This window comes from Genypterus blacodes, unplaced genomic scaffold, assembly GCF_046128005.1.
Source record: "Genypterus blacodes isolate CSIRO-AG114 ecotype Tasmania unplaced genomic scaffold, CSIRO-AGI_Gbla_v1 ptg000032l_1, whole genome shotgun sequence".
NCBI classification, from domain to species: Eukaryota; Metazoa; Chordata; class Actinopteri; order Ophidiiformes; family Ophidiidae; genus Genypterus; species Genypterus blacodes.
The window spans coordinates 1,192,066-1,331,860 of NW_027466845.1; the positions used below are offsets into that span (position 1 = coordinate 1,192,066).

General features: G+C 45.4%; 12 protein-coding genes across 14 annotated transcripts; 9 read left to right on the forward strand and 3 right to left on the reverse strand.

Moving 5' to 3' along the window:
- Nucleotides 1-4,479: 4,479 nt before the first annotated feature.
- Nucleotides 4,480-7,115, reverse strand: lpar6a (lysophosphatidic acid receptor 6a). Its single transcript, XM_076146384.1, has 2 exons — nt 6,517-7,115; nt 4,480-6,299 (listed from the first exon to the last, which is right to left on the reverse strand). Exon 2 carries the CDS (start codon nt 6,194-6,196, stop codon nt 5,078-5,080), a length of 1,119 nt encoding a protein of 372 aa, XP_076002499.1. The 5' UTR covers nt 6,197-6,299; nt 6,517-7,115; the 3' UTR covers nt 4,480-5,077.
- A 4,640-nt stretch (nt 7,116-11,755) lies between these two features.
- On the reverse strand, nt 11,756-19,243 carry rcbtb2 (regulator of chromosome condensation (RCC1) and BTB (POZ) domain containing protein 2). Of its 2 annotated transcripts, XM_076146386.1 has the most exons (12): nt 18,982-19,238; nt 18,052-18,181; nt 17,479-17,629; nt 16,985-17,151; nt 16,731-16,889; nt 16,526-16,633; nt 16,291-16,433; nt 15,856-16,046; nt 15,027-15,153; nt 13,606-13,745; nt 13,384-13,514; nt 11,756-13,252 (listed from the first exon to the last, which is right to left on the reverse strand). In XM_076146386.1, exons 2-12 carry the CDS (start codon nt 18,175-18,177, stop codon nt 13,112-13,114), a joined length of 1,584 nt encoding a protein of 527 aa, XP_076002501.1. In that variant the 5' UTR covers nt 18,178-18,181; nt 18,982-19,238; the 3' UTR covers nt 11,756-13,111. The 2 variants fall into 2 exon arrangements, 1 of the variants encoding a protein (XP_076002501.1); XR_012961512.1 differs by lacking the exons at nt 11,756-13,252; nt 13,384-13,514 and having other exon boundaries at nt 13,611-13,745; nt 15,860-16,046; nt 18,982-19,243.
- Nucleotides 19,244-20,903: 1,660 nt separating this feature from the next.
- fndc3a (fibronectin type III domain containing 3A) lies at nt 20,904-61,771 on the forward strand. Of its 2 annotated transcripts, XM_076145964.1 has the most exons (27): nt 20,904-21,322; nt 24,334-24,451; nt 25,900-26,040; nt 35,496-35,571; nt 45,031-45,107; nt 45,220-45,457; nt 45,747-46,040; nt 46,580-46,638; nt 47,402-47,568; nt 47,693-47,752; nt 47,858-47,996; nt 48,568-48,621; nt 48,726-48,847; nt 48,991-49,165; nt 49,670-49,756; nt 51,639-51,777; nt 52,254-52,322; nt 52,450-52,568; nt 53,577-53,682; nt 53,891-54,066; nt 54,360-54,473; nt 54,611-54,760; nt 54,998-55,353; nt 55,990-56,202; nt 56,474-56,640; nt 57,945-58,069; nt 59,582-61,771. In XM_076145964.1, exons 2-27 carry the CDS (start codon nt 24,377-24,379, stop codon nt 59,909-59,911), a joined length of 3,828 nt encoding a protein of 1,275 aa, XP_076002079.1. In that variant the 5' UTR covers nt 20,904-21,322; nt 24,334-24,376; the 3' UTR covers nt 59,912-61,771. The 2 variants fall into 2 exon arrangements, with proteins under 2 accessions (XP_076002079.1, XP_076002080.1); XM_076145965.1 differs by lacking the exon at nt 24,334-24,451.
- A 1,623-nt stretch (nt 61,772-63,394) lies between these two features.
- Nucleotides 63,395-66,961, forward strand: mlnr (motilin receptor). The gene is made up of 2 exons (XM_076146353.1): nt 63,395-64,178; nt 65,570-66,961. Exons 1-2 carry the CDS (start codon nt 63,395-63,397, stop codon nt 65,875-65,877), a joined length of 1,092 nt encoding a protein of 363 aa, XP_076002468.1. The 3' UTR covers nt 65,878-66,961.
- Nucleotides 66,962-71,614: 4,653 nt separating this feature from the next.
- LOC142995223 (capZ-interacting protein) lies at nt 71,615-83,981 on the forward strand. Its single transcript, XM_076146206.1, has 6 exons — nt 71,615-71,797; nt 81,309-81,395; nt 81,539-81,607; nt 81,846-81,914; nt 82,777-83,016; nt 83,574-83,981. Exons 1-6 carry the CDS (start codon nt 71,792-71,794, stop codon nt 83,979-83,981), a joined length of 879 nt encoding a protein of 292 aa, XP_076002321.1. The 5' UTR covers nt 71,615-71,791.
- Nucleotides 83,982-85,961: 1,980 nt separating this feature from the next.
- c15h3orf52 (chromosome 15 C3orf52 homolog) lies at nt 85,962-91,073 on the forward strand. The gene is made up of 7 exons (XM_076145967.1): nt 85,962-86,387; nt 87,319-87,387; nt 88,701-88,781; nt 88,972-89,104; nt 89,190-89,350; nt 89,590-89,660; nt 90,213-91,073. Exons 1-7 carry the CDS (start codon nt 86,328-86,330, stop codon nt 90,400-90,402), a joined length of 765 nt encoding a protein of 254 aa, XP_076002082.1. The 5' UTR covers nt 85,962-86,327; the 3' UTR covers nt 90,403-91,073.
- Nucleotides 91,074-92,923: 1,850 nt separating this feature from the next.
- guca1c (guanylate cyclase activator 1C) lies at nt 92,924-94,937 on the forward strand. Its single transcript, XM_076146367.1, has 4 exons — nt 92,924-93,546; nt 93,873-94,022; nt 94,555-94,642; nt 94,744-94,937. Exons 1-4 carry the CDS (start codon nt 93,352-93,354, stop codon nt 94,878-94,880), a joined length of 570 nt encoding a protein of 189 aa, XP_076002482.1. The 5' UTR covers nt 92,924-93,351; the 3' UTR covers nt 94,881-94,937.
- A 1,722-nt stretch (nt 94,938-96,659) lies between these two features.
- thrsp (thyroid hormone responsive) lies at nt 96,660-97,221 on the forward strand. The gene has a single exon (XM_076146030.1). It carries the CDS (start codon nt 96,660-96,662, stop codon nt 97,077-97,079), a length of 420 nt encoding a protein of 139 aa, XP_076002145.1. The 3' UTR covers nt 97,080-97,221.
- ndufc2 (NADH:ubiquinone oxidoreductase subunit C2) lies at nt 96,962-98,956 on the reverse strand. Its single transcript, XM_076146031.1, has 3 exons — nt 98,697-98,956; nt 98,021-98,164; nt 96,962-97,507 (listed from the first exon to the last, which is right to left on the reverse strand). Exons 1-3 carry the CDS (start codon nt 98,833-98,835, stop codon nt 97,458-97,460), a joined length of 333 nt encoding a protein of 110 aa, XP_076002146.1. The 5' UTR covers nt 98,836-98,956; the 3' UTR covers nt 96,962-97,457.
- Nucleotides 98,957-98,959: 3 nt separating this feature from the next.
- On the forward strand, nt 98,960-104,333 carry rab30 (RAB30, member RAS oncogene family). The gene is made up of 5 exons (XM_076146028.1): nt 98,960-99,482; nt 101,177-101,275; nt 101,381-101,464; nt 101,558-101,741; nt 102,581-104,333. Exons 2-5 carry the CDS (start codon nt 101,183-101,185, stop codon nt 102,829-102,831), a joined length of 612 nt encoding a protein of 203 aa, XP_076002143.1. The 5' UTR covers nt 98,960-99,482; nt 101,177-101,182; the 3' UTR covers nt 102,832-104,333.
- Nucleotides 104,334-104,890: 557 nt separating this feature from the next.
- prcp (prolylcarboxypeptidase (angiotensinase C)) lies at nt 104,891-114,327 on the forward strand. The gene is made up of 9 exons (XM_076146469.1): nt 104,891-105,394; nt 108,863-109,003; nt 109,090-109,191; nt 109,324-109,505; nt 109,851-110,008; nt 110,935-111,107; nt 113,000-113,167; nt 113,245-113,432; nt 113,565-114,327. The coding sequence occupies exons 1-9, from the start codon at nt 105,218-105,220 to the stop codon at nt 113,767-113,769; spliced, it is 1,494 nt and encodes a 497-aa protein (XP_076002584.1). The 5' UTR covers nt 104,891-105,217; the 3' UTR covers nt 113,770-114,327.
- Nucleotides 114,328-118,877: 4,550 nt separating this feature from the next.
- On the forward strand, nt 118,878-120,816 carry fam181b (family with sequence similarity 181 member B). The gene has a single exon (XM_076146421.1). The coding sequence runs from the start codon at nt 119,025-119,027 to the stop codon at nt 119,988-119,990; it is 966 nt and encodes a 321-aa protein (XP_076002536.1). The 5' UTR covers nt 118,878-119,024; the 3' UTR covers nt 119,991-120,816.
- The last annotated feature ends 18,979 nt before the right edge of the window (nt 120,817-139,795 follow it).

Sequence of the window (139,795 nt, forward strand, 5' to 3'; positions counted from 1 at the left end):
TGGAAACTCCTCCTGGGGGAAGGCACCGACCTCAGGCCTGATCTGTAAATGTCAGCGTTAATGTGAGGTTGTGCTGAGGCTCTGTGGTATTAGTGTGGCCTGTGTGTCATTAATCCTGCCATGTGCTCCGAACAGCCGCTGTGTGAGGGGATTCCACAGTCGCACTAAAACCTTTGCAGTGATCCTTTGTTGATCAGCTCTGCTCCCTGCAAAAACAGATCCAAATGGGTTTTCTAAGACTTCAAAACTAGATGATGATGTTCTATGTTTTATATTGTTATTAGACACATTTGTATGGTATGTTTAAAGGGATATTCCATATTATTTTGGTTAGTCATGATGTTATGTGTGTGTTATAGTAGTATGGGTTGTGGTCAGGGTGTTTCTGGCAGAAGGGAGGGGGATGGAACCAGTGACCTTTGTGTCCCCTCGTGACCGGTCAGCCCTCACTGGTTAGAGGCCCTGACCATAAGAGAGGATGAGTGTCTTCACGTTGGTTGGCCTTACATTGTTCAAATCCCAGGGAGTTTCCAAGCAAGCAAGCAAGAAATCCCAACCAAGCAAGAACACGCCAAATCATAACATGGCTCCTCTGGACCAAAACAAAAGGCAGAGGATGGGACGTACCAAGTATGTGTAAGAGAAACATTGCGACATCAAGGTGAAGTGAAATGTACGTTGTGGGAAAGGCATAAGCTCGCAATATGTGGTTGTTAAATGTAAGGGGAGGATTCACGCACATAAATCAATCCAATGACGCAACGTCATCTGTGAATCTGTGGGAACTTCCAGGAAAACCTGCAGGAAGAAGAAGAAGGTCATAACTCATACCATCATCTCCTCAGGAAGCTCTTACATGAAGACCCAAGAGACGTAAATGCTGTTGAAATTCTGTGGAACAACGTTTACGAATCCTCAACGCCTAACGCCTAACGCCTAACAAGCAACAGCAAACTGGATGACCTGCGGCTGATGTGGTAACATGGAACTGCCGGTGTGCTCATGGGTCATTTCAACATTTCCCTGGAATATACAACGGAAACACAGAATATGGTCATTTCAACAGTCTCTCAATTACCCCTGATTATTCTACTTCTATTGAATCTGTCAATCAAATTCTGCATTTTCACACTGGTATTGGCACTTGGCACTGCCCTCGATCCACCTACGCTCAGCTTTTAGGTTCAAACAGGCTCAAAGATCTTTCCCTCGGGTGAACAGTGATCAGATAGATGGGATAAAGTGACATGATGCACAAACTCTGTAACGGAAATGTCACAATATGGTATCCTGGCCGCTAAAAACAAACCATTGTTGTGACATAAGTGTGTCATAAGTGAGAGTGTTGAGGTTCAATCACACTACGTTATCTAATGGAGACCTGATGTGACTGAATAACTCCTCCAGAGATCGATAAGGCCTGTTTAAGGGAGTTAAGGGAGGCTTATGTGAGGCTGAGCTCATTCCACTGCGGGTTATTGGATCAGCCGTGCCTCCGATTTTGCCGTGAGTGAAACTTTTGTGCTTTCACAAACAAGATCCTCCTTTTTTTTGGTTTTTTTCAAAACCACATCCTGACAGACGATTTCTTCACGCCACGTTCTGTTTCATGCATTGTGTCTTTTACGGCCTTTTGCTTCCCAGTCGGGCGATTTGTTGTCAAGGTTGTAAGCGAGCAAGAATTCTGCCCCTCTAGAGACGGAGGCAACCTTTTAATAGACTAATAACACGAAAATACAGGAGGAACTGAAACAACCTCAACAACAAGAATGTGACTGAAGTGTTATTTTAGAATGTGGGAAGATGTTCTGACATTTGCATAGACGGTATCAACGTAATGACCATGGCCATTTACTCCTGAAGTCTTTCCTGTGCGGTGAAGATGGGTTATTATCCTCCCCAGGGTGGGCGTCAGGCTGTCATGTGATCCAGAGCGGTGGAGAGAATCTGAGTACGAGCACATCAACCCCCCCCTTCCTCCCTTCGCCACATTCTGGGGTCGCTGTCAGTGCCCCTGGAGGAATTACCCCCTGACACAAGTTCTCAACACAACAGAGCTTTTGAGGATGTCCAGTGGGTTATGGGGCTGAACATCAAAGCAGCCATTCACCGAGGTTCACTGGAGACGCCATGCTGCATTGACCACAGGGGAGACGGAGCCTGAAGAAGTGTGCAGGCTGGACCGAGGCTTGTTTTCGTCTCCGCTGTGATTTCTGGCAAGACCCGGAAGATGTCAGGGCATCGGTCCATGACCCTGATGAAGACGGTTTCAGAGCCAAAACAATTTTTCGGTGACCTTCTGTGTGGTTTCCAGCTGACACTTCACACGGTATATTTTGATGAACACGCTATGAGGAGACACAGTAACACCAGGCCCTCTGGAACAACACTCCTGATATTTACGAGGCCTTGTTCTTAACTTGAGTACTTCCATTTTGTGCTTCTTTTCCTGCTCCTTATGCTTACACTTACTGCCTTACACGGCTGTAGTTGCCGGTTACTTTGCAGATTAAGACGACACTTCAACTCAAAATATCACGACTGTTGGCTAAACATCACAGCCTTGTTTGGGTTGTCAACACACTTGATGACACAATGTGTAACACGGATATAACATGTTAGAAAGGGAAAGTAGGTTGTGAATGTATTGCTGTGTAGGTTTAGAGCTGAATGTAAAAGCATTTTCATCGACTGGTGTGAAACGTTTGTCGCCAGACTTGTATTTCCAGTTTAAAAAGACTTGTGCGACCTCCAGAGGCGACACTGACAGATATCATCCGTCACAATGACAGCAATGAGCAACACTATGCATATTTACAATACAGACTAATGTCAAACTGTCTGAGTGTAGCAGGTACTGCATACGGGAAGTTTTCCAAGAGATAAACAGGCCAATGAGACGTCTTTTACAGTGCAGAGCAGCATGCATGTGATGACAAACAGTGCAGCGTCTGTGTTTTCTCTCCGCCTGCAGAGAGAGAGAGAGAGAGAGAGAGAGGCTGAGCTGATTAGATAAGCGATGTGTACGCAGAGAGAAGCCTGTTGGGCTCATGTGAGGGGTCCCGTCCCTGATACATGGGATGAAAGGCTGGACGGGGAGAGGGCTTATACAACCAGAAGAAAGATTAGATGCATGTGAACACACACATACACACACACACACACACACACACACACCCACACACACACACACACACACACACACACACACAGGCCGAATGCACACCTGTATCAGTTAAGAAATATTTGAAAGTTACATCAGGAAAACCACACGTCTACATTCTGAGGAGACTTCTGTGTTTTTGAGGAACAAAACTGACTTCTTTCCAGCAAATGAGGACAAAAACATCTGAACAGTTTTGCTTCTGTGGCAACTTCCCATATTTACTCGATTCTTATATGTGCAAAACACACACACACACCTCTTTTTTGTCTCTCTGCCCTGATAACTTACGAGAACATCTGATGACTCATACAGGTCGCATCTGTCTGAATACACATCTCACACACACACACACATACACACACGCACACACACCGTTTCACTTTGGATATCTAGTAAGTGTGTCTTCCCACTCCAAGATGGCTTCCTGGGCTGAAGATGTGCACAGCGTGGTACTTGTTTGTTTTAATAACAGCCTGGTCTGTAACCTCGACCTTGACCCACTCACATGTCCTCAGAGAGAGACGGGGGGAGAGAGAGAGAGACGGGGAGAGAGAGAGAGAGAGAGAGAATGAATAAAGTGCCGCTGACTGACCTGCAGGCTATGTCATTAACGTTGGAGCGCCATGTGCTTTGTGTTACTGGCTCTCATGCCGTGTCGACTCCTCGCTGATGCTGCATCACTTCACCTTACAGCTGGGAAACACTTCACACATCTGCTTTCCCAGCAAACTGAAGACACGGACTCACTTTCTGACTTATTAATGTGATTCTTTGATAGAGATTTGACTTTGATGTCTGTGTTCACATGTGAGCGTCTGAGCCCGCCTGTCAGATCTGCGCCCGTTTATTCATCAAAAGCAGAGTCGTTCCGGCGCCGTTACCGACTGTGCAGTTCTGCACAGATATTGTAAACACTTAAGAGAACATTGTGTCCAAGAGTAGAAGGAAGACCAAATGTCAAGGGAGGATAAGGAATTCCTCTTTTGCTTTACGTCACATTCAATTGAACAAACATTTTTGTGTCCTCAGCTCCTCTCGACCTGTTTAAGTGGACATATCTGGTTGTGTACATTAACATAATTGCAGTCGGCTCCAGGCAGTTTCAATGTGGCGAGCAAACTTCAACAGAGATCCACAAAGATAGTCCACTTCCATTTCTCGTCGTCTACATTTGCATACAGAACGAACAGGATTGTTTCTGTACTGTGGACCGTGAAAACTGATAAGCATTGTTTCAGGAGACCTTTGAAACACGCGCATGAACACGCATCGACATCAACACCTTCATTAAATAACAAAGCCCTCAGATAGAGTGGATTTTAGACAGTACATGACTTTTATTCATCACTGTGGCAGGAGGAGTGCAGCATTGGTCATTCTGTCAGTGCATTTGAATGGCAGGTCAGGTTAACTGCTCTCAGAACACAACAATGGCATTGGTTGACGTATTTGTATTTGTAAATTTACAACATTTAAACAATTCCCTGTACAATCTAAAGCCTGTTATAACTTTATGTTAACTTAATAGACATGATTTCTAAAGTTAGCGCCACAACTTACCGTGACATTGTACAGATACATTTGCACGTTGGACGGTTTCAGTATTGTGACTGTCCTGCTCTTCAGTGACCTCGCTCCCCTCAGGGTCACTGGCAACGGAATTGCTCTAAACACAATTATACTCCACAGGGAAAGCATATTAGTAAGTAGTAACAATAAATCCACAAATGTGAACACAAGGTCGTATAGACGTAACACTGTACAGACAGGTCCATGGGTTCGCCCTGAGATGAACACTGACATCATGTAATACTTCTTTGGCAGGTGCATCATTAAGCACTCAAAACGATTCGTTTCCCCCATCGTCTCCTTGAGAATATGTTTGCGAGCGTTGCGGCGCAGCTCCGCCCGTCAGACAGACGACTCATTGTGGAACACCTTCGCTTTGAGATTCCTCAGGCTGCACTGCAGGTTGGAGCTGGTTTCTGACTGCAGGGCCTCGGAGAACTTGACGTCATAGGCGCGGACGCCACTTTTCCTCTTCATTGAGTTCTGGATGGTCTCAGAGGTAAAGTAGTACACGATGGGGTCGAAGCAGCAGTTGGACACGGCGATGCAGAGGGCTATGGGGTAGATGGTACGGACCACCGACTCGGTGAAACAGTCAGTCAAGGTTCCTGTGCGGACCAGAGCGTAGAACACCAAATTGACGTTGTATGGGATGAAGCAGAAACAAAAAATGGAGAGGTGCACAATGATCATGCGCAGGATCTTAGTTTTGTTGAGCTTCCCTCCGTGACTTAGGGTGTCGGGGCGACGCAGGGTCTGCAGCACCATGACGGAACAGCAGACGTTGAGGAGCAGAGGGATGATGAAGCCCACCGTCACGATGAAGACCACCACCTTGGACACCTGACCCTTCCACTGCTTGGCGGAGAAGTTCTCGAAGCAGTACTTGGCCGAGTTGTTCATGTTCTGGTGTGAGGTGGTGTCCAGCATGAAGCCCGAGGGGAGGCTCCCTGACAGGACCAGCACCCACACCGCAGCACACACTATCTTAGCGTTGCGCTTGGTCCTGAGCGTCCTGGAGCGCAGAGGGTAAACGATGGCCAAGAAGCGATCCACGCTAATACAGGTGAGGAAGAAGATGCTGCCGTACATGTTGGTGAAGAACAGCGAGCCAGAGAGCTTGCAGAGCACGTGACCGAACGGCCAGTTCCCGTTGATGAAGTAGAAGACCCTCAGAGGCAGCGTGAAGACAAACAGCAGGTCGGACGCCACCAGGTTCATCATGTAGGTCGTGGTCTCGTTCCTCAGCTTCAGAGTGCAGGTGAAGATGTAGATGGCGACCACGTTGGTGATAAGTCCAAACACGAACACGATGCTGAACACTGCGCTGTACAGAGGGTATTTGAACCCATCGTTCTTACTGCAGTTGAGACTCTCTTGTTGGGCGCCAGAGACCACTGGTGAGGTCATGTTGTTACATGTCAGGGTGAAATTGTCTGGTGAGCCGGTAGAGTTGTACATCCTCAGACGGAATCAACAGAGTGATGAGGGGAGTCTGTTAAGTGACAGCGATACGACCAAAGAACTCCGTCCTGATGAAGGATGCCTTTAAAGACGCTCTCATCTGGGAAATTAGGGCAAAGTTTGATTCAGTGTCAGACAGGCGTGCGCCCGGTTAGCACGTTTCCCTCCCCTGAGCTGGATGAGTTATTTTGAGGGTTACCTCATGTTGAAAGGACCCCTCCCAAGGGACAGAGACGCAGGCTGGAGTGTCCTCCCCTCCCCCTGCCCTCTCTCAACCAGCCAGCGCCCCACAAGCTGCAGGCTGAAGCTTTACTTACTCAGACAATCAGTCACACAAACACCTCTCCTCTTCAATCAAGTTGCCAACCAAGGCTTGTTAAATCCACACAAGGAATGAGAGCAGATCCCCCTCCAGGTCCACTAGTCCTCATGGCAGAACTCTCCCCCTTTGTGAGAACTCCAGTCCAGTTTATCCTTTAGGTTTTGTCCTCTTCACTTGCAAAGCGACTCCACCACAAATCTCCAGCCCCCAACCTGCTGCCCATGAGAAGAAGTGAAGCTTGAGTTCCCCGTCTCTGGGTGGCAGCTTGAATTGTTTTGGCACTGTTTCTCCTCACGCTCTGTTTCCTGCCCCCCCTCACGTGTCTCTCTGTCTCTCTCTCTCTCTGTCTCTCACTCAGTAGCTGATTGACTCACTCAGTATTGGCTCCTCTGCTACGCCTCCTTGCCTCAGCCTCAGGGCTTCTGCTGCACACTCATCTGTAGGGAAGCACACACTGAGTTGCTGCTTCTCCTTTGTGCCGGTTATCACTCACACACACTTTTTAGTACTTTGAGTGGAGGGGAGAGCATTTGTAGTAGCTCCTCCCCCTGCCTCCTCTCCAGCTCCTCCCACTCCTTTGTCTGCACTTACAGTTAAAGAGGGAATCCACTCAAGAGCTGCATTCTGGGACCACAAGGTCACACTGCCTGCAAGTGTGGAAGAGTTTGGTGAACACGAGTCATGGAAACGAAAAGTATTTTTATACAGATTATAACTCTGAAATGAAAGCTTGAAACCCCCAAATTTGAATGAAACATTGAATTCCAATCAGTTACTTAATCTGAATTTTCAGTACTGGACTTAGATATGATAGAACATTTCAAGCAACAATATGAGTTAACCTGATAATTTTTGAAGCATGTTATTTATTATATTTAACAGGTCAATAATTATACAATATATAATAATATATTAAAGATTAAAGACTATTGAAAGACTTGGATGACATCACTGAGATGTAACCTCTATAAAAGTATTTAAGTGGCTAATATTACAAAATTACCTACTTACATATCCAGCAGACACAGAGTAACACAAGCATCCCAATCTGTCACTCAGCTGTCTTTATATTTTTGTCACCACCAACTCCTGAAGAAAATATCTCCACCTCTCACTCAGTGATATTAAACTTTCTTCAGCAGCTAAATATACGGATACATTTAATACATTTGGGGTTAAATCGTTCACAGTGGCTACAAATGGAGGTGATTGGTAGAGATCAAAGGTCTGAGATTTCCCTTCAGCCATACAGAGATTTAATATTGTATACACTCCTTTATAAAGTCGCCAAAAGTGCCTGAGAAGTTCACTTAAACCCTGAGATTATTGAAAGAAAGTCAGCCTACAGGAAACTCAACTGTATCCTCTTTTTTGACTCTCTGTGTGGGCAGCAGCTCTGCTAAAAAGAAGACTGTTTTATTCTGTAAAGTACATTGGCAGTAGACAGAATGGAGAGCTTTCTCCATTCAGCCCTGCTCAGCTGCCCTTGTCCGTACTGCCCACTCCTCTCTCAGCACTCTGTGAAACTTGCATTCAGCTTCTCACTGAAAAGGAACTCTCCACTTGGCAGTCAGCAAAAGCATCAAGCTCTTTGTTGTGTGTGAAGTAACTTAACAGGGCAGAATGTGAATTTTCGGAATAATTAGTCTCAGACAACTTGAAAGGGTTGAAGCAGCTTGTAGATCGCCCATGTGGCTCCTGGATGCTGTCAGTAGTTTGAGACATATTTGGTGTTGCATGGTGCTTATTGTTTGGTTCATGTTCGTATGATACATTGTTGAGTTTCCTGCCTGTAAAACGAATGAATGCCTGGCAGAGCAAACAAGTGCTTTACTGCCGGGGGCCTTATTTGTAATTCTTTGAATGAAGCCTTTCAAAGATAAGAGTTGTTTTCATAGTTATGACACTATTTCACCATTTGGGAGCGATTCCAGCTGTTCACACTTGCACGTTCTGTCTCAGTTGCGTGATATTATTTCAAAGATCCTTTCTGACCTCACAGGGTTACCAACAATAGCCAAACAAACGAAGGAAAATCTCACAGAAAATCAAAGACACTGGGTGTTTTATGGCCAGTGGCCCTCAGCGCGCCGCAAAATAAACACCATCAAGGCTGGAGCAGAGTGTTCAAGAAAGTAAAGAACGTGTACTATTGTCTGCTGCTCACAACAGAGTTCCATCTAGCGTATGAAAACAAGCTCTTCACATGCAAGTATGTGGTCGCTAAACAAAAACACGAGGTTGACATCCCTGGACTGTTAAATTTCTCACAATGCCAGGAAACTGTGCGGCACCCCCAAGGCCAAGAGCGAACAACACAATGGCAGAGAGCCGGCGACAGATAACAGGTGACATAACGCCGCTGGGTTATGATGATCGATCGCAGTGAGGCTGGAGGAATCACAAACTGATGGGACACAAGTTTAACTTCCTTTGAACCAAGCATGGAGGAATCTTACAGTATGAGGTCAAGGCCAGTCGGTGGCTCTGACTCATTCAATCAGCACTTTTTCCTGTAACTCACACCGGCAGACTTAGATTGTTCTCCAATTAAAGCAATGGGGTGATTTCTTCAAGTTTCCATCAAGATAAGACTGAAATGGTCACAGTGGTTTTATGCCTATTGCAAGTCTGAGTCTGAGTTTGAGTGATTTCTAAGGAATGATATGAGTCCTAATCTCATGGCTGGGGGTTTCAGATGTTGCATCTGCGTGCTAACTGGTTATCTGGAAAGCTGGCTGCTGTGGTTGAACCTCAGCAGGCCGTCGCTGGATCAACGCCTATCCTTCCTCTTTACTCTGTGATGTGACAATTGTCTCATGAGTCACATCTCTTTTGAAGAGACACTGAAATGCTAAGTTAAGGTCTGGTGTCACAGTGTGGTGACAGGATTCTATGCTGATGAGGAATAGAATCAGGCAGAAGGTTCTTTACTGTTTCATATTGAGGAAGTAGATCTTTATCTTTTTGCTTATCTGCTTCTGTGGCCTTAACTTGTTTCAAAGTTAAGTGGGTCTTAAGTGGTCATCACATTTAAAAAGGTTGTGGTTTGCAGAATGCCCATCGTGCTAAATTGGTTGAAAAAGCAAACATAACCACCCACACACACCCCTCATAGCCTGTCGCCTGTATTAGCAGCAACACTCAGCACCGTTCTCACAAGCTCAGACATCAACACACTCCACTTTCGTTTCCTGCATGACTCACTGGACTCTATAGAAATTTTTGAGAGTACAGAAAAGCTTCACTGTGTGGAAAACCACTCACCTATAGATACTCAAGCTGGAGATGGAGGTTGTTTCCAGTGGGTGCCAGGTTGAGAGATACCGAGTCTTGATTCCAATGAAGGTGAAATCCAGAATAAGAACTGGTTGTAAATAGAGAGTAAGTGGGGCTGAAATAATGTTTATCTAACTCTGAAGGCGCAGAAATAAACAAACCCCCTGCTGAGTGCAAATCCATCAGAGTTAATAGAAGAGTTGACGCCTCCTCTGAGCCGTTACCAGCTCTGACAAACAACAAGACACCCGCAGCAACCTGGCAACCCCGAAGACACCAGAATGAGAAAGGAACATTCAGACTATAACAGAAATGTAACCCTTTACCACCTTTGATGTATGAATGCATGCATGAACTCCACATAGCAGAGTGTTGGGTTGAGCTGCTCGGTGCTAAAAACAGGGCCGTCGACTTCTCTGGCGCCTCTGGCTTTTGCACAATGTTTGGAACTTGGAAGTGTTCACTAACCGCTCCTCTTTTCATTCACAAGCACCTTCTTCTTCCTCCCCTCACCCTTAAACTGTCTACTTCCATTATTTATGTTCCTGTTTGCCAGCATATTCTCGTCCCATCTGACCAGACTCTTTCACCACTGAGGGTCATGTTTGCCTGCAGAGAGGAGGAGACCAACTGCTTCTCTGTCAGCAGATGTTATTTACCCTCTTTCACGGATACTGAAGGATGAAATGAAACTAAAAGTATATCACGGTTGTTTGGACTTGCTCCTGTACGTTGGTAGGGGAAAGAGGATATGGTGTCTCTTGGTGGCTCCAGTGAGGCGGGAGATCACAAGCAGGCAGTGAGAGAAGCCAGAGTGAAACAATAAGAACGGCATGAGAGGCGATGAGGAGCAGAACAGACAGACAGCTTCCCGTCCGTAGAAGCATGACGCACACGTGTTTCATTCTGGGTTCAGACTGAACTACGGCTCCAGGCAGTTAATGGAGTCACACAAAGGGAGTTCAGTTTGGGGAATCTACTCACCGTCACGTCGCTGATCCATAACGCGATAGTGTTTGTGTGCACAGTTAACGTCGGCATCTGTGTGTGTTGGCTCCCTCCTGCACTTCCTCATTTTCTGTGTGAACAGTTTAACGGTCACTTGGGTGATTTTCTCTAATCCTCTCATAGATTTTGCCTGTAAAATATCCTAACTGACTTATTCTCATTCATTATCACCACTCAGGATGTTGCGTTCAGATAAAGGGTCTGTCAGCAGGATGAGCAGCAGACGGGGTTTGATGACATTTTGTGGGACTTTGTTTGAGAAAGACTCAACACAGATACAGAATTTGTTTGATCTTATCTAAACTTTAACATGACAAATTAGGGCATTTGTTGAGTTTGTCAACACTTCCAAATCCAGATATGGAGCAGGATATATTAAGTATCACAGGTTTCATTGTTTGTTTGTTTATGTTTGAAGGCTGCATGTAATATTTTCATATTTCATATTTTTAGTTAAAGTATTTACTTAGGCAACAACAAATGTATATTTCTGACATATACAGTAAGATATCTACATATTATAACCGTATCCTTATATGAACTTGTGCCAAATAAGATTTAAGACGTGGGATTGAATGAACAACTTCATCAAATTCAATAAAAACCAACATGCAACCAGTTCAAGCAGGCCAACGGTTTCCCCCTGCACCCAAATCTACATCCAGTAGCAGCCCGCTTGTTTGCAGCACGCCGTTTGCAGCACGAGAGCAAACAATAGGTGTGAAAACCTCACTGTGCACCGAGGATGAACCGCAGGCTGCACACAAACACGTTGTATACGGTTTACACGCTCAGCTGCTCCACACTGCCCCTTACGGCCCACAGCTGCTAGTGTTGCCCAAATGTGCGACACAACGAGAGCGGTGTTTCATGTAACATGGCCTCTGTGTGTGTGTGTCAGATATTACTCTGTCCTGTTATCATGACAATAACACATAAAGTAGATGTAATGTTTAGTAATGCATTTTTAATATCAGCTGTTACAACCGAGGCCGCTGTAAGCAGCTCATCACATTTTCAATACAAAATGAGAACACGCAGGCATATTAGTTATTATCAAAATGTCCCCCCAAAAACACAATAATTGGCATGCTAATGTAAAAGAATGAGTTGCATTCTACTTAGTGGAATTGAGTGTGACTTTAATCTGGTTATAAGATCAGATGCCATTAGATCTGTATGAGACCTGGGCTAACACAGTCAGTTGGCAATGACACTGGGCTCCGGCTCTATCTTATCACCGTGCGGTGCTACAGAGGGGGGGAGGAGGAGAGATACGCTGCCGACATGTGAGGAATAAACGTAAAAAGCAAAGCAACGGCAAAACTTGTGTAAACATATCGAATTGCAAGGAAATGCAACTGTAAATATCAGCTTGTTAGTTCTGCAGTGTAACATACACACGCTTTAATATGGAGACAGCTGCACATAGAGTTAATCACCATGAGTAAACATGCATTAGGGTGACGTCATCTCCCTTTAAACGATGACTCGGGTCGAGCTCAGCCTCCCCCCCTCCCCCACTTCCCCTCCATCTTCCCGCTGATGGAGGCCCGATGCGATTACAGCGAATAACAGAGCACGAGTTAGTCGGTACAAACAAACACATAGTAACCACGAGACTGAATGGCAAAGGTGCGTTACTAAAGCGGTGAAACAACAAAAGAACAATTGCGATGTAAATGCGAGACGAAGATATAAAATACAGATGTTCAGTAAAAAAACAAAAAGGGGGTCAAGGGTCAAGCTTAGATACACAATGTTTCCTATAATCAATTTAAATGTTACGTCTCCAGACAAAGAGTTTGAGAAGCAGCAGTTTTTGTTTTGATCACTTGGTGGCTCAGTTATTGTGTTTAGTGTAAATCCTTCCCTGGTGCAGACTCACACACACACACACAACTATCATTCGTGGATCTCAACCTCAGACGACAGCGTCATCGTCGATCAGAATCGTCTCTATATGGAAGTTAGACGCTGAAGTGTTTTGTCTGTTATGAAGGTAGTGACAGAATAAGAGCGTCCGTTTGCACGTCTCCGCGTTTCCCCGTCTTGTAACTGGCGGTGTAACCCGATATATATCTATACGCTCCTCGCCAGCAGCACTACACTGCGTATGTGCTAATCTAGGACGTAGTAACACTCAAGCTTCAGTCGAGGGTGAAACCTTAAACTCGTTTACATCCCCTGTAACAAGGCTTTGAAGTATTGATCAGTTGGTGTTGACTTTGGTCTGAGGTCGACGTTTCGGACCTCTGTGAGCTTTTCAAAGCGTCTGACGTTTCTCACGGCTGCGGGCTGAGTCAGTTTTTGAAGGCTCCGTAGCGACTGGCCTTACTGATGAAGTTCTTCAGCAGGTCGTGGTCCATGTCGGCAAATGCCTGCGTCTGTGTGACGGCTGTTAGGTGGTTGATGCAAAACTTGAAGCAGAACTCCTCCAGGTCCTGAAAATGAAAAGCGGTGGATTTGTCAGTGTCGGGGAGCGCAACAAAAAGAAAAAAACACCCCAACAAAGCCGCGGTCCGTCTGAGCCTCCGCCGGGCCTCAGGGTTTACATGTCCCGCCCTGAACGTACCCGTGCCTCGTACTTGACGGCGGCGGACAGCAGCGTGATGGCGTTCTCCTCAGAGATGCCCCTCTTGATGGTTTCCTGGCACAGCCGCTTCAACCTGGTCTCCCTGTAGTATGTCGCCAGATCCAGCAACCCTGTGACAACACAGACCAACAGCCTAAGCACCGCCTCACTCCCACGCCTTCTACCGCCTCTGAAGGACTGCGCCGCACACTTTCAGCTCACCAATAGCGTCCTCTGGTGGTAGGTTGATGGTATCTGTGTAGAGGTACTCCAGGAAGGCTCGGTACACCAGGTAGGAGAACTGGTGCACCTCGATGGACTCGTCATCCGATTCATTCAGCAGGGCCCGGAAATGCTCGCACCTGGAGGGAGAAGGAGGGAGAAGGATGAAGAGTGAAGAAGCACCGATCCAATTGTTTTTCCAGTTTAACCAGTTAAATTTAAGTGCATCTCATCATTTTCATCATACTAACTCATGCACTCTCAGTTCTCTCTGGGTTTGTGTGTGTGTGTGTGTGTGTGTGTGTGTGTGTGTGTGTGTGTGTGTGTGTGTGTTGCAGTGGCAGACAGCCTGACTCCTTCCTACTGACGAGTGCGAGGCAGAGCGAGGGCTTGAATGCAGATATCGTGTGTCTTGGTGTGGTTATAAAAAGAAAAAGGGGAAACAATAGGTCTGACTTTGCTTCCTCGTGACATTAACAGGAAGGAGGAGGAGGAGGAGGAGGAGGAGAAGGGGGAGGGGGAGGAGGAGGAAACGGCCGCACAGATGCTACACAGAGGCCACTCCACACACGTGTAGGTTAACTTCATTACCGCCCTTATAGACGGCCGAGTGTGTGCGTTGTTGTCATCACGACGGCCGCAAAATCTACAATCCAGACACATAATACTCGTGCGTAACCATGACAACAATCAGGGATACACGTCGCCCCACACCTCCATTACTCACCGCCAATAAACAGCCTCTGGATTTGATTTGAAAACAAGATGGAGACAAACAGGTGCAGCTGTTTACAATCAGGGCCCGGCTCAAAAGAACTAAAGTAGTTATGAATTGATGATCTGTCAGGTTGTCTTTGTTGTTGCCGGGCTGCAGCAGTGCCGCTTGTGTCCGCAAAGTTCTGTCAGTTTCAGCAAAAAAACCCTGTTCTCTGTGTGTGGAGTGAGCGTGGCGGTGATGTCGCCCGTGAGCTCGTTTATCAGGCAGCGTTCATTAGAGGAGCACAGACGGAGCTGCTGGTGTTTACTGAGAGACGCACAGCAAAGTAACCAGGGCCATCAATCAGCAGAATCACACCGGCTTTACACCTTTACGCCCAGATAGACTCAGAGAAGGACACAAGAACATGCCCCTGTGTAATCCATTGTAATTAACTCTTTCCTCGCTCACATTTGGATGCGTCGATTTAAATGAATGATTGATGAAGATGAAACGCAGCTCTTATAAAGTTAACAATTACATTCGGAAGGAAAGGATGAGCTCGTCCTTCTACAAGAACATCCCAAAGATGAACTCTCCTCATCTACAAATCATTAATCTCACTTATGGCATTTTCCCTCTGATGTCATACAGGAGCAGGAGTACAGGATGTGGCTGTGTGTGGTGTGTGTGATGCGTGTTCAGCCGGGGCGTTCTGCTCTACCTGATCTTCAGCAGGGCTTTGTGGACGTGGATGCATTTCCCATCCACCAGGAACTTCAGGTCCGAGATCTCTGGGCTGTCAAACTCCTTCTTCAGTGACTGAGCCACAGTCAGGTAGTCGTCTCCATCTGGGGCACAGAAAAGAAACGTTGCTTAGGTTAAAGTCAATCTCAGGCCTGTTTTCATAAATTTATGAAAGTCTTGGTTAGAGTATTTTGTTTCCGGAGGTTTCCATAGATTCATCACATTTAGCTTCTTCCACTTTATTTCTTTAGTACCTTGAGGTGTTCTCTCTGTTCCAGACCACATGTCTCAGGTGCTGTGGCCTCGTTTTAACACTAAGGCCCGCTCACACACACTCACACACACTCACACACACTCAGCTGAGGCTACAAAGTTCTCTGGAGCTTTGAAGAATGATTCTGCTGAGATTAATCTGATGAAAGACAACGCCCATAAATCATGGCTCAGGTTTTATTTTTGGAGCGTTCTGTGAACTCCGGTACCACCCTGTGCTAACTCTGAGCTTTTAACGGATATTCCTTCAGAAAAGACATTCTTCAGCTCTTATACTTAAACATTACAGCGTTCGGCTCTCCACTCGACTCTTCCTGCCGTGTTTACGCTCTTGGTTGTGAGCAGTCAGACTGTAAATGAGATCAAACAGCAAATGAATGGCTGCAGGAAGCGGACAGGAAACAGAGCTTCCTGTTTATTTCTCAGACTGCTTACAGGAATTCTTCCACCTGCGTCCGCGTTCCAAACCCGAGGGCACAGGGGGGACATTACATGACATACAGATAGAGCTGGACTCCTAAAAAGCCTCTGACCTACTGAGAGGAGATGCCACGTGTCCGCCGGCGTGGCGAAGCAGGCGAACACGTCATCGGTGCTGCTGAAGTGCGTGAGGTGGGGGCTGGCCACCGCCTGGCCCCGGCACTGGCCCCACATCAGGACCTGCCCGCTCTGGGTCTTGGCGGCCGACGTGTGGCTGGTGTGACACGCCGCCACCTCCACCATCCTGGAGACAAAGACCATGTCATCTCAGAAAAAGCATTTGAGGGATTAAATTGACCATTGTTTGCGGCGCCAACGTCAGAGAATGTCTGGTGACCCTGTGAAGTACGTTGAGTTGCCTTTGAGACGTTTAGTGAGTGAATGTTTCAGCCCGTTGCCATGTTGACCTTGGAGACATGCTGCGGTGTCGGCACAGAGGTGTCACTGCTAATTTTAACGCCGGGGGAGAGAAGAGATGAACCACTAACCTCTCCTTATCTGTGTTTATCAGGGTGGGAAGCGCCTGGTTGCTCTTATTTCCCGTCCCCAGCTGCCCGTAGGAGTTTGCTCCCCACGCATAAGCAAAGCCCTCGTCCGTGAGCGCCAGTGTGTGTGCGTATCCACAGGCCACCTGGATGAGGAAGGCCAAGGAGAGATATTAATGTGCAGACCAAACGGAACCACAGCGACGTAATGGAAGCGTAGTGAAACGAGCCCCTGTACCTGAACTACAGTGACGCCGTGCAGCGCAGCAATCCTGCATGGCGTCTGCTGATTGCCATTGTTCCCCAAACCAAGCTGCCCGTTGCAATTGTATCCCCAGCCATAGATCTACAAACAAACAGACAGAGGACAGATTTGGCTGCTGAGACCGGCTGAGAGCACAGATTGACTCGTTTTCCCATCCAGGTTGGCGTCGTCCTCGTACCTCTCCATTGTCCAGCACAGCCATGGAGCAGAGCTGACCACAGGCGATGTTAACCACCACTTTGTTCTGCAGGCAGCTGCTGACCCGCCGCGGCGTGGGCTGGTTGGCGGTCGACCCCGAGCCTACTTGACCCGAGTTGTTGTAACCCCAGGCGTACACCTGAAAGCCGAAACAAAGCCGTCAGCGTTCCCGGGGCGGATCTACGGCGAGGGCAGAAACCCCCGAAAGGAAAGACGCGACGGAGGATTATTTACTTCTCCGTCAGTGGTGAGGGCGATGGTGTGATGAGAGCCACAGGCCACCTCAGTCACCCTCTTACTCAGGAGGTTGGTGGACACCAGGGCAGGCGTGAGGCCGTGGTTGGTGGTGCCGTTGCCCAGTTGGCTGTAGCCGTTGTGACCCCAGGCGAACACTTCTCCATCTGCAAGGGGCAGCAGAGGAAAACGCTATCCATGTTGTCTCAGTGGTTAATGTTCTATTAACGGATAAGAGGCGTTTAACATTTGCACCTTACGTATGACAATCTGCATCTTTTGATCATTAAGCAAATACAGCTCGACTTTAAAATACTGATTAGGCCTTTAAAGGTTCCTCCAAGTTCATACGGTCCCTTTCTGATGCAACAATCAAATTCAAACGCAGCACATTTAAGGCAGTCAGACTCTATTTAAAGATGTTGTGATGCACTGAACTGGGCTACAGACGGTTGCATGTGAAACCTTGTTTGTGTGTTTGTTGACTGATCTACCTGCAGTAGCGATGACCACATGCGGCCCCGTTCCGTAGCTGAGAGACACAATCTTCTTCCCGCACAGGATATCGATTCTGCGCGGCTCTATGGTGCTCTGAAGGTCTCCCAGTCCTAAACAGCCACTGCAGTTGGTGCCCAAAGCAAAGACCTGCCAGACCCAGACATCCCTGTTGAGCTGATACTGAAGCGTAACGAACCGCACCCAGACTACATGAATGTTTTAAAAGTCACAGTGTGTTGAATCATAACTGGTTGAACCACAGAGACAAACAAACAGATGATAATGGGAGATGGAGGCACACGTTGCACCTGTGCAGAGGATAGAAACAGAGCTCACACAGGTATTAGGCCTGTGTGGCTAAAGATAGACTCATTCTATCTGCTTATCCTCACGTCTGGAGCTCAACAAGTCAGTTTGAGGGCTCCAGCTTTTTTTTATTTGCACTCCTGAGCACTAAATACTTTGCTGCAGGTAATGAAAGCAATATTCTGAAAGTAGATTAAGTCTGTCGAGTCTTGCAAGCCAACTCGGTGTCAGAAAGAGGATTAAAGTCACAGCCTGACTGTTACCTCATCATTAACCGTGACATAGAGGGCTTCGTTCGCAGCGCTGCCGAAGACGCAAGCCTGCCGGATAAGCCTCAGCTCCTCAGGTGGGAGGAGGGCAAACACCGGCCACTTCCCCACGTCCAGCATAATACTGTGAAACGAGACAACAAGCAGGAAGCCAGACAGAGAGAGATTATGATTAATTATGATCCAATAACATCAAACTTTGCTCCTTCAGACTTCTCTTCTCAGCCAATCAGTAGATTTAAACTCCAAACAATTACTGCTGCTGATATGTTTACGAACAAGTTGTGTTTGTGTGTTCTAAAGGTGTGGTCCTGATGGTGAAGCTGCCTGTTTGTGTGTATTTGTGTCAAGAATGTGTTTTTGTATTGGCTGAATGAAGTTGATGTGAAAGTTAATGGAAGGATCTTCACTTATTCTTCATTTACAGCACAATCTTTGATAGTTTGGTATCACTTTAAATCGATATACACTCAATAAGCCATAAAGCTACTGCCCACTATACAGTATGAAGCAGGATCATCTACATTAGATGATAAGCTGTCCAACCCTCCCATTGTTGTTACCGATATTTGATGATCAATAACAATGAACGTGTATTAGAACAATCCCAACACAAATGTAATGCTGCACCACAACTTGTCAGAACATTAAAGTTATGTTATGATCAAGAAGAAAAAATAGATTTATAGAATAGAAAACCCGTCAGATCGTTAAAGTGTTGCGTCAAACGCCCTGCAGTCTGGAGTTTAAAAGCTAAACAAAGTAGCAGCTTCATGCTCCATCTATCAGCTAACGTCATGTAAACATCAACTAGCAGTGACTTACATATATAAATACATTCTTGGTTTAGTTAGTAAAGGAAATGTGTTGTAAACTTCATGTCAGCGTTTCTTCTGCACGGATCCGCAGAAGTCTGAAGCTCACCTGGCTGCTGTTGTGCTACTGTGATGGTCAGCGGCGTCCCGGTAGAATAGGAGGCGATAATGGTAAATTATCTCGCAACATTATGATAAACCGATTCAGGTAACTGGTGGTTTCATGGCTGTCTGTCTGTCATTCTGCTGCGGAGAAGCTCCGGGGCCGAATGTGTGTGGACGCAGTTTGTTGTTGCTAGCTCGCAGCTCGTAGCTTCGCTGGAAGGAGAAGCGAGAGGACTCACGCGCTACTTCCTGTACTCTGCTGCGGCGTTCAGTGAAAGTCGGAACTTTTTTGTTCCCGTTACCGAAGATACAAGGCGTTTGCGTGTCTGATCAGTTTAACGCCATATTATCAATATATATATTTATCTTTAATAGGGTATATGTAAGAAATAGTAATGCATTCATTCTCTATACTCACTTGTCATGTTATTTTATATACTTTACTTCAGTATCTGGTATAGGGAAATGAATCCTATTATCAACCGTCACTACTTCTAACGGCAGATACTGATCTTGGTCAAAAGTATGTGGACATGTCGGTTAGCTATGGAGGAAGAATGATGTTTCAGTTTAAGAACTCTTCAGGTGGACAAAGACATAGTTTGTTGAGTTTAGTGTAGAGGAGCTTAGCCAGCGTGCAAAAAGCAAAAAGCAAAAAGTCTATCCTCAAAAAACACTATTGGGACAGACTGAAAAGCCACTGACGAGCCAATCCTTATTGTTATTATGCACCAACATTAGCTGCCAACCTCGCTAATGCTCTTTTGGATGAATTGAGTAAATCCCTGCAGGCATGAAGCAAATTATTGAGGAAAACAAAGACTGGAGCAAGTCTGCATTAATGCCCATGGTTTTGCAATTAGAAGTGAATCAATTACACAAGTGTAACGTTTTAGCGTTTTATTGTTTTATTTGCTTCATTTTACATGTTGAATGTGTGTGTATGTGTGTGTTAGTGTCAGAGCTTTGCTTAGTTGTAGGTCAGAAGTCTAATCAAATGTCTCAGGGCAGATTATAGTTGGTAGGGGTCATAACGTTGGTGGGGCCCATTTTTCAGGCCAGTTTAAGGTAATTTAAGTACTTCATTTATCTTGCTTTAGCTTTACCCAGATGCAGAACATGCAGGTGTTCTACTTTCACATCTGTTTCTCGGTTTGATTGCATTTTCTCTGTATCTTTCTCCCAGTTCCATAATCGTTTGCCTGCTAGGCAGAAAGTCACTTGCTGCTGGTTTCGTTTGACCATAAACTACCGTTTAACACAACTGCACAGTTCAGTTTAAGCAAATTAAATTTCAAGTCAAATACTTAAAGTGACTACAATCCCTGCACACAGGCTGCTGTGACAGTTTATGACCAGCAGGTGGTGTTGCTGGACACTTGCTCACAGCTTTCTTCACTAGGATAATATGTGTGATGGATTCATGAATGTCTTGGACTTTTAAAATAACCTAATTAATTGATTTATTCAATATTAAAACGTAAAAGTTTTCGTAATTAATATTACTTTCAGGTCGATAACTGGTATACTTTTTGTGTTGTTGAGAGAAAACATTGAATATACACTCTGTACATTTAGAGCTTTAACCTGTTGTTTACACGCTGTACGTATTCGCCTTGTATATTGTGTATTGAAGTGATAAAGCGTTATTTTTGCAGCATTGGCAGGTCTAAATCCTCTGCTGACTCATCACTCAGCACACAGCATCTTATTGTAATTACATTAATTCCATGCTTAGTCATGCTTATCATACCTATTTTTTTTTATCAGTGGAACATTCCCGTTTTGTTTTGACATCACACATTTATTTATTTATTAAAAAACCACACATATGTCTCCGTTTCTTCAAATCACAAACGTCGCTCCTGGAGGAATTTGGGACTCGTCATCGTTTGCTGCACTGCGCATGCGCACAGAGCCCTGGAAGTGATGGCGACGTTCCAGCCTTTTATACGCGGAGCAGGGTTGGATGGAAAGTTATCTCGATAAAATTGACAGCTAAGCAAACGTTGTCGACATTTAACAGCGTCGCCGTCGCTGGCTGTTTACTTCGCTCTGTTTTAGCTCGAGTTTACGCGCAGACATTGACGTTAAACGCTCGACTAAAGCTCATATTCATCTCGCTAACTATTAGCAAGGTAGCATTAGGTAGCGGTAGAGACTAGCATGTCACATTCTGCCTTCCCCGGTGTTTAGCTTCGGCCACCCGTCACTTATCCCTCTCAGGAGCGCGTCAACAATTATCGGAGAACAATTGTGGGAAAAGTTGCTCGTCGGATTCATCTGTGCGTGTCTGAGAGTGAGTGAAGTCCGCCGCCGCCGCTGCTGCTGCGCCGCCTGACAGAGTGAGTATCTGCTGCTGATCCTTACTGACTGACTGACGGACTGCAGTGGATTTGCTGTAAATTGTAACATTATTAGAGAAACGTGTCCAGTGCGAGTCTCAAAAAGCTGCGAGAAGCACACACACACACACGTACGCACGCAGACACACACACACACACACACACACACACACAAACACACACCTGTAGAGTAAACATTTGTCTGAATTAATCTGGATAATGACGGATGTTTGCATTGAACGCGTAGATAACCGTTTAGTAGGCGTATATTACGCAACTATGTTCTAATTTGGAGTTTCCGGCTGATTGCTCAGTAAAATCCACGCTGTGCTGATAGTTCCTCACTATGTGTGTCACGATATACACAATAAGACTGTATCATTCCTTTTTTTGTTGTACATTTTACTTGAAGAAAGCATTTAACATGACAGTGAGCATACAGTTAAGGGACATTTTGGAGATCGTTTTGGAGGAAGAGGGGGGGAGGGAGGAGAAACATACAGGAGAGAAGAGGGGCAGAGGGTTAGAAAGAGTGAGAGAAGGGAGAACTGGACTTTCTCATTCCTACAGTAAAGGACTAAATGACATCTTGACCGCATGGACAGTCAGCTCAGTCCTTTCTTAGCTTTTCACCTGCTGCAGCAAAAGTGCAACTGAGAAACAGCTGTTCTCTCCAGATGAGTTACTCTTGAGACACAATCAGATATGATGCTCAGCCAGTGCTGCAACAGATGTTACCGCAGTTTCAGTATGAGGCTAATTTTTTTAATGCTGTTTAACAGTAAAAGCATAAGTCTGCGCTGACAACCCTGGTATTGGATCGTCAGCGGGAGTGTGTAAGCCTCCATGTTCTCTTCTCTTGGTTTTTGCATAGGAATGACTTGTGGCACGTGGTTGTGATTGCCTTTGTTGATGTCACAGTGCAGGTGGTGACTCATCCAGCCCTTTACACGACAGCACAGCAGCAGCGCTCATTTCATTCCCTACTTCACCTCTATAAAATGGCTTCATCCTAGCAACTGACCCTGAAATCCCAAAACTTCAATTAATCAGAGAGAATGCCACGCCGCACACACTTTCCATGCATGTGTCAGTGTGTGTGTGTGTGTGTAGGTGGGAGGCCTGGTAAGTGGGGGTATGTTAAGAACTGCCTGCCACTTTGGACTTTCCCCTGCATGGGTTCAGGGAAGGAGAGGAGCGGTGATCGTTGATAGAAACATGGCTGATAGGAGTGGAAACCTTTCACCTTTGTGTTTCTCAAAGAACTTCCAATTTCAAAATTAATGGAACAGATATTTTACCTTTTGATTAATTAGGTTAAGTATCACAAAGGAAAGTGGACACATATGGGACTCTTAACCCAGGACCATAACTGCAATCCAGCACTTCCTGTAGCTCCTAATGAGGTTTCTAAACTTGTGGGTTGGTAGTTTGTCCGGCTCCTTCTGGGCCAACTGCTCCACCTCTCTCAGTTTTGATGGATGTTATTCTCCCAACTGTGAGATTCAGCTCTTTCCCTGATGATCGATGGGATTCAGATCAGGGCTCACAGCAAAGTCACTTCAGAGTGGCTCAGTCTTTATTGTCCTCCATTCCTGTCTGCTTGTGGAGGCATATTTTCAGTCGTCATCCTGCTGGACACAGGACCGGACTGACGCAGCTTTTTATGCTTTCCTCCCAAATGCCTTGACAGTCTTCAGCCCTCACTGTGCCTCGCAGTGGTTTCAAGCTCCCATCACCAGAGGCTGCAAAGCAACCCGCCCCCAAGCCTCACCCAGCCATCTCACTATTTCATGGTGGGGACAGTGTTCTCTTCTTTGAAGGCTTTGTTTTGTTTCCTGTGAACACAGAATGGAGCCCATTTTTATTCAGAAAGTGGCACAGAGTGAGACTTGAAACTCTCGCTCCTTCAGCTTGCATCTGTTTTGATTGTTTTCTTCCTTGTTTCCTTTCTCCACCATTTCTGCAATGCTGGAAGTATCACAACAGATATAATGATCTCTTATCATACGAAACAGTGACAATAACACTTTACTGTCGGCCAGGAGATTTGAGAATGTTGCCTTGGGGCTTTTTTGTTTTTGATCCATTGCCAACCGGGTAACGATTCTTTTGCCACATTTTTGTTTTGTTAAGTCTTCACAGCTAATTCTAAACATACACACAAACTGAGTGGTATTGTGTTGTATTGTAGAAAGATCTGCCAGTGACTTGAAGGCCTACTGACAGCAGAAGGAGCCTGCCATCATCTAAAGCCTGCTAGTAGGTTAATACTGGGCTAATCTCACATCGCTCCTCCACTCCAGCAGCACTTCCCTCGAGTCCAGTTCACTGACCATCACACTGTAAACTGACTTTGTTGTTTAAGCTTAAAGAGGGGAGGGACTAAAGCTGACAGATAAGCCAGATCACTGCCAGCCTGTGGAGCGCATGCGCTGCACAGTAATTAGGTTCAAGGACACATGTTCTGTTTCTCTCATGGTGCTCTGCTGTTTTGTTGTTACCCGTGTATTGACATCTTTGCAGACAGCAGTGGTGAGCTCACAGCAACTGAAAATGTGTTGCCTGGAGATAGATCAACACACACACACATATATATATATATATATATCTCTGTCTGTGTCTATAGGAATAGACTGACATGATGTGCACTCCACGATGTGCTTAAACTTATGTAACTGGTCAGTGTTCACAATATTTGTTTTGTTTGTGTGAAGGATGTGAGAAGACTTTGGACAGCAGTTGCTATTGGAGTCAGTGGTCCAGACTAATTATGACGTGGGAGTCACTTTGGCCTGAGAAACTCTATAGTTCTGTTGAAGGGTGGGATATTTGTCCATAAGCCATAATTAATCATTTCCTTCATTGTCTCCTCCCCTGCGTCTCCATTAGAAACACTGTACACACAAGACCAGAATGCAGTGTGTGCTCAATAACTCGTGCGTGATGTCTGTCATCTGACAAACATCAGGTCACATGACATCTAGGTTTTCTGTTACTCTCACTTCAAGGCAAACATTGGAAAGTTCAAGATCTTTCAAGCCAACTGATTGGATGATCAGGCCGAGTGTTTGGATTGTCTTCAGTTTTCCTCCTGCTTCTCCACACATTAGCTACACAACAAGGCAGGTGAGCGTCGTGCATTTGTCCGTGTACATATTTTGTCATATTTTGTTGTGGTTTTGTTGTTTACTTATTTAGTGATACTGGACGCTGAGGATGTTTGTATATTTGTTGACTCTGTGGCCGATGAAAGGAAGTGGAAGAACAAAGCTCCCGTTGTCATTTTGAGGTGATAGAAAATAGCCTTGAGTCTGTAGCCGCACAAAATGACAAAAACATTCAAATATTTTTGTGATATCTGATGCAGAAACAATCACTGAATTTTTGCGGTCAGACGGCGGATTGACAGAAAATTAATGAAGTCATGTTTTAATCACGAAAGCACATTCATAAGCAACTTTAATTAGAATCAGTACAATTATCATGATAAATGACAATTAGCATTTTCAGATGATTTATCACTGAGATTGCCGAGACAATCGCAGAAAGTAGTAACAAAGACTTCTGAATCCTTATTCTGCAGCAGCCTTGGACTGACTGATCTCCACATTACCAGGCTATTCTATGCAATGTTGTTGTTTTAGAGAAAGAAAAACTGAGATCCTGACGCAAAATAGGCAATGTAATGTTCAAGTCATTTGAAACAATAGGGTGACAGACGGGGCAACAGCAGGAAGCCTAGTGTGGACGCGGGGTCCTGGATGACATCGTGTTGTTGGTTGGATGATCTCTTAGGTACAATGACGATGTCATACAGCAGTGTAGGCAGCTACGCATCGCATCATAGGCTGTGGTAGAAAAAGTCACACGACACACACACAACCACAAAGAGGTAGAAGTAGTTGTGGTTAGGATTATGGGTAAAAACATTGATCCTGTGTCGAGTTGACTCCCATGGGTGCTGTGTGTGTGTGTTAGAGTCTGGAGAGTTTCGAAGTGTCACAGGATCAGAACATCAGAGCTCCTCAAGATTTACTTCACCAGCTGACTGAATACCAGGTTTGGGTGTTCAGGTCCCTGTAGTCCTCCTGTGATGCTCCTAGTCCATCACCGGGGCCTTTATGGTTCCAGGATCACCGGTCATGCATTCATAACAGTAATAAAGATGGTATGACAAACTGTTTCACACAGTCATTTACGTTGATTCATTCTCTTTTATGTCCTGCGTCAATCTAACAGCCAGGAAGACTCGACAAAAATACCAGCATGAGATTGTAGCACGTACTGTAAATGTCACTGGAAACAAACATGAAACATTCAACAGTTCAGAATCCAGATCGTAATCAAATGTCACGTCTCAGACATTTCTTCAGGGATTCTGTTGGATCTGGGTTTGAATCTGTTCCGTACATCCCGAGCTCAGTGACGAGCGGTGCCTCTCGCACGATGCGGTCGGGCTAAATGTATTTCTCCGCATGATTCTAATGACTTGACTGAAAAGCCCGTAGATCGTATAGCCGCAGACCCTCGCTGTTTTCCCTGAGCACTTACACTGACCGCCCTCTCTGTTGCAGGAGAACCTCTTCAGTGGTGTGAATGAGGGAGACATGGCAGACCACACCCCACCTCTGGAGTCCGGCCAGCTTCTCAGCTCTGAACTCCCAATGCTGGCCCCGCCGCCGCCAAACATGGTCAACGGGGAGGGCCCCCAGCAGGTACACACTTCTGCTTCTCTTTCACTGGTACTCTAGGCCGATCCCTGCCTTTTTTCAGCAGTGTCTGGTAATCTACACAACAAGGTCTTTGTCGATTTGCAGCGTGCCGGCTTTTCATTTGGACTCTCGAGGGCTTTGAGAGTTTCTTTGCAGCTGCATCGCACTCACTTCAGTATAGTGCACTGCAGGTACAGGGTGACTAATTGTGGCTTTTGTTTGTTTGTGTGTGTATGTGTGTGTGTGAGCTTTTCCTGTGTGAAGCGGTTGTCGCAGACAGAATCACTCAATTTGACATTTCCGTTGCAAAGTCTCCTTCTCTAATATTGATACGAGGTGACGGAATGCAACATAGGATGCAACATTTTATTCCCAGCTCGGTCCTTTGCCTGCAGTGTTTAGCTGGTAGGGCAGGTGTAAAAGGCCCTACACACACACACACACACACACACACACACACACACACACACACACACACACACACACACACACACACACACACACACACACACACACACACACACACACACACACACACACACACACACACACACACACACACACACACACACACACACACACACACACACACACACACACACACACACACACCTTGGGGAACAGCGCAGGTGTTCTCACTTATTGGCGTTCCCCTCAGGACTGTTTGGATGTGTCGACGCTGTGTTTGCGCTGGGAACTGTCGCACCTTTCACAGCTATGCACCAAAAACGCTGTCAGGCCAAAAACTCCTCAGCCCCCCCCACCCCCTTTGGGTTCTGTGATGAACGAGGGCGAGATGCATGTCGCCTCCACATGCTTCACCCGCCACAGACGTCAATCTCAGTTAACCTTTACAAGTGAAGTGGTGAAATGTTCCGCCTGCTTCTTTGCTAAAGCACGCAAGTCGTTTTTTTCAATTCTTTATTTTCAGGTTTGAGTATAGATGTCATTAACTAACCCCATTCCAACTGAAAAGAGGCCTAATCGATCATAATAAAAAGCCTGTGTGTGTGTGTGTAGTGTGCGGGGCTATGAAGATGTACTCCCTACACTGAGTTTGTCTCTTGGAGTCCACGTCTCCATTATCTCTGCGTACACTTTCCTTTTTTTCCCCTCTGCGGTCCGTCAGACGGAGCGTAAGTGGTGATTTGTCTGTGCGATACTGATGTGAAACGCAACCATTAAGGGACTCTCTGGGTCGTTAGAGTCGCACCATTCCAAAGTGTACGAGCACCAGCATCAAAAGTACAAACTGTCCCAGAACTTTCAGCCATGTTGCACTTCTGGACACGCCCCCACCCCCTCCACCCAATCAGTGATGTCACCAGTGTCTTTAACCTGCTGACTGAAGTGAAAACATTGCTGTAACGGCATGAATTGGGTCATGACCAATCAGGGAATACGCTTGAAACTCAAGAACACGGAACGTAGCATTCGTACAATGCTAGAGATTTACAGATTGTACTTCATACTTCATTTCAATTAACATAACACTAAACTACTGAAGTACAGAGTGTACAGACTGACGCTGGTGCTCCCTAATGGCCGACAGTACGGGGCTGAAAAGGCACAACAACAACATAATTCCCTTCTTTCAAACAGATCATTTGCATGTTGATTTCATTTGTAAATATTGAAAGGACCACTCGGATGTTTCTGTTGTGTAAACGTCCACAGGCAGCTTTGGTTGAACCTCTAATCACTGTGGTCAGCGTCTCAGTGAGGCTCAGCGGACCTGACAGGCCCGGGTGGTTTCCCTGTCATTTTGATGGCCATCAGTTCGATTTGCTTTAAGTTTCCGTGACTTCCTGACTTCCTGGGGGACGGCGTGGAACCCACAGAGATATCTTTTCCGTCATTTTCCCCCCCCCCCGTCTTGTGCAGTTTGTGGAGATAAGACTGGCTAATATTAGCACTGCCCTATAAACACGCCTTTCCAGTCATCTTGTCATTTTCCACAGTGGAAAAACCCGGGGCTGAATGAGGCTTTGTTCACATAGAGATCACATTTTTGCAGCTTGTGTTGTCGGTGTTCTCATGGAATTCAATCACCTCGCCGCCTCCCACAAAGGTTACCTGATTACCTGTGCACATCCTGCGTCGGAGCTTACGGTGTGTTTTAGGGCGAAACGGGTGAAATGCTCTCGTTTCCAACCTGCCGCTCAGACCGGGTTCACACGCTGCATGTTTGCGATGGCTGATACGCACCGTGAAGCTGCTCACATTCAGAGGAGGAACAGCTGTCAGCGTAGAGAAGCTGCTGGGTTTTACTTACCGCTGCATGATCACTTATGATCTTTCACCGTGTGTTATTTTACCTTTCAGCTACCTACATATATTTTGCCTTTAAAGAAACAGTCAGTGAATGCTGTGTGTTTGGGTTTTCAGAGCCTCGTAGGGAGCCGATATGGCAAAATACGACTCTACGTGATTCTGTTTGTGGATCTGCGTCTGAGCGATTATCCCATGTGATGTTAGAGGGGAAACAAACCGTCCATTTTACATTTCTCAGCTCTGGGCTTTTCAAGGCTTTTTTTTTCTTCTTTTTTTTTTCTCCCTGTGAACAAGCGAGTGTGTTTGTACGTCTGAGGAGGTGTGCAAATATCCTGACAGCTGCGGAGCGAGGATCACAACTCACTGGAGGGGTTCCGGCCCTGACGCAGGGAGGCAGGGCCGCGGTGACAGTGAGGAGGATCCGCCGTGATGGCTGACCCCTTTGTCTCTGACCTTTTAGCCGGAGAAGCAGCAAGTACACCTCATTCTCCGCTCCCGGTTTTCTCTATCTCAGACCGGGCTTGGTATTAACGCTCTGTTGGACCAATTAGTATGAGTCAGAGAGGAAGCTGTTGTCCTGGGGTCATTACCTGAGATGATTCGTTTTTAGAGATGACTTTGCCCGTGCTATGATTCACTGCTTCCATCCATTTAAACCCCTCCGCCAACTTTTTCCCTGCTGCGGGCTTGTTTTGTAACTGAATTAGTATCAGATGAATCAGTCTTTTTTTCTGTCAATATTTAACCCTCGCCTAATGGCTTATGTACAAAGCCGTTGCTGTGCTGCGCCGACGGGGATATAAATGTTGTTCATTGTTGTTCTTTGCACGCTGCCATTAGACCTGCCGTTACATCTCTCCTCCGTCTTAGTGTTTGTGTTGTGAGACAGGCTTTAGTTCTCTGCGTGTGTGTCAGTATAAACTTGACAAACACCGTGTTGATAATGGGAAAACTGAGAAAGATCTGAAGATGGATGTTTGGGGATGAGTTAGAATTTACTAAGTGTTATTTTCTGAAATAGAAACGTGTTAGACAGTATTCTGTGCAGGTTATGAAACAACTCAAGTACAAATAGGAGAGGGTTTTCTTCTTTTCTGGATGCCTTCATGTCTGTTTAAGATCTGCTTCGACACTGAGCTGATATCCAAGGAAGAAAAGCTACTGTTTGCTGCGGTCACGGAGGAATATACTTGGCATGAAAATTGTAAATCCGCAAATTGACCAGAGAGCAGACAGCTACGAGTGTGCGGTCCGCCCGTGGCAACATGCCATGTGTGGGCTAATGTTACTGTGGAATAGCGAGGCCTCATTTGCCTCGTATGTTGAAGCGAGACACGGGAGACGGGACCTTGGCCCCGTGCCTCTAACAAGTTGTCAGAGGGCTTTAGATGGTGTGACAGAAACGCGGCCCACTCTGCATGAGTCCCGGCGAGCCACTGAATCATCTGCGAAGACCCGGCGAGCCCGCAATTTGTAAACGAGAACGACGAGGTGGACAGTGCGTGACTCAGCCGTGTTTGGAACTCTTAACTTACTAAGCTCACAGCACAAACGGCACCGTTAGCACAGCGCCGACGCAGATATTAAAAGAGAATACTTACAATTAGTGCCACTCATTTCTAACATCCATTACTGACTAATAATACTGTGAAAAGGCTGCAGGCTTTATTTGTTAAAAATATTCACCGCTAGTTAAAGTACCTGTGAAATAGAAGTAGTAATAATAATGAATAGTCCTCGTAATAATCTATGAGCTCAGACCGGACAGAAGAAAGGCGACGTTGAGTAAAATCGACGCGTCTGAAGCAAAGGGTTTATATTTACACCAGTGTGAGTCAAAAGGTTGAAAAGGTCTGATGGAATGAGAATGGAAGTGTCCGCTCCTGTCACTATATTCTGTCTGGAAAGAATCTGTCACCTGTCTAACACGGTTGATGCTGATAAGTATTCCACTCACAGATTTTGACGAGGGATAGTTTTCAAGAGAGACACTTCTATAATTAGAAAAGAGCCCCAGCTGAAGTGTGGGCAGTGTCGGTGCCTAAGCAAGCATTTAATCTAAACCTCATCATATATACACATACTGATTTGTGGCTTAGCGGAACAAACCGTCACTGATAAGGCAGCAGAACAACAAAGTATTGATCCTTAATTGGCTTTATAATAAATCTTAAAGACGCGTTTTCCTCCGTCTGTCCCTAACCGATCCATATGATCTATACATACATGCATACATGTGTCTTTACAGTACAAAGACACATGTTGGTTGAATCCTGTGTGACTAAGCTGACCTGGACTTACACGGTTCATTATGTGTGTGTTTTTTCCCTGGTAAGTAAAAGATTACATAAAATGACCCGGTCCAGCGTCGTATCCAGGGGATGTAGGAGAGTGCATCACCAAATTGCCTTGAATTACGATGCCACACGTAAGCTTATGTCATCAACTTCAGGGCGATTGCGTTAGTTCCTGGCCGGCTCTGATGCCAGCAGGGATGGTCCCTTATTCTCCTGCCTCCCGTCTGCCACAACGACGCACAGTAAACAATTAAGAGGAACAAATAGTGAGAAAGCTGAACTCTGAGTCACCGGCGGCAGAGAAACGTCAGCGCCGAGAGCCACGAGCACACGGAGGAGGCCCCCCGCTCCCCCGTGTGATAAAGCACAGCGGCGGCCGCCTCTGTGACGGAGCGCTGTTCCATCTGCATCTCTGGGCACTCAGAGACAACCGCCGCACAACGCCGGCAACAATTCAGCCCTTCCACTCTTTTTGAATACAGCGTTTTACTAAGATGCGTCGTCGCCGTTGCCGAGTTTGTCACAGCTGTTCCCTTAATGCAGCGCTCCTGCCATCCACCGCTCTGTCATTCCTGTTGCGAACGTTACCAAGAGACCATCGCACGACGCAGTGCTTAGTCATCTGTGGGAAATGCAACCTTTACGGTGTCCTAGTGCCAGAGCCCCGTCCAGCCACGGCCAAATGACATCAGCGTACAGTCGCTCTGTGCGGGCAGGAATGTAGTTTTCATCTGATAAGGATTTATTTTTTTCAACATAAGGCCAATTTGTTATAAAAATAAACTATCAAAGAGATGAAGAGTCAGAAGTTTACTTTATGCAGTTTAATCCTGTGCCTGGACTGAATGTGTTGACTGACAGGATGTGGCTCGTGGTTAGTTGTACAGGGACTGTAGCCGCCACGCCCATGAGCGGAGAAGTGTGTGGCGTGCGTGCGGCGTGTGTCGTGGTCATCAGCAAAAGTCGGGCACATCTCAGTCGCCACCACAACGACTCCAGCTGTGACGACAAGGCTAGCAGCTAGAACCAGAGCTAGAAATAAGAAAGTTCAGAGAATTAGATGAGTCTCTTTCTTCATTTATTTTCCAGGGCCTTTGCTCAAACAGTGTGGTTGAAAATATATACACACACACAACACCCTGTGCATGAAAACTGAACCGCTGTGTTTATATTTGTAATATGATGATCAGGTGTAACAGAATACACTCAGGAGTGCACCTGACTTGATATTGATAGCTACTTTATATTAGCTCAATGTAATGAGGTCCTTATGGAATCCACCAAATTCACCTGTGGCAGTTTGCTGGAATGAGATTGTGTGTTGTTCTCTCACACACACTATGGGTTGTTTCTAATCCAATATGGCAGCCGCTCACTTGAAGTGATTTGAAACCGGCCTGTTGTCCTTGGACCCTGATCTATGAATCAGTCAGTTTGCAGGATTTCATATTGTAGAGACGTTACAGTATAATACGCTGTGGTGCGGCGGTCTCTATGACGGCAAGAGAGGGTTTGTGAAGTTGGCACATGCTCAGATGCTCGGCACTGTCACTTTAAGGAGTGATTGGTTTAGAATGAATGAGGACAGATGTTACAGCGGCACTGAATACTTACAAGCGCTGTCCATTGTGTCCCCGCACAAACGGTGTCTCTGTTTTGACTGTCAGTGGGATGGCGTGTGATCTTTGGAGATAAGAAGACAGAACTCGAACCGGAGGCTGCGTTTGTCGCACAGCGCCGGGGCTCTGCAATTGAACTCCCACAACCTCATCTCCTCTCACATCGGAGTATTAATAGAGGGCGTATGGCATGTCGCTCTGTGAATGGGAGAGAAGCAGGGAGAGTATGAGGGGGAGGGAGAGCAGGGAGGGAGCGAGCGAGGGAGATTGACTGTAGCGTAGTCGTATATGTCAGCCTCTGAAGCTGCTCGGGTCGTTCGGCTCTCTCACGCCATTGTTGTCGTTGTGAAAGAGGCAGAACAAAGGACTCCCCACGTTATGGAACCCGCTTTGCCTTTTGCTAGCTCATTTTCTACAGCTGTGCCATCATCGCATCCTGATGGAATGCTGTGAAAATGAACCATAATAAGGTCCACAGCTGGCGTCAGCAGAGCAGGCACACAGTCAGTGACAGGGGAGAGGAGGAAACTGAATAACAAACTGTGGCATCTTCCCAAATCTTTTTCATTTTTGGTCTGGGGTCTTCCTGGGTTCATTGGCCTCATCTGCCAGAGAGAGAGAGAGAGAGAGAGGGAGCGACAGAGTGGCCGCTGATAAGGTTTCACTCCTTGCGCTGAAGGTTCTGCGCGGACATCGCCGCGGCTTATTTGTTGAGGGGGTTGCTGTGGATACTGAACGGTGGGGAGGCTGCACTAGAGCCAGCGGCAGGAGTGAGCGAGCCTTCGCCTGCTGCAGAGAGCGGCGCTATGGATCAGGAGAGACCGAGCCAGGCTGAGCAAACACGAGCTTCCCGCTACACTTGACGCGAACGCCACATCGAGCCAGCAGAAGAGACGGAACGCCGTCCACCTACGCGGCTCCAGCTGCGCCTGACGCCGGCGTCTTCCTGGATTTGGCGGCGCAGTTAGTGGAAGTAGACGGCGTAGATCCTCAGCCCAGCCAGATGTGGTAGCACAGCAGGTCATGTGGGTTGGGTGAAGTGGGAGAGGGTCTGGTGGACCCTGGAGCATCTCTTCCTTCCTTCCTTCCTTCCTTCCTTCCTTCCTTCTCTGCGTTTGCATGAATGACAACGGCTGAATGAGAAACAAAGCAATGCGGGCAACAGTAAGTAGCAGCCAGATCTTTTGTAAGTAAAAATTTCTTCCATTAGTTTTATCAAGTTAAATGTAATGAATGACACATTATTGACTTGGAATGTGACTGAGGTTGAGGATATATGGAGAGAAAAAAAGAGAGAGAGAGAGAGATTCTAGGAGGGGCACACACATGCAAACAAGTGTGAAGCGCCTTGATTTTGATTAAATTAGAACTCCCGTGCCCCCCCCCCACCCTTCCCCTTCCCCCTCCCCCTCCCCCCCAGCACTTTTCCACCCCCACCCCCATCCACACTTGCCGCTGACGCTGCCTGTGTGGGTGTGTACGAGCATATGAGGTTGTATGTGTGGCAGTCAAAGGGCTTCTTCCTCCAGCAGCCGAGCGGATGAATGGGAGCCGAGTCAGAGATGGAGGTGCTGATGATCTCTGTGCTTGAGGAGAGCCGTAGCCAAAGCCCTTATTCAGGGGAGTGTAGGTTCTATGACAGTGACTTCCAGAAGAGTGAGGTAAATGGCACCCACACACAGTCTGAGGCATCTGAGAGTGTGATGATGTGTATCAGCTGAGAATGTATAGGGTTTGTCGGGGGGAGAGCGATGGATCGGATGGGAGAAGTTAATTATCTCTGGCAGTGTGGACGGACAGATTGTTCCGGTATTTTCATTTGGCTCCCGTCACTGGAAAGCGAGGATGTCATAAACATTGAAATAGTCTCCTCTGTTCCCGATTCTCCTGTCTTTTGTATTAGGAGAAGCAGCGTGATTCAGTGTGTTCCTGGTTTTGTCGGCATTGTTCATGAACTCCACTGACCAGAGCCACATTGTAAAAGATTCATCTGAGGAGAGATTTCTAGTTTAGAACTGTTTTGTATGGAAATATTTTCAACCAAATGAATCAGGTTAAACAGAGTCGTCAAAGGTGTTTTTATAACCAAAAATATAAGAACGTATTTTTAAAAAATCAATGAAATTCATTAGTTTTTAGTCAAAATATTTTGTTGTATTGTGTTGTTTTATTTTGCAATGTAGCCGTCAGTATCTTGTGTTGTTGTCGTCATTGTAAATTGAGTTTAGTGAACATTATTTAGGGATGAAGAGCTGAAAAGCCTCCCTGACTGTAAAAACAATAAAGTGATATATAAGGGTATATACAGTGACATATTTATACTATATATCATTTACAAACTAAAGGTTAATGTCCATTTACTCAGCAAAGCTACTTGTTGCCCAATGTACATGTTAGGTAGTCTCACATTCATTTCTTTTAGCCAGTCAGAAATGATTCTTTACATTAGAATATTAAAGGTCCTTAATGTTGTCTTTTTAAATAAACAGCTCTGGTGACGTGAACACAAGTCTGTTTGCATTGTACTTGAGTAAGAGTAACATTCTGTATTCCTGTCTTTAACCAGTCAGTGGTTCATGAAAACATCCACAACGGCTTTACAAAAGCATGTTTTCTCTTTTGTTTATGACCGACATTAAAAGGTTATAAAGACATAAAAGGGTTCAGTGTGGAATCTGTACCATGATTGGGTGCAGCGTTGCTAGGCTCAGTTATTGAACTAGAACAGTTACAGCAGACTGAAGATGATGAAAACATCTGTGTTGGTCCTGTTAAAATGTGATTTAGCAGTTTAATGAATCTTTACCCCCTGCAGATTGCTGACCAGTCAGCTCTGGGGGGAACTTAGCGTTCCTCAGGAACCCCAGGAGCGGTCAGAGTGCCCTGTTTGACTCACCAGCCTGGCTTTGATGTTTGCACTGCTCCCTAATGTTGCTACATATTAAGCCTCACGGTAATAAGTGCAGATGAGCTGGGTTCTACTCCCCATCTGTGCCACATATGATTTCTCAATGACATGGGAGTCTGTCATCAGTGTGACAACAGAGGTGGAACCAGACCATTGTGATCTTTCCATGTGGTTTACATCAATCTGTCAAGGTCTTGTTTTAATGCTGGAGAGACTTTCACACACAGACACACACACACACAAGGCTGAGCTGTACAGTTGGATTAATACATTTATACATTTCACACAAGACGATGTTTTGTTTTCATTTCAAGTGAATTTAGTGAACCGATGTTGAGTTTCCCCCTGTTTTCTCTGCAGGTAATCCTGGTGCAGGTAAACCCAGGTGAGGCCTTCACTATTCGACAAGAGGATGGTCAGTTTCAGTATATCCCAGGTAAGGAAGCTGCTTTTATTATCATCATTATAGTGTTGAGCTTTTAATGTGTCAGGGGATTTGAGTGCGTCAGATAACATCTTCTCGATCAGATCCTCATAAAAGGAACATTCTGTCACTATAAACTGGTTAAAGGTAAGTCAGGTTAGTATGATCACTAAAAACACAACCGTATAAAATCCACTGTAGTTTTATTTACGCTTACATTCTCCCTACTTTCCCTGGATTCTGCTGTAATTTTCCCAGCTTCCCTTCTTTGTTCCCGTTCGGATCCGGTCTTATCGTGTGTCTAATCCATTTTATTGAGTGGGATGTCAGATTCACACAGCAGACAGCCACCAATAAACCCATGCCGCGCGTCTCTGAGTGGTGTTTGTAGACGGGTAGAGCTCTGTAGGGGTGAACTGACAGCACGTACTTCCCCTTCTGTTTGAAGGTGTACTGCCCCTTGTACTGAAGGTGTGTTTACCATCCTATGTGGCAGGTATTCTTCCTAGTAAGTCAGCTGCGTGGTGACAGAAGTCGCTGCCCTCCATGTAGCGGTTCTTGCTGAATTTCTGGTTTCTTTTCTCTTCCCAGCAGTTATGCAGCCACGACGTACACACACACACACACTCTGTCTCTCAGCTTGTGCTTGTGTAAGAACGTAACACAAAATAAAACCACAAAACACAACAGGTATTTACATTAATTAAGGAATATTTCTGATGCGTTTTATCCAAAATCCCAAATTCCACTAAATCATCAATCATCAATTCAATGATTTTGTCTGCATTTGACACGTTACAGAAACCTTAGCCCCCGTAAGAGTCTGTGGGGATCTGTTGTGTAAAGACATTCATTATTATACAAAACAAAACGTTAAATCTACAGAACAATATTTTGATACAGAGATGCTGCTGACATTTTTTTCCTGTTTGTTACATTACATTATTACATTACGATCATTTGGCAGACGCTTTTATCCAAAGCGACTTACATTTCATTACATTACCACCCTTCGCAGAGGGGGAGCAATTGAGGGTTCGGTGCCTTGCTCAGGGGCACCTCGGCAGGGACTCGAACCGGCAACCCTCCGGTTCCCAAGCGGAAGCTCTACCCACTCGACTACTGCCTCCCTAGTTTGTGCCAATATTGAGTCAGACATGTTTGTACATTTGTTACATATTAACAATGGTTGCAGATACGCCCTGTATAAATAGCAGCTCTGGCAGCGCTCCACTGTGACGGCACTCAGTCACACTGTGGGCTGGAGCTGTGTGTGTGTCCCACAGTGTTTGCTTTGGAATATCAGGATTCAATTGTTGTTTGGCACAAAGTTCTTTGTGTCCAACAACAATGTGCAGGTGTCCACTTTTAATTGTTCCTTACCCAGTTAAGACTTACCCAAAACATTTGATTACAGTGAAAATTTAGATTTAGATTTGTTAACTAGCTGGTGCTTTACAGTATTCCCAGGAAGGCAACATATCTCATATCCAGCGCCCTTAGATACCACAGGGGTTAAAACACTAACACAGAGTTTAAGGATACCACCTGCGAATACTGGCAACTGTCAACAGGCTTCTAAAGGGATTCATTGGAGAGCTCTGGCACTTTGGTGGTCATCTGATTTGCATGGACCTTAATCTGGCCGTATGGTATGCAAACATTTTGTAGAAAGGTTTTACAACAGCGACGAGAGCAGGAAGGTGAAGTGCTCACAAGATGGCCGTGACATTTGCAAGCGATACGCCCTAATTTATTACAATGAAATCTGTTGTTATAGTTACGACATCCTCTAAGACATCCTTAGTTTGGTTGGGACGTGTACCAACTGGTGCCAAAGATCAGAACTGTGAGGGAGGCAACCCCCAATACTTGCTGGGCCATTTGTATGGATCCAGTTAGTGCAGTTGAGTTCCATTTTGTGCATAGGGAGTCCTTGTATCCCGTAGGAGCTTTTCTTTGTTTGTAAAGTTTACTAGCAGGTCCTTTCAACGTAACGGTGTCTGTAAAAGTTGTTTGTGCAGTGGACAGTGGAAACAATGAGAAACGATATGATAGGTTTCTTTCTCCATGAACACAGGAAGTCACCTCTGCTCTTCTTTGTCTTATGTGCTCATGCAATCATCAAATGAGTTTCAAAACTGTTGCAATTGTCATCTTTGGGGGTCTTGTTGCTGTGGTTGGCTTTACCGCAGCTACAGGGAAATGACAAACATTAGAGTTCCCACTGGTGCACATTAATGTTCAGCAGCTGCTCTGATTCAGCAGTGAGTGTTCAATTCCCAGTGTCGGTTCACGGATGTTTTGTTGTTTTCTCCTATGTTTTCAGAATCTATCTTGGACACCTTTCCTTTGGCGGCCCTGTGAATCGGTTTTTGGCACAGTCGCCTCCTCTGAGCAAAGCTGTTTTTCCCAATTATCCTCCACAGTGATGGACGATAATGCCACACTCTCATATCGTCTCCAATAAGTGAAAGTGTCATTTCAACCAAATCACAAAGAAATTGCCGAATCTAACATTCTCCCAGAGTACCGCAGGCGGCACTGAAGCTCTCCTACCTGAAATCTCTTTAATCCAAATAATCCAACGCGATGTTTATGCTTTGATGTTGCTCCAAGTGAACTTAAATATCAGAGCACATCAAACTAAATAGCGTTCACATCCATTGTACAGGGGTTGTGGATGTTTTAACAGTAATATCAAAACCTCGGTGCCTCCAAAACCAACTGTCTACATGGCCACAAAAGAGTGGAATGTGCAGTGCTTTAGAGGCAAACAGTGACTGGATGTCTCTGAGACGTCGCCTAATTGCATTCACTTATCAACAGAGACCGGCAACAACAGCCCCATCTCTTACCCAAACGGTGTGTGTGGGCGGGAGGCCGCTGTGCTGCAGTGCACCTCCTGACCATCGGTTTGTGTGACCTGGTCGTTGGCTGAAAGCAGCGTATTGACAAAGCAGCGCTCCAGCGGGCACTCTCCCACACGAGCAAGCTCTGCCACTGCCTCCTCCCAGTTATACGCCCACGAACAAAACAAATGTGAATTGCTTTCACTCAATAATTGGTGAAATTAGATGGCTTAGATACCGTGTGTTAGATTGGGCTTTGGGGATAAGTGCCAGTGTACAGTATTCAGTCTGGTACAGTAGCTGGTGTGTTTAAACCTGAATTCAACCACTAACATTTTCATTTAGTGATTGTATTCTCTCTTTATTGTGCTTTTCTTTTCTTCCTTTTTTTGACTTTGCCACACTGCTCCTGCTGCTTAATCTGACAGCTGATAGAATGAACTGTCCACCGCTGACCAACACACAACAGTGAAACAATACAGTATGTTGATTTGGCGTCACGATGATGGAGAGACTTGTTGCTGAAACGCAGAGTTTCAGGAAGATGCGTTACATGTTATTTGTCTTGATAGCATCTATTTCCTTCTCGGCCATTGTTGGTGGATGTGCTGGCTTTGTGACGGCAACAATGGAGTCTGGCTCCAACACATTCAGGAATTGTGAATGGAAGACAGCTGGAGTACTTGTAGGAGGAGGAAGAGCTGCAAGGCCAATATTGTGAACAATTAAGATAAATTGTAGTTGCCCAAAAAAGAAGATTGATCTGAGAATGACGAGCTTTTTGTTTATGGCTCGCTCCGTAGACGACCTTCCATGACATTTCCAGGGTTCTCGGCCACTCGTATGTTTTCCTTTAAACATTAGAATTGATTGAAAAATAACAAATGATAAACGACGTGGTGTAATCTCCGTTGGTAAGTGAATGAGTTAGCTACCGTTTGTGACGCCTGCAGACCAGATGTTTTAACATGAATGTAATGACCTGTGTGCTGCTCCGGCTGCTGTGTAATATCTCCCAGCTGATGGATATTTCTTGTCTGTAGCCTTTGATTTGTCTCTTCCACATAGCTGAGGGCTTTGGCAGCAGTTCAGGTTTACATGACACAGAAGAAAATGCAGTGATCCTGCCGAGGCACAAAGCCGTGATGCACTGTGCCCTTCTCCTTCCTGCTCTTGTCTGACTGAGCTCCAACGGCCCCCCCATTACGAGCTGAGTAAACCTTCATAATAGGGAGTGAGCATACATGGTCTCTCCATCAGAGGGGAAACAAAGAGGAGCCACATAGATCAGTGTGACTGCTACTAACTGGCCTGTCACAGGGTGCACTCATCTCTCAGTGACGTGAATAGAGGGATGACTCACCGCTTGTGGTGCAAGGAGGGAGGAAGGAGCTTGTGTGTGTGTGAGCGTATGCATGCATGTGGGTATGCATGCATGTATGCACATGTGACTCTCGTTGTTTGTTCTCAACAATAGAGCCGTGTCCGTGTCCAGCCCAGTGTCGTCCGATCACATGCTTGTCCTAAACATAAAACCCCGAGTGTGTGCCGATGAAGCTGCTGTGACAAATCTAGAAATATAGGATGAACTAGATTAGGTGTATTTTTCTAGATTTGCTCCATCCCACATCAATTTGTGTATTCACTCGTCTATTTTTAGCTGCTGGATGTGCGTAATTGCCTCACGTTCGCACATGACACCCTCCCTTATCAGAGTAGACAGTCTTGTTAAAAGCAGTCTATGAAAGTAATGTGTCTCTTTGATATCTTCCAGGGTGGGAGGGTATTTAGCGAACATTTAGCATCTTGCTGCTTGCCATCTTCTTTGCCATTAGAAGAGATCTATGTGCTGGACGAGCCACCCTGGCCTTAGCCAAGAGCCCCAGTCCGCCCTCGGTCCACACTCCTTAGCATCTGCTCCATCTAACGGCTTGATCACTGATCACTGGCACTGCTCACCTGCTGAGCGCGGTGACTGGGGGGAGCAAGTCGGCATCAGGATCATTGTGTTCATTGTAGCCATTTCTTTGTCTCACTTTGTCTGGCGGTGATTCACATCACTTTAAATGATTCAGTCTCTAGTCAGTGGCTGAGAGCACCATGTAGCTCCAATGGGATTATTGGGCCTGACAGAGATGTGCCTGCCCCTACAAAATGCAAGACAGCTATTCTGGCATCATGACAAGGAGCCCAAAGTGTGTGTGTGTGTGTGTGTGTGTGTGAGAGTGTGTGCGCGCGTGCGTGCGTGTGCGACACCTGGCTTAGACTCGGTTTACAGCCACATCACCAGTGTCCTCTTGCTTTCTAACAGAGTGGAAAGACTGATAGGTTGTCCAGCCAACCCATCTGTCCACTTGTCCCTTATCTCTGCCTTTCCTGTGAAGCATCTCATCTCATCCCTGTTGGCGCTGCGCTCAGGTTTAGTATATTTTCCATCAGAGTGACTTCAGGTTGTCCTGTCCTTTGAGACTGAAACTAAGCAGCCAAAGCCGTGTGCAACATCTGACTCCAGGGTTACACAAACATTTTGCCTATAGGGGACAAATAAGAAACAATTCTTTATGTTTGTAAAGCAAATTGTGTCGACTTGTGGTCCCGGTTCCAATGGCATTTTGTGTGTGTAGCTCTTAAGCATACCATCCTGTCCAGCTGCTATACCTGGAGAGGGTGTGTGTGTGTGTATGTATCATGATGTCATATGGATGAAGCGGCGACTGAGTGTCATCAGCGTCACTTAGATACCTTTTTCCTATGAATGGACCTCATGATTTCAGAGTGGAATCTATATTCTGAGCAAGAACCTGACGGGCTGGGCTGTCATGTTCCTCTTGTTCATCAGAGGGCTGCGAGCAAAAGCAGCAACATGATATTCCTGCACTAATCACAAGCATGAAGGTTACCAACCCGCCCATCACACGTCATTCATGCCAGACCGAGGGGCTGCAGGAGGAATCATGAGCAGCTCTTCAAATATGAAGAATTAGGGAAAACTTTATCAAATATGAAGAATACATTTTTGAATTGGAGAGGATTTTAGTGTGATTAAAGGCAAAAATGTGATTAAACCATAAACGTGGACGGAATCAAAAGGAGCCCGTTGTTGTCAGGGTATACATGAAAGGATGCATGATGGTAGTAGAAGGCGACTCCCTCCTTTGAGGACGTGCACACAGAAGTGGATTACACTGATTATCCATTTACACGCCAGAATAAATAAATATTCATTTGCATAATCCAAGACTCTTACCGGGAGTTGATATACTTGGACTGCGGCTGATTTCAGTTGCATCAAGATGTGCAGTTTATCTCCTTAATGGCCGTAAGATAAATGTTTTAGAGTGCATGTAAACACGCCGAGCATGTCGGTGTGTATCCCCGCTGTGTGTTCTAGAGAAACCAGCAGATCCATGGCTGTGTAATCTGATAATGGAACGTTACACAATTGCAAATTACTACCTTCTGAATTGATGGAAGATCTTTTCTTTTTTTCTTTGCTAAGTAGGAATGAGGAAATGTGCAGTGCCGTACAGAAACCAGCCTTTGCCACAGTGCGGAGGAAACCAAACAATGCTGGTGTTTTAACTTTCAATTAGTGCTTTTCTGTTGTATTGGCAGTTTTCAGTGCTTATCCCTTCCTCTGCTCTGCTCCACTTACTAACCCCCTGTCAGTTGGTCTGCACGCCTTCCTTATCCTTTGTCCTCAGTATTTGTTGATAGAGAGAATTTATTACCCCCAATTAGTAATCGCCCCGGCTCCATCTCTGTAAAGCCGGCTTCTAAAATGGTTCTTCTAAAAAACTCATGCGGTAACGTTTCCCTTAACAGACAGTCTGCCTTTATCTATATGCTTGTGTTGATTTTCCACACCTCTCTGTACCAACTCCTCTATCCGTCTTGCTATCGTTTCTCTTTTTTAACTCCCCTTATCTAAGTGAAGATTTATTTCTGCATCTGACCAGAGCTGACAGTTTGCTTGTTGCTGCTATTTCACCGTCACATCTGCCAACTTCCCTCTTGTTTTCAGCACACCTAAGAATCTGTGTGTGTGTGTGTGTGGAGTCCCACTTGAGTTTGTTTGCTATGATCGAGGCGTATTTTCAGCCAAGAGGCTGCAGGTGGGCCCTGGAGTGGCCCGACTGCACTGTGAATGTGTGTGTACACGCTCCAGGCTTTTGATAAGTCACCCTCTTGGATTTTTCACCTAGTCTGAACAATTATTCCCATCTCCCCGAGCTAACCTCTGCCCTCCTCTCCACTCAGACTGGCTGCACCGGTCGATCTCGTCACCCTTCACTCTGAGATGAGAAGGTGCAGACGCTCTGTGATGTTGCCCAGAGGTGATGGTCGTCACAAGTGTAGCACCGGCCTCTGTTTACACTCGGCAGCTTGTTTGTAGCTAATCCTGGCCTCTGTGTCGTTCGGTGGAGGAGACTTTGTGTATTTTTCCCATGACCGCTTCCTTCCTCCTCTGGAAGGATGGCACTCCACGGCCACGTCAGCACAACCAATGCTCCGGTTGACTCTGGGGGAGGGGAGGGGAGGGGAGGGCGATGTGGCCTTTTCTATCTGATCTCTGTCAGCACTCGTGCGTCAGTCTGATGTAAAAGAGCGGGTGTTTTCCCCCTATTCTCCACCTCTCTTCTTCTCTCCTTTCCTCCTGTCTTTCCACCTTTCCCTGCCTTGTCCTCTCTCATTTAAAATAGCTCCGTGTATAATTTAAATGGCAGTACTAACTAGACTTGCCTCGGGGCAGGTGCACAGCGGAGCCCGGTGTCACACAAACAATAACATGTTGGTCTCAAGAGAGCGCACACTTTGATCTCCCACTCGGATGATATTGTGATCTGAAATAAATGAGAGCTGAGCTTCCTTTCATTCAGGTCACAGCTCCTCTGTGCTCCCTGAAGTTTGTGTTCTTAGGTAAAGAAAATGACTCACTGTCTGCCGCCTCTGGCTCCTTGTACAGAAAGGGGATTCGGAGCTGTTTTGGAGTGTGTACCTGTTGTTTGTCCTGACCAATTAGACTTTTTACCCCAGTGTACTAATATCTGCCCTTATTTTATATTACCTTTTGAAACCGTCTTGCGTTGGATAATAGAATATAACAGAATGAAACACGAGAACAAGAACACCTCAGTGACATCGACATCGAACTCATTTACTTTATTTTGTACTTAATTAAATGCACACTGTTGATCTTTTATTTTGCTTTAAAATTCAGTATATTGCCTTTCCTGTGTATGCAGATACACTGTATGTCCATGAATGAATTGGTTGCAGTCAGATTATATCTTGTGTGACAGTTTGGCTTCCTCTCATGACCAAGAAACTATCAGTTACATCAATTTGATAAGATAGTTAAAATGAGAAAATGATGATATTTGACATTCAGCCTGAGGTGGGCTCACTTCAGACTCCTAATCGACCCCCGGCTCTGAGGAGACGAGACAGAAGCAGACCCCGAGGGACGCAGTGTCTGTCCTCTCCTGTTTTATGCTGCCACAGGCAACAATTATTACAAATAGAAATTCTGTAATGCTGAAATGTTTCACTGCAGGAAATCTAAGATCATCAGGCTGCCATTCAAAATACAGGAAGGGAAAGTTGCATGAACTGCAATATCAAGATGACACTTCACTAATATCTCCACTGTGTCAAACATCTGGCTGGTAAATGGTTGTTATTGGAGTTGAGTAACATGTATTTCGTACTTGTCTGCAGTAAAGTGTGTTACTCTCCCTGAACCCACTCAGTGTGCTGCCAGTGTTTTCATACTGAGCTGCACTCTGTACCACTCTCTCCTTCAGTGTGTGTGTGTGTGTGTGTGTGTGTGTGTGTATCCGCCCGCACCAAATGCTCGCTTGTTGTTACTTCCCCCCTGAAAGGTGGAGCCTGGACGTCAGCACCTGATGGGGTGGGCTTGTTGTTGTGATTGGTAGAATCTGAGCTCCCCTTACACAGAGCAGCCTCTGTACTCTGTAAGAGTAAGAGCCCTCTATGGCCGCTCGCTCAGTGAGACATGTTTCTATCTGCATCCACCGCCTCTCACTAAATGAAGGAAAACTCTTCCACAAACGGAATGTTGGGAGGTCAGTGTGTTTGTGTGTGTGTATGGCACATCCTTTCGCTCTTTTGCATGACATCTGGACTTGGGACCTGAAGTTTATCTCTTGGGTTTGTAAGTAGAGTAATGTGCAAATGTGCCAACTTGGCAGAGCCCCCCTCCCCCTCCCCTCTCTCCCCTCCCCCCTCCTCTCCCCCAGCCTTTCTGCTGAGCTGTGCTTTCTCTGAGCTGAGCTAAGCCGCCGCACAGGCCCCGACAACACAGCCACACAGGAAACTTTGTTGTTTCTCAGCACTTTCGTAAAGTGGTCTTGTTGCTTTTGCCAGGATCTTGAAAAAAATCCTTTTCTCTGGCTTATCTCCGCCCTCACAGGTATTTAAAAAATGAAATTGTCAATGAAACTTGAGCTGGTTTGGAAGAGTGAATCAGCTACGTGGGGATTTCCTCCCACAGTGGGAGTGGAAACCTCATGTGCCATAAGCCACGTCTTCCACACACCAATATACATCAAGCAGCTGCAAGACTTTGATCTTTCTTCTTCTTTTTTTCTTACAGGTCCTGCTCAGGTTCCCATGATGTCTCCAAATGGTTCAGTGCCTCCAATCTATGTGCCTCCTGGATACGTTTCACAGGTATGAACTCTTATACAATTTCCTTTTTAGAATGTTTCTGAAGGTTGTGTAACTCGCATGGACGTCCTATAAACTCACATTCCTCTCCACGTTGTGCTTTGTGTCCTCGCAGATCATAGAAGAGAATGGAGTGCGGCGGGTTCTGGTTTTACCTCAGCAGCCAGAGTTCCACCCGGGGGGACACTCCCCCCTGCACCACCCTCCACCTCCGCCCCACGCCCACCTGCCTGCCTTCATCCCGCACCCCGCCATGATGCCCCCTCCGCCCCACATGTACACGGGCATGCCGGGGGACATGAGCTCTCAGTACATCTCCCAGTACCACCCAGCTAACATCTACTCAGAGCAGGGTGAGCTGACTCCTGCCTCCTTGTATGATGGCGATATTTTATTCCTCCTCAGCTTTACTTGCACATCCATGTCATTCAGTGGAGAACGGAGTCAAACTGTCTCCTTTTTATGCTCTTCATCCTTGAAGCCATGCTCTATTTCTTTTAATGTCCTTTCCATGATAACCTGTCAGCTTGAAATTGCCCACTTTAGAGCAGCTGTCTGGGAGATCTTTTTTATGCTCCTTTTTCTGCTATCTGTCTGTGCGTAACTACAATTGTTGCTTTTATGTCTGCTTGCCCTCCACAGATCCTCATTCCCAGCATGGGCGCCCACCGTTTCTTCACAGAGATGAAAGAACGAGCAAAACGTACGAGCGCCTGCAGAAGAAGCTGAAGGAGAGGCAGGGAGGCGGGGGAGGCGGGGGGCAGGTGAAGGACAGCCCTCCCCCTTCGCCGCAGAAGACCTGTAGCAGCCCCCTGGCGCCGGACATCCACAACGGCGTGGGAGGGAAAGGGCCGGATGTGGAGCAGGGGCAGCCCAGCAGCACGGTGGCTGGCTCCGACAAGCAGACGGGCAGGGGGAAGAACGGAGAGTCAGGAGGTACAGCAGGAGGGGAAAGGGTCGTGGAGGCTTACGTTTGGGCCGACACTCTGCATTCTCCGGATGTTGGGAGTGTGTCGTGTTTAGGAGCTGAGAATAGTGCCTCATTAGCGCAGCAGCTGGTGGCAGTGAGGGATGTGCAACACAGCCAACATTATTCTTGATTACATGAACCCTGACTGCTCATTAATCATGGAGTTTAACACTGCTGCATAGCAACACCGGTGCAAAATTAAGGAATCGCTCGCGACGTTGAGAGTTTAGCAGAGAAAACAATTTAACCTCGTGACCTCATGAAGAGGACTGCTACTGATACTCTGTGCATACCATTTTAGTTCTATTAAAGCTGCTTCTCTAAATTTCTCAGACTGACTATTACTTTGATGTGTAGATTTGTTGCTCTCGTGATCGAATATTAAACAAACTAGTCTGTTAGCTTTGAGGAATTTAAGATATCTTAAGAGTGAATACTGCCACAGTTCTTTTGTTTATTTCTGGTCACTTCTTTTATTCATCTTTACCTGTATTTTTCTCTTTAGAACTGGACGAAGAGGCTCTGGCCCTGCAGGCACTGCTGAGCACCATCAGTGCACCTCTGGTTAGTATTCAACACTGCTCTCTTCTGATCATAATTGTTATGCTACTTATTTAATGCACGTGGTTTTTGATTCAAGTACATGTGTGCTGTGTTCCTGTTTGTCGATCTCATAAGGATGCAAATGTGTTGTTATGCATCATTAAACATTCTATTAGCATCTAGTTGTTAATGGAGTCAGATGTGCTGACTCGCGTCGTCGTGGTGATTTCTACTCCCAAATGTGCCACCAAACATCAAGCTGGCAGTTATTATGAGGCGGAAGCTTTGAGTGAAATAATGGATAACTCAGTGTAACATAGCTTTATTGCACAGTTCTTAGGTAAATATGTTTTGGTTTGTGTCTGGGGTCGCAGTTTGATGGGAGTTTTTCAGGTTTTTAACCTCAGATTATAGATTTGATCACATTGTGTCACTTTACCTGGCCTCCTGAAAAAGAACACATTTGATTGGTGACAGTCACAACAGAACTCTACCACGGTGATGTCTTACCGTCAAGGGAAAGTGTTTTTACTCTCTTTGCTGCTACACTGGAGATTTCAAAGAGACTAAAAGGAGCTGTGGGAAGTGCAGGAGTCAGGTGGGCCCTCAGGGCAGAGCGGAGGAGGTGGCACAGGCGTGACCTCATTCCTTCTACATACGAACTATGCACTGTAGCTCAGACTATTTTTAAACAACCTCAAAAACAAGTGTTTCCAAAGTGGAATCAGCTTGAATATTTATAAGCACGCTGCTCAGTGACCCATGGAACCTCTGTATAACCTAGGTGTCAGACATCCAGGCCAGAGGGGCAGCAGTGAGCTGGAGTGCACCCACCAAGCCAGAGAGCGACAACAGCAGTGCAGAGGAGGACTGCAGCCCCCCGGACCCTCTCAGCTACGAGGTCTCCATCTCATTTAGCGGCAAAGATGGGAAGTACACGAGCACGTACTGGTGAGTATCAGCAGCAAGACGTCCCAGAGCTCCACGTCAGATATTATTAGAGCTATCACTCAGCCACAGCTCATTGGAATAACATGGATGTTTTCTTTTCTTTTCTTTTTGTCCTTTGACGCAGCGGGGAAGAACTAAGTGCAACTTTAGAAGACCTTCGACCAGCAACCGAGTATCACGTCAGGTTGGCATCAGTCCATCTGCTCTTATCTTAACCGCAGTCTGGCCAATTTAAAACAAAACAGCCAAATAACTATTATAACAATCTCTGTGTTCTCCTCTGCTTCAGGGTCCAGGCGATATGTAACTGTTTACATGGTAGCCCATCAGAGGCTGTAAGCTTCACCACTCTAAGCTGTGAGCCGGAAACCCCCAATCCTCCCAGGAAGGCCAGCGGGACCAAGAACTCACTCGTACTCCAGTGGAAGGTAACGCCAGTAGGCAGATTGGTGAAATAGGTTTTAAAACTGCAATTTTGACAATAATTCAAAAGCAACACCAGGATTTGTCGGGAACAGTCACAAAGATCCTGGCACCAATAGCACTTTAATGCTAGTTTGGTATGCAGTAGTTCCCACCTCTGCTCTCCGTCCACATAAGGATCCTTAAGTTAGGAGAAGCAGGTGTGACTTTAACGTCGGCCTTTAGATTCCCCAAAGAGCCTGGGCAAAGCAAAGAAGTGCTGTACAGAACCTTATCTCTACTCCTTCCAACAACTATAGCTGAGATCCCCTTGAGGAAGGTACTTTACCCTCTGTAGAAACACTTAAGCTGCACAACTGCCAGCACTAAAAGAGCAGTTCACAGGTGTGAGTGACTGTAAAGGCCTGGAGTTTTAGCAGGGCACTTTAATAAACCCATGCATGCTCAGCAAATCTTCACTAGCTCATTCTTTAGCTGAGGTCATTCACAGCCTTGGCAGAATGTGTGAATACCTGGACACGCCTGATCTGTTGTTTGTCATGCTAAAGACTGTCTCTCTTGTATTCATATCAACAGGCTCCATGTGACAACGGCTCCAAAATCCATAACTACGTTCTTCAGTGGGATGAGGTACTTTGATTTACCTGCAAATGAATATTGAACAGTGTTCTGCACTCTAATGTGTGTTTTGTTCCGTTTAATAAATGCTTGAATCCGATGTTGTGTCTCTGCAGGGTAAAGGCACGGAGTTTGAGCAGTGCTACTACGGATCTCAGAAGCAGTATCGAGTGACCAAGCTATCTCCAGCCTCCAGATACTCCTTCCGCCTGGCAGCCAAAAACGACATGGGTGTGAGGTACGTGTGGGCGACACCCTCCCTGTTGTCTGTTTTTGTTACCGTTTCTACCAATTGCCGCCTCCATCTGTGTCTGCATCCTTTTTCTCACCTGTCTCCCCGATTCTCCCCCATTGTTTTGTCTTCCCGCGCCCTCCCCCCAGCGAGTTCAGTGAAGTGGTTGACCTGTTCACCTCGTGCAGTGTGCCGTCGCCGCCCCTCCCTCCGGAGCTGGTGAGGGCCGGGGTGACCTGGCTGTGTCTGCAGTGGCAGAGGCCCACAGGCTCTCCAAAGGAGGATGACATCTACTACATTCTGGAGATGGAGGAAGAGGGCTCAGTATGTCTCTTACATCAGCTTTCTTTTCAGGGTTTTTTTCTTTGATGCATTTTGGGGGAACTATTAAGTGCTGAGTTTTAAAATTTTTTGCTGAAGTAGTTTATACACACTGATGGGCAGCCAATGTTTTTATTAGGAAAGGAGTTAGCCCATCTCTTGAAATGACAGTAATATTTATGTCTGATATGAGACGTCTGTACTCCTTCTCTTCGCTGTAGATAGAGTTTAGATAACATCAAATTCATTTCTTACCTTCTGTGGCACTTGAAGAGTTTGTCCTCAAATGTACTCGGCATATATACGTATAGCTGCTGTCACCTCTGCCTGCACAGCCTCAAGCAGACCCCGCTGACATAGGGCCTGTCAGGGAAAACACAAGGGGAAGAAATGAAGACTCCCTGTAGCTGTTCCTCTCCAACAAAACACCTTGTTTTCTGTGCCACAATGGTTGCATCGCTCACCTGGTTGTATTGTTTTTCTCTTTGTCATCTCCCTTTGTCTCAGGGATATGGCTTCCAGGCAAGCTACGATGGTGATGAGCTCTCCTGCACCGTCAGGAACCTCCACAGGAGTACTAAGTACAAGTTCAGGGTAAGAGCAGCAGATCTGGTGATCCACAGGCTTAATTTAAGGTGTGTGTGTGTGTGTGTGTGTGTGTGTGTGTGTGTGTGTGTGTGTGTGTGTGTGTGTGTGTGTGTGTGTGTGTGTGTGTGTGTGTGTGTGTGTGTGTGTGTGTGTGTGTGTGTGTGTGTGTGTGTGTGTGTGTGTGTGTGTGTGTGTGTGTGTGTGTGTGTGTGTGTGTGTGTGTGTGTGTGTGTGTGTGTGTGTGTGTGTGTGTGTGTGTGTGTGTGTGTGTGTGTGTGTGTGTGTGGCTGGGACAGCCTTCAGGCAGGGAGGCTGCTTTAAGCCCACGGTGGTTCAATGACTCATTCGTCTGCATTCGTTCTGCAAGCAGAGCGGTGGGCAGCTAGCAGCATAAACAGAATGACTCCGCTCTTCATCGCATGTGTGACCCCAGTGAGGAGTCTGTCATGCAAAGTATTTGGAAGTATAATCAGGCCCTAAACGTGTAGGAAAGTCTTTGGTTTGGGAGCTGCTAATCCCCAACAGACCAATGTGCCTGAAGCGACATTAACATCTGAAATCTGCATCTAATCATAATAACCCTTGTGCAACGCAGTTGTTTGTGCCTAAGAGCAAGTTATAAGATGTACACTTTGCACATTTATTGTGTTATTAAGCGTTTTCAATGCCTTTACTACAAAGAATGTCATAACATTTTAATACCTCTGCACGGTCTAAAGATCAAAGCCATAAAGACATTTCCAATTCCCTTTGTATATTGAAGGCTAAGTATATATAAATATATAGCTATATCTTAAGTCAAGGAAAGCAATTAGTCTTTTCTTGTAGTGAACCCTAAAAATAATTAAGAATTTAAATGAATTGTGTCTTACAGCTATGAGCTTATGTCATCATTTCTGCTGGTCACTACATTATCCACGTTCACACCAAAGATGCAGCAGAGGGCTGAGTGAAAACATTTGATTCTACCACAGATGGAGTAGTTGGGGCACTGGAGCTACATTCATTTAGTCCAGAAGTGGTTTGATTTAAACAATTTAACCGTAACAATATGATTTAACGCGTCGGTCACGGTCATTTGAGCTATATAGCCGGGATGATGCTCCCAGAATGAAACGGTTATGGTTTCAAGCTGGGAGCTGCATCAGTGTGAAGAGGCTCACAGCTTAATGACTTTCTGCAGTAAGTGACAACAGCATGGGTGCTTGTTGTTTGCCTGTCCGGCCTTTAAAAAATAAAATCACTTTAACACGCAGATTATCACAGAAACATCAAGATCTCCTGCAGGGTTCCAGAAATCATCACCAGATTGTCTCTAAAGATAATAAACATGGTGTTTTACCTAAACAAACCACCATTATGCAGACATTAAAACCTCCTCCTTATGCTCTAATGATAGAAATGTCCATTAGTCATTCCTGAGACTCTCTCCCTCCGTCACTTCTTACCATTCCTCCCAATGATCTGATTGGAGGGGGGCTGCTGTGCAAGTTTGTCTCGGTACAGCATGTGTTTGATCTGTACTCTGCAGGCTCACACACACTCATTTTGCCCCTGATGTCACGCTGTAATGCAAATGGACATCAAGTGCGTTTCACTTATTGCCTCATTTGAAATTGCTCTGTTGTGTGGTATCCTAATAGTTATGTTAAAATATACGTGGAGATTTAGAGACCTGAACCTATTCAGTAATACAGTTTTAGCTGAAGCCTTGGAGTCGCTGGCAGAGGCTTTTACTTCCTCTGTCCCTGGGATCACTGTATTACTTTCCTGTCGTCGGCGTTTGCTATCAGGAAACATGATGATGCCTTCATCCCAAACACTACTCTAAATTCTGACAGAAAAGTATGGCTCCTAAGTGCCAGAGTCTTGTGTGCACTCCCTCCAGGTGGCTGCGTACAACACGGAGGGGAAGAGTAACCCGAGCCAGCTGGTGGAATTCATTACGAGCCCAGACAGACCGAGCAGTCCCTGCAAGCCTGTCATCAGGGGAAGAGTCCTGCCCAACAGCTTCAACATGGCCTGGGGTGAGAACTGGCTACCGCTTGCTCTTGTCAACACCTTTCCAATATGTAGCTCAGTGGTCAGCAATTGTTTGTCCATTCAAGTAAATCACTCTGCAAACACACATGTATGTAGGGAAGACTTTCTTTGTCTTGATTCAAACATGTTTATGATGAAGTCTATTCACATTCTGGGTCGGACACAGCTACATTCTTATACATCATGTCCAGTTAAGTCAATAAGCAGGAGGCATTATTCCTCAGTAGTATTTAGTCCATAATGTTTGTATCCTCAGAATTGCTGCATTTGTCACAACAACAACAAACAACAGATTCCCCAGTGGATGCTTTCCAGACTTATGTGATAGTGACTTTGAGTCTCTGACATCTATTGAAGTTGTTTTTGTCGCATTACTCACTGAATTTAAAACAGGGAAGTTGGATCATCTTTCTTTTTTTTGTTCTGATTGTTTTTGCATATTTGTTGTTTTGTGGTTAAGAACCCCCTAAAGACGGCGGTGGAGCAAAAGTCACCAAATACATTGTGGAGCTGTCCGAGGGCCTAAGTGGTACGTTAATACTTATGAACAAGAAGATATTTGACAATCATTTAAATGCCATCTATATATATATTATGTATATATTTTATTGAATTAATGATGCCAACCTCATTGTATGTGTTGTCATCCTCCATAGGCTTGTCGTGGGAGCTGGTGTATACGGGCCCAGCTATGGAGCACGTGTGTGAAGGCTTGAAACCAGGCTGTTCCTACCAAACCCGAGTTTACTGCATGAGTGAGGGGGGGCAGAGCCCAGTGAGTCATTCAGTGCCAGTAAACACAGATACACACACTTGTGCACAAAGACTGGATTCGACCGCTGGATTTCTGATCAATTACATTTTTATTACGTTACATTTTCTTATTATATTGCATTTTTATTTGATTGTCAGTGGAAAGGGAACAGAACATGAAACCTGTTTGATTCATTCATTAAGTAAAGAAATCTAATTGACGATCTTGATCTAAATGAAATGATTTCAAAGCAGTAAGCTGATCTCCTCATTCAGTGCCTAATTCATAACAGTCTGATCTGAGGTTGTGCCAAAACCAACAAACATTGCAACATTATTCCATCTGTTCTATCATGACCAAATCTCTCTGCATCGCTCTTTCACTGCGAGTGTTTTTCCACGGTGGCAGGCAGCTGAGAATCTTTCCCCATCTGATGGTTGATATGATGAATTTCCCATGAATCATTCTAGATTTCCGCTCTGTTTATGAAGAGTTTTTAATAAGAAATTGTAATTCAGCTTGTCTCCTAAGCTGGGGGGGGGGGGTTAGACTCTGTTTCCTGATGTGTTAGTACAAGACAAAGGCCTTTAATCGATTAACCCTCCATGCATGTGTCAGAGGATGTTTTTTCTTAATTAGTTCAGTTCACAGATGCTCTTCATTAATTTCTTCATCAGCTGTTAGTGCATGCATTTATTCATGATGAGGCTTGTAAAGAAACATGAGTCATGATAGCAGGCTCCTGTCTGTTTTGGTGCAGCACAACGTGACATAAGACTCACGTGTTCGTCTTTTGTCGCCGAAGTTGAGAGTCTGGGAAAAAAAGACCTATTTTTTGCTCGCCAGACAACCTGTCTTGTTATCCGTCTATCTGCGGCTTCACGAGCCCAACCTTCGCAAACTCGGTAGCCTGCATCAGTCCGATAAGGTGGTTAAAATGGCAATCTGTACTGCTTGAAATTGTGTGAGACGGAGACAATCAGAGGGGAAGTGAGAAGTTTTAATTGATGCGTTGTTTCTGCTTTCAAGCTGTCGGAGACCCTGCAGGTTCAGACTCCCGCAGTGCCCCCGGGGCCCTGCCAGCCCCCTCGGCTGGTGGGCAAGCCCAAAGCCAGGGAGGTGCAACTGCGCTGGGGTGAGTCATTCCTCTCAACTCAGATCTGTGTGGGCTGTAGTAGCTTCTGTTGATGCTTTTTTTTTTTATCTTGCAAACACGTACCTCAGAGCACAGAACTCTGGGTTTGCATTTTTTTATTATTTTCTCGTTGTTATTTTTGTATATAGAAAAGGCCCTACATAACGTCTGCGCTTCATTTCTGATCATCCCTTGCACTCTCCTCCAGTTCCCCCTCAGGTAGACGGAGGCAGCCCGGTGTCCTGCTACAGTGTGGAGATGAGTGGGCCACAGTCTGAGGAGAGCAGGGAGGTTTACCAGGGTCCAGAGTCAGACTGCTTCGTGGGAGGCTTGCTGCCCGGCAAAACCTACAGCTTCCGGCTCAAGGCAGCCAACAAGGCCGGGGTGAGCCAAAGTCTTCCAAACAACAAGAAAAGGAACTGCTTTTTTTTCTGCTGCATGTTGTCATCCCTCACTCAGGCGTGCAGTTTCTCCTTTTCAACATGTGTCTCAGCAAACCCAGTGTTGGCTGATAAACATGTTGAATGCATACTGAGCCTCTCCCGCCCCATGAAATATTTACTACTAGTACTCATCAAAACTTTATTCTGCAATAGTTAATAGTGAATACCTATAATGTGATGTATTTATTTTTGATTTAACTAACGTCTCCTGCACTTGTTCTCCTGTGACCACAGTTTGGGCCTCTTTCGGAGCGCTGCGAGGCAACCACAGGCCCCGGGGCCCCGGAGCCCTGCAAGGTTCCCTCCACCACGTGCAAATCCCCCAGCTGTGTTGTGGTTAGCTGGGAGGTAAGACTCTCTCCCTCATGCGTACAAATTATATCACATCAATCATCTTGAGGATTTGATGGCAAGCTTGTTCAGATATAACCACACTGTCAGCAGCTGAAGTGCTGCAAGTGTTCTCATCAACGTTTATTTTCTAGGCTCCCCCTTGTAACGGAGCTCCTGTGTCAGAGTTCCGTCTGGAGTGGGGAGCCGCTGAGGGCAGCATGCAGATGTGCTACAGCGGACCAGGGCTCAGCCACGAAATGAAGGGACTCCTCCCTGCAACTAACTACTTCTGCAGGGTTCAGGTGAGCATGGAGCACAACACTTCAGAGAGTCAGAGTCTGCAGCTTTGTGGCGTGACCATGATCTGCTCCAAACTGTGTGGAGCGTTACACTCTGGTCCACAAACAAACAGTGAAAGGATTTACAGTTTGTATTTACATTGGATCTCCACCTTGTGGTCAGACGGGGCCACTGCATGTGTAGATGTCAGTCACGGTCGAGTTAATGCTGACGTATTCTTCTGTGTCTCTCTGGTGCAGGCTGTAAATGTGGCCGGTGTGGGAGCCTTCAGCGAGGCAGTGCTGTGCCAGACTCCCTGCTCTGTGCCTGCAGCCATCAGCAACCTATATGCGCTGAAGGAGTCCGAGCTGCACAGACACATGAGTTCAGCAGACGCAGAGGACGACGACGAAGACGAAGAGGACGATAACGATTCCCTGCCGCCAGCGCCGGTCTACTCTCCCTCCACCTGCCTGGGTATCTGCTGGGATCCCCCATGTGACCACGGCTCTGAGATCACTTCCTACCTGATGGACCTTGGAGAGCGCCAGCCCGTCGTCATCGGCCCCGTCACCAAACACATAATCCAGCATCTGCAGCCCGACACCAGCTACAGGTAAGCACTGTGAACAGGACACTGGCCGAGTCACACAAGTGCACACAAACCCGGCACCTTTCACAAGAGGCAACAGTGTTTGACCTTGCATGATAATAACAACACACAACACTGAGTTTAGGTTTTAATGGACAGAATAGGCTCCTACTCCTAAGGATGCCGTTATTCTCAAGTTGAAATGTTTCCAAGCAGCACGTGTGACACTTTCCCAACCATCCTGTGCTGCTACGGCTTAGTGGTGTCTTTTCCTCAGTCATCCATTTAGATGTATCGTATTACTGCTATTTAATGATGTGATTTACTCGGTATTAGAGGCGCTAGATTAGGACATAATATTGATGGAGTTCTACAGTATCTTAGGCTTTCATACGCTCAGATGTGAAGAACGGTGTAAGCAGCATTAGTAATCTCTCTGCATTAATCACTCGCTCACTCCTTTCATATTGTGCAAGCACAAGAAGAGATGCCATTATTTATAAGTGTCCACAGTCGATCATTTAAGTTATTAGGTCGTCACAATAGAGCTCCAACAGTGTGAAATTTTGTTAATACTGCTTTGAAAATCACAACTGGTGTTCTGCTGAGGTCCTGACGTCACGCTGATTCTGGCTCGTCTGTTTTTGTTTTCGCTTCCAGGATCCGAATCCAAGCCTTGAACAGTCTGGGGGCCGGACCCTTCAGTCACACCTTCAAGCTGAAGACCAAGCCCCTGCCCCCGCAGCCGCCCCGCCTGGAATGCACCGCCTTCAGCCACCAGACCCTCAGGCTCAAGTGGGGTGACGGCCCAGCCAAAGCCGCCACCTCAGACGCCCTCCAGTATCAGCTGCAGATGGAGGACAAGAGCGGCAGGTCAGTGGCCCATTAGCCTGGCCTGAGGGGAAGTAACCTGACAGCAGGGAAACAGATAAGACGGCAGACTTTCAGCAAAAGCTCAGATAACTGTCTGGGGGGTGGGGGGTGCTGCAGCAGACACTGAGCCATATAAGGAGCGCTGAGGCTTTAGACCCCTGCGTGTTTCCTCCCAGCGTCTGCGCCTGATTCTCTTTCACTTTTTGTCATTTTTACCCTTTTGCTCATTAAATCTCCCCTCGCTCTCTCTCTCATGTTCCTGTCATTGCAGGTTTATATCCTTGTATAAAGGACCTTGCCACACACACAAAGTCCAGAGGCTTAATGAGTCTACCTCTTACACGTTCCGCATCCAGGCCTTTAATGAGGCGGGCGAAGGGCCCTTCTCCAATGTTTACACATTCACAACCCCACGCTCCCCTCCAGCCCCCGTCAAAGGTACAGTGGCATATTGCTCTCTGTCTCTCTCTCTCTCTCTCTCTCTCTCTGTCTCTCTGTCTCTCTCTCTCTGTCTCTGTCTCTCTCTCGCTCTCTCTATCTCTCTGTCTCTCTCTTGCTCTCTCTCTCTCTCTCTCTCTCTCTCTCTCTCTCTCTCTCTCTCTCTCTCTCTCTCTCTCTCTCTCTTGCTCTCTTTCTCTTGCTCGCTCCGTCTCTTGAACAAACCTGTTGACCAGCTCTTACTGTTATCTTTGCCAACTAGGTGGTGTTAATGATTAACTGTTTATCTGTTAACTGTTAAGAATGTAACCGGTTAAGAACACATTTAAGTGTTAATGTGCTGATGTTAGATTCCGAGCCTGGGACTTGGATGTATTTGATTGAATGAACTGGCTCGGCTCTGGATTTCTATGGGAACAATGCGTTGTTTTGAGGACAGCAGCTCAGACTCACCACAGGCCAGATGGTGAACCCAACGCTTATTACAGCTTTCTGTCGGACCTTTAATGCCATTGCACTCTGCCAGTCCTATCTTATCTGCTCCATCTGTTCTGGTAAACTTAATTAGCCGTGCTCATGCAGTGGCTGTTTTCTTAGATAAAACATTTCTAAAACCCCAAAGAATTGAGCTCCACAGCATCTCTGTAAATCTGAGTTGTGGTGTTTCAGGTGTTTGATCCTGACTGCTGCCCCCTAGTGGCGTTAGCCCTTAATCGATTATTGGTTGATAAGATGCTTCAACGTTCGCTTCAGGAAATTGTTTGAAATTTGCAAATCCTCTCAGCTTTTAACCTCAACTGATCGAGATAAAGAGCCAGCCTTCATACGTTGGGCTGTTTAGGTCTCAAGTGGAAGAAATGAATGAGCAGTAGCTTTCATTCTTTCTTCCTGCTAGCTGTTTCTGAGCCAGATGTATAGCTTGAGACCCATTTGCAAAGCGTTGGGACATGGGTCTAAGCCTCATCTCTCCATTGTAACACACAATTAGAATTCTCTCCATTGTACTTTTTGGCCATTAAAAGGCACTTCAGCTGTCGGACTGAAACATGTATTGTAAAAACAAATCTACCTACTTGTAGCAGAGCGTGACTCATAATTCTGCCACTTCTCTAAAAGTGGTTGAATCTGGTTTTACACCTGAGGGATTTTCAAATGCAGTGTGAAATTATTGTAGTTTATATTCTCGGTTTGTCTCCAGGGTTATAGATTGAAGGCTCATGTAGAATTCGATTTCTGATGCTGAATGTGGATCTGCTCTCTCCTCCTCCTCTGACTCCTCTTCCTCCTCTTCCTCTCCACTCCAGTCCCCAAGGTGGAGCGTCTGGATGACAACTCCTGCGAGGTCACATGGGAGGCTCTGTCGCCCATGAAAGGAGACCCGGTCAGCTACACCTTGCAGTGCATGATGGGAAACTCTGAGTTTAAACAGGTACTGGCCCCGCTCCGTTGCTTAGCGCCGCTGCCTCCTAAGTCTTCCTCGTCCTTGGCTCTCACCTGTGGCTGACCTGTCGTTCATCACTGTGGCCTTTTTATGTAGATCAGGCTCCAGATGGATCCGGCGGCTTAATGTTTCCACCGTGGCATCTCGCCGCGCTGTATTAGTCACCGCTGGCTTTAAATTGCCCATTATGCAAAGGTCATTGATTCATGAGGTATCTCAGGTGTCTCGCCCCTGCCAGCTCATTCATCCTTCTCTGTGGCCTCCAGCGGTGTTAACATGGAGTAATGGCCACTGCAGGCTTATGCTAATCTCCCCACATCAGACATCCTGATAGAATCAAGGAGGTGAAATATGAGGTCGCCGTCCTGCGTCAGCGTGTTTCCCCCTCCTTAATGTCAGTCACAGCGCTCTGAGAATGGCACCGTCTCTCCGCTCAAACCTGACAATGGCTTTCATTCTGACGCTTTAGCACCATTTAGTGCAACATTAAATAATCTGATTCTGCCGTTAGAGAGTCCAAACTGTGGGCGACCTCCTTCAGCTGTGTTTTATCTCCGGCTCCAGTCCCTCGTGGCCCTGCAGGAGATAAGCAGGCGCAAAGAATGGACGCCTGATCTTTGACCTTTCATTATTTTATGACTTAAATAAAATCTAGAAAGGGAAAAAAAAACAAAACAACTTCATGCAGATCTGTAAAAGAAACGGCTGAGCAGAGAGCAGCTGGTCCAACCAAACAGAGCAACAGCTTGAATACTAACGAGTGTAAAAGAGCCATAAACCACTGAACAGCCTTTTTATGTGGACCACAATGGACCCAGTAGTATGTAGAAGTGACAAACGTGATGTCACTCGGCCTCAGTCAGTGCCCAGGTTACTGTCGTACATTCACATCGTGTACAAGCGGCTCGCGGTGGCTGGAACTGAGTCAGTGCAAAGGAGACGTTCACTCATTACCGGGACAAAGAAATGAAAGGAGCCCGTGGGAACCTGGGGGGTCGCAGGCGTTTGTTGTTGTTGTAACCTCCGGGCCTAAGGGGAAGCTCCGCACGCTGACGACTGCAGCCACGCCGCCTTGGTGTTATTGGTTATGTATGAAGCAGTTTATCTTTGAAGTAGGAATACTCATTCAGCAAACCAGCAGGTGCACCCAATACTTAAAACAACACCGCAGGCCTGTTGGGGAGGAAAACAAGCGGAAAAGCAGTAAGCAGTCAGATGTTTGTCTTACTGCTGCGTATTTTTATGAAGGTTTTCGACAAAGGGCAGAGATTCGCACAGCTCACAGGACAGCGGCTCACACTGCAGCATGACACAGCATCAGGTGGTGTGAGGCGACATCAACATGTATGCTGTCTTGTTGATGTTCTGTAGATCTGCTCCATAAAATGACTTTATTAGAATGAGCTCATAGGTAGAGATCAGAGCTTTCCTTCTTGCTCCTTTTCTGTTTTCCCTCTTGCCCGGTCTAGGACTCACCTCCTCTTCCCTCTCGCTCTCTAGGCCTACAAAGGTTCGGCCACATCTTTCCACGTCCACAACCTGCAGCCCAGCAGCGACTACCGCTTCCGGGTGTGCGCCATCAGGCAGTGCCAGGACGCCCCGGAGCTGAGCGGGCCCTACAGCCCCACGGTGACCCTGTCGCCCCAGAGGAGCGAGGTGGCCACGGGCGGCGGCGGCAGCACGGCCGGCGCGGGCTCTAGGGCCGGCGCCGAGGCCGGCAGGGCTCGCCGCGGCCTGACGGACGAGCAGTGCGCTTTCCTCCTCCTCATGGTCTTCGCCATCATCGCCATACTCATCGCTTTTGTCATCCAGTACTTTGTCATCAAATGAGCAAATTGTGCGCCCGGCTGCAGGGTTCTAGCTTTATTCTTTCCCCTTCCTCTTTGTTCTTTTGTGTTTTGTACTCGTCTTTTTTCTTCTTCTGTCAACAGAGTAATCGCATAAGCAGTGTTGGGGTGCTGTGGGGTGGGGGGTGGGGGGGTGGGACTAAGTATCAGTTAGGAAATGAAGAAGTAACACCACACCTGACTCTCCTGCCTTTGTAACCCCCCACAATGTTCAGTTAATGTTTCTGCTCCATTGTGATCGGCTTCCTGCACAGAAGTAACCGGGAAAGAGGGGCGTGGTGTATTTGGGGGTGGAGTGGGGGGGTGCGTAGTGGGCGCTTCGACTCATGTACTTGTTGATTACAGTATATAGATGTGTGTATAGAAATAGTCCTTATTTATATTTCCAGTTCCGTGTCCAGTATGAAACTGTTTTTTCGATAGACGTGTTCCAAAAATCGTACGTAGGTGTGTGTCATTAGCCTATGTGCTATTTAATCCTGGGACCTGGTTGGCCAGTGTTTGCACAGTGGGGGGTGTGTTTGTGTGTGCACGTGTGTGTTTGTATGCGTATGTGCGTGCGCGCGTGTGTGCGTGCGTGCGTCCAGATGCATACGGTGTGTGTTGTGTAGTTGTGCCACAGAGGTACACGGCTGGGAGGGCAGGAGGGCCGGGTGAAGGGACTGAAGCCCCCTGCTGGAATTTAAAGGGGTGTAAGCCAGAGAGCAGAAGGAAAAAATGGGAAATGAAATTCTTGTTTTGCATTATAGAAACATTCATTTAGCACTTTTTTTCCAACCTTTTTGATGTTCGGAATGTTTAAGGATGCAGAGATGACTGGAGAAAAATGTTAGTATATTTTTGTACAGTAAAGACACAAGGACCTGTAAGAAAGAGGGAGAAACGCTTAGTACAAAAAGTTAGAAAACAAAAACCAAACTAACAGTGAATTCTAATTATTTTTACTATCATATAGTTATACTGTAGCTTGTTTTTACAATCATGCAGCTGCTTTACTCTGAGATATTGTTGTTCAGCGCAGGAAATGTATGCTTACCTGTATGTTCCCCTTTGATTTTCTCCCCCCCCCCCCACAGTAATTGATTTTGTTTTGCACCTTAGTGGAAGAAAACCCGGACAGGCGTTTGCGTCTCGGTCTTGTGATGCATTTTATAGACACACACACACACTTTGAGATTGTGCAAAGCCCTACTTCTGTTTTTTGGGTGTTTTAAAAGTTGTAGTACCACATAATGTGTCACTGAAACAGCTGATCTGTCTCAGCAACAAAAAAAAGGAGAGAGAGAGACGGGAGAGAGAGGAAGAGTGTGCACCAGTTGTTTCAGAGGCCTTAATGGGAGAGAAGGAAAAAAAAAAAAATCTCGGGAGAATTTTCTTAATTTCTGTTAAAAGCTTAGATTCCTTTTTTGTTAGTGTTAGGAAACACTAAGATGTGTTTTATTTCCTCTTTGTTGTGCAGCATTTATTTGATGTTGGTAAACATGCATAATCGTCAGAGCAGGTGAAAGTAGTGCGACGTATTCCTCCTGATTTACTTTGATTTCATTTGTCCAGGTCATGCATGTGTGAAGTATATTTTTTTATAATATTGAAGTAATATAAGTTAATCCTCTCCAGAGAAAATAATAATAAAGTCCTGAGAACTCATGAAACACGGAACACAAATAGGCAGATACGAAACGTGTGACATCATGTATCCTGTGAATCTAAATTTGCCTTTTTCTCTGTGTGTTTAGTATTCGTACAACAGACTCACACCGAGTGTGTGCCGGTCAGTCTGGCCGTGGGGTCCAGTGTTGTTTGGTTATGGGCAGATGACCAGTAGAAAAAAAAAAAGGAAAAATACAGGTACCTTGCAAAACGTCTTGGATAATTACATGATTTGGTCTTTCAAACATTCTGCTAATGGCTTCTCTTTGTCATTTAAAGAACTCAAATTCCTATTTTTGATAGCGATCGCGACGTGCCATTTTAACGCCTCTTCACCACGAGGTAACTACCTTTGGCTGGGGAGATTAACTAAAATGCTACAAAACCGAAATCAAGTATGCACAAAACGGAGACCATTTTTATGTAATTTTAATGTTTGCAGTTACCTCACACACCTTACATTCCAAAATGAAAATTTGTTATACATACTACCAGACATATCACTTTAAAATGTTCGTTATGGGAAAAATGTATAATCATAGATATGTATCTAAAGTGTATCTGTATAGCCATGATATCTACAAAGGATCCATGCACAATAAAAGATTTATAATTCTTAACGCTGTGTGAAGTTTGGTTCACTCATCGAAACGGCAATGTGGGATTGATACGATTGATTGATGTTATATGGAGATTATAAGCAGCTATGCATTCGCTTGTGCACACAGTTGCCTCACGGTTGTTGTCGCTCTCGTACTTCAGCTTCTTTTACACCTTTAAAATGTGTTTCCACTGTCTGAATACTTAATCTGGATGAAAATGTGATAATAAAATCTTTTCAAAAAGGCTTTGATCCGATGTGACCTGGGTTCAGATCTGGAGACTCAGGTTCAGGTTCAGTCAAGGCCTGGTGAGTAAGAGGTGGGGAGACAGATGGAGTTTCAGGGGGATGATTCAACAGACGGAGACGTTATTTGTCAGTGACATGCTGGCAAACATTGTGTGATCTCAGTGATTGATGCTTTGATTAATAGAGTAATGTCACTTTTTGTCTTTCTGCTCGGTGACATGAGCAGCAGCGGGTTTCCCTCAAAGACTTAACTGCTTCCGTCTTACGCCTTCTACTGTCATGCATCACGCCGTCATTCGATTATACGATTACAGATTACTCACACACACACACACACACACACACACACACACAGAGCAGATAACCTTCATGTTGCTCCCTGACCCACTCTTCAGACGAGCTACAGTAGAGCAGCAGGAGGAGGAGGAGGTGCTCTTTCTTTCTTCATCTCTCTCTCGGCTCAGCTTGTCTCTGTTGTGGAGCATCAGGGAACACGGCCGCGTCTGTTTCTCCTGCTGAAGGACGAGACGACAACAACAAGACAAAGTTGCCAGATCTGCTCACTTTCAGAGGTAAAGTCACTCAAATTTATTAAGTTTTATGAAGCAGAAAATGCCACAATGTCATTTCTTATTAAAATTAAGTGAACGGATAGATTTAGAATTTAAAGACAAATTACAAACAGATTTGATCTACTCTTCTAGTTTATCTGATCTTTGTTACACTGCAGTAACACTTGTTGTGTAAAAGTAAACTAATACTAATCTAGTACTTGTTTTGACTTAAATGCTGGTTTGTATTTGGCAGTTGTGTGATGTTGAGTTTTCTTATTTACAGAAATGTAAATATTTATATTAAACATTTAATGTTACTGCTGAAATTTGTGTAGTTGCTGACTGTATTCCTTGTACCCAGTCTATGTTGTGTATCTCTGACTCTCCTTTCTGTGTGTCGCTGCAGGCCGTCATGCCGTGGACCAGACCTCAGGTTGATCTGCATTCTGGAGCAGCAGAGGCCGTGGACCAGTCCAGCTCGGACGACCACCACTTTGAAGGCTCCTTGTTCCCCACCTCCACCCTCATCCCCGTCACCATCATCTGCATCCTCATCTTCATCGTGGGAGTCATGGGCAACACCATGACCATCCTCATCATCCAGCACTTCAAGGACATGAAGACCACCACCAACCTGTACCTGTCCAGCATGGCCGTGTCCGACCTGGTCATCTTCCTCTGCCTGCCCTTTGACCTTTACCGCTTGTGGAAGTACGTCCCCTGGCTCTTCGGCGAGGCGGTGTGTCGCCTCTACCACTACATCTTTGAGGGCTGCACCTCGGCCACCATCCTCCACATCACGGCCCTGAGCATCGAGCGCTACCTGGCCATCAGCTTCCCCCTGCAGAGCAAGATGCTGGTGGCCCGGCGCAGGGTGCAGTACATCATCCTCGCCCTGTGGCTCTTCGCAATGGTGACCGCCGCCCCCACGCTCTTCCTGGTGGGCGTGGAGTACGACAACGACACCGAGCCGGACTACAACGCCGGTCAGTGCAAGCACACCAACTACGCCATCAGCTCGGGGCAGCTGCACATCATGCTCTGGGTGTCCACCACCTACTTCTTCTGCCCCATGCTCATCCTCATCTTCCTCTACGGCTCCATCGGCTGCAAGCTGTGGAAGAGCAAGAACGACATGCAGGGCTCCTGTGCTCTGGCCCGCGAGAGGTCACACAGGCAAACTGTCAAGATCCTGGGTGAGTGTGGGCGGGGCCTGGGTCAGTGTAGGCGGGTCCTGGCTGGGTGTGGGCGGGGCCAGGGGTGTGGGCAGGGCCGGGGGAGTGAGGGCGGGTCCTAGGTTTGGCTCCACCTACTTCCATATCTGTTGTAACATTTCCCCAATCCAGCTGCTAACTCAACTACTAGTAGCTTGACATAATGTAGCTTTTTGAAACTCTTATTGCGGAAAGACAACAGATATTATTTTGACAGCAACAAAGCACTAATATTGAATAATTCCCCTTTAAGTAGCTTTAATGTAGTGAGCTACTTTGTTTCAGGAGCTTGTAGTGTTGCTCATCACTTCATTAACAGAGTAGCTTTGCTGTGGCTGAACTACTTAAAATCACACACACTTAATTTAATGAATAATAGATTCAGGTTCAGAAATGCAAAACACTTATTAGTTTCATCTCAAATTCACTTTCCAGCCTCCGTCTGAGTGATTAAACGTTGTGTGTCTCTTTTGTGAGGCTCCGCAGCGTCGTGCCTCCCTCTCTCATACTTAATAGAGAAAAGCAGTGTGTGTGTGTGTGTGTGTGTGTGTGTGTGTGTGTGTGTTGTTTCTATCTAATTACGGTGTTTTTGTCCTGCCGACGTCCAGCCGCAGCTCCTCCTGATTGGCTTTAATCTGCAGTTCTGGCATTATTGTGCATGAACGGCTGTTTTTACTGTAAAGGAGAGTGACCATGACGATCTGCACCCTCCCCCATATTCAATCATGAAGCGTCCATTAGGAGATGAAGACGCTGCTCATTAGCTGAGTCCACGCAGCTCAGGGCTCATTGTTCCCCGCTCGCTGTCACTCCCATCCACATTTGTCCACTCCTAAATTGGATTGTCATGCAGGAAGCGTCCATAAATCAAACTGTAATGGATGTTTACACGCTCCCACAGTCCCGCCACGCTTTTTAATTTGTCGGTGTCGTACGTCGTCTGGAGTCTGGAGCCTTTTCTCTCTTCTGGATCGTCTCACAGTGTGAATCAACCTCTCATTTACCGTTAATGTACTTCTGCATCTCAGTGCTAAAATGGGATTCATGATCCGTCTGCATCACTCACAGTGTTCATAAACGCTGCGATGACTTCACAGGCTGCTGGGATTTCTCCCCTTTACAAACTAAATAAAGCTGTTTGCGATGTGATTCAGTGTCTGGCTGAAGGAGCTCCACTCTATGGAGCTAGATGGCTTTAATCACGGTCGGTCTTTCATCACATTCATGCTTCGTAAAGATCACAAGCACAGGTCCAAAGTATCTGGCTGCTTTTATTCAAGAGCTGCTTTGAAATAGAATTCTGAGACGATGCTTCTTCCTTTATAGCTCCAGATCTTCTCTTTGACCTAACTCCCTCCCTCTTCTTCACTCAGTGGTGGTGGTCTTGGCCTTCATCATCTGCTGGCTGCCGTACCACATCGGCAGGAACCTCTTCGCTCAGGTGGACGACTACGACACGGCCATGCTGAGCCAGAAGTTCAACATGGCCGCCATGGTGCTGTGCTACCTCAGCGCCTCCATCAACCCCGTCGTCTACAACCTCATGTCCCGCAAGTACCGGGCCGCCGCCAAGCGCCTCTTCCTGCTGCACCAGCGGCCCCGGCAGACGCACCGAGGCCAGAGGCAGCTGTGCGTCATCGACGACATCACCACCCTGAACGAAACCCTGACCGGGGTGTGAGGTTAGGCGGCGGAAACGCTCGCCTCGTCTGACTGCCACGCCTTGACGCTTCAGGACGGACGCTCAACGCTTCAAAGGTCACGACCTGCAGCTGAGGAGGAGACGGAGGTGATGTCGCTGATGTTTTTAGAGGAGGAAGATCCACTCCGTTTCATCTTTTGGGGAGGAAACCAGGACGAAGAGCTCGGCTGCCATCCAGTCCAGGTTTTCTTTACTCAAGCGTGCTCCATTATGTCATCCTGCAAAAAAGCTTCAAGCATTTAATCCTTTTGTAAACAACAACAACACCTTAATCCACTTCCACGTTTATGTTTGTCGTCGTAAAGGTTTGTAATGACGTTGTTATGCGACACGTAGGTGAGCTCATGTACCGGTGGTGTGTGTGACGATGTCGTGATTAGGGAGAGTGAGTGTAGAGTTGATCGCCCTCTGCTGGAGAGGAGAGAGAAGCGTGCTTACCTCAGGCTCCGCCCCCCTTCAAGCTAATTTACATCGTCTAGAAACGTCTGTCACAAAGTTAGAAGACCACATTAACAAAAACATTATATTATGGGACATTTGATAAAAATCCAACAGCAGCTGAACTCGAATTATCCGTATTTATCCGAGATGTTTCCTCACTTAGCTGCGGTTGTATTCTCCTGTAGATTGTGCTTTTTGTAATGTTTGTCAAGTGAAGCTGGTTGTGAGGAGAGGTGGACTCTGTGGAGGTTTTAGTCACGCAGCTCTCACAAACACTTCCAGGCAGTTTGAGTCACTCAGTCAGTCTGCACTCTTCTCTTCTCCTCTGTCTCTCTCTCTCTCTCTCTCCTGTGCTGCCTTATTCCCTTTTATATTCACATTTACACTCCAGTAGAGACACAGAAACACTCCCCGATCCCCGAAGGGAAGCTTTGAGCCGCCATCCACGTTTATATAAGAACAAAGATGGCAGAGACGGCACACACACGGTTAATCTCTCCTCTGCTTTACAATTCAAATCAAATTTCAGTTTATATTTTACTTCAATTCAACATAAACAGTGCTAAAACAAATTGCGCCACCTTCCAGCTTCGTATTCCCAGTTTTCCTTCGCACAAACGTCTCTTTGACATCCGTTCACGTAGTTTAAGTCTAATAAACTGAGTATTAAATCCATATTTATCCATCCGTGTGCCACATTTCAGCTCCATCCCAGTGTGAACATGAATAAAGAAGTGATTCCTCTCTGTTTGGGACGGATGATGTTTGACTCGTTCATTTATAAAACCTAATCACTGCAGTCTGAGAGATAGAATCTGTAAGTAGGATTCAATTAGTTTGAAGTTTAATGTATGTTGACCTCTGCTTATCATGAAGCTTTGTGTGTGTGTGTGTGTGTGTGCTGCTCATAAATCAAGGAAAATAGATCATGGAGACCCATTAGCTCTGTGTGTGTGTGTGTGTGTGTGTGTGTGTGTGTGTGTGTTCATCATGTGCCCATCATGTGCCCCATCTTTCCATTGAATGTAGCACAAATTAGATAAAAAGCAGATGAATATGAAAATCAGATAATTGCCCTGCGTCCGTGTATGTGTGTGTGTGCCTGTGTGTGTGTGTGTGTGTGTGATACACCTGAGCCCTGAGGTTGCGGGGGCTGCTTACGTGCCGGCCATCGCGTGTAATCTGACACGGCTATTATATTACCTGAGGACTGAGTTGGATTTATGCGGCGCTGCATCTCCATATTCACACTCAGGCTGCTCTAAGTGCTGTTCAAAGGGACATAAAGACGTTAGGCTTGTCAGCGCCCATCGCACTTATTAGATTCACTCGCCTCGTCTTCACACAATTCTTCTTTGATGTTACATTTGGGATGAGGAGTCGTTCGTTCTGGCTCGGCACGAAGTCTGACTGAGAGATCAGGTTCATGTGAAGAGAAGGGACAAAGATATTAATGTGAGAAGGAGGAAGGAGATGAAGATGTTTTAGTGGAAGATAAACAAGGGAAGAATCAAAGAAGAAACAAAAGATTCAAGGGAGAGTGAAAGAAGGAGATAAGGAGGAAGTTAGGTGGAAGGAAAAGGAAACGAGGGAGGAAGGAAGGAAGGAAGGAAGGGAGGGAGGAAGGAAGGAAGGAAGGAAGGAAGGAAACAGGACGTAAAGCAACGATGAGGGCGGCAATGCAGGAAAGATGGAGAGAAGGTGAGAAAGGAAAGATGGAGGTGCAGGTGCAAAACATCACACCTCCCATATGTAATGTACTGCGTGTGTGTGTGTGTGTGTGTCGTGACTCCATCTCTCTTTTTTCTTTTTCTCTCTCCCTCACCCATGAATCACCGAGGGTTGGTTTGCACGGATACAAAGAGCTGAAGTCGCGGTGGCGCTCTGACTCATCCTCCTCATTCTCGTCCTCGTCCTCATCACACCTTCTTTCCCTCCGTTCACCCTCAGCAGGGAGGAGGAGCGGCGGCTGCGGTGGCCGCGAGCTGCCATCACCTCAGCTAACAGCCACTGGCCCGGCGAGGCCTCTGAGCTCTGCTGGGGATGAAGACGGTGGCTCGTCTTCACCTCCTGCCTGCCCTCAGAACGGCACCTACAAAACACACACACACACACACACGTTGCTTTTTCCCCTCTGCTCCTCCATCAACTCTGCCATGTAATCACACCAGCTGGCACTTTATTTACATTATTAGAGGAATTCCATTTATAGAAGCGCTGCAGTGTCCACAGATAAATGTGCCACACTCAGGAAACCTAATGTCCTTGAACGTGACATCATTAGGATTAACGTCAAAGGCTTTATTTAAGAAGATGGAAAAATACTAAAGTACTAAAGTACATGTATGATACTTGTGGTTCAATGCATCAAATTAAAGTAGAGATATTTGTTTTCAAGGACTTTGTCACCAAAATTCTCCAACTTTGATGTAGTTCACACACAAAACATATTTTAAATCATATATTTTTACCTCGTTAAAAGCTCCGGAAACTTTGATTTCTTGTTTTAATAATCCAATAATAATATGTAAACCACAAACAAAACAGGGACTGAAATGACTTCATCTCAGTATCTTCAGACAGCACGTGCTGATCTTCTTTTCGTCAGTAGGGGGCGCCAGATCACACAGTCGTATCCGTCTGTGCTGAAACGAGCAAATCAGATGAACTCGACCTGAACAAAGCAAAAGCCAACTGACAACCGAGTCAACAGCAACAAACGACCCCAAAACTTGTCTGTGTGTCTCCTCTCCTCCGGCCCCTGTTGATCAACATAAGGTGCTCTCGACACCCTGACAGATGCACCCTGCAGAGAGACGAGAGGCCGGCGACAACACGACAGAAAACACAGCCAGTGTGTTCTTTGCCTTTGAGGATGTTTGCCCTTCATCTGCTTTGTTGGTCCAAACTTTCCGTGGCTCTCGGCTGATTTTAGGGGCGTAACCTCGCCGCCTTTGTCCGTACCTGAGCGGCTACAAGTGCTCATTGTGCGATTCATAGAAGTGCTTTGTGAGACGGCAATAAAGTGGAAAGGTTTTAACTGGAGCGGGAACAACACATATGTATTGTAAAGTATGAATGAATGTGTAATCAGATTTTAGTGTTGTGGGTGAAATTCTCGTAATATCACAATACAGATTGCATGAGTGGATAATCACAGCCCCGGTGCATTGTGGGGGGAGATGTATAGGAGCCATTCAAAAATCACCATCCAGCTGGAGTGGATTAACTTTCAAAGTCCCAATTGTGTTCTTTTAACTCTTAAATTCTTCCTTGTTGTTGTTTCAGAGGTTTTTCAACTGAATGCTGACCTTTGAGACCTTTGAGCTGTAGACCGTCTCATTCTGGAAGGAACCTGGGGGTGGGGGGTCACCTTCTTCTGTGGGATAATCCAAGTTTCTGGAGTTCATGATGTTTTCTGCTCAGTTCCAAATCCATCCAGCTTGTGTTGGGGGTCACAGCGGGGTCGGAGCCTTTCCCAGAGGTCGTTGGCTGCTTTCCCAATGCTTCCCAGCGTCCCCAGTGTCTCTTTCCTCCCTCTGTAAAGCTTTTCCCACCCTGAACAGGCAGCGAGCTCAACCTGCACAGTCGATGATCACGTAAGGAGGTGTGTGAGGTGTGTGTGTGTGCAGGTCACACTTCCAGCTGAGGTCAGACTCGTGCGGCGTTTTGCCGTCACAGCTGGATGACAGCAAAACGCCAACGGCAGTAATAAAGATAATAAGCATCATTTACAAAACGCTTTGTCACATCGTCGTCTGAACCTAAACAACTTCCTTTGTTTAATGAAGCATATTGCAGGAAGTAAATGAGCTGTTTCCTTCTCCAAATGAACAATTTTCCCTTCATTTGAGAAGCAGATTCATCATCTATCTGCTGCTGTCTGAAGACGTGAACATGTTTACATCCTCAAATCAACGCTTTCTTCTCAAAGTGTTGACGAGGTGATGTATATATAATTATGTCATTATGTCTATGAGTAATGGAGCAATTGTAACCATATTCATAGTTTAATATCATGTTTATGGGGGTTGATTGATAAGTTATGAGCCTGGTATAGAGAGGGGAAATTCTTAATATGTTTGAATTTCTTTGCAGCGTCATGAACATTTGACATGATTCAGTTCCAGCTTCATAAAGGTCCAGTGGGGATACAACATGGCCGTGGGCGTGTGGCGTGTTGTTGGTGAGCTAGAAGCCAATCCATTAGTCAGCTTCTCTACATTTCCACCACAAACCGCCGATTCTCCTCCATCCAGGCCTCCGTGTGAGCAAAGTCACCGCCCTCCCTTCATCACCAGCCTGATGACACGTTATAATAATAATACTAATAAATGACTAATATGTACCTGATGGTAACATTGACATGTTCGGCAGGTGTGACTGGCTTGGACGTGTCTTACAGGAAAATGAGAGAAGTGGAAATAGAGTTTGTCTTTAAAACAATCTGAACAGCAGCAAAGTGTGAATCTGTCAAAGCAAACTTGTATTGGCGAGTTTCTTATTCCCTTTTTTCTTCTACTTCCCTCTTGTGTGACTTCACTTTACGAGAACGTTTTAAATCTCATTCGTCTTCTCAGGGAGCTGCCCCAGAATGTAATGTTGAAGCTTGATTTTTCTAAATGGCAGCAGACAGCAGCATGTTTCAGTGTAGGAAGCTCAGTCACATCACGTGAGTCCCTGGAGTGACAAAGGAATGAGACACTGCACCCATGAAATGTTTGGAATTACATAGGAAAGACAGAAATAACCCCCCACTATGTTGAACTGCAACATCCTGGGAATTACTGGGAAATCCGGGAATAACCCTGAAAAGTCAAGAGTCAAAATCTGAAAGTCCAAGCTATTTATTAATTTAGCTCATTTTAGGGTTATGAGAAGTGACGACATGTGGCAGTAACTCTTATAAACGCTCACAGAGGGTCTGTAGAGTTTATAGCTGGTGTGATTGTGTCGCTGGTGTTGTTCCTCCTCTGTGACTGCGGAGTCAAGCTTGACAGGATGACAGAATTGACCAGAAGGAATTAAATTATCCCTTCAAAATACAAGTGAAAAACGTAGCCGCGTCTATACAAATGTTTCTTATTGTTCTTGTTTTCACCTTGAAGAACATAGATGCTTGTGTTTAAACTCGTAATTTCAATTTTGTGTGTGTGCGTGTGTCTTACAAGTTGCCCTCCATACAGCGTCAAACTGCCTTTTATTTTATTTTGAAGGTCATCAGAGCTAGTGGTATTTCCCTTGCGCTAGCTTGACAGCGGAGTAGAAAAGGCTGAAAGTTGCGTCCTCTGCTCCTCCACGAGGCTTCATACACACATACACACACACTTCTGCGCCACACACACACGCCACACCAACAAACACACACTTCTACTCCTCACACACTCCGAGAGGGAGAAGTTCAGTGCTTCAGAGGAGAAGACAGGAGGAGACGAGCTGTGTCGCGTTCAGGATGGAGGTAACGGGACTGTTTATGTTTATACTCTTTAATTCTATTTGTTCTAACGTTACATTTACTCTTTATCAGGTGTTTGGAATCGGAGCTAACGGAATTAACTGAGGATTCGCGTTACATTGAAGTTATATGTTACATTATTGGGCGTTTCTAAACATGTTTTCCTTCACATACTAAACGTAAACATTGTATACTCTTATATCCTGAATGCAACACTCACCACAAACTTTAAGCTTATTTTTAAAATATATTTCTTATTAATTTCTGTCATATAACACTCTCTCTCTCTCTCTCACACACACACACACACACACACACACACACACACACACACACAGTTGTTTGTCTGATATGGTTTGTAGGTTTTTTGGTGATGACTTGGTAACAAGTAACCACAGCGTGAGAGACAGGAAGTCATGACATCTGTCATGTGTCTGCAGAGATAAATGAGGAGCAGAAGTCACTGCTAACTTACTTTGCATTTTGATATTTTATTTTCCATACGTCCTGCACTCAGCGCGTGTGTGTGTCTGGCTTCCCCTTTCCCTGAGTCAAACTGCCTGTTTGCCCACTTTCAGGCTGTTTGACCGGCTGCTTTCAGCCTGCTCGCTCTCTTTCCACACACATGTTTTTCCTGCAGGCTTTGCTCGCAGGTTTGTGGCCTCCTCCTCCTCCTCCTCCTCCTCCTCCTCCTCGCAAAGCTCAGAGCTCTGCCCTCAGACTTCTTACGACGTCCTAGAGCGTTTAATGTCATGTGGCGAATAAGAGAAACGCCTGTTTTTCTCCACCGACTAGAGAGAGAGACCAACCTACAGCTGTACGACACACACACACACACACACACACACTTATATACTTATTTACTTATATACCTTCAGGATGAGAGAGCAGCCTAGTTCAGATGTAGAATAACAGGATTCAGAGGCTAAATTAGGAGAAAGGGGGCTCTCTGTGCAGATTTACCAACTTTCTCACACAGCGGAGCAAAGTTGCTTTCAAATAAAGCTGAGAGCCAAACCATTAAACTGCACTCGAGTGGTGAAACATGTGGGGCGAAGGCGGCCTGTAGGTGGCGTCGTTCTTTGCAGCAGCAGTGAGATCTGATCGGACTCTCTCTTATCTCAGCCGCTCGCTCACTGGGACTTCCTCTGCTTTCTTGTCGGCCTTTGTCTCATGAGAGCGATGCCAGGCACAGCTACGAAGAAAACACTTAGTGACCTTCGTCGACTTAAAGGTCGATAAGATGATTTTCAACGGTAGAATCCGGCTTTAAAAGTCTTCCTCACCTCCAGCGAGTGGAGACTAGCTGCAGGTCCGAGTTGCTTGGCTGGAACAGTTTCCCAAAGCAGACAGGGTGTAACTTTGTACAAACACGGATCTGCCGCCTCCCTGAAGGCCGCAAGCTGCATTCATCCGCCTGATAGGAGGCTTCGCTCTGTCATACTGAGGTCTGACATGCGTGCAGGAACGAGTCATGTTGATGTTTCTGTGCAGGACGGAGCTCATCAGTCAGTCGGTCGGCTGGTTAGAGGCTGAAACATGGAAGACCACAAAGAGCAGCAGTACAGTGAGACTCAGTGTGTGTGTGTGTGTGTGTGTGTGTGTGTGTGTGTGTGTGTGGGCTGCTTGTGTGAAGCCTAATAGCATGTTATTGTTTCTGAGAGGACACACACTCATACAGGACACACACACACACTCATCTCGGCACATCGAGCGGTTTTACAGCCTCTCTCACTTTCGTCTGTGGCTGTTCCCAATCAGCCTGGTCGTCTTGGTTGATCTCCACCTGTTGTGTGTGTCGATCAGCGTTCATCTTGTTTAAGCCGATGTGTGAATGGTTTGCAAATATTGATTCACACCGGCGGCTTCAAGCGAGCCTGAAGGTGTGGACACAACATGCGGCTTCATGCAGGTTTACACACGCAGGCGGCTCTGCATCTAACAAACAACACAACGCAACACAACACAACACAACACAACACAATGAGGCGAATCAACTAATCACCTAACAGAGCAAAGTGCAGAGGAAACCAAAGAGCTACAAACAACCAATCAGCCTCCTCATCCGTCTCCTTTGATCAGACACTTCAGACGGACCAATCAGGCAAATGATCTTCACTTGCGTTGCCATGACGTTCATATTTTCTGTGGTCTTGGCAACAAAGTGTGACAAGTGGAAAGTCTTCAGTTTTGTGTTTCCTGTGTTGGAGTATTTTGGGAGCGAAGTGGACAAACTGGAAATTGTGTTTGCAGACATTTGTGTGTGTGTGTGTGTGTAGGAGTGAAGGGCGGGGGTTGGGTTTTCCTCTGAGGTCTTCCAGCTGGAGGAGTGTGTACAGTTATGCGATCTCCAACCATATGGTGTGCATGTTTATGATGTAATCCATAGTAAAGTTACAGCAATAACACAGGAACTCCTTCTCTTCTTCTTCTTCTTCTTTGCTGGGAGTGCCGCGACAGGAAGTATCATCCTTTGATGCTTTGTGCGACCATGAAACGGGACAATAAAAGCATCAGTGGGATTAAAGTGCAGTTAAACCTGGACATTGTCAGCTGCAGCCTGAGGTGTTTGCTCGCTGCGCACACGGAGCCTCACGTGTTCCCGCGCAGGATGGACCGTTTGTCCCACGCATGAATGTCAAACACACACACACTTAGCTGAAGGTGAAACTCTGACACCGGGGAATGTAGAGCGGCATGTAGAGAAAAAGGTACTGGGACTAGAAGTGAAAGTGTTTTTGTGAATTGAATCGTTCATCATCCTGTAGTTCATTCTTCACTTCTTTGAGGAGGCGGCGCTAAAGTGGACAAACTTCTGGTCTGGCAGCTTTCTGTGGCCCTCAGGCTGTGGGATTATGGGCCATAGTGTTTCAGCTGGATGTCACAGATGAAAAGGACGTTCATGCTGAAGACACAAAGTGCAAACTCGGCCCGCAACGCTAAAAAGTTACAGCTTGTTGGTTTATGTCTGCATGTAATCGTCAATCAACCGCTTTGTGACCTCATTTCCTTCAAACGCTGTGGGCAGAGTTTCATGAAGTCTGTTTCCTGCCATGATCTCTTTATCTCCCGAGTCCTGCTGTGCCCAGAGATGAAACCCTGTCAGACCCTGACCCCCCCCACAGCTGAGGTCACGAGGACCCAGTGGGGCAGAGAGATAGGCAGGGTCGGAGCTGCAGAGATACGGGACACGGACACTGAGATCTGAACACAAACCTGTCCCTCTCAGAGACATCGTGAGGAGATGGATGTAGGTTAGCAGCTAAACGTTGTTCTGTAGATCGACTGAAATAAAAATAGCTCGAGATTTCATGTAAATGTCGGAAGCGTGACAAAGTTTACGAGATGAGCTGAGGAGATCCGAGACGTTGAGTCTGAGAGGAAGCCCGAGTCTCCAGTGACATCTGCGGCTCGTCAAAGCGCGTCGGAGGTTGTCGGTACAAAACCTGACAAACATACTGCCGGTGTCGAGTTTAGAGAAAAGCGAGGGAGGGAAAGCAGGCAGCAGAAACGTGACTTGATTTACTGTGAACCTCCAGCAGCAGGAAGAGAACCCACGCAGGCCGCGACTCCCCAAACACTCGCCCAGCTCACTTGGCCTCAAGCCGAGACGGGAGGAGAAAGTGGCGCTCCATCTTTGCTCCTCTCCCTTTGTGAATTGTCTGTGCCACATTACTACTGTGTGAAGGAGCAAAACCTTGATAACACTGCCATAAGATTGATAATTCTTCCCTCACACACACACAGACACACACACACACACACACACACACACACACACACACACACGATGTGAGTAATGTAGTGTGTTCACTCGGTGTAACAGTGATATTATGCAGTTGTAGATGAGTGTGTTCCTGCATGTAAACATCACAACCAGCTGCTCTTCATCCTGTGATTACGCAACATATCGTGTGAACAGTGTGTGTAGCAAAGAGAAGTGTCGTTACGAAACAAACTCTGACTGCTGACTGAGACGAAGAGCAACACGAGTGTGAACCTAAACGGTTTCTGTGATTTGGTCTCTCGTAGCTGCCACGTTACCAAGGCAACGCATGCTTAACTCCATCTTTGCCATACGAAGTCGTGCTCAGGGGGCTGCGGGATAGGAGCTGTGTGTGTGTGTGTGTGTGTGTGTGTGTGTGTGTGTGTGTGTGTGTGTGTGTGTGTGTGTGTGTGTGTGTGTGTGTGTGTGTGTGTGTGTGTGTGTGTGTGTGTGTGTATGCGTGCGCGTGCGCATATGCGTGTGTGTGTGTGTGTGTGAGTGTCCGTCTGCGTCCGCGTCCCACACTCCTCTGATCCGGCGTCCAGATGGTTTGTGTCCCTGTGACGGCTGCAGCTCTGCAGCTCTGCAGATCTGCTGGCTTCTCCCCCGTGAGCCCGAGCAGGAAGTACTTTGTGTTTTCAGCTCTTTATTAACATATCTTTAAACATCTTCGCTCATCCTTCAGCCTCGGCTCTCCGCTCCCTGCCTTTCCCATTGCGCAACATCTGTAGACCCCTGGCGTCGCACCCGGAGTCGCTCCGGTGTGGAAACGCGTCGGTGCATTCCAGAGACGTGCTCGGCTCTGTGGAGAGAAGCGCTCCTGCGTTTCAGCTTCAGGCCTTCAGTTGTTTTCCCGCTTCACTCGCTCTTCTTGTCGTCTTCCTCATCTAAAGCTCTCTGTTCTCTGTTTTTTACTGCTTTGCACTTTGCGTTCCTTCTCTCCGGATGCTTATTTCTTCATTTCATATTCCTATAGTGCGACTCTGTGCTCTCTGCTCGCGCCGCCGCCCACTTCCTTTGAAGCGGCTGCGGCGGCAGCAGCTCGTTGAAGAGCGCCCATTTACCTCATCCGTCTGAATGAGGCCCCTCTTACATCGCACTTCTCCTCTCACACACACACACACACACACACACACAGAGCCCACAGTGAGCGCAGTGGAAAAGTGAGATATTCAGATGAGTGCCCGTCCAAAAACACACACATCATGTTTTCCTGGAAGAGGCGAGCGAGTGAGAAGCTGCCCGTCTGCTCTGTAAGAGGCGAACAAGTGTAAGCAGGACCAGACTCCCACTGTGGAGACCCCCCCTGCCCCCCCCCCACCCCCCCACCCTGAGGGGACACGCCCAGGTGTGAGAGCCACCACCATCAGACCTACAGAGCTCACTGAGCAGCTGTTTGACTCTCACAGCTTTTGGACTCACGAGGATCCAGGGTCGTTCTTGTTTTGTTGAGCCCATGAAAGGGTTAAAGACCACGAGCCAGACAGCATCTTCATCAGCTCTGTGATGAAGATTACACGCCCCCCCCTTTTCTCCTCCACCGAGGCCCACAGGCTGATAGCACGTGTTCCTTCTCCCTGCCTCTGGGAATCACGGGAATCAGAGGAATCACGGGAGCAGAGGAAGAAGAGGGAGCAGAGGAAGAAGACAACAGGCTCCATGTTCTCTCTCTGCGTCTCAGACAGGAAGTCTCATGTCTCCGTCCACAGGCTGGAGAACGAGACCCTGTCTGGATGAAACCGTCACAGATCTGCAGAGTCTCTCTCCTGTCATGTGCCCGGTCACACACGTTGAGAACCGCAGTGAGGTGACTGTGCTTAAAGATGAAACCGGAATCAATCAGGTCCGGTTTGTTTGGGGTAAAAGAGCCGCAGCTGTCAATCATATGGACGAGTTTCTGAAAATGAAAAAGCTGCTAAATTGCCATTGATTTGTCTCGAGATTCAAACCAGCAATACCACATCCTCTCCCTCCCTCCTCTTCCTCTCTTCTCCTTTCCCTCCCTCCTCCTCTCCCTCCTTTCTCTTCTGCGTGAGAGAATTTCACCACAAGCACAAGTGGACTTTCTCATCACACGGTGGCAAAGTTCCTGTTTTTGCAAAGTTACAAAAATGTGTTTGATTGCGTCCCATCCCGACTCGGAGCTTAATCAGGGGGAGTTTCCCGGGAAGTCGGAGGTCACAAAAAGGCGGTCGCTGTGTTTCGGGCCCATTTTTGGAGAAGCTCCACGTACGTGTGTGTGTCGGGCGGCGCTGGTCCCCTTGTTTAGACATGTGACTGCTGTGTGATCCAACTGAGGACGTGTGTGTCCGGGGACTCTGCTGCTCTCTCTGAGGGCCGAGGGGTTACAGATCTCTCTCTCTCTCTCTCTCTCTCTCCGTCTCTCCCTCTCTCCCTCTCTCTCCGTCTCTCTCTCCGTCTCCCTCTCTCTCCCTCTCCCTCTCTCCCTCTCTCACTCACTTCTCTGAGGCTTTTTTCCCAGGCCTGGTTGCTTCAGAAATAGCGTTTCTCTCCTGCCTCTCTCCCTGCAGCAGACCCATGTTTCCCACTCAGGGGTCCCAGCTGACTGACCGGTACCAAACTCAAGGTCGTGTGCGGTTCAGTGAAATAAGAACGGCTCATCTTTTTAAGCTGTTATTGCGTTATTTCTCTGTGAGTCTTTAGGGAACATTTAACACAAATTCAATCTAAACACACACTGGAACATTTTAATGCGCTTATTGCTATTTAATTTGTTATTGTGTTAAATTCTTACCATGAACTATACCAGAGTGAAATATACATCTAGATATATGCAGACATGTGTTCTGTGTTAACTCTGCATAATGTAAAGTGCCCCTGTGTGTGTGTGTGTGTGTGTGTGTGTGTGTGTGTACATTGTGAGTAATGCCTTGGCAGCGTGTGATCCTCTGTGTCATTCTAAGGGCGTGAAGGTATTTGCATTAAGTCTGAAGTTATTTTCCTTCTGCACGGAGGAGCTTTGGGTTTCTGCTCATTAAAGATAAGAGCGGCAGTGAGGAGGAGGAGGAGAAGCGAGGAAGGAGACTCATGAATTGCAAACGACTTCTAATAGTGGAAAAGTTTGTCCGATAGTTAGAAAGCCGCCGTGGCCTTTGGAGTTATTCTGACTCTGTTTCTTGTCATTTTGGCTTCCCGTAAACACAGAAACACGATGTTCTCACTCCGCTATCTCCTCTCCAAACTTTATTTTGGTGTGAATCCATCTGTTGGGAGGAAGAGTAACTCTCTGGGTGTTTACGCTCCTCCAGGGAACATCGATTTTGTTCTCTCAGAAAATCAGCGAGCGGCGATTTAGACAAACAAAGCCCCACTTCCTCTGCCGACAGAAAGCCCTCGACCTGAAGGAGGCGTTTGTTTTCGTAGGGCAGGAAAGAGTTAAACAATTAGGAGGTTGCGAAATAATAGCGCGGGGGTGGGTGGGTGGGTGGGTGGTCCCTGGTGATTAGTGTTTATCACAGATGAGAGGGGAGCGCTCAGGAAAAGGGGGCCGGGGGCTGAGGGGGGCGGGGCCGGGGGGATCAGGACGCGGCGGCCGGGACGATGCTGTAATCGGTTCTTGGGTGATGTGAGGTCATGTGGAGAACAGGGGTGCAACGTGTGTATGTGTGAAGGCTTCAGGGTTGTGCGTAGATGCGCATTTCCACGGGCGACGGCTCAAAGTGAGAGGGAGGAAGCGGAGCATGCACGCCCAAAGAGAGAGAGAGAGGGAGAGAGAGAGAGACTCCTGATGACAGATAAGAGTGTGAGAAAGATGTAAAGGTTGACGTCTGCATGCTTCTCTGCATCGATCTGAACATTCTCAGCCTCTGATGTCGTTCTTCTCCCACAGTCCGACCTGCTGAGCATGAACGACTGAACGAGACAAACTCTGAAACGTGAACATCGGTGTGTAAAGTAAACCTGAGTGGGCGGTGGTGATGCTGAGAGTGTGTTTACTACAGCAATTATGTGTGTGTGTGTGTGTGTGTGTGTGTGTGTGTGTGTGTGTGTGTGTGTGTGTGTGTGTGTGTGTGTGTGTGTGTGTGTGTGTGTGTGTGTGTGTGTGTGTGTGTGTGTGTGTGTGTGTGTGAGCTCAGCTAAAATTAGCAGAGGAATATGCTTATGTGTATAAAAAGTAAAAGAGCTTGAGAACAAGGGTTTAGTTTTCATGCGAAGTGGAAAACTCTGGGGACTGAGACCAGAAAAGAAGAACAAAGGGAGAAATGAGGAAGGAAAGAATGAAAGAAGGAAGAGAAGAAGGAGCCAGAACTCTAAGATGCCATCTGCAGCACAGAGAGACTCAAGTCAAGATCCAGTGCCCGTAAACATGTAAACATAGAAACATAGAAACATGTAAACAAGTAAACAAGTAAACATGTACATTTGCCACAAAGTCACTGAACACAGGACCAGAGGAAATCCAGTAATGATGCTATTTTTGTTTTTTAAAGTCACACACACACAGACACACACACACACACACATTCCAGCCTGGGCGTCTTATCGGCGCGGCCTCAGATACGAGCGGTGAGTTCATGTCGTCAAAGAGTCGAGCGGAGGAGGAAAGTTTATCAATCGTCCTGGGAACGCAGGGAGAGCCGGAGAGCAAAGGGGCCGAGCGTGATAACGGAGCGAGGACGGAGGTCTGGGCTGTCACAGGCTGCAGGCTGATGCTGACCAGCTGTGAGCCTCCACACACACACACACACACACACACACACACAGGCCAGACCAGCAGACAGCAGCTCCCCATCCTGGACACCCACAACCACACAGGCTCTTGTTTTGTTTTGTTGCTTCCTGCTGCGTTTCAAAACTCTGTCTGAGATCAGAGGGAAGTGAAACGATCCTTCCTTCCTCAAAGACGTCAGAAGAAGAAGAAGAAGAAGAAGTAGAAGAAGAAGGAGATCAGTGTGTGTCGTGTTTCTCTACCAGGCCCTCGCTCACCTTGATGACGTCATTCACTCCCACGAGGCTGAACAGCAGCTGCTTCAAAGAATTCCACTTAAAAACCAACAAACGCTACATTTGATATCAGATAAACCCAGATGAGATGTAAATGCAGGTCATTGTTCCTGGCTTCCTTCAGCTAAAAGGCTTTGTGAGGCCTAACCTTGAGCCAGGAGAAGCTTTCATCGCGTTCATTCTCCGCTCACAGCTCAAGGTCGCTGTGGCAGAGTTTGAGATGTGAAAGCGTAAGAGAACTCCAGTGTGGCAGCGTTTGCTTAAAGGTACAATGCCTGATCCAAACGTGAACAAAAGGGGATTGGAACCTGCGATCACTGAACACAGACATGCAGGCAAACACGACGACAGCTGCGACCTTCATCAGAACACAACGCACAAAATTTAAGCTTATTCTCCTCATTAACTCTCCTAATCTATATGTTATACAGCAGCCCTTTATTATGACTCTATTCTTTAAAAACAAGCAAATATGAGAAGAAAACACAAGAAAAAAAACAAAGTTGATGTGGGATGTTTACTTCACTGAGGGTTTGTCGTGCATCTCAGCTGTTAAGTGCGATTGTGTGCGATTGTTAATGCAAAAATAATTCTGTGCGTTGTGAAAAATGCATGAGCAGGAAGTCAGACTGCATAATTTATCACAGACGAGTGCCTCTGCTGGCTCGCTCGGGCAGGAAGTGAGAGAAGGGAAGGTCATGCAGGAACGTGACGTAAGCGCGTGTGTGTGTGTGTGTGTGTAACATACATGTACTCACCAGCATTCTCCTTCTCCTCCTGCAGAAGGATCCTCCATCCAAGCCGTCTGTGGCCGAGCTGGCTGGAAGGTTCAAAGGTCACGCGATACCCATGCCCAACTCCCATGACGAGGTGACGCATCTGATGAACGGACAAGAATACACAAAATACTGACTGACTTGAATTTAATACACACACACACACACACACACACACACACACACGGGGCTGCTTGATGACAGATTTTGTGTCTTTGTCCTGTGTTGCTCTAACAGTCGCCCTTCAGACGACCTCCATGTTCCCTCAAGCTGCAGAAGCCCAAAGACGACAATGAGGAATCAGATGTAAGAGAACACTTTAGTTCCTATTCTCTTCTTCAGGGACTCCAAAGGAAGCCAAGAATCAGTTTAGTGTAAATGTTCACCAGTGTGTTTTTGCATATTTGACACATTATTGGTTATTAGAAAGCAGGTGTGTGTGTGTGTGTGTGTGTGTGAAGGCTTTAATGGCTCTGAGCTGAAGTCCAGGGAAACAAACCTCACACTGTCATTAACTCTCTGGTGTGATTCTGTCCTCCTGCAGAAACCCAACGTCTCTCCAAAGCCCTTTAAGATCAAGACCAGGAACTCGGCCATCATCGAGAAGTTGCAGGTGAGTTCATCTTGAGTCTGTTACGTAAAAAGAAATGAGCAAATAAAGCAACTCTACGCTCCCAGATGAGGCGTCACTGCACAGCAACACTGGAGCAAGTCTGCAACCTCTAAGTCATGACTGCCCCCTGCTGTTCAGTGGACGTTACTGCTCGTGCATGTGTGCCTTGGCTCGTTGCGCAATTGGTCCAGATTAATGAGCTGATGGGGATCAGGGGGATCTGAGGGTTTAAGTGGGCGCGTCCCTGCAGTGGCTCACACAGCGGGCAGCCATGGGACAGAAGGGCTGCCGCTTCTCCCTCTTCGTCTTCTCCCCGGTGCAGGTAGGACTCTCTGCTGTACGCGGGGCCACGGTTTTGGCCTCCTGCGGCACTTTAAGGTAGTTTAGCTCTTGAGTGAAGTGACTGGTGTAAGCAGGAAGAACTGCATCTGCAAACCTGTGTGGTAACGATCAAAAGGACTTTATTTATAATAGTAGAGCGTTATAAAGTGCACTTTCCAGAAGAAACCTTGCAAACAGAATCTTTTTGAATAGAAATACTAAGATTTTCAAAGCTTTTCATTTGCATTTGTCACTTTAGAACAGGGCGAGCTTCAGCTGCTTCCTGCTGCCGATCCAGTTTCTATTCCCTCTGAAACCTTGAACTCAAAAGAAAATGAATCAAAAACGTTTTCTGCATCTCTCTGTATGGTATTGTTGATAGAATGAGTTTGGTTTGAATGCTCAGTGAGGATCTCAGGCTTCTCCTCCAGTCGTTATCTTCTATCATAGATATCAACTGTAGTAATGATTGAACTGCTATCACGCTGTAGTTTGTGGGCTTCAGGATGACCGTCTCTCCCCCTCTTCCCCCTCCCTGCAGGCCAACCTTTCCCTGTCGCCCACCTCTCTGCTGCCTTCACCCAAATCCCCTGAGGCCAAGCAGCAGCCCGCGCCGCCGTCGCCCGTGGCGCCCTGCAGCCCCATGAGCCCCATAAGCCCCGTGAGCCCGGTGAGTCCCAGGAGCCCCGGCCTGCACCCAGCACTGCAGTCCAGTGAAGAGGAGGAGCCCGTCAGCTTCCAGAACCCTCCTGAGGGCAACACGCTGCCCAGCATCAACAAGGTAACACTACATGTTCACTTTGTTAGACCTCTACACCTCCTGAGGCAGGTTTCCCATCTGAGCTGTAAAGTCTCTTCAATGTTGGCTGTGTTCCGTCTCCGCATGCGGGCTCGGGTCAAAGAACACGAGGTCCTGCAGAGTTCCTCCCTCACGCCATTGGCTGATTGAGCCGAGTGACGTCACGGCCGGACACGTGGCGTTCTGCATCGTGCGTTTTGTTGGCGTCATGGCTGGGATAAGGACGGCGCCCCTGGTTGCAGGAGCGGAGCAGAGCAGGGGATTGACGATGTAATCCACTTAGCCCAGTTCTCCTTTAGGCCCCGGGGAGCCTTTAGTGCAGTGCACTCACGCAGATCCTGATTAGAGCCTTTAACCATACAAACTGTACTAACTTATCCGCTGGTTTACATTTTTACAGTGCGGTGACCCTGATGATGACTTCTGATCACAGACTGCATCTTTAATGAACTCTATTAAAGTCAAAGTGTCTGACATCCAGCCCGATTCAGCTATCCTCCTTATTTAAAGCCTAATGTTTCCTCTTCCTCCCCACACAGACTCGTCCTCGGCTGTCATTCAAGAGACGCCCGCCTTCCAGACAGCACAGGCGCTCAGCCGGAGACGAGGGCGGAGCCTTGGATCTGTCATCATGTGAACAGTACAGCCCAAAGGAGAACGGGGACAGAGACCAGGTGTCCGACGACCCGGCTGAGGAGGCAGAATCCAGGGAGGACAACAGTGTGAAAGACACTGAGGAGGCGCAGGAGAGGGACTGTGAACAAATGGAGGAGGAGGGGGCTGAGGGGGAGGAGGGGGAGAACGCTCCTGACAGCAGGGGGCGTCAGGAGAAGGAGCAGGCAGCAGAGGAGGGCCGGGCCTCAAGCGGTCCGGAGGAGGACGGGCAGCTTTCAGAGTCTCACCCTGCAGAGGGGAAAGAGGGCGACGGCAAGACGGGAGAGGAGTAGAGGGAGGTGCAGGAGGAGGAAGAGGACAGGACAGGATGTGAACTGTGAATGTTTACACACAAGGACGAAACCAAATATATGAATAAGTTATTCTGTGCTTTGAATAAGAGAACTCTCGACTGGAAGAGTTCATTTCTTCCATTTCTATGTACCTGCTCTATTTGAAGTGGTGTTGTTTTCTCTGTCGCCCTCTCCTGGTCGTCTGTAGAACAGGTCTATGAACACTGGAGACACATGGAAAGACTTTGGGGGTCAATATTCAAACTGAGGGTCAGATGTACGAAGCCTTTTGCTGATTTGTTAGGGACAAAGATCTGCGTGTAAAGTCTCAAACAGGCGCAGGGACCTGGAGGAGCATGTAGCATGTCGGCGCCACGAGTCATCACCAGGTGCTCGTGTCTCATTCATGCCTATTTAAGAGAGTACTTATTCTGTTGACTTAATGTGAGTCTCACGCAATCAACAGGGATCAATTCTGCAGCGCTGGAGTTTCTCTGCCTTGGAGGAAGAGGTGCAAATTAGAGAAGATGTTGTGAGAATTCTGCTTTCCTGTAATAATCGCAGCAGTAATTGCAGCATGACGGACACATTGATACACGCCTGGCTGAGAGAATCTTTATTTCTAGTTTTCCAGCGTTATTGGAGCCACAGGCCGTACTCACACACTGCTCGTCTCGCCTTCTGTCAGAGAAACACACAGAAACCATGAATGTGCAGGCAGTCTGTGATGATTGTATGGATTTCATGAGGAAGAGACGCCCAAATCCAGTTTTTAAGCAGCTGAAATTGAAACGTTTTATTGTTTTGTTACTTCATTGATTAGTATTTCTATTTTATTATCACTGGATTATGATTATCTTCCATTTTCCGTGCTTGCTGTGGGCTGCATGTGGGACAGCCTCCATCTCTCAGCTCTCATTCCCACGCCAAATGCCATGAGTCGGCTGGCATGTTTGCTCACTGCCTCATTAGCTGCACCTTTAGTAAATTAGACTTTGGCTTTAAGCAAATTCTGAGCACACACTGATATTCCCTGCGTGTTTCATGTACGTACATCTGACCCCCGAGTCCTCTGATCAGAGACGCAGCTGGACATAAGCATCACATTGGTAAATAATCCAAGTTTGAGGCCAATTTGCTTCATGTTGTTGACTTTTTGTGACCTTTTTTCTGGTACTTGGAGGACCAGACTTGGCAGAACCATTTATAATGCACTTCCATGTCAGGAGTCTCTGGTGCTCACAGGGAAATAAAAGCAGTTTGACCAAAGACAGAAGCATCAAATGTTACAGTCGGTGTATGCAAGCTGATATCTGAAATGTGTTTGGGATCAAACCAAAGCACTCGTATATTCTTTGCTTGACTAGATTTCTCGTGGACTTGGGCTTTTGCCTTCTTTTGATTTTGTATATATTACAATAGACCTTCATTACAATGCTACTGTGGAGCAGCTCAGGTCCATTTATGCACAGAAATGTAAGAAAACAAAGAGCTTCCTTTGTATTAAAAGAAGTATATGTTACAGGTTTGGATTCTTATTTTTGTCACTATGGCAACCTTTTAAGACAAACAGAGTCAAAAAATCTTCTGTATGTAAATGTCAAAGTCCTTTCATTTGACTTGTAATGGCATGCAGATGGAATGAGGGGAATGCAAATATGTCCAAAGTCTTCCTCTTAACTAAGCCATAATAACTAAACCCAGGAGCTTTGCCCCGAGCACCAAATGTGTCAGGAACGCCCCTGAAAAGAGAGAAAAGCCACCAAACCAGAGGGAAATGTCAATAAAAAAAATACATACTTTCACTATAAACCCTTAACAGAAAAAAACATTTGGTAGTTGCATATAGCTGAAATAAATTTACATACTGTTTACATGCGTTACGGACAGCTCGCCCTCAGTTAAGTGTTTATTTTGCGTTAATTCGCATTCAACCGGTGACAGTAAACGTTACAGTCACTGTCTCGGTTCATGTCGTGTTTACGGTGTAACTCCGCCATGTCGCTGAAGGTTTCCTCCCCCCGGTGCGTCTTTCCGTTCTTGACGACGCCTCCCAAAGTCTGCGGCAGCGAAACTTGAGTAAACTCACCTGAGAGAGGAAGGGAGCAAGAGGCAGACGCGTTCTTCTGCTCCTTTTGTCACGTAAACGCAACACGAGACGACAGGTTTTTGCTGGTGGTATCGTCGCTGTTTTGGGACGTTTAGGGTCCCGCGGAAAGTTTAGTCTATTATTTAGTGACTTTATTTGTCGATGGGCTGTAAAGTGAAGTTCCGGGTTTGAACTCCGGGGAGTCCCAGTCCTTTAATGAGTCATTCCGTCAGTGTTCTGTCACATCCACTGGCGACATGGAGCTGCGCCCTTTACACAGGAACGGACACGATGGAGCTGCTGCTTCTCCAGACAGAGTGAGTTACTTTCACTTATTTAACTGAGTCACATTCTGTATGTTTATGTTAAGATTAGAATGTAAAAGTTAAGTTTGGCGTTGGTCTTGTTATAAGTCCACACCTCCATTCATAAGTTCTCAAGATAAGTTACCATAATACCACCAATTAAGAAAAATATGGATCAACCAATATATCCAAATATTTGCAGGACCAAATTAGATTAAAAACTCACTTTAGACTCTGTTGACAACTTGTTTTTTTTACAATATTTTCTAGACTAATAGACTAATAAACAAACTAATTCGATGAATCAGTAATTAAAATGATAATTAGTTGCCTGAACTTTGTATTGTAGGCAACTTAACTCTCACAGTCGACATACAAGAGACATGCTGGTCAGGTGCGAACCAGCATTTCCTACTGTTTACATTTGATCCATTCCAGTACTCACTGAGTACACAGAGCACAAGGAGACATAAAAGTTAGTTTGACAATAAATCCTCCCCTACTTTGACCTGTTCCATTGTCCATGACCTTAGTCCCACATGAAAGCAGCCAGCAGCAGCTATTTGAGGGCCCCAGTTCAGTATCAGATCAGGAACTCTCTTGAACTGTTGTTGAACCCTGTTGTTTCTAGACCTGATCTCCTTTTTCTTTCTAGTTTTACCTGCCAGGACGACATCTTCAGATTAGATTGGATAGGTGTTGTAAACCGAGTGTAACAGTGTCTCTTTGGGTCCATGAATGTCCATGTTTATGATCTTCTATCCCACTTGTCCTGTTGATAATCCAGGCATGACTGTTCTATAAATCCACATAGGAATTTCCCAGGAATGTTGTAGCCATTGTCTAGTTTCCTGCAATATATAAATAAATGCTAGATATTTCAATTCTGCTAGAGACCTTGCTCTTCTGTGTAAGTAACTCTAATCTTTGTCTGTTCTTATAGGTGAGAGCACAGAATGGAAACGGTGTGGCCCACAATGCCTCTACCTCAGGAGAGACAAAGGGCTTATTGGTGAGCTTCAACCAGCCACACATCAGTTTGGTACTGATAAAGCTGTTCCAACACTATAAGATACAACACAATGAAAACTGTGATTAAAATAAAAACATGAACATATTTCTGCATTAATTATTGTAAAATTGACATTTGAGAAATGCCAGACAGTGTCAGGAGGACAATAGGCAGACTCCAGACTAAATATGTTCCTGGCTGATGCAGAGCCAGGTTTTTATCCTTGTCAACTCGTAAGGAAGGACAATGTTGTGTTAATGTGTCATGTTTACCAGATATTTGTTTTGTTCTTCATCGTTGATCACAGTTTAATATGCGAGTTGAACTAAAGGAGCAAAAGAAAAAGCCTCTACAGGACATTCTTATGTTTCACCTCATAGTGTTTGTAAGTTGTTTACTGAGTTGAAGTGAAACAAGGAAGCCTGACATGACATGAGAACCTGACTGTATTAGTCATGTGTTGGTCGCTTTTAGGTGAACGATGGGAGCCGGCAATTTAATACAAGGCAAAATGATAGGATGGTCTTCTGGCTTTTCACCTGTGGGGGATTTAGAAGCTTCACCCAGGCTCTCAATCCAGTGTATGTTCTTCTGAGCACTCTAAACATTCCAAAACTGTATGACAGAGAACTGGCTTCACTACAAGAAAGAGATAAAGACGCTACTGCAGTTTGCCTGACAACTGTTTGCTGGACATCAAGAACCACCACTTCCTTCATGTTCCGTTATATGTCCCTTTATAGAAAATTATAAAATGATGTTATGTCATCTGGAGTGTGAGGAAGTGGTTCAGGTTCAGATATGACCTCAGTTCCTTTATTCTGCCCCTTCATGACCTTGTGACTTTTCTCCTTATTAATGCGCAATACAGTTTCCCAGGCAGAGTCAAACATGTGATGACTTGACGTGATATGTGACATCACCGTCCATCACAAACCCCCCGAGTGCTCCATCATGAAGTTTGGCTCAGGGTTATTTTAGGAGATTAGTTTTGGACAAATTAATGAAGTGCTGCCGTCTAATGAATCCCATTAAGGTCTTTAATTTGAAACTCTATTAAAGAAACAATACTGCTCTTATTCCTGCTCTCATACAGTCTGTTAGTGCCATGTGTTCATCTGTCTCAGCTGACAGGAAGAAACACTGGCACGACCACAACTACTTTAGAAAAACTGGTTTCTGCTCTCCAGGGAACTTGGTTGGTCAACACCAACGTGTTTCCTCCTTCCAGTAAAGGGAGGATTCTTTCATTCTGTGGACGGTGACTCAGTATCTCAGATGGTTGTTGATGGTTGGTGTGCTTGTTTTCACAGCCTGCTGGTTGTAACGGCCAGTCGAGACCTTCTGGACAGATAGTGGAGGTTGAAATGGAAGCTGCATGTACGCAGAGAGAGGTAGGGAGGCTTCCTGCTATGAACTCTAGAAAATGTGTTGTATTTCTGTGTTTTGAGTAAGATTTGCTGCATTTCCTCTTTCCGCACGACGAGGATCCTTCCAGTCAAGGAAGTGGAATGTTTCTTTAAAGTGTGCTGCAGTAGTTTTGTGTCGTTCATTCAATTCCTTTTAATCTCTCAACACTTGTAGATAAACCCGGTGAGCCAAATCAGAGGAGAGCTGAATGAGTTTGTCTTCTGGAAAGTCAAACTGTGGATGATCATCGTCTTCATCTTCTTCTTCTTCGCCTTTGGGCTCGGCCTCGCGCTCTACTTGTCCACAGGTAAACCTTCTCACAACCGTACACATCTCAGACTGACGAGCGCTCAACCTGTGGTTTTGATTGACACTTTTTGCGTTTCGAGCAGTGATCTACGATGACAAAGACGAGAAGTTTGACGCAGCGATGTTTCAAGTGCCGCTGTTTGCCAACGGGACGTTCCAGCTGACCAATCAGATCTTCACAGAGGAGCTTCTGTCTCCGTCGTCCAATCAAAGCCGAGCACTCGCCAGTGAACTTCAAGAAAAGGTCTGGTTTAGGATCTATTTCTGTTTAAAACTACTATTTCTGTGTTTTACTCTGGTTTAGTGAATGACAGTTGGTTTGGTAATCACTTCTTTAATCCTCTATACCTGGAAAACAAATCCTTTCTGTCTGAGGTACATTACATGATCAGAAGAACACAGCAGTCAGAGTGAAAGTAGCAAAGTATCAGCCAAACCTGTTCACCGTCTGCTTGTTTGAACCTGCCCCACCCAACCAACCAGCTGGCTGACCTCTACAGATCCTCCCCTGCTCTGGGCCGATACTTCTCCACCGCGGAAATCTACGGCTTCAGGTAAACACACGGCGCAGAGGGACGTCGCCACAGGGTCACATTCACTCCTCCCGCGCCTCATAAACACATCGGCTTCAGCCTTTTGTCACAGCATAAAGTTGTCAGTCACTCCCACAGCTGTAGTTTAGTGTGGAACAACTCCAGCGTGACATTTTATAGGGACTTTCATGGCTCCTAACTACTCCCCTGACACCTTTCATCCACCAGCAGGTCATAATCTGCACTTATTCTTGACATGATTGCTCAAAATACAAAGAGCCAGCAGACTATTTTCGTGGTGAACAATTCAGCAGCCTATTACAGTAATAGGATATAGTAAAACACTTTTTTGTAGACACATAATAAACAGGATTGTTGTATATTGTAGATGTTGAGCTCTTTAATTTGTGGGAACCATTTGTTCTGTCCTCTGGTGCCACCGTCTGACCAAACTCTGATCTAACAGCTGTTTGTTGTGGTTTGTAATGAGCATTAAAGCCACAGTGTAGCTTCAAGTATTAACCCTCTTTAGATTCTACATTCTGAAACCTGTTTCTGTTTGACTCCATGCAGAAACGGATCGGTCATCGCCGAGTACAGACTGAGGTTCCTGATGCCTGTGGAGCACAAAGAGCTGCTGAAGTTCACGCTGAGCAGAGAGATGGTGTTCAACGTGTTCAGACAGTTTCTCTACGACCAGGAGACGGACGATGCAGGACCCGAGTACATCGATCCGCTTTCTCTAAACATGTTTTACGGATAAACGTTAACCAATCAGACTGCGTGTGATGTCCTGAAACATATTGACACGGGAACAGCAGCGGTTCTGTGGGTGTTGAAAAGCCGCAACTCTAGCTGTGTGTGTCTCCGGTGAGTGTGTACATATCATATGACACTACAGGAAGCTATATGACCACAGTCACACTCACACAGAGGACACGGGGCTGATATCACTGTATGATGTGTTCAATGAGCTTAACCGGACTGTTCTCAGCTCTCAGACATGTTATGAACACTTTTACACCATTATATTTAAGATTTAACACCCATGACTGTGCTTTGGAATGATTGTGAAGTATAAATATCAGGTATTCTGTAAATGTCACTGGAATTATGTGGATTCACTGCCAGATGTTGATTGTGTTTGTTGTTATTACAGAAGGAGGAAAAACCCTGTGGCCAAATGAGACGTGTGTGTGTGTGTTTGAATGTGCAAATGTCTCTGTTTTTGCATTTTGTGTTGTATGTTTGTGCCATTTTACAGCCTCATTCATTTACAAATGAAAACATGCTGTTTGCGTGGAGACGCTACATGGAAATCAGCGGTGACCTTTGCACCTGAAGGTTTTTGCACTACAGACTGCAGACAGGCACCAGGGCTCAGGGCAGTACCACAACAATACACTAAATAAAGTCTATTTCTATATTACATCATCCGTGTGTGAGTAGTGTGTGCGTGTGTGAGTAGTGTGTGCGTGTGTGAGGTCTTGGGGCTCCGTGGTCTCCCCATGATCATGTACTCTGTGTGTTTATTTTGGTCAAATCCTTGTGTTTACTTCTACTTTTACCTATTTTAATGATCTGAACGGTTCTTGTTGCTTCCCGGCTGTTTATGTTTGAAACGTTCTACGCTGCTCGTGTCTGGGTCTGTGTGTGTGTGTCTGTGTGTGTTTGTGTGTGTGTGTGTGTTTGCTTTGATGGGCGGTTTGTTGTCTTGAGCTGCAGGCCAGAACAGCAGCCATACCGTCTCCGGTCCACAGGGGGCGCCAAACCCCTAAGGCCAGTGTGAGCCCAGGTGTTGAGTGGGAGTGAAGGAGTGAACACAGGCTGCTGCAGTTTGTCTCTGGAACCTAGCATGCATTTTCTTGTGGAGTTTGGCTCGATGCTCACTGATTAATGCTGTTGGGCTGATTGCTACTCATTCACCAGATGGTTAATAGTTAGTGCTTGATTCAGTTAGTTACAGTCTGGAAACTACATTTGTACCAGTTTAGCTGTTTAATACTGCTATTTTCGGTTTTTGTCTCTTTAAATGTTCTGTTGAGTTATAGCGAACTGTTTATTTTTTATTTGGCAGGCATTTGGCTGTAGAAACAGATCCTGGCAGCAGAGGGGAACCTTCTGTGTGCCGTCTGTCCATCTGATAGGCTCACACAGATCCTCTGTCCCTCGTGTCCTCACCTGTTGATTCCTGCTTTCACATTTGTTAATAATCAAAAGACAGATGTTCTAAAATGTCAGGTTGTGAGTGCCTGGTTGGTTTAGCCTGACTGCTGTTTAGTCTCATTAAGTAGGTCAGCCAGAGGTCAGCAGTCCTGCTTTAACAAGGATTAATCAATTCTATGGAATGACCATGGCTTTGTGTACTCTTATAGACTCAGTCAAAAGAGCAAGAACAGGCTTTACTGCCTCACACAGACACACACACACACACATGCTGCTGCGTCACCATGATGTTGTCAACTTGGAAGTGTTTGGGTTATTTTGAGCACATTGTTGGATTGTTGGCCTTGAAAAGGGGGCAGTGAACTGAAGAACAAACCTTTACATGTGTTTTAAACTTGGGAGGAGCAGTGATCATGGAATCCTAACGTACTTTACCAACACTACTATCACCTTCAGTGTAAACTAAGCCTAATATTTGTGTCCTAACCTGCTGAGGGAAATGAACAGAGTCTGTTTTCTTTTCCATTCCTTCAGAGTGTGAGACTAAGTGGTGCTTCCTTCAAAGTGATGTCAGGGTGAAGTAGAGCAGTGAGGCTGACGCTGTGTTTATTTTAAGCCTCAAGGTTAAAAGTGGAAACCTGAGGCCACAGTTATCATAAGTTATCATTCATTTATTCATTCATTCATTTATATTCAATTCAAATGCAGTCCAAGCTACAAGTCCAATACCCACATATCTGTCATTACTAAATGTTTGCTGCAGATAATATGTGTTTCTAAAATACTGAAACTCTCCCACTAAAGCCCCTTAGAATCAAATGTGCAATGCAACATAAACATTATTGATTATATTTGAGTACAACATTGAGTGTCGTGGTTTCATAATATCTATGACTATATGTATAACAGGGGATGACATTTAATGTAAGATAAGAAGCTCAGGGGTGTCCTTAAGCCGTGCCAGGTTATGGACACTATAATGGAATGAGCATGAGCTTAAGAGGATCCGGAGGGAATTCCCAGAGGAATCCCAGGAGTTCGTGGGCAAATTTGGCGAGCGAGCTTATGGGTGGGCACATTTAGGTCAAGCTTAGATGGCTGACCCCAAACTGCAGAGCTGATCCTTCCTAGAGAGATTTGGGAGGGTCAGGAATTTCCTGTCAAACTTCCTCACACACTGTTTGTGATATTGGGCTATAAATGAAAGTTGACTTGACTTGACTTGACTTTTGTCGGCGTGAGGGGAAATCAAAGATGAGAGCAGGTGATTGAACATCCCTTGCATGTCAGATACAGAGTTTGCATGTCAGGGATGTCCTGTGGTTCTTGGAAGCTTCGGCAGTGATCCAATTAAAGGGTTATGTCTCCTTTTGGCATCGGGGGGACTTAACGACTGAGGCTGTCATTGGTGTCCTGTCTCACTCAGTGGCAGGACGACTCTTTGATCTCCAGCCTCTCTCGCCTCTGAGTCTCTCTACCGACCTTCTGCGGGAGTCTGGGCGAGTTTTGGCTGGAACACCAAAGCGATCGGACCTCTGGAGGAATCATGGGCGGCCAATCGTCCACCCTGGATGACATCCTTGAGGAGGACATGCACCACTGGTACACCAAGTTCATGAAGGAGTCTCCCTCAGGGCTCATCACGCTCTTTGAGCTCAAGACTATGCTGGACATGAACGGCATGACGGAGGAGGCCAGCAGCTACGTGGACCAGGTCTTCTTCACCTTCGACATGGACGGGGTAAGAACATGCAAACCTCTGCAGACAATGTCCTTCACTCTGCAGATAGATTGGATTAGATGATGACCTGGTGAGAAGTGTGCAATGTAAAGATAGGAATTTACAAGACAAATGATGGGATCCAACTTTAGATAATAGAAATGAGAAAAGAAGAGGTTGAATAGTTGAAAAGGAGCGAAGAGAGAGTGAGACTGAGCCACTGTGACTTCTGAACTTGAGCGCTAAGGAGAGGATTAAATGTTCTAAGGTTGCAGCAGCACGACATAGGTCAGTGCAGAAGTCCGACACACAAGTTCAAAATCCCCACCTTCTCTTTCTTCTTGCAGGACGGCTACATCGACTTTGTTGAATACATTGCAGCGATAAGTTTACTGCTGAAAGGAGAAATCAACCAGAAACTTAAGTGGTACTTCAAGCTCTTTGACCAGGATGGAAACGGAAAAATCGACAAGGAGGAAATGGAGACGATATTTAAGGTACTGGAATGTTTTCTTGTAATATTTCATCCTCAACCTTCGGCCCACATAAGGACAAGGATCAGCTGACGATTCTGTGAAGTGTAAAGCTTACAGCAGAGAGAGTTTAAACGGCCGCGAATGAGACTTGACCTGTAATCCAGCAGCAGGCCCGGTGTCTAATCTGGAGGCTAAATACAGAACGACCAACCTCAATCACTGACTTATAGTATCACTTCATATTCTTACCTCAGATAACATGAAAGCCTCTGTGGTGTGAAGAGAAGAAACCACTGCAAAGTCTCTATTTTCTGGCAGAAATCAGTCCACTAAACAAACTGTGTCCGTTCTGTTCATCAACATGACATTGCAGAGTCAAATGCTTGTTGCCATAGTCACCAAAGAGAGAGTATTTGTTGTAATAGCGGTCGTATTTCCAGGTTAATAGTTATTCAGCAGGCACATTATTGTATTTATAGTCATTATTCCCTTTTAACTAACTGCTGAACTCAATTAACTGAATAATTAGTTGGTTGATTTGCTGTTCTGTTAGGCGATTCAAGACATCACCAGGATTTATGACATCCCCCCTGAGGAGATAGTGACGCTTATATACGAGAGGATCGACATCAACAGAGAGGGTGAGCAGCATGTCTGTGTGTTTGTACTGATGGTCATACTTCACTCAGTCTGGTGGAAGTAGGACTCACACTTACCTCGCTCATGTGCACTGTTTGTTCAGGTGAGTTGACACTGGAGGAGTTCATCAGCGGCGCGAGGAAGCATCCCGACATCATGGACATGCTCGCCAAGATGATGGATCTCACCAACGTCTTGGAAATCATCATCAAAGGTCAACGACAGAACACCGTTAACTGAACGGACAAGCTGCCAAAAGAAACTCCAAGCTGGACTGTACAGGGAGAGCTGAGGTCACTTCCTGTCTGGTGGAGTTTAAGACCCAGGGGGTGTTGAAGGAAAGAGAGACTCAGACAGGACAGATGTGTGACCTCAGGCTGCTGCCAGGGGTCACGGGGGCAGCAGAGGATTCGTCCTCCTCCCTCTGCTCGTGCTCTCGCGTCGGTCCTTCGCTGGTGTTCAGGTGATGTGTTCACGGGTCTCAGTGAGAGGAGGACCTTCCAATGCTTACTCAGACCTTCTACTCTCTACTTGTTTTGTGCAGTTGCTGTGTAAGATCTATAGGTTGTGTAGATGTCGGATGGTAGCTGTCATTGTGTAGTTAATTGAAAATTGTTCAAAAGTTGCCTTAACAACTAATAAAGTGCATTATTCACTGTGTGGATCTTTCAGTTTCATTTGACAGCAATCATCTCACAAACTCATTTAAACTCATAATCAATGTGGGTTGGACGCCTGATGAGTGACAGTGCTCAGGGGCGCCATCTTGTGGGGGAAATAGCTCTGTGCTTCTGGGCTGGGCTCATAACTTCAGAGGAGGCGTCTGTCTCCTCTCACTGACTTTATCCTGCTGGGGCTCAAAGGCTCAGCCCACATGCAAAGGGCTGAGCCTCAGCCTCAGTCACTCATTAACATCAAAGCCCAGAATCGCTCTCTTTAATCACTGAAATGTTTCATTTGAAGGCAGATCTTCACATTCTCAAAGTCTGTGTTCCTCCTCATGAACATGGGGCTGCAGCTCAGAGGCGAACATGTGATTCACTTGTATGAGGTCTTGGGTTCAATCTCCTTCATCGGTTTAAGTCTTGTTATCCAACTCCCTGCCTGTCATGATTTCTATTTCTATGAAGTGCTACTGCGCAAAGGATCTGAAGACACACTTTCTGTAGATTGCAGCGGTTTGTTTGATGTGTTGCAGTGTGTGTGTGTGTATCTAATGAAGCATTGCGACATTGTTTCATTGCTGCACGTGTTTGTTGTCCAAACAAGCTGGATTCTGCTCAAAGTAACGACTCTCTGCTCTCAGGTGCTGCTTGCAATGATGTAAAGTCACGTTGCATATTGAGGGAGAGCTCTTGGCTCGGGGACAGACTGCAGAGTGTCCATGTCCATCTGAGCAGAGGACATCATTCTAGTCTAGAAGGGGACCAGAACCAGATAGAACCTTAGACCCGGTTCATCCTGTGGCTGTCTGTCTATTAAAAGCTTGAAAAGCATAAAAAGCTTGGATTTCGTTTAAGCTGTTGACTAATTCAAGTTTACTTTTGCTTTGCAATATTTTGAGCAAACAGAGAACAGAGGAGCCGGTTCAAGTCTGGGAGATAAGCCACTCCTGTAAACACGACCGACCTTGGCCTCGACACCACACGTCTCCTGCGGGGTCACTTTAAAACAAATCAGCTCATTTTGAACTTAAATCAATTCATATTAAACCGTTCCAGTGCTTTATATTGAGAATAATCCGGTTCGGTGCAGGTAAGGATTTAAGTTTGGTCCTGAGGCAAACAGGTCAGGCAATATTCCAGAGAAATGGAAGGTTGTGTAAATCAAACAGAGATAAGAAGTGACTCCACATAGCACCCGCGCTGTTCCTCCATCCATCGGCTGTTGCGGTTACGTAAGGAGGTCCACCCCTGGCTGCGGTGTATAAATTCACCAGCGTGTGTTCTCTCGTGGCTCTGCACCGCACACCACAGCACAGGAACCGTCACCCCCGACCCCTGACAACCAGCCGACACCATGCAGTCCGTGGAGACCCCATTCACCAGAAACAGCCTTCACTTGGCCCTGAGGAGATACAGCTCGGCCGTCAGCGACATGGAACAGACGGTCCTGCTCCCCAGCATGCTGCTGGACGTTCCCTCAGCCGAGGTCTGGGACCACGAGGCGGAGGAGGAGACCTGCAGAGACTTGCACGATAACTACCTGACCCTCAAAGCCATAAGGAACGCGGTGGAGTGCGGACTGGTCTCCCTGGACGACCACAAGGCCCAAACCAACACGGCTCTCAACAAAAGCCTGGAGCCCCTCTTAGACACGGATCCTGAGGCCCTCTTCCACTTCCACCTGACAGGACTCTTCTCTGTGATGAGCGAACTCACCAAGAAGACCCAGAGCCTCCGAGACAAATACATGGACCTGATCGGGGTGGCCAATTAGAGAAGCGTGTGTATGAAGTGTGTTTGTGATTGGATGTGTGCAGAATGTGTAGCAACTAAACCGGAACTTGTCAAATGTCTGTCAAACTGTTCATTCTATCCATCTGACTGAATGAATATGAAATAAAAGTGCATTGCCAAAACTGACCTTGTCATTATGTGAACAAAGATCCTTGTTTGTGTTCTTGTTTATTGTTTAAACTCATCAATAAGGGGAAGTTCAGACAGAAAAGGTTGAGTTTGTATGTTTTATTGTTATTGTACATATAGATATAATTTACAGTGACAGACAGCTTTCACACAGACAGATGGCGATCGCTCTCCTCTGTCTCTCTCTCTCCCTCCTCTCTCCCTCGCCAGTTGCGTCGGGTGCTGATGCTTAGCGAATCGGCTGAAACGGCTTCACGATCTCTGCAAACGTCTTGAGTTCTAGTGGAGATAAAAACATAACGGCAGGTTGATATGTGAAGATTCTGAGATTTAAATTTAAATACATTCAGACAAATTTTCAGGTAATTCGTACGGTAAATAGAGACGTGTGGGCGTGGAAACAATTAAACAAACACGGCGCTGCCCGTTGAACAATCAGTCAGATCAGAGATAGAGAGACGGAGGATTGAAACATTAAAATAAACCCCGATTCAAAGTGCAGGATACAATTTATGTGGCACTTTGTGAGCGAGAAGCATGAAGAGCTTTCTGAGGGGGGGGAATTAAATATTCTGCGAAACAAAGGTGCCCTTAAAATCCCAATAAAACAAATGAGGAGCGAAGTGACGGCACATAAAAAAATGAATTAGCAAGTAGACTAACAGCAGTATCTCCCCCCCACCCCCCTCTTATTGTACTAGGCCTTGGTGTCAGCTCTGTGCATGAACAGTGTGTGCGCCCTGAGGAACACCGTTTCATCAACACGCTGTAAACAGAAGACTCCATGTTTACCTTTTGGAGCAAACTCCTCCGGGTGGTGTTGGATGTATTGATTCATGTCTCGATCGTGTTTGGCGTATATGTAGTTCTCATATTTGGTCACGTGGTAGCCGATGAACCAACCCACTGCTGCGAACAGGAGCTGTCGATGAGCACCTGAGGAAGAGGAGGAGGAGAGGGACACGTGACACAGGGGACACAAGTACTGAGGTAATTGGCAGTAAAGTGAAGGGAAAACTCTTAAATGACAAACTAGTGTTGTATCAGAGCAGCTACAGGCTTCCGGTGTTTGTTATGGCACTTCAAAGTAAACGTATTGTTTTTGGTTATCTTGTATTTTTCGGCGAGTGCACTTTCTCCACAGTCCCTAAACATTTGATGCAGCGAGCATAAAACGGTATTTTGTTTTCCACATTTAGTGTTTTTTTTTTGCTTTGGAGAAGTTTGATTTGAGAGTTATTGACTCCGGAAGTATGCATGTATTTCCAACTTTACCTCAGTTTAATAACAAGGGTTCTGTTCTGCATCATAACGCGACACTTCACTAAATGTCAATGCTCCGCTACAGCTGTTACAACTCTGCTATAATATATCAACTATGAATACACACAACTCTGAATTATGACGCCTTTATTACGTTTGGCCGTTTAAATGAAGCGTCAAGAGAGGAGCTAGCCGACATGCTAACCTGATTTGAGCGGCGGCCTCTGGTTCAGGGAGTTGTGGAACATCGCGGTAAACCAGCCGATACCGGCCAGTCCCACCGAGTTCCTGTTCACGATCCCCGGGGGAGGAAGGTCCTTCCCTTCGTCAGGTATCAACCCCATGGAGGCGCTTTCTGTATTTGTCAGAATGTATAACTGTACCGACTGACAGACTGTCTTCCCCGGACGAGCTAATGCTAATCACCTCTCCTAGGAAGTCAAGGACTCGGTGTGCAACCGGATAAAAGGTCCTGACAACCAAAACAAGAGCGCTTCAGTTCCGCAATAATGTCTCCTAGCAACCAAAGGGAGAATAGGAAACTGTTTAGCAACAAAAGCATTTTAATTATTCCAATTCATTCCAGGAGTTTAAGGATTTCAAATTTATTTACCTAAAATACACTTTAATTAAATAAATATCAATAAAAAGGCATACACCAACTTAGATATGAAGACAATAAAAAAATAATAATAATAATAACAATAATTCTGAGTCAGCTTTTTCCTTTATTCCTGGGCCCAAAAGAGTCCAACACTTGCTTGATTTTGTAGAGGAAAAGCTATGGAATTGGGAGTATTTGGAGCTGGTGACATCATTGAAGCGCAGTCTTCCTCCTCTTCCTCCTCCTCCTCCTCCTCTCCTCTGAGCTGCTGAGGACACCCAGCCGGAGCAGTAATGCCCTGCCCAGCGCTGCCTTCACCCGTTTGATGAGGAGGTGACCTATGCGTACCGAGCGGTCCTGAGTCCGGGGGGCATCCCGGCAGTTTCGGTGAGTCCAGCCGGGGTTCGGTTCCGATCCGTGGGGAGGATTCGTTCTTCCTCTCGGATCCGCTGAAAGGGGCCAAAATGGCTTTCTGTAGCCGCACGGTAGTGCTGCCTATGGCCGCTGCTGCTGCTCAGCTTCGCCCTCACATCCACTCAGACTGAAAAGGAAACATAATTAGGCAGAAATTGAGCTTTATTTGTTATTAAATCTGTGCACATCCGGTTACTTTGCATCATCGCGTTAGATAAAAAGGGGCGAAGAGGGAAATGCGACATAAAGAGGAAATCTGCGTTTACATGCGCTCGATTTTTGGGCGTGTTGTTATGAAAACAGGCTTCAATTGTATTCAGTTATCCGTCAATGATCTGTTTGACCTGCAACTGCAAAAGGTTTCATACTTAACATTATTTTGCGTCGCTATCACGGCCGTAGGCCGCGTTCAGGGTCCTAACGGGGGAGGAAATGTGCATTAAAGTGGTGCAGAGAATGTTAAAATGTTAAAATGGCTCGTTTGTATTTGGAGATATTCGGAATATAGCAGTGTGGTGTGCGGACAACAACAACAGAGAGCCGTCACTTACAACTTTGTTTAATATTTAACGAGATTGTCCTCACAAAGCCTCCTCAGTCTGCACAAGGTGATGCACAGCTGCTCCCCAAATCTGCGGTTGAAGCAGGAATATTTGGAAACCCACCCTATGCAAATGTCACAGAAGGTGAAATGGACTCATGAGAGGCTCGATGTATGGAAGGAGTCAAAGAGTTCATCCTTATGTTGTATACAACCTAGGAATGCTGCTGATGAAGAAATAGTGAACTATTACTGTTTCGTTAATATGTATTTCACATTTTATATACCAATAGCAGACATAAAGGGGTAACAAGTGTGAATAAGTCAATAAATGTGAGCAGACACAACGACTTCAGTCATTTGCATATTTTGGGACAAAGGTTTCCACCCACTGAACGCATTTCACCACTGAGCTGAACTCTGAGCAGCAGCAGCACTTGAACAGCTGCTTGTTCCTGCATTTGTACACAAATTAGTGAGTATATCATCTTAAAACCCGAACTGTAAATGTCACCAGTCTGTTGTCAGTGTGTGAGTTATACTCCATAACATTACCACAGTACCACATGTCACCAATCAGACAGTTAGAATGTTTGGCTTTGTAGTGGTTGTAAATTTGAAACAGGCTTTATTGGTTAGTGGTGAAAGAATTGAGTTACTGCATCAATTCATTGATTATAAATTATGCTAATTCAGTGCATTAATGTGATGAAAGAAATAATTGAATCAAGTTGCCTAGGCGACACCGGTAATCAATATGAAATATTTTATACCACAATTATCTAATTGGATTAATTCAACAAACCTTTAAAAGCTCAACTTGACATGTTACTTCTACTGCTGCTTAACTACAAAACATTTATTTATTATTGTTTATTGTTGTGTTATTGTGTTACTAATATTATGGGATGTTCTTTATCTGTATACTTTTCACCAAGGAGAATAATAAGGAGTTCATCGTAACTGAATTGAATCCATGATTTCCAGAGTGGAACCAAATTGAATCTGCCTTCAGGTTTTCAAGCTTGAGCCTGGAGACAAATGGAACCACACCCATTGATTTGGGATTGAATTGGTATTGATTTGGGATTGTCTGCGTCTCTTTTTGTCTCCTCACTTTTTCCAGGTGAGTATGAGCATGGAAGATTATGACTACTTGTTCAAAATAGTGCTGATAGGAAACGCTGGAGTTGGGAAGACATGTCTCGTCCGGCGCTTTACTCAGGTTCGTATGTGTGTGATTCTGCAGTTATGTATTACTGTGAAGGGAAACGCTAATTATTCGAGCTAAACACCAACAATTCGACTCAAGTTCTCTGTTTTATTTCAGGGCCTTTTCCCGCCTGGACAAGGGGCGACCATTGGAGTGGATTTCATGATTAAAACGGTGGAAATCAAAGGAGAAAAGGTCAAGGTACAGTGACATTTGTATCAAATCAGATCGTCTCATGTTGTTGTAAATAATTGCATGGACTTTGACCTTTTTTGGGGCATTTTTGTTTTCCAGCTGCAAATCTGGGACACAGCTGGACAAGAGAGGTTTCGCTCCATTACTCAGAGTTATTACCGTAGTGCCAATGCCCTCATCCTTACGTATGACATTACCTGTGAGGACTCCTTCAGGTGCCTTCCAGAGTGGCTGAGGGAGATTGAGCAGTACGCCAACAACCAAGTGGTGACTATATTAGTCGGTAAGCAAACATCTCTTTGTGCTTTAATAATGGATGGGGGTTGTTTTGTCATCATGCAGCTGTGTTTACATGGAAGTGGCTCTCTGAAATGTAATCAACCTTTATTTCCCCTCAAGGTATAGCAGTGAATACATGTTATCGTTCTAATGAGGTTGATCACAGATGTGTTGTAGGAACAGAGACACATTACAGCTTTACCACAGTGTTTGTAGTTTGACCCATGCATGTGTAGAACAGAAACAGAAGCCTGTTCCTCCAGTTTCATTTGAACTGATAGACTATGGAGCGTATCGTATGTCTGTGTTTGAACCTATACAAAGATTGTGATGTGCTATTCCAGTTTAGAAGGGTTCATCAATCCAACCAAACCCAACACATTAGCTGAACTTGTTAAAATGTGTTGGATTGGTTCCAGATGAGCTAAATCAGGTTTGTTTACTTCATGAGTCGGCGCCTCCCAGATCTCGACTCCTGACTTTGCCATGACATCATCATCATCCTCCCGTGTTTACTTTGCATCAGCTTATTTCAGATAAACACATTTCCTTCATTAGCGAGTGTCAGTGGATGCATGGAGGAGACATTTTCTCTTTGTGGACATGTTTAGTTTGTTGATAATGAGATTTAAGTACTTTCATGTTGAAATTTTATCAGTACTCACTTGTATCAAATCATGTCAGCTGGTGCCATGCATACACTTCATGCACACACACACACACACACACACACACACACACACACTGGCGCGTCCACCCACTGCTGTTCGGTAAGACGATCTGCGGCAGGAAGCAAGAAGCCAAACTGTTATGTTAACAGATTATTTCTTGTGTTTCTCGCAGGAAATAAAATTGATCTGTCAGAGAAGAGAGAGGTCCTCCGACAGAGGGCCGAAGACTTTGCCGACTCTCAAAGCATGCTGTACCTGGAGACCTCGGCCAAAGAGTCCGACAATGTCGAGAAACTCTTCCTGGATCTGGCCTGCGAACTCATCCGAGAGGCCAAGCAGAACAAGTTGGATAACAATGACACTGCCCCGATGCCTGGAGAGGGTAAAACCATCAGTTACTTGAGCTGCTGCAGCCTCAATTAGAGAGAGAGAGGCCAGCGGTAACTAAGTGGCCATTGACTGTAGAGGGCAGATGGCTGAGCCCCCATGCCTCCGTCCCTCTAAGCTAAGCAGTAGGCCACTTCTTAGTCCCGTCACTTCTATAGTCCCATGCCTTTTTAACCTTAAGCTGTACATGGGAGTTTGCCAACCTTTGTTTGGCCTTCCAGGAACGAGCATTTTCAGAGGAAACAATTTCAGATGCTGCCATTAGGGAGATCATTGCCCTCAGTGCAACTGGATGCAAAGTGTGTCTGGCTGTTTTCCTGCCTGATGCATCCAGGAGTCACAGAATCGGGTTAGGGCTCCATTTTGTCCTCCTCATAGACAAATGCAGAATCTCCCTGTTGCTTAGTTTTTAGGATTCATTTTCTCGCAGTTTTCCTCATTCACCAGCAGCGTTTTGTGTAGAAAAACAGGCTCTACCAGCTCTTTTGTTACAGACTCATCCTACCTGACTGCATGTTTGGTGATCATCGGAGAAGGCTATCTGATTACCGATAACCTTATGTTTACATTCAGTACCTTTTTTGCAAATACCAAGTCTGATCAAAACGGGTTTGCAAATTTTGAACCCCCGAAATCTGTTGCACAATCAATTCATTCCTCCTCCTCCCCTCTCTTTCTCTCTCAATTGCTTCTAAGGTTATTAACATTCAGAGTTACATCGACCCGTAGTTATTTGCACCCGTCTGTCATTACAAACTGTGAAATATTTGTTCCCCAATAGATTTGACTTGCTGCTAAAATATGTTTTTTTTGTTGCGTAACGTAAACTGAAACACTACATTCAGTATTCTATGATGCTATTATTCTTGGCATATTTGTAGTGCTTGCATTTAGTGGGTTATAGTATGAAGCAGATAACAAGGCCTCTTAAATTGACAGCTCATCAGTAGAAATGATACAATTTAATCAACTGACATTTTTGATTCATCTACTTCTTTGACCTATCTATGTATTACTCCTGCCTTTGTTGTTACTGCTTAGCCATTAAATTGTATCAATTCTTCTTTGTTTGAACGCTATGTTCTCGTAGTTTTGTATATGAGTGGTATTTTGTATTTCATATGCTTTTATTGTGAAGTTTCTTGACCGTTGAGCATGTTGGGCCATAATTTGTAGTGTTTTAACTTTATTGTCCATATGATATTTTGCCATACCTGTAATGTACTGTATTGCACAATGCCATATACTGCACACTTCTTTTGAATTGTTATATTTTGTCTTTGGTTGTACAGAAGTGTAGTACATCGCCGCACTTTGCTTTCGTTCTTGTTCTTCATTAACTCTTTATAAAGGCAGTGAGCTTTTGTTTTGCCTTCATTTCCTGAGATTTAACAATTGTTTATTGTTAACCCCGCATCTTCTCAGCACATTATGAGCATAAACAAAGGAAACACTCTGGGGTTATTGTATCTCCTTTATGTGTACAAAATAATCCCTACAAAGTTACTCTGTATAACATTAAATAATTACACAAACTAGCTGCTGTTATTTGCCGTATTTTATCCTAAATCATCTTTTTAGATATTTTGGAGAATGAATGAGGAAAATAAGAAATGGAAAGTTGGAAAAGCAGACAAGACAAAGAGATGTGAGCCAGGCCGGGCAGGGCTGGGCAGCAGAGACGGGGAAAGGAGCAACTTTATTTATATAGCACATTTCATAAACAAGGGAGACTGTAACTGTATCAAATATCAAAGTGTAAGGTTTCTGGTTTCTTAGCAGAATACAATTGGGCGCATAAACGTGTTTAGTCCTGATTTAAAAGTAGTCAGTTTGGGAACAAGTCTCAAATCTTCTGGAAGTTAATTCCAGCAATTTTTACTAAATGCTGTTTCTCAATGTTTTGGGTTTGGCAGTAAAATAGAAGCTGGAAACACAGACGGAAAATATGACAAAATGGAACCAACTTAATAATAATGATAAAACTAATAATAAAACTAAAGAAATAATAATAATAATAATAATAATAATATGTCAGGGGCGGGGCTTCGGCACGTCTGAGACTCAGACTCCCATAATCCCTTGCGAGCGCATATCCAGTTGTCTGCTTCTGTTGACTGTCTGCAGTGTGTCTGACAGTGGCATTAAGTCCTTACAGGGCGAATTCGCGTTAAAACTGATTCTCAAAAGCTTTCTGAAAGCTTTCTGATGTCCGGGCGCAGACTGGACCCGGCGCTCTGCCCCCGGCGGGTCTCGCTGTGATTTCAGGTCTCCCGAGTGTCACTTCCTCCTCTGGGACGCGCACACGCACAGGTCTCGTCTTCGCTGCTATCTGGGAGCGATCATTGTGTGTCTGTCTGAGTGTGTGAGGGGCAGAGATCAGAGCAGAGCAGAGCACAGATCAGATCAGATCAGAGCCGAGATGAAGACAGGATCCCGGGATGGTGTTTGGGTCCGACCCGCCGCCACGCTGCTCTTAACTTTATCTCTCTGCTGTCTACACGTGATTGCCCTCACACCAAAACTTTTCAACCGGTTTGGTGCTTTACACACATCAGAGGGCTCCATCAGCTATCAGACCTTCTACTTTGACCAGATGGTGAGTCTAACTGTCATTCTTTAATGTTGTTCTTTTGAGTTTACTTCCCTTTCAGTTGGCTTTAATATTGTATTTAGTTTCCATGTGTGCTCAGCTTGTCCAGATATCCAGACATACATCTTTGTTGTGGTAATTAATCATCTCACAACAACCAGATGTGAGATTAAATGACATCAGTTTAATAATTCATTAAAGATTTGAAGTCCTATATGAAGTAAGAACGCCACATTGTTTCTGGTTCCACGTCCCTCAGTTTGAGGATTTGCAGCCTGTGACAGTTTCACATCATTATTCTGTGCAATGACCCATAAGTCACCACAAAGTCTACTTTATTTCTGATTAACATCTGCTTGCTTTTCCTCTTTCGCTTTATTTCCTGATTGAGTTGATTTCCCTTTTCTGAAAATGTATTTGTCAAGTCAAATATGAGACATTTGCCTGTCCCAGCTCCTCTGAGCTCCTCTGATATCAGGAGGTGTTGCTTCCTCATTCGATCTCTCTGCATATCTTTGTAAACAGATTAAGCTTCAGGATTTTAGATGAAGCTGGCTTGCCCTTTTATTTGCCACTTAATCATCACTTAATGTTATTGCTGGGTGTGCGTGTGGTTGCTCTATTGTAAACAGTCTATGGAGTTGATTCTGTCACTGTAATTCATACCTTGAGTCCACAGGCACAATAGGTGCTTCCCTCAGGCTTCAATTGGCTGTGAGGCCGCTAGTAAAACAGTAACTACCCCCCCTGGCTCCCTGCCTAAAAAGGTCTGCAGGGCTCAGTGAAAATGAAACGCTGTGCATCAGGCAGGGGTGTGTGTGTGTCTATGTCTGTGTCTATGTCTATGTCTGTGTGTGTGAGAGGGAGCTTCACAGAGAGTCAAATTGCACCTCTGAGTGTGTGCAGCGTGTGGGGTGACTTGTGAACTCGACTCACGCGATCACAAGACTGCACGCGTGTGTGAATACACCCCTACTTGCTGCAATCAGGGCTGAAGTGTCCGGTCATCCAAGATTAGCAGCTTCAGCAGGATGACATCATCAGCCTTCATGCTGGAGGAGCACAGGGCCTCGTTTGTTTCCTCCAGTTGTGTCTGTTTTTAATTGGTCAGAAGAGTTACCACAAAATGTTCTGGTCGGAGGAAGAACCCGTCACACTTTGGTGCAGATCCACTAATGTGTCAATCAGTTGATATTGATCCAGGATCATAAATGCTGAAATGATCCTGTTAATATTACATTACATTACATTACATTACGAGCATTTAGCAGACGCTTTTATCCAAAGCGACTTACATTACATTAACACCCGGAAAGTTACAGAGGGGGGAGCAATTGAGGATTCGGTGCCTTGCTCAGGGGCACCTCAGCAGGGACTCAGACCGGCAACCCTCCGGTTTCGAAGCGGAAGCTCTACCACTGTGCCACTGCCTCCCCCTAATATGTATCTATGTATATATATCTCTCATTTTAATTCCCCTTAATGCTGCTCAAACAAAAGCGATACAAGTTAAATTAAAGCACTAATGAGTTCCACGTATCCTAAACTGCACAGTGTGAGCGCTGTGTGTTCCTCAGATAAGGAGACAATGCTCCTCCACACCTGGTCCCACCCACACCATCCTGCCTGGCTGTCGAGACGATGAAGACGGTTTCCTCCCTTTAACACCCATTGTCTTATCTTGTTTCGTCTTGTTGTTTGTTAGGCAAAAGACAAAAGTGTTCACTTATTCGGAGGCATCCCCAAAATTTCAAATGACACCAACAGCTTAAGCAGAAAAAGACTTTCTATTTGCACACAGAGTCGTAAATCATGCACGCTTGTCTGAGCTCTCTGTGGGACAGAGACTAAAGTGATCCTGTCCAGAGGAAATCCTCTTGCCAGTGTTTCGTCTCCAGACAATGAATGGAAGTGTCCTTTAGCGTCCTTTTGGTGAATGAACTGCCGTACTTTGTGCTGTGGCCATTTCCCTGGGGCTCTCCACTCTGAGACAGTAACACAACACATGTAACCGCCTCTCACATGGACCAGCTGAAGTGGCGGCTGAATAGATGGACTTTGTGTGCCTTGAATTTTGATGCAAAGCGCTGCCTGCATGAGCCACAAGGGGGCAGTACTTATCAGGGTGTAGACGCCCTGATGAAACCAATCTCATGGCTTTTGTGCTCTGCATACTGAGCGGCTGCACGAGAGACTGTACACACCAGGGGTTTGTTAGATATCTACACACTTTAATGTTAACCTGTAGGAGTTTGCTTCTATAGAACTCTGTAGAATTTGTCTCCCACTCCTAAAATAAGTGAAGTAGTCGACCATTTCAGATGCATGAAATCCACAAAAACCTCCAAATATAAGGAGGTTGTTGTGTATGGAGCAATGTAGCGCTTTCCTCACAAAATTCTAACGATACAGTTACACTATTTTGTCATGGTGTATGGCGCTGCCAGTTGTCCTCACTGCAGAAAGGGTGAACTGTTCCTTTAAAGCGTCTGCTGGTCCCCCCTCGCACTCAAACCGGTGCCAAGCCTGAGGAGTTGAGGCTTGAATGAGCACATTGAGGCCCCCAGAATCTTTTTTTCGCTGTCATTGGCTCATAAAATCGCCGCCTTCTTTGTTTCCAGCAAGGAGGGAAGTGAGCGAGGAGGGGAGAAAAACAAAACAAAAACATTTTGTATGAAGTGTCGGGGCTGTTTCAAGGGTTGGGACTACTCCACCGTGGCACTCAGTAGAAGAAGAACCACGGGGTTTGTCTTCGCCGCTCGCTTCTTTCACTCTTTGTTGAACACAGAATGCAGGAAATATGGTGGAAAGGGGGAATATTGCCCAGAGTCCCAGAGGTTTGATGAAAGGGCGTCTCAGAGCTCATCCAAAGTGGAACTAATGTGGTGTCCTGTAAACTGCCTCCAGAATTTTTTAATACAAATTGGGGCTAATTACCCAAAGGATCCAACCTCAGGATTGTCATTTCATAACACCGAGCTGGACCAGAGCCACAGATCTGCTTACAGCTCACAGCAGTGTGTGTGTGTGTATGTGTGTGTGAACCTGCTCTGTCTACCTCTGAATATAAAAACATTAACACATTAGGTTTATTCCCATTAGGTCCATTAAGTTTCATGTTTTTATTATAAGTATATTTTACTTTTAGTGAGTCTTATTTTGTAGGAGATGTGTTCAGGTTCTCACAGGCGAAGGGCCAGGGTTGAAAAAAAAATTAATTTTCAAGAATAAAGTGGCAATATTTTGAGAAAAAAGTTGAAATAAATGTAAATATTATATGTTTCGGTTATTATTATTTTTTTCTGAACTGGTTGTGATCTTAACAATCTTGGTGTCTTGCTATGCTAACAGTAGAAACGCTTAATTTGGCTTTTCCGATGGCTACTGTTGTCTGTGAATTGACATTATTCTGTGTTTTCTTTATATACGATCCGGTGTAAATGCCACTTCCTGCCTTGTTTTCACTCCTTACAGATTGATCACTTTGGCTTCCTGGAGAACAGCACCTTCAAGCAGCGATACCTTGTGGCTGACAAACAGTGGCGTCAGGGAGGGGGTCCTATTCTCTTCTACACTGGCAACGAAGGGGACATCACATGGTTCTGCAACAATACGGTAAATAGGCAGCAGTTTGCATTCAGCTCCACTGTAGTCGCCCTGCACATCATCTGATTCACAGCCTGTCATCGCCTTTTCTTCAGGGCTTCATGTGGGAAATTGCGGAGGAGTTGGGTGCCATGCTGGTTTTTGCCGAGCATCGTTACTATGGAGAGTCTCTGCCATTTGGACAAGACACGTTCTCTGTAAGCGAAGACTCGGTGTGGACAAGTGGAAGCAGAGCAATAAAGTTCTCTTGTGTCTACATAACTACATATGAAGAGTTTAATCATGCAGAGATGAATGTGGCTTGTAAGGATTTGTGGTTTCTGTTGCAGGATAGCAAACACCTGAACTTCCTGACCTCGGAGCAGGCTCTGGCAGACTTCGCCGTACTGATTGAGAACCTGAAGAGTTCTAGACCGGGAGCCCAGCACAGCCCCGTCATCGCCTTGGGAGGGTCCTACGGGGGCATGCTGGCTGCCTGGATGAGGATGAAGTACCCCCATATAGTGGTCGGGTGAGACATGTTTGAAACTACGTACATGATAATAGAACCTGGGCATATTGATGTTCACACTCACAGCACTTTACTTTACGAATTTGGGGTTAGAAATGTAAACATTCCTATAAGAAAACAAGACTTTTAGGATTCTAATTCTAATTCTACATTAAAGATCTTGGATCAGATGTGTGTGTTTGTAGTGCTTCGTTCCTTCTTCCATCCTTCCTCTGCAGCCTTTGAGCTCAGCCTCCTTCACACACCCGTCACACACTGTACACCTTATTATTCAGAGCAGGTGATGTGACGATGTAACGCTCTCTGTTTTTGTCTGAGGATATTGTGCCTGTTGTTGTGTTTCAGAGCTCTGGCAGCCTCGGCCCCGATATGGCAGTTCCCTGGTATGGGGCCCTGCGGTGGTTTCTACAAAATAGTCACGCAGGACTTTGCCAAGAGCGGTAGTAAATGCGACGCTAACATCCGAAGGTCGTGGAAGGCCATCGACAACATCTCCTCCACCGGTGAGTCGCGTAGTTATGTCGGGATTTAGTTTGTCAGATTACGAGGAGGTATAACTCTCAAGGTGGCGCTTCTATTGGCGTGTAAAACTTTCAGCTTTAAAGTCTGGACCCGCAAAATGCAATAATCCGTTTTATAACCACATGTACTTTGTTCTTTGACACTGCAGTGCAAAATGAGAAAATGTGCTTTTATTCCTCACGGGATTCCTCAAGTTTTCCCTCTTTTAGACAATCTGCATCAGTTCATTAGCAGTAAATGAGCAATCAGCTGCTCTGGGTTCGTCCTGCTGTTTACTGTCCCTCACTGAAGGGCAGAATCAGAATGATACTGATGATAATGAGGAGGAGGAGGAGCAGGAGGGAGATATTAAGATGAAGAGGATATTTCACATTCTGTAGGTTAATGAATAACACGGCATACTAATAATGTCGCAGGTATTTATCATAGCAGGACGCATAATAAGATACAGAGCAGGAAGTGAGAGAAACGGGAGGACGGCCTGGGATTCATTACTGTGGGCAGAAAGAAATCCGGGTAAACAAAGTGAATATTAATAGAACAAGCCTCAACTAGGACGTTCATGATTAACGCGCGTGTGTGTGTGTGTGTGTGTGTGTGTGTGTGTGTGTGTGTGTGTGTGTGTGTGTGTGTGTGTGTGTGTGTGTGTGTGTGTGTGTGTGTGTGTGTGTGTGTGTGTGTGTGTGTGTGTGTGTGTGTTGGCTTTCATTGTTAGCTCCTCACATAATTTAAAGAGGAATTTGTGGATAGCAGGTGAAATTAAGGGAGGGATGATCGAGGGACAAGGCTCCAATGCAGCAATTCACCACTAGGGGGATGGATCTGTGTGTTACGTTAATGCAGTTACATTCTCATTAATAAGTCAAAGATGATGCCTTAATCTTCTTCCTCTGATCCTCCCACAAAGCTACTGGTCTTCAGTGGCTCTCAGAGGAATTCAGTTTGTGCTCCACGCTTAAGAAGCCGGAAGAGGCGTCCGGCTTCAAGAACTGGCTGCAGGAGACCTGGTCCAACCTGGCCATGGTGGACTACCCGTACGAGGCCAACTTCCTCCAGCCGCTGCCTGCGTGGCCCATCAAGGTACACAACATGCCACCTGGAACAGAAGCGTCCATGTTACTGTAGCTAAGAATGAACCAAAGCCATTGAATGATCTCAGCTATGTTATTCCAGCTTGGACGTTAAGCCCCTGATCTGTCCTGACAGGCTCGCCCTAATGGAAAGGAGTGTGTGGATTCAGGCGTTTACAAGTGTTTGTTGTGGTCTTCCGCGCTTTTGTTTACAACAGCTGTCAATTAACTTCATTAATATTTATAAGGATCCAGCTTCCTTTTAAGATTTCTAAGTATTCTTTAGATGAACGGCTACAAGTAAGCCACCATTCTTTCTTTCATCCTTTCACCCGCACACTCCGCCAGATCTGTGAGTCGTCCTCGTATGGGGACACAGTAGCAGGACGTTTGCCCGGCTCTGTTGGGACAAAACGTCCAGCGCTCTCACAAAATTTTATTTGGAAAAACTAATAAAAGTAATAACAGCAGGTTTTATTTCTCATTTCTAAACTCTTTGTGTTGGTGTTGTGACAGTACAGCCGCTGTTGTGCTACGGCTGATTGACTTGCGTGCAGTGTATTCTGCCCGTCACCTCGCCGCGTCACGTGTGTAAACCAAGCACCGCTATTGACCCACAGCTCCTCTCTGTCCTTTACCCCCCCCCCCCCCCCCCCCCCACACACACACACACACACTGCAGCCTCATACACCAACTATTTACTATTGCAGTAAGTTTTTGTTTACCCGTTTCTCCGTGCAGGAAGCCTCCCCTGACCTCTGTTTTACACCAGTGGACACATTTAGCCACAGAATGGCTCCAGGTGCAGCGTGTTATGTGATAAACACTAAATGGTCATTTTGGGCTTTTTGGCTGTTTGTCTTTAATGTATGCGACCCCTATGGGTGGTTTAAGCGGTTTAGGCAGTGGGTGCAAAGAGGAGCTTTTTTTAATGACAAAGCTAATGTGATTATCTGAGTGAGTGTGAGAACGGGGTATTGAGGGCTTAGAAGAGGGAAATCTGTTGGCAGAGATGAATGTATAAGCCTAATCCTATCTGAAAAGTAAGGAGAAGATGCTTTGGAGCAATTGCATTTTTTTTCACGGTATAAATCTTTGGTTGGACATGTCTGTGGCCCTCCTCATCCATCGACCACCAACTCCTCCCCAGGCTGCAGACAAAAGCCTTAGTAACAGACTCCACACTAGCTCAGCTCCCCTCCAACCTCCAAACAAGCAAACCCAGTTTCTCCGCTTCACAAAGAGCGCAGAACAACAGCCAACTCTGCTGCTGCAACCATAACAACACACAGTCCGGCGACTGCACTAAAAACCAAACAAAAGCTCAAACTCAAACATTTAATACAAACCGCACGGGCAAATCTGAGAAATGGCATGTGGCTGAACAAGCAGGGATCCACAGAAGGAGATCCTCCAGGTTTCACATGATGGAGACATCATTTGCATGGAGTAAATGGACGCTTTCTCCTCCCGTGCCAAGATTACAGCCATAAATTCAAGTTAGACTTACTTTCATTCCAGTGAATTTCACATGCAAATGAGGCGCCACTATGTTTTATGTGGAAAAACACTTGGAGTGAGAGAAAACAAGCCAGCGTGGAAACGGGCTGGAGGTAAAGGAATGAGCCTCTCCCTTCACTTCACTTCAAATGCAAAACAAAGTCAAATTGATGCCTGTTTTGATTGAATAATTGACAAAAATGTAACAAATAGGAAGACATTGTGAGAATGTGTCCCTCACTGCCCTCTGCTGGTTTGTTAGAGAACTACAACCAGGCTGCGTCAGTGTCTGCTCCACATAAAGCTCTGACTTTGAGAAGGTCCATCCCTAAATGTTAAATTTCTTTTAGCCAATGAGGGACTGTGTGTGTGATGTAATGTGAATGTGTCTCGTTCTCCAGGTGGTGTGCAAGTATCTGAGTTTTGACTCGACCGTGTCGGACCGCCAGCTGCTTCACGGCGTTTCCCAAGCGGCCAAAGTCTACTACAACTACACGGGGAGCGCTTCCTGTCTCAACACGTCCCAGACGGCGACGGGCAGCCTGGGCTTCCTCGGCTGGTATTATCAGGTCTGGTGAGAGGGTCTGCGGTTTGGGTTTGGGTCACTGAACGAATCAAAATGTTGGATTGCGTTCCTCCTCCGCAGGCCTGCACGGAGATGGTGATGTCCATGTGCACGGACGGCGTGCAGGACATGTTTGAGCCCGAGGCGTGGGACTTCCAGGCCTTCTCAGACGAGTGTCACGCCATGTTTGGGGTCAGGCCCCGACCTGACTGGGCACGGGTCGTCTATGGCGGGAAGGACATCGCATCCCACAGCAACATCATTTTCAGGTAAACACAACCTGTCAGACGTTTACGCTGAAGGTTCTACGAATTTCAAGCTTTTTGTTGTGCGATATGGACGATTATAGTCGAAACTCCGTCTTAAAACACAGACTTGACTTTTGTGTCTGCTTGTTACAGTAATGGAGGACTGGACCCGTGGTCAGCAGGGGGCGTCACCGCCAACATCACAGATTCTTTAGTGGCCATCATGATTCCAGACGGAGCTCATCACCTGGACCTGCGCTACAGCCACGTCGACGACCCTCCGTCAGTCCGTGCAGCCCGGGCGTTGGAGGTGAAGTACTTCCAGGAGTGGATCAGGAAGGCCAAAGAGGTACTTTGAAGAACACCGCCCCCTAGTGGCTAAAAACACCAACATCTAATTCACCACTCGGACGTCGATGAGCTTTAATTCTCCTCTTGCTTCACACGGTGCTGGGTCATTAAGCCAAAGTTTGTCTGTCTTTAATGATGAATTTTGGATAAAAAATGTCTTAAATTTGTAGCTAATGCTTTCTCAAAGTGTTTTAATTACTTAATGAGATACACTCCTTTGCTTAATGCCAAACAAATGTTTTTTTTAAACAATCTTTAAGGGCTCTGAGACAGAAAATTGTTATTGCAAAGATCTTTTTATCTTGTTAAAGCCATCGAGAAGTAGAAACATCTTTGTCTGTGTGTGTGTGTGTGTGTGTGTGTGTGTGTGTGTGTGTGTGTGTGTGTGTGTATTGCAATAAATGTTCAACATGTTCTGGTAGCACCTTTGCTGCATTTGCTCGTATTTTGGCAGTGAACCCTTTAATAAGTCTCAGGAGAAAACGGGAAGAAAATCAAGTTTATGTCTCTTAAAGATTTTTCACTGCACTAAATTTCATATTAAATCAGATTTGATTACATCAGATCAGTGTGTTTCTTATTGTCCCTTCACGCCTCACACCAGCTTCTCTTTTCATTAAAAGCTGCGTATGATATCATCAGGCACGCTGCTCTCATCATGTTTCAGTTGCGATCCGGGGTCTTGTCGGTCTTTGTCGGCGTTTCAGAAATGTCCTCCGTCTTGCAGGAACAATTGCACAGTCTTGAGATTTAATAAAAGCCCAATCGGAGGAGGCCAATAAAGCGAGTGGCAGGAGGTTATTGCAGCTACGCCCGGTGACCTCGCCCCTGCCGACCCACCGGTGGGATTCCCCTCTCGACACGTATTCATTCGCCCGCTGCCATTAAAGCTCTAAATTGCAGCACCAGGACATGCGATGGTTGCTGGTTTGCTGCCCCCCTGCTAGTAATATTATTAATACAAGTGGCAGGGAGCCGCAGAGGTTGATGGAAGGTTAAGAGTGAAGCGGTGAGTGGACGCAGGAAGCAGCGGGCGCCTGAAAGCCTTTTGTGGTCGGCGATGAAGTCACGTTTTATTTCCCTTTTTTCTCTTTTTCCCCTGAATGTCAAGATGAAAACGCCTTTGCTGAAATGTCATATGGGAAATGCCAACTTTGACTACCAATGGAACGTTTCTTCCTCTTGCTTTGTAATGTCCTTTGAGCCATTCTTTCCCTCTTCCCCCCCCCTCCTCCTCTTCCTCATCTCTTTTAAGCAGTTGTTCTTGACATGACACGACTTTGTGAAGCAGATGGTGAACATGTCCTTCGCAGCTATGTCAGTTGATTTTCCTACCCGGGGACACAAAAGCCTCCACTGCTCGACACTTTGTCACAGACCTTGACTGGATCTCACAAGGCCCCATGTCGAGGAGGAACCATATCTAAACATGGGGGAGGACCGGGTCCACGTCGCTAAATGCCTTCCTTCCACTTTTTCTCAGGACTTTGAGAGGTCATAAATTGCGCTCGGCCCCTTTCTATGTCTCTGACACCGGCCATCAATCAAAGGTGTTATTAGTATTCGCTCCACCCCAAACTCAGCCAACGTCCCGGCTCAGACGGGGGACCACACACTCGTAGGAAGAGATTAGGCCCTGTGTGTGTGTGTGTGTGTGTGTGTGTGTGTGTGTGTGTGTGTGTGTGTGTGTGTGTGTGTGTGTGTGTGTGTGTGTGTGTGTGTGTGTGTGTGTGTGTGTGTGTGTGTGTGTGTGTGTGTGTGTGTGTGTGTGTGTCAGTCATCCCGGGGGGGTTGGGTGCTGCTTGCTGAATAAGTGAGTTCTCAGCGAGAGGTAATGTTTATCCATTATCCCAACAGTAGATAGATAATCACAATAATTAAGACATAAGAGCAACACCATCTTATTCCATCAATTCAGACATAAATTGAATTAAAATCATTACATTTTATGTCAGTTGAAGTACTTGATAATCCTGACGTATGGTTTGCTAATTCATTCTGACACAATAACAATGCAGTGGTGATTTGTTATTGGTTTGTTGCCATTTGGCGCCTGATCGGGAGCCAATCAGAGGAGATTCAGTCTGTATCCAGTGTGCTGACTCAGAGATAAAGATACAATCAGACATTAGCTTATTAACTCATCAACTGTTCAACCACAGACCTCCAAAGTTTCGGTTTTTAAGTAATTAAGAGGAAATGTCTCGTTTATTTGTTGCAAAGCGTTTTGGGCTTAACACAAAGTCTTTAAAGAGCCCGAGAGAGCCCAGCAAACATAACAATCCTAAAATTATACTTTGTTTTTAATGGAGCAATTCAGGTTAAGAGCTTAATTTTACATTTGGAGTTAATTCCTTATTTGTTCCTTAAATGTTGCTCAGTAGCTGCTCTGGATTTAACAACATGCCTGTGGGAAAGAAGACGCACTAATTAATTTGTCCAATTAAAATCTGCCAAGGTCGAACCACAGAACGGGTTTTTCAGTCTATATACAGTATATCTATGTATGTTTCAATGTATAGTTTAGTCTCTGTGATGAATGTTTGTTGATTTTAAGTCTAAACCTCCTCATTTCTTTATTTTTATATATTTCCCCCCTAGCTGGTCTTCCTCAGCCCCCGCCCCCCTTCGTCCTCTCCGCTTTTATGCCACAATAGAAACTTGTTTCCGGGATCTCAGCGTCAGGGCTCTGTGATGTGAATGACCCACCAGCACAAAAGCCAAAGCCCCCTTGACTGGAAAAAAAAGGGGGTTATGGCTGCCATGGCTGTGATGATGTCACTCTGCCAAAACTGTGCCGCCAGCAAAGAGAGCGAGAGGCGAAATGGCTGTGGGCAGGCAGAGAGACGTGGCGATGAAGCTGCTGCTGCTGCTACTACTGCTGCTACTGCTGCCGTCCATTTGCTTCCTCTCCTACTGGTTTGTGTCTGAGGCAAAAATAATGGAACTCCGTGTGGAAATGTGCTCAAACTGAACATCCCAACGTTTGTAAAGTTTCCCCTCATTCATCCTCGTCTGTCCTGTGAAGCTCCACAGCTCTTTCACTCACTCAGCACCTCCATTAAAAAGAGAGATGTTCTTTGTTTTGTAACTATTTGTAGCTCTCAGATTTTACTTTTTTTCCCCCTGGAATTCCTTTCAGTCCCAGGCTTGTGTTGGGACACAGATAATTAGATCAGTGCTATCACTTTCACTGTCCCCTTTCTCCCCCGGGAATTAACATAAGAAAGCAACAGCCCCTCTCCCTCGCCGCTTCAGACTCTTTCTCTCTCTCCCTCCAAACTCCTAAATGAGTCGCCGCCTCACCTCAACACGGAGATTTAAGGAGGAAAGGGCTCATCATATTTCAATCATCCAACCAAAGGAATCTCAGAGGAAATACAAAGATAAGAACAGATAAATGTTTGTGACTGTCGACTGGTTTACACTCTTGCCCTCTCCAGTGATTTGGGATCTTCTTCGCACTCTGAATTGATGTGAAATTCCCGGAAATTCCACTTAAATTGGGATAAGTACTGGCAAGGGGTCAATTCCAGGATTTAGACACACCCTTCACTGTATTCACTGCGGGCCAAGAAAGTTCCTGCAAACACAGGATTGTTTACAGCAGAGGTTTCATACCAGGATTTCTTAAGGTCAACATTTCTTCTGGCACACTGAGCTTGAACTGCACTTTATTCCCCTTTAATTTAACAGCTCCGGCAGCTTTTCTAGTTAAATCGACTGTTCATTATTGAGACCCATTTTACGAAGGGGCTGTGAGGTGCAATTTAATGAATCTCTGGCACAAAGCTCCCTTTCACTGCCGGGCGAAGAATAGAGGCTATTTAGACCCTGTAGGGCTTTATGTCAAAGGCAGCCCATAATAGTTGTCAGGCCAGGGCAGAAATTCCCACTGGCCTGGGAATGCACCAGAAATCAACTTTTGCCATGAGCAGATTAAGACACAAGCAAGCAGTTGGGAAGATTCTCCCCTAAATAGTGGCATCTGTTGGGGCGCAAAGATTTTCCCACAGAATCAGAGGAGTCTTCCTGGTTACTGTACGGCAGAGACGGCGTTTGATCGCCTGCTGCACTGTGACGCAGAGAGGAAGGAAAACTGGATCACAAGTTTACATACAAAACAGGAAAATACACAAGTTTAAGTTGATAACTTTGTGTATAAATGGGATACTTCATGTTTTGAAGAGGATGTTTGTGTTCCTTCTCTGTGGAAGAGTAAGAAGTCCTCAAATCCTTCACTTAAATGGAAGTTTGGAAAACTACTGCATTACAGTAGTAGCAGTACATGTCTGCAAAAATATAATAAATAAACTTAGGTAATAGTCCAAAAGTTTACTCTGATATAAAAAGTTAGTATGTTAGTATGATTTGTATCAGAGTTAAATTCAGTCATGAAATCTTGCATGAGGACAGAGAATTTTCAGTTTTTTTTTCAGATTTTATTATACAATGATCAAGTAAACAAAGTAAACAAAATAACAAAATAATAAAAATCATTAAAAGTTTTTCTCCTCTTTCATCTTGGTTAAATTCACCTCTTGTCATTTCTAAAACTCTGTAATCAATTGATTGTCGAGTCAAAATAAGGTTTTTATGTGACAACAACATAGCAACTGTCAAAAATGTGAAAATACAAATAGTACTATTAGTAGTGTTAGAGTACTAATTAGCACCTATAGTGGAGTAAATGTCTTTTGTTGTAGAATAGAAGAAGAAATCACCACAAAATGTAAACAGTCAAATAAAGTACAAATACCTCAACATTCCACATTTAGACACAGTGTTGGACTTAATGTACTTGGTTACTTTGCTTCTCTGCAGTGTTACAGTAATATGCTCCACTTTCATGAGCGTGTTTTTGGTTCAGCGCTCACACAAACACTCAAACTGGAGGAAGGGGGGGGGGGGGCTGTGACGGAGTTTATTGTCTTCAGCTCAGCAGGAACTTTGAGACAAATCCTTCTTAGTTGCAGGTGGTCGAGCACAAGCAAAGAGTTAAGTCCTGTGGTCCCGTCGCTCCTCCTCTTTGATGTTCTGACATCATTAGTCCGGCCCCCTGAAAGATCTCCCCGCTTTGCTCAGCGCCCGTCACTTCTACTCTGGAATGTTTACAGGAACTTCACGAGCAGCATCAGGACCAAGCGTTAAACAGAAGGAAGAGAAGAGAAGGAGAAATGCTCTGAACAAACTTTATCTTTGGCGACAGCAGCAGATGCCACAGGTGCAGCCGCCGCCGCCGCCGCCGCGCTCAGCACAGTAATGGCTGTTCAGACTGCAATCATGAACCCTCAGTTCATGAATTTCTGCTTCCCCGGCTCTGTGATGGAGTACGACGTGGAGAAAAGTCTGGATGGGAGTCTCCTGGGCGAGGCCGACAACGACGAGGACTACAAAGAGACCACGAGGGACCTGCTCAGCTTCATAGACTCGGCCTCCAGCAACATTAAACTGGCTCTGGACAAGCCTGCCAAGTCCAAGAGGAAAGTCAACCACCGCAAGTATCTGCAGAAGCAGATCAAGAGGTGCACGGGCATTATAACACCAGGCAACGCAGCAGAGGCAGCGGTCAAAAGGCAGGGCTCCCCCCCTGCCCAGCCCAGCCCCCTGCACAGCAAGACTCTACCTAAGCGTGACGGCGTCCAGGCCAATTTACAGAGCAAGAGCTTGGCAGCGCTGTTCAACCCCGTGAAGGACATTAGGGGTGAGAAAACCAAGAAGCCGCCCCTGAGGCATCGCAACCTGCCGCCGTCGTTCTTTACCGAACCTGCCAACTGCTCCAAAGTCAGCTCCACGTCCGGCATGACGCTGAAGGACCTGGAGCGCGGCAGCCCGGAGGCCGCAGAGTTCTTTGAACTTCTGGGGCCCGATTACAGCAACATGCTCAGCGAGCAGGACCTTTATCAAAACCTGCCTGTGCGGGTGCAGCCAGACATGGGAGGAGGCCTGGATGCTGCTTCCTATGATTCTCACCATTTAGTTGGGGGTCTGCTCTATTCTGAGCCCTGGACTAGCTGCTCTGGACCCGCTAAGAAACTGGGGGAGACGCTGCGTTCGGGCCCGGCTCCGCCTCCAGCTTACTGTCACACGGACTCGGCCGTTGGGCCCGTAGAGGACAACGCACTGTGCACTTTGGCCTTCTCCAACTTCTTCACAGACTGCTCCATACCTCAGGTCACTTATGATTTAAGTGGTGGATATAACAGAGCGACGTATTCATCTCTATGAGAAACTGATGAGTCTGTGTTAGGATCCAGTGAGGAGTTTAACATTAGAGAGAGAGAGAGAGAGAGAGAGAATCTAATCTTCCTGTTCATGTTTGACTGTTTTGGAAATAATATTGCAACTGTGATGTGAACATGTGTAGCCTCACTGCCCAGCAGCTGTTTGTATCTTTGAGATTTTCCGCAGAGAAACAAGGGAGTCGCTATTTTTCTCTCTCAAACGTTTTGTAAAAAAAAAAAATCAAAGCAATATACACAATTAAGTTTAATAAACTATTCAGTTAAATGTTAAATTGTTTCATATGTGGATGTGATTTTGTTTATCTCAGGCATTACACAGGACACCTGCAGTGGAGTCTGATTTGGGTTTGATTTCAGCTTTGGGGAAAGTAAATGAAAACGTACCGGATGCAGAGACAATAGCTGCTTTTAGTGTGTTTAACATCATTTAATGGTAGAACAGTGTGTTAGAGCTCAATGTGTCTCACTGGAAAGAACAAACTGCACTTTCTCTTTTCTGTTAATCACATTTGCGTGCAGGGCTGCAGGAGGAAAAAGCTCATTTGCTGGAATGATGATTACGCCTGCGTGTGGTGACGTGCTTGTGTGGCAGCAAATTACAGCTGGTGAAATGATTTCCACCGTGTGTGTGTGTGCGTGTGTGCCTGGCGACCTGTCCAGGTGACACCCTGACTCCCAGTTGAGTGATCGCCTCTCCGGCCCCGCGGCCCTGCACCGGATAAGACCGGATACAAACCGGATGGACACTTTTCCTTTTCCTCTTCCTCTCTTGGGGGAGTGAAGCCTGTAATGTGTGTAGCTACTGTGAGAGGCAGAATAAAGCTGGACTTTATTACTGTGGAAGGAAGCGAGTCCTGATTGAGTTCAACCGAGCAACAGCGGTGCAGGTTTAGACTTTATTCATGTTCATCACACAACCATAGAACCATATTTTGTTTGTTTGTTTGTTTGTTTGTATATTTTGTATTTTTGCACTAAAGAAAGCAGCGTCTGGATACTGAAAGTCTTCTTCTAAACGGAACAAATCATCTGCGATATCTGAGATTGTTTCAACCTTTATTCTATCCAATTTGGAACATCTTAATAATTGCTAATATGAACAATATCTGATTTTCCATAAATGCCATCACTGATGATTGTGTAACAGAAGCACATGTTTGACATTTCTCTGGGGTTACTCATTAATTGGGACTCTTCTTCTTCTTCTTCTTCTTCTTCTTCTTCTTCTTCTTCTTCTCTTCCTCTTAGTGTCAATGTCAGAAAACCAGACATCCTCCCAAAATGTATTTTAAAATATTCTTACAGGAAAAAGAGTTCCAGGCTAAGGATGGCGACATGTTCAGTAGGAAATCAGTGCATAAGCTCTAAATGTCAGTCGAGTGTATTGGCCACGGTGAGAGAAGCTGCATGATGTCACTGGATTCCTCAAGCACTTTACAGCTAATTTAGATTTTTAACCTCATCGCATTTTTACTCTTAATTAACTCCTGGAGTTGTCTAAAAAGACATTTTTAACTTCACTAATTGGCAGAATAAGGGCCAGAGTTCCGCATCGTTTCAGTTTAACTCACACTTGTGCAAAGCTGGTCCAGTTTTTGGCTTAATGTCTAAAGAATTGTACAGAATGTCGTTAACTACAGTGAGTTGAGAGGCCGCAGCACCTCATTAACAATGTGTTATTACCTCCCCCTGCTGGCTGAACAAGGTTCATTCAAGCATTCATGTGACGCACCCATGTTCAACCACATGCCAACAACATCCTGTGAAATGGAAATCCAGCAAAGGATCTTGTTTGAGGAAGATTAAGCATCATTTCTTGTCATTTTTAAGGGAATTATGTGATCGAGCAGCATCAGCAGGAAGTTTTAAGGCTTTACAAGCAAATGATGTTTACAAGTGTCCATAAGTAACCTGCTGTCTTTTCTGCAGCCCGTCCCCGCTGCTCACACTGTGGATGTGAGTGTGTTTGGTTTACAAGTGAACAATCGACAGTCTCATTCAAAATTAATCTGCATTTTACAGCCTTCAAACTCCAGTGGATTTCAAGCAGCACAGCGTTTGTCACTGGATAAACTGGAAATATCCTGACACACACACACACACACACACACACACACACACACACACACACACACACACACACACACACACACACACACTCTGCTTATTGTCCATCTCTCCTCTCTTACAGGGATCTAGATGTATTTATGCATTAATACACTCAATTATATACATTTCAACACAAAAACATCAAAAGACCACAACAACAACAAATACAGCTAAATCTAACCTCAAAATACCAAAACACTGCCTCTCAGTACCACACACCACTTGAGTACCTATGTGAGCTTGAGTAAAGTTGAGCTCTGTAATTAATTGCCTTCTTGTTATTGACTGTGATCCGGTTGCTGTTATTTATAAAGCAGACGGCTCGATCGACTCCTTTCTAACTATAGCCGATCAGCAGGGGCGAGACTCCAGACGAATTTCCCCACAAGGAGTCTAAAAATGTGTTTTATTGTTTTGTTCTGTGTATCAGATTCAGTAACACAGCTTTTTTTTGGCTTAAATCTGTTTGACGTTCACACAAGCAGAGAGAACAGTTTGGATTCACCTGTAGCTCTTCTCCATTATTCTGATCAACCAGGAATCAACAGGAAATGGTGACTGAGCACATCTGCACCAAATCCTAATCAAGCCAACACAACTGATTTTAGGTGTGTGTGTGTGTGTATGTGTGTGTGTGTGTGTGTGTGTGTGTGTGTGTGTGTGTGTGTGTGTGTGTGCGCATGTCTCTGTGTGCGTATGTCTCTGTGTGTGTTAGTGTGTGTGTGTGTGTCTGTGTGGCGAAGGGAGAGATGGGAAACAATGCAGTGTTAAGCAGCAGTGAGTGAGTCTGCTGACCTGTCATACCGTTGTGTAACACTAGATGGCAGTAATGCTCCATTACAAAACAGCCTCCACCGCTCCCATCGTGACAAGAGGGCACTTGTACCTGATGGATGAGATGATGTATGGAATTGTAGCAGTGTGCTTGCTGAGACTGAGGAGCCCTTCAGGTGTGTTAACAGAGGAACGCTCCGGTGTTGCAGAGGAAATCAATTCTTGTAAACATAATATTTTTTAAATCTCTCTTCCGTCTTCAGCGTCGGTTTAAACAGATTCCCACAGAGGAGTGGAAGCACCTTAAATGACTTAAACCACTTGGCGGATTCGTTTATCGTTGCGGCGACGCTGTAATTACCATCGGGCCTCGTCTTTGTTTCCGCCTCCCACCAGCCGGGATTGAGTGACAGGACGGTCAACACCAGCACCAGCCAATGTCAGCATGCGGGCCAGAACAATATCAGGCCCCACCTGCAATACAGCAAACTATGGACAAGGGGGACAACATATGGATTTTCTGTCCCTGCATTGACGCCGGCTGATACCTTCAGATAAGGCCTCGCTGATTGAGCCACAACTGTATCACGCTTTGATTTATGGCACGGCCGAGATGCAATGTTTGTCAAAGCGATTAGCAGGATCTTGGTTGGCGCAGAGCTGAATGACAAGAGGCAGATAAGTAGGTAAACTAGAGTTCACTCAGCAGGCAGATCTCCTCTGGCACCGCACGTCCCGAATGTGAACACACAGATGATATACGCTGCTGTGTAGGCAAACGTGTGTATCATATGTAAACACAGGAGTGAACACAAGCAGCACGATAACGAGGCTTCGCGGCGGTAAAGGTTCTGCGCGTTGGAGATATTTTTTCTTCATTTTGACGAGAGCGTAGTGGTTCTGACCTCACGCTGACCTTTCACAGCCGCTCCTGGTGTCTTGTTAACACCAGGATGGAAGCAGAGTGTGAGATGATGTTCTCCAGCCTTTAGCCTCTCAGCGACACGCGACACACGACACACACAGACGTTGCATCTGTGTTTGGTGCAGAGCGAGCAGAGCTGACATGCACATGGAGAAATACATCTGTGAAGGACGACTCGTGGTGTTTTGTAGTTATTCTTATCATTATGTGAGACTGTCTGGACTGTTGTAGGCACATTTGGATCAACCATCAATTGTTTTGCGTTCAGCCTGATGGCGGCAGCGAAACAACCACTTTGTCCTTTAACTTGTCTAGCATTATAACCATAACAGCATCATATCTGTGTGTCTTTGTATCTGTGCACATCTGTTCTTCATACAGGCCACGCCCCTTTTGCGCAGAACCAGATTTAGAATTTTTCTGGCATCTCCTCCAACAAATTGCAGCTGAATTGTTTGTCAGATTGTCAGATAGTAGTCAGATGATAAACCTGCTGTAGCTCAATTTTCTGCACATTTGCAATTCCAAACAATTGAATCATCAGCCGACCTGCTAATCAGCTTCTACTTCATTATAATCATGTCTTCAACTTCTGGTCATTTTACTCTCTATTAATGTAATGATTCCTCTCATTAATGACTTCATCTTTTCAGCAATAAAATGTTAAAAAATGGTGACAAATACAATTTAATGAGAGTTTCTAAACTTTCCTCATTTCTATGACGACGAACAGGCGTAAAGTGAATTATTTATTCCCAGTTTAATGGTTTTGTTGCAGCTTGAGTTTTACGCGTCATTCATCCAATTAAACTCTCCTCGTCATTTCCCCTCTAATTGCCTCAGCGTTTCTTTGGCTGCTGTGTTTGGAGCCGTTAGGTTATCAGCTCCTGCATCCACATTAAGCACCGCCCCGTCCTTTCCAAGACCTTGAAAGGAATTTTCAATTAAGGTTTATAGATTCTGTGTCAACACCAAACTTATCTTTATATCCTTTACTTACAAACTGTTATTTCATTATAACGGCTCCTGGCTGCTCTCTAACTTTAAACCCGAGCCTCGACTTCAACTCCAACGCAGATCATAAGCAAAGTCACTATAGAGACACAACGCAGCCGGCATTAGCCTCTGCAGTGGCGTTGGTACAGTAATAGTTACCATCAATATTAAATTATTGATATCTCTGCCTGATCCTCTCTTGTCTGCGGGAGTGAGATTACCCCAAAAATACAATTTGCTTACAGCGCTGCAGATTTCTCTCTATATGCATTTCATGTCTCACCGGTTTCCGTTTAAGCCTGCATTCATTTTCCACAGCTATGATGTACTGTTTTCCTCCTCGGGGTGTTGTGGGTACGCTTGCTTACATCTGTGTGTTTTTGTCAGTGTGATAACAATTGCAAGCTGTGCAGCTGACACAGTCAGAGACAGAAGTCTTGGCTAGATTAAAGAGAATACTGCCTCAAATTTCTCATCCCCGGCAGATGCTCCCCATATTGACAGACACAACTCTCTCATGCAAATCACATTAATAAATCTCAGTCCAAAAGCCATTCCCTCCTCAGATGACAGGTTTTAATAGATACAGTCGCTCTTCTCATGACGAAAAGAAAGACAACTCCTTTAACTTTACTGTGGTTGAGTGAGCAAACTTGGGCTATTAACTGGGTGCAAGAGAGGCAAATGAAAATGTCATGATAGTAAATTTAATTGAGTGTTAAAGAGCCTGACAATAGGATGCAGTGCGTCAGATAAAGATGGAAAAGCATACATTTAAATCAGACACTTCATCTTAGTCCAGACCAGAGCCGGCAGATCCATTTTTATTTTGATGGATGCGTCTAAAATATAAGTGATTGCTTTGAACAGACGGGAATAAAGGGAACTTCCAGGCTCAATAGAGATAATTTCCCCAATACTGTACACTGAGGGGCACTGTAGCACAAATGGCAGGGATGGGAAGGAGTATAGGTTACTGTCCTTACCCAGAGAAAACCCCTCCCACGAAAGCTGCTGACCCCTGATGGAGGTAGAGAGCTCTGAACCAGGAGAGAGACGGCTACAACTTTATGAATAAAGACTTGATTTTTGAGAAACAGAATCCTGGTTCAGACAGGATCAGGTGCAGCCAGGATTCAGTCTTTGTGCCGTGCCCACGCTGCATTACTGTACAATAACTCAATGATCTTCTTCCTGCACTTTACTAAGTCATGATCTCTTTCCCCTCTGTTATAAGTCCTAAATGGTCACTTCTTTCCTTCTGTACAAACTAGCCTGCAGTCAGCAGCGTGGTGCTTCTGCTTTGCTGACCCGACTGCAAAAGAACCCCAGCGGACCAGAGAGGAAGAGGAGGCACAACAGGTGCGGCAGAAGCCTGGATGCACCGACGATAACAGCGACTGTGATCCGCTCAGTGATCGCTCAGAGGAGCAGACATGTCCTGAAACAGATCAGGTAAGAAGCACACAGCTTCCAAACACAACACGATGGTTGATTGATCTAAAAGCTCAGCAGACAAAGCTCCACTCAAGAGTTGTTGGAGTTATATTCCAACATGTGTGGCTCAGTGCTAATGGAGAGATATGAGCCCAGTCTATTAAGAAATAAGCTCCACCCTATGGGTCAGGCTCAAAACTTATCAATCAGCCCTTTGGTTTAATATTTTAAGATTTTTTAAAATTCATAAATAAGCAGACTTGGTGTCCACTCGCTCTCATTAAATATGAGCCAGAACTGGAGCCGATATCTGTGACACGGGTCGATCATAACGACACGATATCTCCCATCAATACGTGCAGCAGAAAGCCGATGAGATCCTCCTTCGTTATTTTCCTCAGCAGCATCCTGGGGAATTCCTGTGGTGCCTCCATACATGGTGGGTAATGTAGTGGCTCACAGCTTATCCTGGCTTTAGCCACCGTTATCCTCATCATTGCTGTTGCTCTGTAATCCTTCAAACAGAGGTGACGGGGGTCCGGAGCGGCGGTCACCTCTTCCTTTGACCTCGTCTCTCCAGGCAGATCATCCACCCCCCGGGCAGAAAACAGATTTTACCCATTTGTATCTCCAATTGCAATCTTTGACTTACCAGCCAAAGTGTGTGAAGCGCAGGTGAAGGTCGCAACGCAGACCAGAGCGTTTGCTTCGTGGCTCAGCGTCCTAATCCCCACGCCGCCGACTCGACATGGCAGCCGACGCGTCTGACAGGCAGGCAAACAAGCGATCTGAGTCACGAATAAGAGCCTGGACACGTTTATTTGATCATCTATGACTCCATATGTGCATTGAGTGTGCAGTAGTGTGTGTATGTACAGCCTAGAGAAGCAAAACAGAGCCAGAACACACACACACACACACACACACACACACACACACACACACACACACACACACACACACACGCAGACTCTCAAGTTACAATACAAAACTGATAATAACACGAGCGCGCCTAACACCAACAAAAACAAACCGTATCAAATTAAAAATTCAATCTTAAAGTCTAAAAGCATCCACACTCATAAATTACCCACGGGAACCATCGGCCATCTTTTCACTCTCCTTGTAAAGCTTCTCATTTATTAGCCGACCGTTCCGTCCGGAGGCTCCTCGGTGTTCTAAAGTAGCTTTTCCCCTCGACCAAACTTTGAAACTCGAGCACAGGCAGGCATTAGCTGCATCGCTCTAAGTATTAAGGGTTGTGAGTTTCTTCTGACAGTGAAGCAGTAAGTGGTTAAATAGGTCACAGCAGAGGCGACGGTCTATTAATCAGACCGTGCAAAAGTTATAACAAAGTGAATCTGAGGCAAATTTGTGCAGTCGGTTAAACTTGATTGAACTCCGGCAGGCGGAATTATGCAAAAGGAGGGGAGAGGGTGGGGGGGTGGCGGAGTGGCGGGGGGTTCAGGGTCCAAAGCGGAGCAAGCTGTTGTTTTAGTTAACGCTGGGTCAAGTCCCACTCTGGTTCAGGCGGCATAAATGACTGAGTAGGTTGGAGAGAGAGATTTGTGTGTCGTGTTAAAAGTGTGATTTGTTGTTCCGCTGTCTGTTTTAGCAGCGAGACGCAAATGAGCTTTCCTGTGCCAGTTTCTGTTGTGACTAGGAACTCGACACTCATTACAGCATTAGAAGAACAACAACAACAACAACAACACCGGCGACGACGACAGCACAATGCAGTTATATTAAGAACCTTCTCCACCCTTCATCACCTGCGCGGCGACATCCTCACTCCTCTTGCTTGTTGGTGCGATCAGCAACACCATCATGCACTGAATCAAAGAGAGACATCATCTACTTTAAACTTTAAGCACCACTAACTCATATTTCTTACATCCTTGCTTCCCAGCGAGGAGCTAAACAGTCTCGCATCACAATGTTTTCATTAGTGTGAAGGCCAGATGGTGTTTGGCTCCATTTCGTGCTTGTTTCAACAAATCTTCTCGAGTTGTTTCCACTTTGCACCCCTGGCAGATTTGGAAGGGAATATTTAGATTGATTCTATCCGGGGACTTTGTGCAGTAATCAGTGTAAAGTCCTATAGGATATTTGCTTTGGAGGATATATTAGTGCTATTGATTTCTCTCATTCTTATTGTTACCCGCCATCACTCCACATCTGAAAGCAGGACAGTCAGCAAGATAGTTTGACATTTTCAGCAATTAGTGGCGTCTGGTTCTAAAGCGAAGGCCCGAGTCCTCACTGAGCGCTAACAGATGAAAGTCATCCTGCTTATTTGTTTGTCTGTTTGCTCGGTCCTTTATTGCATTGCTGCCCCTTGTGACAGCGGCTGGCGTGGCGTTGGTGTTAATTGCGTGGAAAAGTACAGTGGATGTGCAGTGAATCATTGAGGCGACTTGGATTCCAGACACTTCAAATTGGCTTTGTTATTTCTAACCGGCCAATATCTGATATCTGCGTTTAATTACCACGGTTTCATCTGCGGCTGTTGATCATTTATCCTGGAGGAACCCTGCGTGTGCTGCCAGGGTTTAGTTTCCTGAGATGGAGGTGAACAGAAACACGGCCATGAACACGAAGGAGATGGAATGTTATGTTATCTTATGTTATCTTGTGTTAAATGAGAGGTGACATGAGGCGAGTAAAGCATGTAATTACGCTCTCTGATCTTCAGGCCATCTTGGACATTAATGAAGCGACCTCCATGTGTTTTAAAGGAAGACTGAGACACAGAGATGTTGTAGGTTATGTTATTGGCACCGGTGGCTCACCTGGTTTAGTCTCTTTATATTTTATTAGTCCTTAAATTCACAGCGGAGGCTCGCTTGTTCCTTTCCTGAGCCAGAGGAGCTCATTGATTTCATTACTAAGGCGACTTGGAAGAGATACAACTGCAGCTACAGCAGAATGGAAGCAAATGAGAATTCCGTGAAATGACTTTAGCAGACGGAGAAGTTCCAATTTCGACAGGCTGGACCTGACCGGAACGGACCGGATCTGCCCGGATCTGCCTGACTACATATTAGTCAGAAGGACAAGGAGAGAGGAAGAGTACATACTGTATGTAGCTAATGCTGTGTACTTCCTCACACGTCCTCTCCCTCCCCTCCCAAAGTCGCCATCCGGAACATTCCCGCAGCCACGTTGCTACATAAAGAGGATCTTTGGCGTCACGGCGCCGCTGCAGCAACACAAAGTTCAGGAAGGCGTCATAATAAGCGGTGCACAAAGAGTCGCAATTTCTGGTTGTTTTTCTCATGTTTGGTGAGTCAGATTGAACGTCGGGGGGTTCTTGTTCTGCTTTTACCGAGCAGCGGGAGCCTCCTCGGATTCAAATGAGTCAAACGTGCCGACTGAAAGCTTTCCCAGGTGCTGTGTGCAGCCATGCCAAGGTTCACGGCGCTTTCCTCCAGCCTTGGGTTTGCATTCATGCTTTCATTGTATTGGGTGAAGTATTCCTATGGTGTCCTTTGTTTGACACAAAAGGACACTGGATTCCACGTGTTCTTCTGGGCCGTTTACGTATCCATGTGCCTCGTTTCAGCCAAATCGGCAGCATCGCGTCACTCAGAGGAGTAAATGTAGCAGATTAGATGAATTATTGAAAATATTGTTTCCTTGATTTATCCTCATCAGATCAGAAGCTGATCTCCCCTACAAACACCTTAACTTAGAATATCTTCATATTTAAGGGTAAAATCAAACAGACAGGAGAATAAATATTTGACGATGCATTCACTATTCACTATTCTACATCTCTTTATTACAATCTATCTGGTGCCTGAGCTGCTCTCTTCCCCTGGGTCCTTGTTGTTGATCTTAAGTTAGAAAAGTGTCAGTGGCCAAATTAATGTCATACCTGTATTCTCCCGTATTCAACAGACTTCGACAACAACCCGCAGCTATTATTGTCATAGTCTGAAATCAAATCCTCTTGTTGTAGCTTACAGCCAAACAAAAAGTGGACAATTTACATTATTATTATTATTATAATTATTGTCTTTAGGCTGTTGTATGCTGGATATGTACTGTAGATAGTCTGTGGTCATTTAATGCAGCCAAGTCTGCCACTGCCTACAGTATGATAACACTTCTTTTCGGTGAATTCCGCTCATCTTCATGCAAAGTGTGAGTAACAAAAAACAACATCTCGGCTCAAAATAGATGTTACTTTCTGAAAAATCACCAAGATTGTCTGCCAAGAAATCCCACAGAGCTGCTGAGTTGTGGACTCTCAGTTTGTCTGCCCAGTGTTCCGCAATTAGCTCCGGAGTGAAAGTCTCCACATATTACTTATTACATCTCGCCCAAAATGAAGTTCCTCCCCGCAACTGTCGGGAGCAATTGGTCAAGGATTTTAGGATGGACAAGCGCTGGGAGGATTCTGTCTCTCCGTCTTTGTATCGCACCCAGGGCAAGATCAGATCTAAAGATAAAAAAGCATGTAACTATCATCTGAAGGAGAGAGGAAGTTGTATTATACCACCTGCACGTCCCTTGAGGAGCATAATAATCTTTAAGAGCGGCAAAAATCCCATTACCTGTCACAGATTTCTTCCCTCATAATTGCCGGAGCCTCCCCTTTGGGAGGGACGGGGGGGTGAAGGACGCCAGACGTGCTGATATCAGACTATCTTTGGGAAAGTGTTGGGGACATCTATTTTTGTCACATCGTTCCCATAACAAGATTCGGCCTCTCTCGATCCTTGAAAAAAGGCTTTTGATATAAAATATACCTGCAGTGACACCGCTGCACCGTCATTTGATTCGACAGAGCCACAAATCTGGAGGGTGTATGCTGACACACACACACACACACACATAAACACACACACACTTGTTTACACATGTATAGAGAGTTATACTGGTGTGGTACCTCTGTTTAGTGTTTGATAAGAGCAGGCTGCTATTAGATCAGTCTGTTACTCCTGTTATATAAGGTATTTACATTATTTTACATTTACATTATGTACAGTATTTTAGCAATTTATCCAATCCCATCCAAAGAAGCTTGTTAATGAGATTGTAATCTTTACTGTTCTTGAGATAGATAGATAGATAGATAGATAGATAGATAGATAGATAGATAGATAGATAGATAGATAGATAGATAGATAGATAGATAGATAGATAGATAGATAGATAGATAGATAGATAGAGAGAGAGATAGAGCGATAGAGAGATAGAAACGTCAAAGTGGTTACTACAGCACCACCCTCAGGCCGATGGACTTACATGTGATGACATCGTTCCTGGATCACGTCCGACCTGCCCACCAAGTTTCATAAAAATCAATTTAGAACTTTTGGCGTAATCCTGCTGACAGACAGACAGACGGAGAGAAACAAAACCTCCTTAGTATAGGACACACACACACACACACACACACACACACACACACACACACACACACACACACACACACACACAGGCCTACACACAAAAACATACAGAAACCCACCTGGGATCAAATCTCTCAGAGTGTATAGGTATACAGCGAGCCAACCCAAGCCGGTGAAGTTAATCACCTCAGTACACAAACATCTCCCCCTCAGGAGCAAAGCGGCTGCGTGTGTGTGAGTGTAACAGACGTCTGCGTCTTCATGTCACCCAGGATCACTCTGTCCAAGCTGCTGTTTGTTCTGCTCCACATCTAGTCCAACCAATTACAGCATCAAAATACCTGAGCTCCTCTTCCTCCTCTAATCTGGGTCTTAGTTTCTTTCTTTCTCTGACAGAAATAAGAAGTGGAAACGTATAACAATTATCTGGCTTCATGACAGCTTCCTCCCGTAGAGGAGCAGGGCGGGTTCACCTCCTGGAGCCTTCGCCTGGTCTGGAGCCTTGCACTGATTGGCCAGGATAAAATAACAATAAATAACCTAGAATAAATTAACTGAATACAAATGCTCCCCAATTTAGCCCCCAATAATAATAATCTGATGGTTGTTGATTGGTTGTGAAGCTTTACTAGTTCCAGGTTCTTGAATGGGTTTAATGAATGTCACCAAACTGGAACCCTGAGGGAACGTTGGCAGGAATATTTGCTGTTTGCAGATGATGAAGAGTGATTCGGTGCTCTTAAAATACACATTTGACACATTTCACATTTGGAACTTTAAAAAAAAAGAAGATATTTCTGACTTTTCTGACTTGTTCCAGTAAAGAAAGAGAATGCGCACACGTTGTCTCTCTCGGTGCAGGAAGTGAGTTATTAGACCACTTTCTAACTTGTTAAACTTTGATCAAGCATCTAAACACCGGTGTTAGTTATTTGTTAAATTCAACATATTGGTGGTCACTCGTCCCTCTAGACTCTCTCTACTCTAACTCTCTCTTTAGGACCTTTTTGCTGGCTTTCATGACTTCATCCTCTTGTATATTCAGACAAACTGACCGATGACCTAGATGTCCTACATGCTGGTGTCCATGTGAGTCCTGGGCGGCTCGGATGAGACGGTTCCGCCTGTTTGCCTCGTTATTCCTCTCGTCCCTGCGCAGGTTGGGAGGTTGTGAATGATGCCGTGGCCCCATTTTTAATGAAGTGTTTACCTTGTGTCTGGTTTACTGGCAGTGTTTGATGTGGTCTCATGGAGAAACAGGGGGAGAGAGAGAGACAGGGAGAGAGAGACAGGGAGAGAGAGAGACAGAGACAGAGAGAGAGAGAGAGAGAGAGAGAGAGAGAGAGAGAGAGAGTCCCTCATGTGACATTTTCCTTTGTCTAATTTGAAATGTACAGATTTCTGCACAGAGAGCAATGAAAGATAAAAGGAGGAAAGATCTAGAATAATTGATGGCACTATCAAAGCCTAAGACTCTCAGGATCTACGGTTGTGCTGTGCTTTCTTTTGCATCCTTGCCTGTAAGTTGGGTCATCTCTCAATGTGATTCTGTGAAGTTCCTTGAGGATTTGATAAAAGGATGAAATGAAGTTTCCGGAACCTGGAGGGGCGAAATGGGGTCATTGCCGCGGCGACGGATAGAGAGAGCGACACAAGCCACGAGACATCTTTGAGACACGGAGTCCTTAAATGGCCGTCAGGATTTAGTGGCACATTCAGGAGTGTGAGCGGTTTCATAACGATACATGAAAGCAATTTACACTTTCCTGCGGTTGATAAAATTAAATTCTATTCAAGAGAACGCGTAAAGAACTGGGGAATCAAATCACATTAGTATTCCAGACGATTCTTATTCTAAATGCCGTGGTTCCCTACTGACTCGTGTGGGAATCGTGATGTGAGAACTACAATTAAAATGAAAGATCACAGTGGGAGAGTATATGAGGAGGATAATGAGGAAATCTAAAGCTAAAGTTGTTACCAAACTGATAATTGATTCTAACATCGATGCATAAATTGATACGTGCTTTCTTTTGGTTGCTTACTTTCGATGGTCAGATTGATTTAAAGTATGTAGAGAGATTGTAGACTTGAAGGTGAGAGCACGGTTTGGAATCAGCCTGATGTTTGTGTGTGGAAGATTGCGGAAGCCGCAGACCTTCAGGTTGATGCCCACAGAAATTGATCCGGTAAGAATCCAAACAGCCCTGAGAGCTTTGTGTCCGATCCCTCCTTTGTTTCAGTACCAACATGGGAATCTGTGTAATGTTTCCACTTTAAACGCTATGTGTGGTTTGAGCTTGCGAGCCTTGATGATGTGTGGGGCAATAACATATTTATTACATATTTATGGTCGGATTTTCAATGAGGGAGAAAGACTAGAAGTGCTTGTAAATCTTTTTTTTTTACCAGCTTATTGATTCGATTTTTGCGGAAAAGCCATATTGGATGAAATGAGTCGATACAGAACATGTCCCTACCCGTCTTAAATGTGTCAGGAAGGGATCTTTAAGTAATCTGTGACCTTTTTTTTAATCTATATCTGTGATCTATGACCAGCGGGGACTGGAGCTACGCCAATATCTGCTATTCATGGAGCTCAACTTGAGAACAGCAGACTCTGTTAGTTACTGTTTTGATTGATAAATTGAAACCAGTGGAAAGGAAAACAAAGGAAAACATTGACACGGAGCAGCGTTTCGGAGAGGAAACGTACAACAGCCGATCTATCGCTTTCCATTAGGAAATTTGTAGCTGGCTAAATAAAACAAAAACAAAAACCTCAAGTCGAATCAACTTTATCTGTGAATATCTTCAAGCCTAGGGCGAGGAAACAAAGGTTGACTGACTGAACCCCGGCTCCCTGTAGACCTTTCTCACGTCAGACGTTTGCGTTTGTCATTGCGGGGAGAAGCACGGCTGTAATTGATAACATGTTGATCTGTGTAGTTTGGGTATGTTGGGGTTCTGGGATGGTACAGGTTGGTTAGCGAGCACGATACTAAAGAAGTTCTAGAGACGCAGAAGGCCTGATGGTTTCAAGTACCACCAGCTACCGCCTCAGAAATTTAATGCCTTAATTGCAGTATGATCAAAGTTTTAAAGTGCATGAAAATGAAGACCTTGGAGAAGTGATGAGGCCACTTCACTTCAGACTTCAAAGCCCCTTCTGCTGCCCATAGCATGAGTGACCGTGTTCTTTATAATTAGGCTGTAAATAATATGTTTCATGACAAATTGCTCTTATTCTTCCTCCCCACAATTATATACCATTTAGTAAATCAGGTAATTCAGTCCAACAGTTTTTAAAATTGGCTGAATACTCAACCTTGGCGAGAATAATGAGTTCTAATGTGATCTCCTAATGTGTGCAGTTCTTATTCCTGTGAATTATTGGGTCTTATCACATTATACAGGTTGACTGAAAGAAAAATCCAAGCTATTGAAAATGTGCTTTGGTATTTAATCACCACAGTCAGTGAAAGTGGAAGCGCAGGTTAATTACTGCTCTTAGAGAACACTTTCATATAAATCATTTTGAATAATATCTGGAAAATGTGTTTGGCCGGAATTTGCGACAGTTGTGAAGTGGTGCGTCGCCACTCAGAGTGCACAGTGGCGCCGCATCAGGGTCGAGTAGAAGTGCGGACAGATGTGTTTAATAATCGGCTGAATATACTTAGACAGCATTAAAAATAAAAGACAACCCCGCTTTTATTCTGAAGGGCACGACTACTGGTGCCAAGACACACCAAGTAAGTATTTCCTCTCACTAATCACTCTAACACCATCGGTTTGGACGATTATTTCACACATCAGGATTCTTTCTTTTCCGCCATCCGGGAATCCACATGCTCGCCACCTTACAGCTGAAATCTGGAGAAGTGATGAAAACGTATCCCGCACATCTCAAGTGTTGAGTGTTGTGCGCAGGTTAAACTCTGAAATCCTGCCAAGAAGTGAAACACAAAGACAACAGAACTCCTGACAGACAACTCCATTATCTTTCATAATGATTTTCCTCACTGCGAGCGCCTCGTGGAGGGAACAATGTGTGTTTTTCCATTGACGCGCTGTCACATTTACTGTTTTTGTCCGGTCATTCATGTAAGAGTTAAAGCATGAAGACACGCCGCCTCTTAATGTCCTTGTTCGTTTTTGTGATATGCTAATGTATGCAGATTAAGCCCCATTAGCATCTTCGTCCCGGGAGATGTGTCTGCATGTACTGACTGTATTTCTGGGGCCAAAAATGTTCACAAAGCAGAGCGGCCAAGTTTTTCCCCCTCGTCTGGTAAATTGTTCCATTAGCTTCCCTCTCTGAAAAATAATTTGAGGCCTCCCGCAAAAACCAGGCGGCCCATTCTCCAGCGATACCAACAATTATTACTCGTCTCCGACAACACAATTAAATGTTGGAACGCTAGGCTCCGTAAGTGCTCAGGGCTGTGGAATACACTTCATAACAGAATCTATTCTCACTGAGTAAATGATTTCATTTATTTCCCATTAATGCAGCCATTTAAGAAGTTACATTTGTTACTTTTAAAATATTTATGCGTGATGGCGCGGTCCTGGTAAAAGTTTGCAAACTCCTCCACACCGAAACGACGCAAAAAAGCGAAAAAAAGACAAAAGTCCAAAGCAGATGTGTGTAATAGGTAAAATCCTCTGCAGCAGCTGGATTCAATACTGCTTCATTGACCATAGGAAGACTAATGACTCCCAGCTGTTTCACAGGCAGCAGTCACATTCTGAGAAGGCGGACGTGTGCCTTGTACAGTATCCATCAGTCTGCGTGTGAATATCCTGCAATCAAACCCGGATGGTTCATTTATCAGAGCTCAGACCACACAGGCATTCAGACATTAAGGCTCCGTCATTCATGTTCTGTTACTTTAAACTGAATTCACATACATAATTTACCCTTTTTCCTTTAATTTCCTCACTTTACTGCTGGTTTTACAAATAACATTAATAATTAGTCAGTGAATTAAACTTTTATCAATCAATTTCAGCATGCGAGCGGCTCCCAAACCCGCCGCTCTAAGTGTTGGCGGTGCTGTGACCTTTCCCCCTGACATTTGGATCACAGATTGTACCGTTAACTCTGTACCTAATTGCTGATATTTAAATATTTAAAGTCTTTATTGCCTAGTCTGCAGAGCAAAGAGCTTCACTTTCCCATTTTGAATGTTCTAAGGTCTGATGTAGTGGCAGATAAAATGTTGTTTATGTGTCACATAAAGGACGGCGCCTTGATGTAAGCTTGTGGCTCACCTGCATTTATTTATCACCGTGTCTCTGTTTATTGATGTGGCTGCTTTGGGCTGACTCATCATTGTTTACACTTCCAGTCGGCACTTGGGTTGCTGATGCACGGCACAACACACTGAGATGTTAAAGGGAGCATAGCTAAGGGTATTTTGTTGCATTATGATTTAGCAGCAGGTCCTGAAAGCTTCACATGTGATTGGTCCTTTACTTCTGTGACATGAACACATCATCATGTCACACATTTGAATTCACCTGCTTACACACCTGGTTAGACTCACCCATGAAGTATCAGGCCTGATGTTTGTTGGTTTTGTGGTAGTTGGTGCCCACAGAGATGGCCCGTTTTCACTCAGTTTGCACAGCAGTACTGCAGCATGGAGATCAATGTGGATTTTAAGCGTTACATCTTTTAAAGTAAACTCCATAATCTCTACAGTGTGTCCCCTTTCCTTCACTCTCTCAACTAACACGCAAACACTTAAAGTCTTATAATACCAACATAACTAAAATGGTGCTGTGGCCCTTTAACAAGCAGTATGTTTGATTCAGATTGACCTTGCAAAGTTTCACTTGGCTGAACGCCACGGGAGGAAAGTAATTGCGTGTATTTGAGGAATGTTTCTCTCCTGGCTCGCCACCGCATCTCAGAGGGAATCGTTACACTTTTTACTGCAATATATTTATTTTAAAGGCTTGATTTAATAGTGACTTTAAAAAAAGAGGATTTCTGCAAATAACCAAGGCTGTGAATGTCATTATATTCTTATTTATTCTTGGTTTGATAATGAGGAATATGTTAATTGGATTTATTATAGGATTAGATCAATTTAAGCGTGGATAACATACTTTGATTTGATATCATTGATGTTTATTTGTCCTTTAGAATGGAGATCTGGTGTGAGTACTGTGTGTCTCTCTTGTCTTAGCACTTTCTTGTTATGATTTCTCTGCATTGTCCTTGGAGAGGCTACAAGAAGGAATATAAATGAATCAAATTGCATCAAATCTTTCCCATAGATTAGACTGGAGAGCTCAGCGGCTGAGAGAACAACACACTCTGTCACGTCTCACTCCCCATGTTTCTGCATATTCTTACCAACCTCTCATTGGTAAGAAAGCAAACATACCAAAGGCAAATTACTTATTTGGGGGATTTGGGAGCAGCAGGTGATCACAAGAAATCATCCACTCTTGCTGAAGCCTCATCCACAGTAAATCCACACAAAGACTCAAAGTGTAATCATAAACATTGTAACATAGTTAGTATAGAGTATGTTCATGCATTTATTTACACACGGTGCCATGATCATTGACTCATCAATAAACCTTCATCCTAAACCAATAAATCGGTCCTAAGCTTCATCAAATATAATCTGAAGCCATTAGAGTCTGATCCCCCTACATGAGGACGCATTAATGCCTTCTATTGACATAAACACAGAGGAGGGAATCTGCATACAAATGATGCCAGAGGGGAGAAGCTGTAGCGCTGCAAAACCCAAACATTACTGCTTCCCTAAAGTCACTGTGGGATAAAAACATTCATGTAGATAAAAGGAAGTCTTCAGATAACACAGAGGTATGTTCTTTATTTAATACTGACTGGATAGCATTTGGGTTCCATGTGTAACTACAGCAGTCCTATCAATCAGGACAAATATCATTAGTATGAGTGTACTCCCCCGCGACCTTTTCAGATCACATTATGATAGTGAACACAGTGAGAAGGTCAGTGAGCATCCTCATCCTCATCCTCGCCGCTTCCAAGGAGGAGCTGCAGCACACTGTGAGCCACTCTTATTTAGATATTAAAACAAAGACAGAGGAACATGCCAAAGAGTTGGTTCTAATGTTTTTTTTACATTAAAAACCCTTCCAAGTCAGGCTTTCCACTGCTTTTCTTAATTATGTCAAGATCCTGAAACAGAATAAGGCAGATTGCAAAGGAAGAAGATTAATCTTATCTTGATTATAATTTGATCCATTTTTATTGAGTCCCTCACACTTCATCATATAATTTTTGCATGCAAAAGTTTTTCAGTTTTAAGACATTAACACCTCTAATGAGCGGAAATAATTGGATTCCATATATGAAGCTCGACATTTACAGATTTCAATTCTCTATTTTGAAAATGTCGCAATGCTTTTAAGTGTAAAGCATATTGAACCACTGTGCACACTGAATGTAATCATCCCTCCATTCACTCACTAGCCTTGTAGTCATGTCTAACAGCTGTAAGTTCAGTTGTTTACATGTCATAGAGGACAAATCAAAAACAACGCTCTCAGGAAATGAGTGTTGTTGTCTTGGATACTGGAGTAGAGCTTGGATAAAAAAAACTCCATTTATTTCCTCACCTATTGTCAGGATCTTTGCTTATTTTATGAATATCAGATCTTTGGACAGTGATTTAGCATCCAGCTTAGGTCTGAGCAGTGATGGCACCATACTGTCAGCCTCTCCGTCACTCAGAGAGGTCTGACTCACCTCAGCCACTTAATTCCGGTCAGGTAATGCTGAACTCCAAGCAACCCGAGCTTTGACCTGGTTAATTAATTTCTCTGGGAGTTGCCACGTATCGAAAGATTTGAGCAGAGTCGACTGCTGGCGTATGTTCTGGTAAATATAATCCAAATATGGAAAGAATAGCCTCAGGGCTGTGAAATTAATTCTAATTTTCCTGTCTATCAATAATAGAAAGGAAAGACCAGGAGTCACATCTGGACACAAGTTCGCTCCTAAATGATCCCAGTGGTGACGCTTGAGTTTGGATTTCAATTGCAATGTGTCACTGGCGGAGGAGGAACTCAAACCCAGACTGAAGTGGAAGTATCTTGGCGTGTAAGGCACTTTTCTGTAATAGCACATAGCAGCAGAAACAGGAAGCTTTGTTCTCTGTCTGTGTA

What these genes read in the sequence shown, in the direction of transcription:
- lpar6a (XM_076146384.1), bottom strand. Translation starts at nt 6,196, where the DNA reads ATGTACAACTCTACCGGCTCACCAGACAATTTCACCCTGACATGTAAC.
- rcbtb2 (XM_076146386.1), bottom strand. Translation starts at nt 18,177, where the DNA reads ATGCTGGACGTGGGGAAGTGGCCGGTGTTTGCCCTCCTCCCACCTGAG. An exon ending in ATGTCACGGTTAATGATGAG is followed by an intron (nt 17,630 to 18,051) that starts GTAACAGTCAGG and finishes TGGGTCTGGCAG; the next exon opens with GTCTTTGCTTTGGGCACCAA. An exon ending in TGTGGTCATCGCTACTGCAG is followed by an intron (nt 17,152 to 17,478) that starts GTAGATCAGTCA and finishes TGCCCCTTGCAG; the next exon opens with ATGGAGAAGTGTTCGCCTGG.
- fndc3a (XM_076145964.1), top strand. Translation starts at nt 24,377, where the DNA reads ATGATCAGGCCGAGTGTTTGGATTGTCTTCAGTTTTCCTCCTGCTTCT. An exon ending in TTAGCTACACAACAAGGCAG is followed by an intron (nt 24,452 to 25,899) that starts GTGAGCGTCGTG and finishes TCTCTGTTGCAG; the next exon opens with GAGAACCTCTTCAGTGGTGT. An exon ending in GAAACTCTGAGTTTAAACAG is followed by an intron (nt 58,070 to 59,581) that starts GTACTGGCCCCG and finishes CTCGCTCTCTAG; the next exon opens with GCCTACAAAGGTTCGGCCAC.
- mlnr (XM_076146353.1), top strand. Translation starts at nt 63,395, where the DNA reads ATGCCGTGGACCAGACCTCAGGTTGATCTGCATTCTGGAGCAGCAGAG. An exon ending in GCAAACTGTCAAGATCCTGG is followed by an intron (nt 64,179 to 65,569) that starts GTGAGTGTGGGC and finishes TTCTTCACTCAG; the next exon opens with TGGTGGTGGTCTTGGCCTTC.
- LOC142995223 (XM_076146206.1), top strand. An exon ending in TGCCCAACTCCCATGACGAG is followed by an intron (nt 81,396 to 81,538) that starts GTGACGCATCTG and finishes TTGCTCTAACAG; the next exon opens with TCGCCCTTCAGACGACCTCC. An exon ending in CCATCATCGAGAAGTTGCAG is followed by an intron (nt 81,915 to 82,776) that starts GTGAGTTCATCT and finishes CCCTCCCTGCAG; the next exon opens with GCCAACCTTTCCCTGTCGCC.
- c15h3orf52 (XM_076145967.1), top strand. Translation starts at nt 86,328, where the DNA reads ATGGAGCTGCGCCCTTTACACAGGAACGGACACGATGGAGCTGCTGCT. An exon ending in CTGCATGTACGCAGAGAGAG is followed by an intron (nt 88,782 to 88,971) that starts GTAGGGAGGCTT and finishes CAACACTTGTAG; the next exon opens with ATAAACCCGGTGAGCCAAAT. An exon ending in CGCGCTCTACTTGTCCACAG is followed by an intron (nt 89,105 to 89,189) that starts GTAAACCTTCTC and finishes CGTTTCGAGCAG; the next exon opens with TGATCTACGATGACAAAGAC.
- guca1c (XM_076146367.1), top strand. Translation starts at nt 93,352, where the DNA reads ATGGGCGGCCAATCGTCCACCCTGGATGACATCCTTGAGGAGGACATG. An exon ending in TCACCTTCGACATGGACGGG is followed by an intron (nt 93,547 to 93,872) that starts GTAAGAACATGC and finishes TTCTTCTTGCAG; the next exon opens with GACGGCTACATCGACTTTGT. An exon ending in GATCGACATCAACAGAGAGG is followed by an intron (nt 94,643 to 94,743) that starts GTGAGCAGCATG and finishes CTGTTTGTTCAG; the next exon opens with GTGAGTTGACACTGGAGGAG.
- thrsp (XM_076146030.1), top strand. Translation starts at nt 96,660, where the DNA reads ATGCAGTCCGTGGAGACCCCATTCACCAGAAACAGCCTTCACTTGGCC.
- ndufc2 (XM_076146031.1), bottom strand. Translation starts at nt 98,835, where the DNA reads ATGGGGTTGATACCTGACGAAGGGAAGGACCTTCCTCCCCCGGGGATC. An exon ending in GAGGCCGCCGCTCAAATCAG is followed by an intron (nt 98,165 to 98,696) that starts GTTAGCATGTCG and finishes CCTCTTCCTCAG; the next exon opens with GTGCTCATCGACAGCTCCTG. An exon ending in GGAGGAGTTTGCTCCAAAAG is followed by an intron (nt 97,508 to 98,020) that starts GTAAACATGGAG and finishes TATCTCCACTAG; the next exon opens with AACTCAAGACGTTTGCAGAG.
- rab30 (XM_076146028.1), top strand. Translation starts at nt 101,183, where the DNA reads ATGAGCATGGAAGATTATGACTACTTGTTCAAAATAGTGCTGATAGGA. An exon ending in TCAAAGGAGAAAAGGTCAAG is followed by an intron (nt 101,465 to 101,557) that starts GTACAGTGACAT and finishes TTTGTTTTCCAG; the next exon opens with CTGCAAATCTGGGACACAGC. An exon ending in AGTGGTGACTATATTAGTCG is followed by an intron (nt 101,742 to 102,580) that starts GTAAGCAAACAT and finishes TGTTTCTCGCAG; the next exon opens with GAAATAAAATTGATCTGTCA.
- prcp (XM_076146469.1), top strand. Translation starts at nt 105,218, where the DNA reads ATGAAGACAGGATCCCGGGATGGTGTTTGGGTCCGACCCGCCGCCACG. An exon ending in TTGGACAAGACACGTTCTCT is followed by an intron (nt 109,192 to 109,323) that starts GTAAGCGAAGAC and finishes TTTCTGTTGCAG; the next exon opens with GATAGCAAACACCTGAACTT. An exon ending in TGCCTGCGTGGCCCATCAAG is followed by an intron (nt 111,108 to 112,999) that starts GTACACAACATG and finishes CTCGTTCTCCAG; the next exon opens with GTGGTGTGCAAGTATCTGAG.
- fam181b (XM_076146421.1), top strand. Translation starts at nt 119,025, where the DNA reads ATGGCTGTTCAGACTGCAATCATGAACCCTCAGTTCATGAATTTCTGC.